General features: G+C 38.6%; 7 protein-coding genes across 7 annotated transcripts; 2 read left to right on the top strand and 5 right to left on the bottom strand.

Moving 5' to 3' along the window:
* Positions 1–7,387: 7,387 nt before the first annotated feature.
* On the bottom strand, positions 7,388–10,026 carry LOC125235262 (hornerin-like). Its single transcript, XM_048141760.1, has 2 exons — positions 9,909–10,026; positions 7,388–9,185 (listed from the first exon to the last, which is right to left on the bottom strand). The coding sequence occupies exons 1-2, from the start codon at positions 9,918–9,920 to the stop codon at positions 7,551–7,553; spliced, it is 1,647 nt and encodes a 548-aa protein (XP_047997717.1). The 5' UTR covers positions 9,921–10,026; the 3' UTR covers positions 7,388–7,550.
* A 33,319-nt stretch (positions 10,027–43,345) lies between these two features.
* LOC125235375 lies at positions 43,346–64,521 on the bottom strand. The gene is made up of 7 exons (XM_048141926.1): positions 64,343–64,521; positions 63,507–63,735; positions 60,646–60,814; positions 59,741–59,852; positions 58,956–59,138; positions 43,833–43,931; positions 43,346–43,378 (listed from the first exon to the last, which is right to left on the bottom strand). Exons 1-5 carry the CDS (start codon positions 64,422–64,424, stop codon positions 58,960–58,962), a joined length of 771 nt encoding a protein of 256 aa, XP_047997883.1. The 5' UTR covers positions 64,425–64,521; the 3' UTR covers positions 43,346–43,378; positions 43,833–43,931; positions 58,956–58,959.
* A 1,748-nt stretch (positions 64,522–66,269) lies between these two features.
* LOC125235303 (mitochondrial ribonuclease P catalytic subunit) lies at positions 66,270–69,606 on the bottom strand. The gene is given in 6 exon segments (XM_048141817.1): positions 66,270–66,458; positions 67,233–67,422; positions 67,724–68,110; positions 68,547–68,904; positions 68,907–69,347; positions 69,425–69,606. Coding segments are annotated over 6 exon segments (1,575 nt in total). The 5' UTR covers positions 69,471–69,606; the 3' UTR covers positions 66,270–66,305.
* A 5,672-nt stretch (positions 69,607–75,278) lies between these two features.
* On the top strand, positions 75,279–78,065 carry LOC125235484 (protein crooked neck). Its single transcript, XM_048142056.1, has 5 exons — positions 75,279–75,454; positions 75,526–75,711; positions 75,788–75,903; positions 76,134–76,290; positions 76,374–78,065. Exons 1-5 carry the CDS (start codon positions 75,416–75,418, stop codon positions 78,009–78,011), a joined length of 2,136 nt encoding a protein of 711 aa, XP_047998013.1. The 5' UTR covers positions 75,279–75,415; the 3' UTR covers positions 78,012–78,065.
* Positions 78,063–79,579, bottom strand: LOC125235485 (N-alpha-acetyltransferase 20). The gene is made up of 5 exons (XM_048142057.1): positions 79,440–79,579; positions 79,250–79,365; positions 78,988–79,117; positions 78,374–78,510; positions 78,063–78,189 (listed from the first exon to the last, which is right to left on the bottom strand). The coding sequence occupies exons 1-5, from the start codon at positions 79,490–79,492 to the stop codon at positions 78,104–78,106; spliced, it is 522 nt and encodes a 173-aa protein (XP_047998014.1). The 5' UTR covers positions 79,493–79,579; the 3' UTR covers positions 78,063–78,103.
* Positions 79,580–81,072: 1,493 nt separating this feature from the next.
* LOC125235136 (nascent polypeptide-associated complex subunit alpha, muscle-specific form) lies at positions 81,073–109,392 on the top strand. Its single transcript, XM_048141580.1, is given in 16 exon segments — positions 81,073–83,935; positions 83,938–86,429; positions 86,528–86,948; positions 86,951–87,016; positions 87,923–88,026; positions 90,648–90,752; positions 90,839–90,914; positions 92,516–92,666; positions 93,560–93,780; positions 94,142–94,368; positions 94,911–95,046; positions 95,373–95,532; positions 97,044–97,232; positions 99,881–100,100; positions 103,768–103,877; positions 107,170–109,392. Coding segments are annotated over 16 exon segments (7,341 nt in total). The 5' UTR covers positions 81,073–81,553; the 3' UTR covers positions 107,451–109,392.
* Positions 109,393–109,452: 60 nt separating this feature from the next.
* On the bottom strand, positions 109,453–143,590 carry LOC125235469 (diphthine--ammonia ligase). The gene is given in 15 exon segments (XM_048142039.1): positions 109,453–109,611; positions 124,359–124,518; positions 127,485–127,663; positions 128,683–128,784; positions 129,616–129,781; positions 131,660–131,821; positions 132,336–132,464; positions 133,996–134,180; positions 135,042–135,110; positions 135,113–135,513; positions 136,375–136,544; positions 138,306–138,411; positions 139,568–139,641; positions 142,361–142,545; positions 143,183–143,590. Coding segments are annotated over 14 exon segments (2,196 nt in total). The 5' UTR covers positions 143,298–143,590; the 3' UTR covers positions 109,453–109,611; positions 124,359–124,365.
* Between the last annotated feature and the right edge of the window lie 589 nt (positions 143,591–144,179).

Below are 144,179 nucleotides of genomic sequence, written 5' to 3'. Positions count from 1 at the left end.
CATAATTGTTTGTTACTCATGTACTTATATAGAGTGTGTTATTTTATTTTTTTTTAGTTTCGGGAATTTAGAGCAGTGCTCTACAATATATCCTCGAGATTTGACGCCGGGATGTCCCGAAGAGACATCCCGGGGAATAGAGTGTGTTACTAACAAGTGGGCTTTTTTTAAAGGAACGTAATCTTACCTAGTTATGTAACTTAACCATGCCCTTAAATTAATTAATAATTAAAATTTTTGACTTTATACACTTTCTAACAAAAATTTTATTGCCAGCAATGTACAGCACACAAACTTGTCAAGTGAGGGCAATGACAGCTCATAAATATGTGAGCGATGTGAGTATCTAATGACAATTAAGAAGTGCATCACGCACGCGTTACATTGAATGTTGGGATTTCGGAAAATTATTTTTTCAGTTAATTTTAATAACTATGATCTGCTGATATGCGCAAACGATTGCTAATTGACTGTAATATTATTGATTTTAATAAATGCCCGGGTGGTGGTAACACACTGTATAAATACCTACCAAAAAAATGTATGTAGTAACCGATTTTTAGAAATTATTGTAAAAATACTTACAGTCAACAATAGTGTCTAATAATATGCCTACCTTTATGACTTGTTTAAGTTACCATTAGGTACCTAATTAAATTTCAATATCAACGAAGAATAAGCTTCATAACAACGCCATCTAGCCGGCACGAGTGGTACAAATTAACGTGTAATCGATGAAGAATCGTGTCCGAACCAAGAGAGCGTTCAATGTTGGCGCTCACCACACTAGAAGAAAGTTCGTCGCACCGAGTACAGATGGCGGCATGTAGATGTAGGGGAAGCACAGAATAAATAATAGTAGTACCTACTTACGTACAGAAAGGACACTTCCTTCAAAACCTAAGTTCAATAGTTCAGAGTACAACCCTACTGTCCCTTTCTAATGCATGGCACTAACCCCTTCGACTAAGTTGTTTTATGCAAATTGACATCACGCGAGTTGTCTAATTCTAATAATTCCTACATAGCAGTGCGACGCGAACGTTGCCGAAATGGCCCAATGAGGAGGCACACTGACATTTTATCCCGCCAGGCGGCGCCTGTGCAAGTGTCTAGGCATGTCACTGTCATTCATATGTGAGAGAGAAAAAAAACATATCATGTTCTCGCTCTCAGGTAGGGACTAATAGGGTGGCGTCATCTGTCATTAAGTGTTATAACCTTTGAGTGTGCCTCCTCATTGGGAGAGTATAATATCCGAAGCCAGCAGTGGTGAAAGTGGAGACAGCTTTTCCATACTCGTACAAACGTAGTCCCTTTACCTTCTGGACATTTTTTTAAATTCTTTATTTCTGCTGGTTCCTTATAGTTATCCCCAATATTCACCACCAATTTTGTTATCAACGTTGACCTGACTTCTAGTTTTTTTTTCAGCTTTTCCGGCTTTATCATCTGTAATCTGTAACAGTTCCTAATAATCGATGCAATTAGGTGTTACATTGTGGAAATCAAAATACTTATACACCCTGTTTTTATTGAATTCCGTTAACTTTAAGGGAAGGTACTTTAGGTCAAATACAAATAATTTCTCTAAGGGCCACTTGCACCAACGAAAATGAAGGGTTAACCCGAGGGTTAACTCATTTTATATGGAATTTGACATATGACAGCCCACTAACCCTGAGTTAAGTGGTTGGTGCAAGTGGGCCTAAGAAACTGGCGTCCTAACTCTTACGGTTATCAAATTATTAAAAAAAAAAAATTACTGAACACGTGTGTGGTATCCCTTAACACTTCCTTATGTTATTTGTTTTGAAATTTGCCGTCAGAACACACTGTGTGATTAAGGTCCTCTCACACTAATTAATTCCCCCTCACTAGCTCGGAAACACGTGTTTTGTCCTTTATACCAGCGGGTAAAAACGCATTTTATCCACTAGTGTTTTGAAATTCAAATTGACTGCTTTAAAATGGATCAAAATAGGTTAATTTACTAATAAAGACACCTGTGACTTTAATTTTTTGTTATGATTAGGGGAAAAGTTTTGTCACTCTCAAATGTACTAATTAATTCATTTATTATGCTTCGCTCGTGGTTCAACTATAGAATCCTTTCACTTGCTCGTTTTTCAATTCCACACTCGGCGTTAAAATACAACTTTGCCCCCTTGTATAACAAATAACTATTATTATGTATGGAAAGGGAAAAAAGCATTTTTCGAATTTAACGTAAAGCGATATACAGGATGGTTCCTGTTGATGAACTTAGGTTCATGTGTTTACAATAAAAACACGGTGTAGAATATTAATAGCATGTTTATAAAATACTCAAGTAAGTATAGCGGGTTAGTACTGATTGACTAGCGCGTTATCTATTCGCACATTAGGTAGCAAAGCAATCTTCTAGATTTTTATTCGTGTTCCTATCGTAAATATCTACGGAATCCTCTATTTTTTCTCTTGTCACACACACTTGACCGGTTAAATCGAAACCACATGTAACAATTATGTTATGTTGAACAATTTACATAATTTTTACACCGTAAGACACATAATACAAGTACCATATTAGTATATGTAACTAGGAAAGGGAAATAAGCGCTTGAAAGGCAATCATTAACAGTAATCCATCATGATTATGATATCAGTCGGTATAGCAACATAAGCACTTTGAGTGTTAAACAGTGAACCGACATGCAATGACCGCCCTGTAGCCAATATTGCAATTTTGACGCGTAAGATTGTTGTAGTTTTCTCACTCTATCACTCTTGCGTATTGGTGTTACAGAGCCTGTTGCATATCGTTCGCCAGTGAGCGTCAACGATGGTACTCTTGGCTAAAGGCCCTGTTGAGTTACTGGTTTATGGCGTTAAATAAGTAATTAATAGGTATTTATGATTTATATGTCGGTAAATGATGCTCAGTTAGGCAGAAAGTAAATTTGTTATCATTATTAAAATGTTTCATATAAGGTAAGGCACACTCGACAGATTTCACCTCAAATGCCTCCGAGATATTATGAACATCAAATGGTTGGACCGAGTCAGAAATACAAATGTTCTGAGGCGCGCAAACGTCGGGGGCATTGAGGCTTATCTAATGAGGCGGCAGCTACGGTGGTGTGGGCACGTTTCTCGGATGTCAGTAAGCAGAGTGGCGAAGCGCATCTTCTTTTCAGAACTCCAGTGCGGTAAGCGTAAGAGCGGTGTCCAGTACTTAAGATATAAGGATGTTCTGAATGACCTACAATTATATAGGTGGTGTGCTGACGTGCCCAAAATGTGCTCGAAAATTTAGCCATAAGATAGGGTACGCGAGCCACGTAAAGGCACACCAGAGAGTGGAACAGCAACACTCTCTTTCTTAAAATTGTCTGTTCCAGAACACGCAGTCGCTGTGGCCGAAATCGGCCATGACAGCATCATCATAAGGTAAGGTGGGGCAAAATTGAAGGGCTTTTCTTGTGGGTTAAGGTAGAAAGCCGCCTGTAGGGCTTCACTATACGGAACATATTTCATCTTACCTCTCAGGAAAAAACCTTCAATCTTCGCCCACATTACCTTAATTAAGTAACAATTTTTTTAATAATTATTGCAGTAGTTTCGTCTCTGGCTCTTCTTGCGAATCGCATCGCACGACGATTCGCGGTTTCTTCGGAAAATGGGGTGTGCGCTGTAGGGTATGCCAAATGCCACACTAAACTCCATTGTACTTACTAGTTACCATACCGTACCTACTATGCCGATTTAAGTTCGCGATTCGTCACGGCATCGCTGCTTCGGACGAAGATATGGAGCAAAATAAACAACAAGTTGCATCGGACCGTACGGTAGTCGCCGCACGCGAATTCTTCAATTCGCACTTCTTATCGGCAATGTCACACCTCGGACACTGGCGATCAAATATATTGAAAGAGGCGCATTCCTAGCACACAGTCTTAGATCGTGTAGGTGAACGCGTACTATGTTTGTATAAGTGAAATATGACAGGTCGACTGTTCGTGTTTTTGACAGTTCGTGTTTGTGAGATAACCGAGAGAAGTGGGCGGCACTTTCAGCGGGGAGCGGGAGTGGCCATACTGTACGATAGTACTCTTTATTATACTGTGGCAATGTGCTATTATGTCCTGTATTGTAAAATCCTATGTCTGCTCGCAATTAGTATGTCTTTGGTATAACTTAATGAGTAGCATTTCTACTTCTACAATCTTCAGTTTTAGATGGAACGCAGGATATACTTAGTTTTCCTTCAAAAGTTTAGAGAGCATTATTTTGAGCAATGAGTAAAAACCTTAACGTCCTAAACTGTTCTAAAATGTTTAAGTCAATCAAAAGAAACTTTACGCCCAAATCACAATCAATAATCTATGATAGATTGTGCCTACAGAATTTCATCCTCCATAGACCACAACGCATAAATCACGATCATCCTCACAATCCATAAAACCACAAAAAAAACAATACTTTGACACAATTGCGCTTACCAGCCCTATGCGTTGCGTCAGATCGTGACCAGACACATAATAAAATAACAAGAAAATTCGGAAGTAAGCGACGTCTACATGCCCCTCGGACCGTATCGTTGGATAACCGCAAATGACAAAGGCCGTAACAATCCACGAAGCTCATTTCTGCGTGCGTAGCCGAATGCACCAACGCTCACGAAACGCTCACTTTAATATCTCTTTCGTAGCTATCTATCTCTATCGCTCTTGCGTATTGGCGCGTCAGAGCCAGACTACATTTCTGCGGCGTTTCGGTGGCGTTTCGCTTCGTAGAAATTCCATTCGGCTACGCCCTCTGGGTGCATAGCCAACGTCACAATCGTAAGCTTATCGTAGCTAGCTCTCCCTATAGCTTTTATACACCGTGAGCCTGAATAACCTGAAAGATTCAGATTTCAGGCCCACAGATTCAGATTCTTCAGTCAAAAATGAGTTTTTGTTTTGCCCGAGTTATAAAGAAAAACAGTTTTAAAGAAAGATGTAATTATTTCTGAATCTAAGCGAAATCCAGATATTTTATAATGATAGTATAGTCTCTAAATACATACCTACCTCTGTAGCTATTTCTGAAATTAAAAAAATATATGTATATATATCCTCCTGGGTCCTGGTGCCCTCGTATGAGTACATAAGGTTTGAACTTTTACAGGAATAAAAGAAAGTTCTAAATTCAAAAGCGCAAAAAAATGCCAGGGATCCACGAGCATATATAGGAATTCTGTTAAGTCTAAAGTGTGACAGACAACGTCAATGACAACAATAATGGCGTACATTGAAGCTAATATTTATTTTGTATGAAAAATTAAAAATTTAAAGACTTCATAATTCACTGAACAAATGTTGATCAGTATAAGGAGAATAGAATAGCCTACATTTCAATTCTTCGCCTTTGTTACAGGCCCCACTCTGTATATATATATTATATAGGCAGGAATAACCTGTTTAAATCTTTCGGGTTATTCAGGCCCACGGTGTATAGTGGCGCGACAGAGATAGATAGCGTTACGATCGCCACATAACGTCACCGAATGTCACTTTGGCTAGGAGGCAAGAGTCTTCCTCAAAATATTTCGTCTTCACACTTGGCTTTTATAACAACACTGTTAAAGTGAATTTTCTCATGTCGAGCATAAGTCATTAACTCATTATTCGGTAATAGCATAATTTGTAGTTACGACCTTCTTAGTTTATAATGGACAATGGTCAGCTGTTAGGTAACGCGATGTTTTAGCTGCATCTCATTGTGAGAGCAATGCAACCGTTACTATTTTCTTTTTTATGGATGCCGTTCCACTTTATTACCAGTCCTATTCATCTAAGACCCACTTGCACCAAACACTTAATCAGGGTTAGTGGGCTGTCATCTGTCAAATTCCATGTAAAATGGTGGGTTAACCCTCCATTTTCGTTGGTGCAAGTGGCCCTAAGCAGTCTAAGCTTTACTTCCGAATAAATTACGTTCCGGTTAAAATACGAAACGCTTAACTTATTTCTACAATATTGATATCCTTTTGGTCATTTGATATTGTTTCTAAACCTAACTAACCGAAATAGGCCAATGGTCTGGCCTCCTTGGCGTTATAAAAAAAAGTATGTTTTTGGTGACAAAATATTGTTTTGTACTTAAGAGTAAAATGTACCGGCAGAATATTTCCGACCGAGTTGAACAATATATATAATAGAATATATTCTATAGACAATATGGGTCATTATTTCCAAAGTTGTCCACCCCACTTTTTTTGTAACATGGGTATTTTTTACGCGACTCATACTCAGAATCGCGAGGTCTTCCGATCCTGATAGGAGAAAGAAAAATGTCCCAAGATTTCCATACATTTTTCAAACCTTCCATTCCGTTACCGCCATACAAAATGTATAAAAAAATGGTAACGGAATGGGAAAAAACCTGTCGGGACAAGTCGTCTGTATGTTTTTTTTTTTTTTTTTTTATGTTTGTTCCTCGAATCTCCGTATATGATGGGATCCTGGAGAAATCGAGGGAACTCCTCGAATCTGAAAGGCATACATATGGTGATTTTGTGTTTTTAAAGGAACACTTTTTTCCCCTATTAGTATTGAAAAAGCTCACGATTCTGAGTGGAAACCACATAAAAATTTCCAAATCCAAAAAAAAATGGGATGGACCACTTTGAAAAATTGGCCCATATACGTACCTAACCTACGTTATGTTGAGGAATTCAAATCTACCCTAAACATTCTTTTGGACCTGATCATTATGACTAACTCAGTGAGTAACTCAGGCTTGTGAAATCCATCCATATCTTAAGAGTAAAATGAAGATCTCGCCCAACACCCAAGTAAGGTTAGAAAACTGCAAGAGCCAGCTATCTATTTATAATATTCTTTACTTTCCTACGAGTGAAATTGTTAGAACGCCGTCGATTATACAAGCCGGAATATCATGTTTTCGCGTCATACATATCTCGTATACATATTACGGTTGAAGCCCATGTGTTTTGATAGCAACCTCACGAGATAGTAGTCAATCAACGATTTTATGTAAAGTACTTCGAAACTTACATTGGTATCGGTTTTTTTTTAATTAAATTAATTTGTTTACTTATTACAAATACATATAAAGAACACAAATAAAATTAAACACTTTTTTCAACAAATTTATTAAAAACAATAACAATTTTCGGTCAATCTTTAATAAATAAGCTACGCTATATTAACTTATAATAATATTTACATTTCTGAGTTGACCATTTGAAAACAAACTAACGGATGTTTTGCTGCAGTTGACGCAATCAAAATCGAGGCGATATTATATATGACAGGTAACTAGTAACATAATTATGTGGTTGGTGCTAAAAAGAAAGCATGTACCCAAAACACGTCAAGCGCTTGACGTGCAGTGACGTGCGGACACCCGCACTGGTCGTAACAAGTAAGTAATTAGCGGAACAAATACCATACCAATGAAAACGATTTCTCTGGGCAACAGGCCCTACATCACAGAACACGCGCAAACTCACACAATCTCACTATTTACAAAAATCCCTCCAAAGAGATCCGATTTACCTACTGAGGCATGGCTTTTAATTCCTCGCTATATTTTATAGTGTTATAAGTATTCTCACTATAGGCACCTTGAAGAGGATCTTTAGGAGATCCGTACAGTGAGCTAAGGCTGCTATATCCACCAGTGCTAAATTTGGGGTAAGATTTTAAGGAGCTGCTGCTGCTTGAGGGGGATCTATACGACGAGCTACCGGCTCCGAAGTTGTAGGATGGTTGAGACTTGTAGTACTGAGGGCTGTGAGAGGACGCGGAATGAACTGAGTTAGGAATACCGTAATTAGTAGCAGGTGGTGCATAGAGACCGGAAGAATGTGAGGACAGAGATCCGAAGCTGTCTTTAGCTGGAAGGTAAGCATTAGAAATGTACTTAGATGAGCCGCCGCCAAAACCGCCATGAGATCCTCCAAAACTCGCCCCGAGTCCGCCTGATCCTAGAGATAAAGCACCGTGACTACCATGACCTCCGGAGGAGAGAGAAAGGCCCCCAGAACCTAGTGAAATACCATGACCACCAGAACTTAGAGAATGACCACCGAGACTTCCGGAACTCAAAGAGTGTCCACCGAAGCTACTGGATCCAAGAGAATGACCACCGAGGCTGTTTGATCCTAATGAGTGTCCGCTAAGACTGGAGCCCAGAGAATGACCGGAGCCCAAACTGATGCCATGGCTCGCAGAACCAAGAGAAAGGGCACCATGGCTTCCAGATAGAGAAGGGGCACTGCTGTAAGAAGGCGTGCCATAGGAACCTGATAGAGCTGGAATACCGTGGCTTGGGTCAGCTTGAACTGAAGAGCCTATGTACGCTGAAGGTTTAAAAGTGTTCTTTCCAGAGGGCGCGTAGCTGTTTCCGAAAGATTTGTAAGGGCCACTTAAAGAGTGTCCACCACTAAGAGATTCACCAATAGATCCAGAGCCACCAGAGAAATATTGGGCAGCACTACCTAAACTATGTCCACCGAAGGAGTGGCCAGCATTGGGAGCAGCGTAGTTGAAGGAAGGGGCGTTCGTTTGTTTAGCTTCTGAAGGATTGAACAAGACAGGGCCTGTAGAACTGTAGGAACCGAGACCTTTTGTACCGGCGGCGTACGAAGGTATGCTGGGTTGAGGTTGCTGTTCAGCAATACTGTATTGTTGTTTAGGTGCCGAGAATGTATACTGTGGGACAGCTTGCTCTTGGAAATTGTAGCCGTCATGACCCTCCGATTGGATCGAGCCTCCATAGTTTTCCGGTGTCTGCAGGCTCAAAGCACCCGAGTTCAATTGATGCTGAAGCTGGCTCATCAACTGATTAAGGTCGGTTCCTACTAGACCACCATGACTTGGCTGAAGTGTGATAGGTGCGAGCTGGATGGTCGCGTGGCCACTGGCTGGCAAGCTCTCGGCTGGGAGTGAATGAGCTCCACTAAATCCTTGTCCTTCATAGCTGGAGAAGCCAGGTTTAGCTCCACCGACGCTGTAGCCGGCCCCAATGCTGATAGAGCTGGCGCCTTCGTTGCTCAGCGACGGAGCCTGGTAACTGTGTGACCCTGAAGGATATCCGACTGCCGCTTCTCTCTTGTCTTTCGCTTCGTCCACCATCTGTTCTTTTTTAGCCCAGGATGTCGTAATGCTCAGCAGAGCGACTAACGGAATCTGAAATGTGCAAAAACTGTCATTAGCATAGTTAAGCAGCATCATTTATTATTCTTTCTTACAAACGTAAAAAATATTTCCGCGAGAGCGATTAACGCATGACGGCATTTTGTGCGCACGCTCATCCGACTTATGTAATTAATACAAATCTAATTTTCACTTTCGTTAATGCAAACAAGGGAAACCTGAAACGAGTTTTAGAATAAAAACAAAACCGCTACTTTATTGCCCGTGCCCGCGCGGCCCGCATGACATTTCCAACAGATTAAACTTCTATAGTAATAAATTTTAATTTCACTTTTACCACTTTTACTTGAGGTTTTAGAATCACATATTATAATTGTTATAATTCCTTTCTATGCACAACACGCACTCATTCTTGCGAATATAATTTTATAGTAATTAATTAACGAATACAATGAGCAATTTGACGTATACAATTTGTAGAGTTAATTTACTTTAATTATACTAATAATCTCCGATGATTTTTTTACATTTTAAACACGGGATACCGCGTTATATTTTGACAAAATTTCCACTGAATACATGAAACTTTAATCACAATTATTTGACGTTTCGAACGTTCGTCGTCGCTGAATCGGTCAAGTCCTGGTTAACTTTATATTAATTAAAATCCTCGGTGTGAAACTGTTTAAAACACTGCATTAGAAACTCCAGGGCTCATCTCCAGAGACACTTAAATTTCACTGATCACACACTCACCGTGAATTTCATTCTGTTTGTTTATTATGCTCGATGCGTGTTGGAAACTAAATCACTGGGCACACACGCGGTATCGGACGGCCGGATGGGACAACCGCCGAATTCGTAATGTCAAAGCATCGTGTTTTCAACGAATTTATAAGAGAGGTACGCGCACCCGGCGCGGGCGCAGCGCGTAGCGCAGGCTGCGAGGGTAAAAGTAGCGACCCTTTCACTGGCTGAAGGAATGGGAGCTTCGGAACCCAATGAGGTAACCCGGCCGGAAGTTGCGTCACAAGTGATCGCAATTTCGGTGCGCTTATTGGGACAGGTGTCGTTCACGATGCAGTAATACTGGAGTTTACCCTAGTAAATGCATGTTTTTCAGTATCAGAATCATTTATTCGTTATATAATCCACAAGTACTAAATAACAAGAGAACGTAAACATGAAGATATATTTGTTTTTAATTAATTAATATTAATTATAGAAAATGGCCAAAATGAAAGGGGAGCAAAGTGTAAATGTCAAGTTACTAGGTCAAGTGGGGTATCGTTAGAAATCCGATCCGATATCGTGTCGGACATATCAAAACTAATTTATTCCGACATCCGATAATTCATATCAAAAGTATTTTTTATAATTCTTTATTGTGGAAAAAACTTTTTTTGAAGGAAAATGAAACCCCCATCACTCAAGTTTACCAAAAAAATTTACGAAAATTTTACGAAACATTGGTTCTATGCTAAATATTACAGGAAAAATAAAATCATGTCTGTATTTTGGAAACTTTTTTTTTATTTAACAATAAACTTTTCACATTATAACTTTCAATTTAACCACCCTTGCCTTGTGGATGTTTATCGTTCTTGAAATGAATACAAGATTTCACGTAAAATATCTTCTTTCAAATAGAATAAAAACTGCCGAAACAACTGTCGGTTAACATTACTTATACAGGATTATCCTTGAAAAATCAACATACTATACCTACAGGTCGGGCAAATTATTTACCTAGCGAATTCACCGAGAGATATTGGCGCTTTATACACAATAATACTCATTAGTACACATACTGTATACAGTCTTTAGAGTTATCTGAGAAACTTGAGATTATTTTAACTATTGAAAGTTTGTACGGAACCCTCGGTATGCGAGTCCGACTCGCACTTGGCCAGTTGTTTTTTTTTTATGTTAGTAATTTTTACATTTAATACGTATACGTGAAATGTGTTATGCAGAATTGTTACAATTTCTACAACGTAGATTTTAATAATTACAGTTATAATTCGTACAATTAATTACTTGGTCATCTCTTAATTTTATTATCTGCATTTTATACGTTACGTGATCGGTGTAATTAAACTCAGATATATTTCTAATTAAACAGTGTTATCTCTAAGTGCATTTTCTTCACCTAACATTTCTGCTGCTTTCCTGTTTGCTTCATAAGACGATAATATATAATTATTAGGTATATATACTCATAAGTGAAAGAAAACATCATGAGGAAACCGGACTAATCCCAACAGAGGCTAGTTACCGTTCGGGTTGAAAGGTCAGATGGCAGCCTCTTTCGTAAAACTAGGCGAGGCTTATTGTACATGGACGGGTCGATCCAATGTATATAGCAATGGATGTAAGTCAAAAGGACGGTCCTCAATTCATTGGACGTTCGAAATTTGTTTACGACCCTGGGGGCCGATTTTTGAGTCTCAATGTCACTAAAATACCGGTTGAAAACGGTGAATTGCCTATTATTTTCAGTGACAATTTTCTGAATTCGAACGCCGTGAGACTCAAAAATCGGCCCCCTGGTCCGTCCGTGTCCACTTTCCCAATAAATCTGATAATCATTGGTATCTATTTCCCAAGGCCATCAAGTGCGAGTTGGTGGCCAACGCGGTATGCAACACAAATCGCGGGCCAAGGAAAGTGGCGGGCATTAATCTCGGCGGGTCGGCAGCTGCACGTGTTCGTTGCACTTTCATAGTCGTTGGTACGCACTGCGACCGCGGTGAAGTAATGATGACGACGGGGCCTACCACGAAAGCTCAGGCTTGCAAATTGCGGGCATCTTTCTAAGAACACTCAGCTTGGAGAGTAACAGCGAAAGATGGGCAAATATTTTAAACTTCGGTCTTCGCGGTACGCTCTCTGGAATCGCATGGTTATGTTATGTACTTTATTTCCTGGGATAATATGATGTTTTGTTTTTAATTTTCGGTAAAATATACTAATTTTATAGGCGACGGAATAGAATTTGTGAATTTTCTCAAATTAAATGCATGTTAGGTTATAAGATGGAATGATTTAAAATACAAGTGTCCTGCCTGATGTTCATCAGCATACTGTAATGAAATTCATGAAAATAAACACTGTCCATCTCTTATATTTTTATCACCGTATGACCATACCTCTGAGCTGCGCGCGAGCTGGCATGGCAGTCTGGCCAAAATGGAATACCGCTGTCAACGCGCCTTTCTTGTAAAGTGCAACAAATGTTTCACTATCACAATTTTTTTTTTAATGTGTAAATAACCCTTCTTCGTTGCTTGTTATCTTGTTATATACACGTGTATAATATTATGTAATGTTTGTGGTGTAAATAAACTGTAAATAGCCAGGCCTGCTAGCCGAATGGCATTTCTGCGACGCCAGACGCCGACTGAAATGCAGTCTAGCTCTGTCGCGCCAATACGCAGTCTAGAGCGATAGAGTATACGAAAGAGATGTTGTCGTGAGCGTCTACGCACACAGTTTCGTGTAAAGCTAGGAACATACTACGCGGACGTCCGTCGTAAATCGACCGCGGATGGGAATCTGGACAATGAAATTACATATAACCGTGCAAACTATCGGTCGACGGATGTGGACGTGACTTTGAGCGCATGGACGTCCAATCGACATCTGGCCCCGTAGCCGAATGGCATTTCTCCGACGCCAAACGAAAGCGATACGCCGCTGGCTCTGTCGCGCCAATACGCAAGCGCGATAGAGATAGATATCTACTAGCGCTTCGTTTCGTGAGCGTTTCGTGAGCGATTGTGCCATTCGGCTAGCCACCCTGGCTCGCTGGATGTTTTGTTCTCTGGACTGATCGGTCTTATTCTTGATCCATTCCTAGCTTGAATGTTTTCATCTGCCGCGGCCCGATCTGCTACACGGATAATACAGCTTTGGTAACGTTATTTTTACCTAATGCCTGCTGTGATATAATTTTTATTTTATAAGCAGTCTGACAGAAGACTGCATTTTTAGCGAGATTTGTGTACATTTGCAATAACTGTAGACTGTAAAGTTTAAAAACATTTATGGTTTGCTCTATTTAAGCCCACTTTAGCAATGCAAATGTAAGGAAAGATGCTTATTTTACACTACGAAATAGCATGTGAAGTAGGTGCAGTCAACCAATTGAAACCGTAGGCCACTGCCGAACCGCCTATGTCATAGTAACGTTATAAATCATTGTAAGAAATCTCTTACTGCTTGTCATTTCGACATGGTTGGAGAGTGGCCTAGGGTTCCAATTTCCAATTGGTTGACTGTATACATTCATAGTAAACAAGATGCTAGCCTGCCAAATGACTGATTGATTAGTCATTCATTTAAATGGCATCTAGGTAGGTGTACCCAAACCCTACCTAGATGTACCCAAAAACAAAAATATTTAAAAAAAATTTTTTTAAGATAACTTGAGCGCCCTTTTCTATCAAGTGTCCTCGTGACTTGAATCGTGAAACGACCCAGTCAACGAATTACTAAAGGCAAGCGTGACACTTTTGGACACGCAAAATCTTGTAGGCGTGTGCGATAATTGTCAGCAAAAGATAACACAAGTTTTCAAGATTGGTCAACAAGGTTACTCAAACCTTACGTTATGTAAGTTTAATAATTAGGTCAGTAGGTGAGATGCATTAAAAAAAATATTGGGACACCTTAACCTTACACAGATCAACCTAGCTCCAAACTAAGCAAAGCTATGGGTGCTAGGCGACGATATACTTACTTATATAGATAAATACATACTTCTTCTTCTTATCATGTCGAGGTTCCTTTCTTATGCGTTTTTACCCGCTGGTATTAAAGGACAAAACACGTGTTTCCGAGCGATCAACCTAGCCCCAAACTACTTAGGCAAAGCTATGGGTGCTAGGCGACGATATACTTACTTATATAGATAAATACATACTTATATACATATAATTCATATAAAACATCCATGACTCAGGAACAAACATCTGTGCTCATCACACAAATAAATGCCCTTACCGGGATTCGAACCCGGGACTGCGGCTTAGCTTGGCCAGAGCGGTCGTCAAATTTTTTTGCAGGTTCATATCATGAAGACAGTCATATTACTTTACCTTCCATATTATTTAGGCATTTTAAGCATCGGAGTCGGTCGCGCGAACGTCGCCGTCGCGTCTCATCGCATCGTCTACTTCCATATCGATAAGGTTTGATTTCGTATGCGTCGCATCGCCGTCGCGCGACCATCGCGCGACCGTCGCCCACGCAAGCCACGCCACGGCGTAATAGCGGTTTCCCGCTGATCGAGCGAAAATATTTTAGGGCACGTAGCCAAATGCACAACGCTTAAGATAATATCGCTATCGTTCCTATCTATCCCTCTTCCGTATTGTGGTCTTTATAGTGTAGTATTCGTGCGACAGAGCCAGAGTCCAGACCTATGTTTCGATCGGTATATAACGTCAACAAAAACAAATTAAGTTGCTAAAGGCTGTTTTCCATTGTCATAACTCAACTATTGCTCGTGAATTTCTGTGAACAAGTTGGTTACTCAAATACATAAATAATAAATAAATAAATAAATAAATAAATAAATATTATAAGACATTCTTACACAGATTGACTGAGGCCTACGGTAAGCTCAAGAAGGCTTGTGTTGTGGGTACTCAGACAACGATATATATAATATATAAATACTTATATACATAGAAAACATCCATGACTCAGGAACAAATATCTGTGCTCATCACACTAATAAATGCCCTTACCGGGATTCGAACCCGGGACCGCGGCGTAGCAGGCAGGGTCACTACAGACTGCGCCAGACCGGTCGTCAAATACATGCTTTTTGTATCTCTATTTTTTTTCGCAATTTTGGAAAATTACGATTTAGTTAGTACACAGCTTTCTGAATCACCAGCAATAACTTAGCCTTAAACAAATAAACGCTCCATTCAAGGTGGTATAATATATAATTCTCAATATGTAGTCTTGTATGTTCGTGCGAATAAGACTGGCTTGTTTACTATTACTTTATTTACATAAAAACAAAGGACATACACAACAAGTGACAACTGAATATTATGTACATATTTAATACCCGCACGCGATCCGATGATTTTATTAAGTACTAGCACAGAATATATAATAGTACAAGTACAGAAGGCCCACTGCTTTGATGTTCACGAAATGCCGACTTTTTAAATGCCTACAAAATTCTAACAAAGAAACGAGCCGCTCAACTTTTGGGTACTTTTTAGGTATATATACAGTATTTATATATTTTTGTTTAAGCCTTCAGCATCACAAGCCTTATTGAACTTTTCCGTGGGACTTAATCAATAAGATCTGTGTAAGATCGTCCTATTTTATTCATGATGTCTATTTAACTATGCATTATTAGCCATTCCACACGTGGACATCGCATATGAACCTTAAAAAAACTCGCGACGTAAAGTAACAATAGAAAGTGCGTTCCGTGAGAACGCGCGCCACCCCTGGTTAGGCCGCGAACTCGCGGCCGCCAGCATGTACTTGTAGCGCGGCGATATAATCGCGGAGTGAGCCGCCCCTGGTACTAGCTCTTGCCCGCGGCTTCGCTCGCGTTAGAAAGAGACAAAAAGTAGCCTATGTCACTCTCCATCCCTTCAACTATCTCCACCTAAAAAATCACGTCTTTTTGTCGCTCCGTTTTGCCGTGAAAGACAGTCAAACAAACAGACACACACACTTTCCCATTTATAATATTAGTATGAATGAGTAAAATTTTGTTAAGATAGGTATTCCACGGATGCTACAGGTAACTTCAATTATGAGAATCGGCCTCTTTACGGAAACAGTTCGAGCATACTTTTTTGATGAAACTCTCTCTAATTCAATCTGGAGCTTCCCAGGAACTATAAGAAAAGCTGGACGTATGGATGTTCCAAATAACTCTTTGAGTTGCAGGCGTCCATAGGTTACGGTGACCGCTTTCCATCAGGCGGATCGTATGCTTGTTTGCCACCGACGTAGTATAAAAAAGAATACCGCCGAAGTGACGAAGCCCAAAAGTCCTGTCCACCCCTAAAGTACGCACCTGACAGGAAGTAGTGCAAAATTGAACAGAGTGTGACGTATACTTATATTTGACTCCTTGGATCTCCGAGCAAGTGCTGGTTTTTAGGGTTCCGTACCAAAAAGGTACAACAGGAACCCTTATGGTGCGACTCTGTCCGTCTGTCACATTCCTAAATATCTCGAGAACTACTAATGCTATCAACTTGAAATTTGGAATAGTTGTGAACATTGTAAACCTCTACAAATAGAAGGTATAATTTTTTAAATTTATTAATTTTAATTGTAGAAAATGGCCAAAATGAAAGGGGGGCAAACTATAAATTTCAAGTTACTAGGTCAAGTGGGGTATCGTTAGAAAGAGCTCAAATTGAACGTAAATAAACTATTTTTTATAATTTTTTGTTGTGAAAAAACCCCCCCCCCCCCCTTATCTTCGAAGTTTACCAACGCAAAATTATGATAATTTTAGGAAACATTGGTTTTATGCTAAATATTACAGGAAAAATATAATCGTGTTTGTATCTTGAAAACTTTTTTTTTTAATTCACAAAAAACTTTTCAGATTTTTACTTTTAATTTACCCAGTATTTACCCATTTAGTACCTATACTTTTGTCTTCTACTTCTAGTCAAGTCGTTAGAGTTATGTGAAAACATGAGATTATTTTAACTGGGGAGTTTGAAAGTTTGTACGGAACCCTCGGTGGGCGAGTCCGACTCGCACTTGACCGGTTTTTTTTTGAAGAATCAGGTCCGTTTTTGAACTATATGTACAGAGTGGGGCCTGTAACAAAGGCGAAGAATTGAACTGTAGGCTATTCTCCTTATACTGATCAACATTTGTTCAGTGACTTTTAAAAATTATGAAGTCTTTAAATTTTTAATTTTTCATACATATTAAATATTAGCTTCAATGTACGCCATTATTGTTGTCATTGACGTTGTCTGTCACACTTTAGACTTAACAGAATTCGCAATACATTACCTCTTAGAAAAAATTTCAAGGGTGATAAAAATCAAAATACAAGTTATTTTTAAAAGTCGCCGAACAAATGTTGATCAGTATAAGGAGAATAGCCTAGAGTTCAATTCTTCGCCTTTGTTACAGGCCCCACTCTGTATAAGTGTCAAAGGATCGTAACGCCGTGGCTTGCGTGGGCGACGGTCGCGCGCGGTGGAGTTATCGATATGGAAGTATGAGACGCGACGGCGATGGTCGCGCGACGATCGCGCGACCGTCGCCCACGCAAGACACGGCGTAAAACATACGGCCAACTTCCTGAGATCCCCGCCTATGCAACCTTTCTACGACTAATAGTTCAATTGTTTAAAACACAATTGCTTCTACAACATCCGATCCCTTCCTGGTGAAAGCCTCCACACGGACAAATGTAGGTAAGTGAATTAGGTAACACGTCAGTTTTGCTCCTTTTGGTAAGAGGCACAATTACTATAGTTCTTGAATGGAGTTTTTTTGCCGATAGCTATCGCAGAATATTGTAACATTCAAAAGAAGCAATCGGAAGGTGTAGAGTAGAACATAGCGAGACTAATTGATAAGTTCTAAATTATGATTACCTCTACAAAACGGGTCAATAAACTCTCTGGTTTAGTAATAACCTACATACCTACTGCGACATGCTTATTACCTCAATATCAAAACGTACAACGTCTTTACATAATGCATCATCAATGGATGTCTACCATCCGCTTGGAACGAAAGTGCCAACCTAGAGAAGTTGGTAATCACTGGTAAAACCAAAGCTGAGACAAAGGCCCTCTATTATCTCATCCATGTCCCTCTGATGTTGACCACACTGAGAGAAATTTGCATTGTGAATTTAACAAGTTCGACTTGTTGCGGTTTATCCGTTGGAATCAGCCAAACGTGAAACCTATGATCGCAAGATATGGCTTACAAAAAGTTCGAAAAGGGTGCACCGGCGCGATATGCCATATTACGGGAGCATGCTTACCCAGTTGGTCGACATTGGAGGCATACTAATGTTTGGTCTCTATACTCGCTGTGTGTCTTTTGGAGCGTCGCGTCGCGACATTTCTGTTTGTTTTTATCAAAACTTTTCGAAGCCGACGACGGATTCCCCGCTACGATTTAGTAGGCTGAAGAGTGAAGACTAGGACGGCAGATTTTAGGGGATGACAATGAGGAGGCAAACTCAAAGGTTATGACACTTATGACAGATGGCGCCACCCTATTAGTCCATACAGTAGAGCGAGAAGATGATATGTTTTTTCTCTCTCACACATATTAATGACAGTGACATGCCAAGACACTTGCACAGGCGCCGCCTGGCGGGATAAAATGTCAGTGTGCCTCCTCATTTAAAACATGATATTTTTAATACGCCCTCCCTACTTCCATGTAAGGATAAAATACATAATAAGATTGTATGTATAATCTTGGCACTTCCTTAGTAAATTATTGTTACACATCAGACATTACATAATCACCTCAATAAAGACTAATAAATCACATAGACTTACAATCTGAGTACAAAATTTCATTCCTCATAATATGACTTACTATCGTTTTAGTGATGCGTAGGTATACACGATGTAACATGAGAAAACCGAAAGATTTTAACTGGGTACGCATTTCTGAGGGCAAAATAAAATACAAATGTTATCCTATGACGTGAAGCAAATTTCGGCAAAAAAAAATGTTTGTGTATTTTTTTTTAGTTTCTTTGGATGTATTTTCACATAAAAAGTAAATGTTACTCGTAAAACTGGCACTTAAAATAAAAAAAATACAATTTTTTTCTATATAACCTAACCACAAAATTCAAATTTTGAAAAAACCACCGACCGTGACACCGTAGACCGATTTTCATGAAACATGGCTTAAAACACTCCCGACTAACTCAGCTTTCAGACAAAAAAACTAAATCTAAATCGGTTCATCCGTTCGAGAGCTACGATGCCGCAGACAGACACACACACAGACAGACAGACAGACAAACAGACAGACAGACAGACATACACACAGACAGACACGTCAAACTTATAATACCCCTTCGTTTTTGCGTCGGGGGTTATAAATACTTTTTTGAAACGAGTCACTAGTTTCTTTTAGATATATCTATCAACGAAGATAGTTGGATTATGTCGGATAACGGCATCATCGCCATCAAAACAGCGTTTTGTCCTGAGAATAAGAAATTGTTATTTTTTTAAATGCTTATAACTCTGAAAGTAGGCTAAATCCAGTTATGTTTATATGACATTTTATTATTCCAATTCTCTCGATGAGCCTGTTGAAATAAAAATAGGTAAGTACACAAAGCTTGCATCATTTTTTTTTTGAGAAAACTTATATCAAGCAAAATACTCAAGTCTTTAATGATGTCTTTATCATCCACTAGTCTGCATATGGATTATACAATTTATACAGCTACGTAGATTTAACATCACAAAGAACAATCATTCTCAATAAAACTGTTACCAAACACGAAAGTTTGATTTGTTTTGACAATACACTAATAACAGTATTGTGTGCGAACTTCTTCAGTAACCGTTGTGTAACCTATTGTTTTCTGACATTGATCGCGTGCTCTGAATTCTTGTATAAAATACCCTTATTAAGAGGTTAGGGGAAGATTCTCTATACGAACACAGTCCTTATTTTCCTCTCAGATGATTTTCAGATAGCTATTGACACTATGGAAAATTATCAATGTACTTTACACAATTCGATGTACTTTTTAATAACAGCTGTGCTACTTCGTTGAATATTTTTGAGTTCTAATTATTATGAGATATAGGTGCATTTAAAAATTCGAAATGAAATCTGTGAAAAAAAGATAAACGTAGGGCCGATGCTATGATTAAAATACTCATGTATTTTTCATAAATATTATAGAGTTTCGTAAATTGTACAGAAATTTTTGTACAATTTCCAATGAAGTTAATATATTATGTATAAACCAATATCCTCTTTTTGTGTTGCCTTCTTACGTCTGTATTTTCCCCAATAAAGAAACACAGATGAAAGTGTGTACAGATGAAGTGCGAAAAGCTTTTTTTCGTATTTTTCCGGAAACGTTGGTATTTGTCGTGCTAGCTCAGACAGTGTTAGTACGTCTTGTACTAAGGGCCGGTTGCATCAAACAGTCTGTCGCCGTGAAAGCGTTCGTGAAATTTTATTGTATGGCAAGTTCCATATAGACATCTGCTGCGTGACGATGATGTATCCGTCAAATGTGGTTGATGCAACTGGCCCTAAGACTGACTGAAATACGAGTAGCATGATACGTTTGAACGTTTCCGTAAAAATACGAAGGAATATCTTGTCGTAATACATCTGTATTGCGTATGTATGAAAAACCGGATTATAGGCGTTCTTCCACTCTCGTCTTAAGAAACAGATTTGCATTGATCGTTATGCAATGTAGAGCATTGAAAAATAATGACTTATTTAAGTGTAGCAGTAAAATACAAGTGCAGTGATTAATTATTTTGTTGTATAATAAAAACATTTTATAGATTTTCTCTATGGGCGATGATCGGAATGCGTAGTTAACGAAAGCTTGGTACTTTAACTTAAGTAACTTGGTAGAGAAAGCCCACTGATGTAACTTATATTTTAGTTTTAATGTGTATTAAGTACTTAGTATTTTTACTGTTTTAATTAAGTAAAAAGTTGTTTTACTTGAATAAATAATAATAATAATAATATCGTCGTTTCAGCGAACGGTCTCATAGCGAAGAGTCTCGACGACTCTCGCTAGGTGGCTGGATCAAGGGCCAGATGCAGAAGGCGGTGATCTTGGACACGGCGCGTATAGTCCGACGGTTCCTCTCTCTGCCGCCCTAACCACCGGCAGCTTGGGCCCTGCCCCGCTACTGGCGGCACCCTAGGTTAGGTTTTTTATAATGTGTTTATATATTTTGTATTGTTCTGTAAGTGGTTTTGTATTTTACTTTTATAATCATATTATAAAATAGCCTAATCTAAGAAGCAAACTAAATAAAGAGAATAATAATATAATAAAATCTTTATTTCGAATATTACATTCATAGTTCTTATAAAACAATAGAAAAAAAAATACAATGGAATATAAAATACTGTACAATTAAATTAAAATATACTACTTAGGTACCTACATAAAGGAATATAATAGTTTTATAACCATTATTAAAGCGTCTTCTGCAATTTACGACCGATCCCTACCGAAGACAAGCTGTAGGTATACACGGCGACAAATTTGAATATTGATAGCATGCGCGGATCCAGGGGGGGATCATATTCTCGAACCACTCGGGTGGTCATGACCCCCTTGCTGTTTTTCAATTCCACACTCGGCGTTAAGTTGGCCATACAAATAGACCACGTGACCCCCCCCTGGGCACGAAGCTGGATCCGCGCTTGATTGATAGTACAAGTCGTTACGGATTAAATTATCCCTTTGGCATATTTATGTAAGTATATAGTGTAAGGAATATATTTATAGAAAACCACTTCAAGATTTAACTCATTTTACGAGTATACTCACGATCTCACGAAAGAAAAAGATACAGCTCTCATTGATTTTGAAATGTCATCGAATTGTCTAATGTTTAGATAACATCTGTAACCATCTTGAAATCGTAATAATATTTCGATGACTCTGAGAATCGGGCCTAGTTGACCCAGAAACCATAACCGTGGCACCGGCCTTTACTTTGGCGACCTAGTGAAGGTCAAGGCGGTCAATGAACTTAATATATCGGGTAAAAAGCCTTTTGTTTAATCTTTCATGACGCCTGTTAATGTACGGTCGAGTTCACAAACATCTTTACAAGCCAACATGCCTAAAATATCGTATAAGTAATATACTTGACTCTTTATTTACATGAACTTTTACATAATTATATAAGAAACTCAGACTAAGTACATTTAAAAGCTTGCTAATATCTAAAATAGGCCTTCGGTCACCAGTTGTGCGAGGAAGTCGCCAGCTCTTCGGTTAACCAGACGCTTCGATTCGACTCTTCGATTTCAGTGAAAAACTTGTTCGCGTTGGGGCCCCATGGATCTAGAGTTTCTACGAAAAAAGACTTTAAAACAAAGACAATAAAATCAATACATATTATTTGAAATGTTAGTTGGTACCCTAAATTATGTTTGTAAATTCGGCTGTACACTGTATGTAAGATAGCATAACGACCAAAATGTATCTTTGAACAGGTAGATATGGGTATCATAATATGATTTATGCTACCTAAATCTTTAATACCTTAATCGTAACTCATCTCATAAATTATTTGTGTGTGTATTATATTTGGTAATTTATATTTTGACGACCGTCTGGCTCAATTTAGCCGCGGTCCTATGACGGTTTTATTTGGTAAGCACAGATTTTGTTCCTGAATTATTATATAAGTATGTATTTATCTATTTAATGTATATATCGCTTAGCACCCATAGTTTGCCTGTGTAGGTGTCCCAAAAAAATAATAATAATTGGTAACTTTAATTTTAAGTTGCCAAGAGTGGCACTGTAACTTTAGCAGTTTCATGTGCTCTGCCTTCCCCTTTATGGGATGCAGGCGTGATTGTATGTATGTATGTATGTATACATATATAGTGAGAAACTTCACGCTCACGTTGATGTGTTATAGTCAATGACGAAAATAAAACCTACTTTTCGAATATTGGCGTAGTGGTGATGTTACGAGAGGAGAATTGAGAACAGTAGAGCAATTACATAAGATTACGAAATTATAAATACCCTCCATACTTTCGCTAGGTATCGGATCGCAGAGTAGTCCTACGCTGTGATTAAAGCTTCATAATAAATAGTGAATTACTTGTAAACTATGTGAGGTGCAAGCGCGGATCCAGCTTCGTGCCCAGGGGGGGGTGTCACGTGGTAAAGGCCCAGGCCCCAGGGGGGTCACGTGGTCTATTTGTATGGCCAACCTAGACTCATGGGGGTCATGACCCCCTGGATCCGCGCATGGTGAGGTGTGCAATTAAGAGTATTGTATTGTATACGTAATAAGCATTATTGTACCTATTTACAGTGCCACATTAAAAGTGAAGAATAGAAGCCGCTCTCATAGACAAGGACATTCATAATTTGTGTATACCTGCAGATGAGAAGTGAATTCTGTTATCCTGAAGTCCACTTAAATCCCAGAATTTGACGTAGACACTAGTTTTACAACTGCCATCTGACCTTTCAACCCAAGGGGCAAACTGGGCCCTGTTGGGATTAGTCAAGTTTCCACACTATGCGTTCTTTTACCGAAAAGCGACTGTGTTCTCAGTTAAACGCGGCTTTGAAAGTAATATCCTACTCATGATTAAAACTCATTAAAAGTTGTTTACAGGTGGCACCACAATACACGTAATTACTAATTAAACATGCCGGATGAGACGTCAAACGTTGTGGTCGAATATTAATTTCCATAAAAACTGCCCACATTGTAACCACTTTTATGCAACCCGCCTCTTCATTACAAGTGACAGTTATATAATAATATGTTACATATTTGTTCTACCGGTCTGGTTCCAAAACAGCTTATAAAGAAGGAAAGTAACAAGTTGCTTGAGTCCTTTAGAGTTTAAGGTGTTATAGCAAGGAAATATGTAACTTTGCAAGTTTCCAGGGCATAGATTAAAATGTGCTTAGTAAAGGTGTGATTGTATATGTAATGAATGTATGTATATACCTTCCTAACATGCAAAAACATAGCGAAATTATCAGCTATTTTTTTTAAATGGCTTAATTCTTGGACACAGAATAGACAAAGGCAAAGACGTGGCCTAAGATGGAGTGAGCTAGCCCAGAAAAAGCCTGTTCAACCTAAATTGTGTGGTTGCTAGAAGAAAGGCATAAGGGTACCTACGTCACCCTGATGTGTAAAAACAATTTGAAATTTCACGTTTAAGTACCTTCATACTAGTAAATAATAAATAAATATTAGGGACACCTTATACACAGATCAACTTAGCCCCAAACTAAGCAAAGCTTGTACTATGGATGCTAAGCGACGACAAACATACTTAAATAGATAAATACATAGAAAACATCCATGACTCAGGAACAAATATCTGTGCTCATCACACAAATAAATGCCCTTACCGGGATTCAAACCCAGGACCGCAGTTAGCAGTCAGGGTCACTACCGATTAAGCCAGATGGGTCGTCAAAATATTATAATAAAATGGACACTAACTGACTAGAAATCAATTAATCACAGACATATGGGTGGACGTTATCACAAGTTTAGATGACTACGTTTTGCATCGCTCGGAGAAAAGGTCTCAAAGGAGCGACCTACTTTCCCGAAACTCGTTCGTCTGGTACATTGTGTATTTAGGAAAGTTGCGCTTTTCTATCCGATTGGAAACACGTGTACATTTTCTGTTTATTCTATTTTATATTGATATGGAACTAGCGCTGGCAGCCTAGCGGTAAGTACGTGCGATTTTCGCTCCGGAGGTCGCGGGTTCGAACCCCGACTCGCACCAATGAGTTTTTCGGAATATTTATGTGCGAAATGCCATTTGATATTTGCCAGTCGCTTTTCGGTGAAGGAAAACGTGAGGAAACCGGACTAATTCCAATAAGGTCTAGTTTACCCTTCGGGTTGGAAGTTCAGATGGCAGTCGCTTTCGTAAAATCTAGTGCCTACGCCAAATCTTGGGATTAGTTATCAAAGCGGACCCCAGGCTCCCATGAGCCGTGGCAAATGCCGGAATGACGCAAGGAGGATGGGATGGAACTTGTTTTGATAAAACTCGATCGTGTTCATATTTGAAAAGCATTCTAAATAAAACTAGGGCGCTATTGCACATTTTTAAGATGTTTTCCTTGCAAAGCTTGGAATAATGTTTCCATCAGGCGTGAAGGAGTGGCGCTGATTGTCACAAATCCACGTAATCTTATAGAATGCTCCACATTAATTTGACTCTTTAAGATTTAACATAGAATAGCCTACAATATGACTGCAGAACCAGTTGTGCACTTAGCGAACAATACTTGTAAGGATGTAAATAATAAAGCAATAAGCATTATACCCGATGATAAAAGCTAAGAAATTTTTTTCCTGAAAACTAGCGCACTACGTTTAGCCAACGCAGTGTTGTATTGTTTATGTCGGCGGCCGATCTTACGACCTGACAGAATCGTAAAGTTCCTGTTGTTTGTTTTGAGTATAATCGCATGTATTTGACGACCGGTCTGGCCTAGCGAGTAGTGACCCTGCCTGCTAAGCCGCGGTCCCGGGTTCGAATCCCGGTAAGAACATTTATTTGTGTGTTGAGCACAGATATTTGTTCCTGAGTCATGGATGTTTTCTATGTATATATGTATTTGTATAATATATATATCTTTGTCTGAGTACCCACAATACAAGCCTTCTTCAGCTTACCGTGGGGCTCAGTCAATCTGTGTAAAAAATTTCCTATAAAGTAATATTTATTTATTTATTTATTATTTATTTAAATAACAGTTTCGTTATTCTTCTTTGTAATACAACTTTCTTTTGGCATTCATATCTAACGTCTACCATTAAGAATTCCACCTGTCTCTACGCTTCACATAAATATCAGCTAGTTGCCACGTCGCCAATCCCTCACTTTACTACAAGAATTAATGGGAAAGCTAAATTTATGGTTTAATTTTAAATATCTTAGTATTGCAACATCTTATAATATTTACATTAATTAGATAACTTAGCTGTTGTTCGTAATAAATTACTACATCATTCAAACTACGGAGCTGACGAACTTTCTATGAATTTGAGAAGATAATGAATTATGTGTTTTACATGAATGTACTAGCATGGTCTGAGTAGTGACAAAAGTTTTGATGGTTTAAACAGCTGATACTTATGTATGCAAGCAATATTATTTGGATATTCTTGTTTAAGCGCCTAAATCCTATAGTTAAGTAAGTGCGTAACGTAACCTACATAAGTACATTAGGCACTGGTCCCACCGCGAGCTAGTAACCTATAAGCTATCGGCTATAAAAACGAACAAAAGGCAAATAAAAGAGACATGGCGATATTAATAGTTCACAGCTAGGCGAGTAACTATAAACATCGCCGTGTCTCTTTTATTTACACGGGAGTGATTATCCTTTGTTCGTTTTTATAGCCGATAGCTCACAGTTTACTAGCTCGCGGTGGGACCAGTGCCTTAGGTGCCAGTGGTACCAATGGATACATATGTCACGCTATTTAATAGTTTAAAGCTTGGAAAATATTTCGATTAGTTCAAAATTGCCCCCAATCAAAAATGCTCCGGTGCACTCTATTTAATAGTTTAAAGCTTGGAAAATATTTCAATTAGTTCAAAATTGCCCCCAATCAAAAATGCCCCGGTGCACTTTGCAGGGGTTTAGGTATTAATTGAGCCATATTTTGCTTACGTTCAAAATGCGAATTTTTTGTTCAATATGATTTTAACGATTATGACAATCATAAAATATGTTACCTAGATAAACCACAACTTTAATCAAACTTTACCGCATGCATGCTAGTTCCCCTATTGTTATAGTCTGCGTATGCGCAACTTGACACCGCCTCCGTAACGATCAACACTCATTACGTTGTTATACTGCTACTTGTAACTATGTTATTAAGAGGAAAGGGGACAACCACTCCTAAAGAGGGTTTTCATACAAAATCAGACCTCATTTTCCTCCGTGATGGTAGACATTATTGGAATTATATTAACTCAATTAGATTTATTTAATTTTAAGTTTTCTTTTCTATTATAGGTAAAAATAGGAGCGAAAAAACTGGCTTCATATGAACGTAGGAGAAGTTTTTTTTATTTATTATTATTTATTACCAGGCCTCGGATTATTTTTCGCATGTTAAGATGAAAGAAAACTATGGAGTCGATATTAAAACTAAACTTTAATTCATATTCATACTCATACTCACTAATTTTCTTAGTCCCGTAATACTTTTGTCCCTTGTGCAGGTTGACGGATCGAAAATGTTAATCGAAAATTAATCTTACTGAATGTAATTAAAATTATTTATGTGGTATGATTATGATTTGGGAAGCCTTTTGCTTGGTAAAGGGCTACATTTACCCTGTAACTATATCAAATTAGTTACTATTTTGTTTGGTTCAGACTACTTTGTTGCGGTAAACGTAATGGTAAGTACTAGTAACACATTTCTCATGATCGTATTTTAGATCTTTGTAAGGTTCTATCCAGTATAAAATTGCAGAAACTTGCGGATCAGACATAATTGTTTACGTAATTATTGCACGCACCGATTGCAATAAATAATTAAGTGACACATCGCGTCGTGAATGATTGACATGACATTGACATGCAAATGATTTTTGATAAATCAGCTAGTACTTAGCATTACGTTTACCGCAACAAAGTAGTCTGAACCAAACAAAATAGTAACTAATTTGATATAGTTACAGGGTAAATGTAACCCTTTACCAAGCAAAAGGCTTCCCAAATCACACCACATAAATAATTTTAATTACATTCAGTAAGATTAATTTTCGATTAACATTTTCGATCTGTCAACCTGCACAAGGGACAAAAGTATTACGGGACTAAGAAAATTAGTGAGTATGAGTATGAATATGAATTAAAGTTTAGTTTTAATATCGACTCCATAGTTTTCTTTCATCTTACCATGCAGAAAATAATTCGAGGCCTGTAATTATTACAAGCCTACATTGTGTCCCACTGCTGGGCAAAGGCCTCCCGCTTTGATTTCCACTCGTCCCGGTTCTGGGCGATCTCCGGCCAGTTGTTGAGATATACGTCCAGGTCATCCCGCCATCTCCGCCTGGGCCTGCCAGATCCTCGTCCGTCTTGCGGCATCCATACTGTGGCTACTTTAGCCCACCTCTGCGGATGCATTCGGCAGACATGGCCTGCCCAGTTCCATTTCCAAGTTTATTTTATGTCATAAAATTTTTGAGTGAAAGACTTGTATTTCGTCGAGTGACAAGCAAAAGTTCAGAGCCATTGTGAACGGAAGTAGTGTCAAAACAATTTCCAAACAAGGTTGATTTCTGCTGGGTAAAATTTTAATTTCTGACTAATTATGCTTCTCACCAGACGATGTTGAATGCTCCTAATAGTCCTAATTATCATAACATAATAATTTAAAATACAAAAAAATACGTGGGCTATGGCTATAAGTACTTATAATGCTCAATACATCCAATTGTGAAAAAATCGAAATTAAGAGTAAATATAAGTATCCAAAATCTACGTTTGTGTGGATAATCGTTCGACCTCCCCCTTAAGCTCATTTACATGGAGATATGTGATTGTTGTTCAATCACTCAGCAATCTCAGCATTGATATGTTAATTTGTATGTCGTTACTTTGTAAACGAAATGCAGCTTGTTATTTACGACGACTTGATCGATTTAGAGCTTTTCTTAAGTGTCAAGGTTAACTGATCTCTTTGGTAAAGCAGAGCTTTTATTTATTTATGGAATGCCGGCAGCAAAAGTGCAGATGCATCATGTATTTCTATAGTTGCAAGATAGCTCGCTCTGAGATAGTGAGATTGCAATTGCCTAGCTTTTACAGTGTGGCTAACATTCGTTTGTAATAGGTTACTAAATAATTAGCATTCATTATATGAAGATCAGCGACTCCAAACGGCTACTTACTACATCCTAAAATTGTTTGCCTTTAATTTCCGTGACGCGTGCGTTTTTAACCCCCGACGCAAAACGACGAGGTGTTATAAGTTTGACGTGTCTGTCTGTCTGTGGCATCGTAGCCCCCGAACGGATGAACCAATTTAAACTTAGTTTTTTTTTTGAAGCTGAATTAATCGGAAGTGTTAGCCATGTTTCACGAAAATCGGTCCACTATTCGCGGTCGGGGTTTTTACTCAAAATTTTAATTCTGTGGTTATCACATTATCCGATCTGATATCGGATGTAGGGAGGATTTCAAAGAAAAAAATCAAAGATGGTGGCGTATATTGTATATGGGATGTCGGTCCGACATCAGATATCGAATCGGATAATGTGAAAACGCAAGTACGCTATCGAATATCTACCGTATTCTAAAAAGTAGTACTTAATATAGCTTTTGATTTAGAGCTCGTTAAGGAACCACTCAGCCTCAATTAATTGGATCCCTTACGCCGACGTTCAGGGTACAAACACTATGAACTAGGGCCTTCTGTTTACCACCGGCATCACCGCGGTAGGTAACCGAGTTACATTCCAATCGATTCGCACTGTGTGATAAGTGCAGACTCATCTCTTTCGTAAACATGACTCACAAGAAAGTTAGCGCAGTGGTTACGAAAATAATACTAAGTGACACACAAATACGAATGGAATCCGGTTCGAATCGCGAGCAGGGTTAGGTCATCCAAAACTTTACATTAACCGTCTGATAGAAATTGAAAGTTTCTTTATAAACTTCATTACTTTAACCTTTTTTAATGTTAAGTAGATACATTTACGGTTTCTTTAACATGATTAAATTAAATTATTACTGGTTTCTTACGATATATAAGTACAGTACCTAAATAGGCACCTTAAAAGTTCTTAAGATAATCGACGAAATTAGGACGCACAAGATCGAGTTTCGAGACTTTCGAGCCGTTTCGACACCTTAATCTTCAATATCTTCATACAATTTATAAAGAATGCCGCAAAATAGCTGTAAATTGTTTTGCAAGACAATTTTTCTGGCTATTTTCTAACCTTCACTATTTTTGGTAAATATAGGTTATCTGTCTCTCTCATGTCTCTCTAGACTTTTATGAATCAATATGACGTGTAAATCAAGGTTTTGATAAGCCGAAATGAAATAGAAAGCTAATTTGGGTCAACGCCCTGTCACCTGTCACTAATCTGTCGGAATGGAATGCGATTTTTGTGATCGAATTACATATCACAAAAATCGCATCGCATTCCATGTTTTTTGACGCTTGCTTTGCTTTGCCTCTTATTATCGTTTTATTAAAGGTTAAATTTGACGAATCTGCGCGTTGTTGTGAAATAAAATCTATAAAAAATGTGTTTTCTTTCGGTATTCAATGATTAGCGTACCACCTAATGCATACTTGATCCGGCAAATTACAAACCCTATGAGAATTCATTTTAAAATGTATCTGATCTAGTGCCTAAGTCTAACTAACCTAACCATAAAATTAAAATTTTAAAAAACTCCTTATATAGTGGACCGATTTTCATGAAACATAGCTAAGTAGTATAGTATACTAGGCCGGGCCAGGACTAAGTATAAGTATTACTTATACTTAGTCCTGGCCCGGCCCAAAACGGATTTCATCACCGACAATAATAATTACAAGTAAAACAAAACCTATAATTTAATTAAACAGCTACTCAGTCGGTAGTAATCGGTACACCATCATGACATAACACTTTTAAATCGGATCTTATCAAATATCTTGTACTCATTTAATCTCATCAGATCGAATGACTTCACTGATGAAGAGATAGGTATAAGTGGCACTATCGAAGTACATATTCAATTTGTATTGGATAATAGTAGATTAAAGCCTCACGAGAAATATATGACTGTTGTCAGGAGGGCGCTGTTATTCTGATGTATGGGGTGACATATTTCGTAATATATTTCTGGTCAGGCTTTAGAAGAAATTTAAAGCAATATCTGTTAAGGTGACAGCTTAACTTTAATTTACTTCTAATTCGTAATCTTACACCATACGAACTGATATAAGATTTTTGAGGCCTATAAGATATTTTACCTATTTAAAGATATCTATCTTATGGCTAGGGCTAAGGATATGCTACCACATTATGCCACTCATATTGTCGGTATCTTTAGGTGTTGAAATAAATGTAGTATCAATTGTAATTTCAACTCAATTTTAAATATTTTTCCCCTCACTAGCTCGGAAACACGTGTTTTGTCCTTTAATACCAGCGGGTAAAAACGCATTTTATCCACTAGTGGGTAAAGTAACTTGACCTTGAATAAAGTCAAATGAACTGCTTTAAAATTGATAAAAGTAGGTGAATCTAGTAATAAAGATGATTTACCACCTGTGGAACTACTGGAAGCAGTGATAAACGCATTTTTTGCGTTGTAGTTTCCTCGCTATAGTGAGGGGAAAAGTTTTGTGTTACACTCGGGTGCAAATGTATTTTACTTCTCGTGTGTTTAAAAACTCGTAAGTTCAGGATTCTATTCTCGAACCACTCGCTTCGCTCGTGGTTCAACTATAGAATCCTTTCACTTGCTCGTTTTTCAATTCCACACTCGGCGTTAAAATACAACTTTGCCCCCTTGTATAACAAATAACTATTCTAAATATGTACATGTGACGTGTAAAAGTGCCCCTGTGGCCTATTTGCTGAATAAATTATTTTGATTTGATTTGATTTTGAATGTAAACGAAATCTACCCTCTAAAGGCTCTTTAAACCAGTTAAGGCTAAAAGACAAGATTATACGACCAATTCAGGGGGTTCAAAACGGGTCTCTCAATGACAGGCCCCGTAGCCGAATGGCATTTCTACGACGCGAAACGAAAACGAAACGCCGCGAAAGGTAGCGGCTGGTACGTAGCCGAATGGCACGAACGCTCACGAAACGCTAACGAAACGAAACGTTCGTAGATATCTATTTCTATCGCTCGTGCGTATTGGCGCGACAGAGCCGTTTCGCGTCGCAGAAATGCCATTTGGCTGCGGCACCTGTCACGCCAATACGTAAGAGTGATAGAGATAGATATCTACGAGCGTTTCGTTTCGTGAGCGTTTGTGCATTCGGATACGCACGCAAAACCGCTTGGTTTTGTATTTGGTTGGTTAAATGTGTTTATGTTCTTTTTCCCCTCACTAGCTCGGAAACACGTGTCTTGTCCTTTAATACCAGCGGGTAAAAACGCATTTTATCCACTAGTGGGTAAAGTAATTTGACCTTGAATAAAGTCAAATTAACTGCTTTAAAATTGATAAAAGTAGGTGAATCTAATAATAAAGATGATTTACCACCTGTGGAACTACTGGAAGCAGTGATAAACGCATTTTTTGCGTTGTAGTTTCCTCGCTATAGTGAGGGGAAAAGTTTTGTGTTACACTCGGGCGCAAATGTATTTTACTTCTCGTGTGTTAAAATACAACTTTGCCCCCTTGTATAACAAATAACTATTAATTATCTAAAAGAACAGAGTATAACAGTTATTTGTTTTACAAGGAGGCAAAGTTGTTGTTTAAACGCACGTGCCAATATTGATAACCGAGCAAGCGAAAGATTCCAATATTGAACCGCGTAGCGAGTGGTTCAAAAAGTGGAATCTTGAGCGTTGCAACTTACGAGGGTATCAAGATTAAACAGAGGCACGAAGATTAAACAAACTTTGCCACCGAGTGAAACAATTTTTTTACCACACCAACACGAACAAAATACTGACTATAAAACATCAAACTAAATCAAATCCAGCAATCTATTCAATATTTATGATTATTTGTAGGTAAATTCTACCGGCCAGCTTTAAGTGCGTTTTCACATTATCCGATCCGATATCGGATCTGCCGTCCTAAGGTAAAAGGCAGCTATTCGACATTTTGCCGAAATTGACTTATTGTAATATTCGTAATGTACAGGTTAAGCTGCATCGACAACTTTTTTCCGTTTTTCGATATGTTGCCTAGTTTCCGAGAAAATTTCTTTAAAAAGGCAGTATTTGCACTAATTTTCCAAGATTTCCTAGCCAAAAAAGCAGCTATTTAACAAAACTAAGCTAAATCAACGTATATGCAGATATACGTTTTTTTACGCTCTGGTTAGGTTGACATGTTATCCAGTATTACTAGCCTAAAAGTACGTAAAAGTGAAAAACTAGGCTAAAAATACGTACAAGACGTTATACGTAGTTTTAGCGTAGGATTTTGATAATTTTTTTAAACTGATACTAGTCTAAAAAAGCGTATATACATTTTTTCTGTAAAAAATGTCAAATACGCCATTTAAGCCTAGTATCGCTCGATTGTTTTACAACACAATATTAGTCTATAAAAACGAATAAGTGTTATACGTTCTTCTTATTTTGTATGGGTGTCATATTAAACGTAAAAAAACTTTTAAAATGGGTGAAAGTGCTGCAAACTAGCCTATAAAACAGTATATGCTCCAACCTTTGTCAATCCACCCGCCAGCCGAAAGATACTTTATGCTATGGAAAAGCCATCAGTGACGAGCTGCGAGCACCGGCGCAGCTTGTGACTGACAGTACGAGAGCGCAGCTGGCTTTTTTCGCGCGAAATATTGATCGAAACCAAACGAAGTTAGGAAAAATACTGAATGATTGCATTTTTGATACGTTTTAACAATAATAACTATTGTTTACATTTCCTACATCATTTCTATTGTCATTTTTATTCGAGATACAAACATTTAACTCGATTTTCAGATATTATTGCTCGAAAGCAAATACGTCTTTTTAGCGTAGTTTGCGGTGGGAAAGTTGTTCGTATGTAGTTTTTTTTGCCGCAAACACTATATGAGGTATATTAATATTCCACGGTTTAAGTATTTAACGTTATCCTTTTCGGTTTAATTTACAGTAAAACAAGTAAATAATTTGCAATGAGAACGTTAGAGATGAATGTTGATATAGAGAGGGAGGGGTAAATCCAAACAACGATGAATGGATTATGTGAAATAGGATATTAGAGAGAAAGATATGAGTGTTGAGATGACGAAAGAGGGGAATGAAAGAGGAGAATGAAAGAGGAAGACCTGTTCTACCTACCCCACATAAAATGAGATAAGGGTATGAGGAATAAGAAGGAGAAGTATTGGCAGTAGTCTACATTTTCAACTATGTTTTATTTTACAAACATGGAATATTAATATGAATATAATAGGAAATTGAATATGAAAATAACCATATTTTTGATAACCAGTATCAAAAAGCATAGGCATGTTCGTGTGAAAGTTAGGCCTATATAATAAACTTACGGGGTCATCTGCCACTGTTTCCAGAAAATCCATTAAATGACTATTTTGTTGTAGTCGAATTCAATTTATAACTAATTATTTTGATTGACTTTGATTTTGATACTCACTATAAACTTTTGGATCGCAATTTTTGTATTGTAACATTGTTGAAGATTTTTATGGTTACTAATCCAGTCATTTCTGAATTGCTCGATGTTATCTGTTTCTTAGCTTAATTCATTTCAGGGTAGTTCGACGGATTTAATGTTTTCGCAACAAACTCGACATCATTCTTTTGATACCAGACCGGTACTTGGCGAGCGTAGTGAAAAGCAGCTTAATCGTACCAGAAGAATATTTGATCCCTGTACTTTCATATACTTAAGCAGAACCTGCTTATGAAGGCATTCCTTCTTGTAAATCTAGGAATGTAAGTTTCCTTAAACAAAAAACGAATGGACAAATTGCTTGCCAAACCACTTTTTGCCCAAATTTTTCGCAAAAAATCATTTTATCGTAGGTATTTGAAACCTATCAGAGGATGAGGTACCTCTTGGTCGTTTAACTTCCGAGCTCGAGTTTTGACGGGTGATTCCTGAGTTTGGATGCGTTTTGGATGTATTTGTTTCATGTATATAACCAGCCGCAGTGAATGACGCTCTTTAGTTTACTGAACTATTGCTACATATTCGCACAATCTCTACTAGAAATTGGTAAAATTGTTTTTTGTTTGCAAACTGTTCGTCACATAATAATTATATTATCTTTTTCTCTAAATTTTTTTATAGAAAAGAGCCGGGTTTTTTAGAGCGACCATGAAATTCTTCTATACTGTATGTATAATTCATGCGAAACCATTTGGTAGTAGGTAGTGTAAACTGCTTTCTAACTCACATCTTGTGCGGCCAATTTCATAGTCATCCAAATCCTTTGCAGACAGATTGGTCACAATTAAAACCTCTTGTGTTAGTTGTTTTACCTCTCATCTTGGCATTAAAATTACATAATTATAATTTATTTTGCCTCCAATTCTCAGAAGTGACGCTATCGCTTGACATATATCTATCGATTGACATATGACATATGATATAAAAATTGACCTTTTTTTCAAAGCAAAATAACAAATTGACCTTTTTTATCATTACTTACTAACTTGTTTCCATTAGCAACGTAAGAAAGTTTCCACAAAACTCCGAATTAGTACACGTATGTTTAGTATACAGACGGCACTCTTATCATCTAGGCTTTGAGGAAAAATGACGATTAAATACTAATAATTGACTACTTACTGACTAACTTAAAGAGCAGGTATTATTGTGTACTGTAAAAGTTTGTTATATTATATTTATCACTATCCAAAAAGAATCGATAGATCTAGTTTGTTTTTTAAGTAAATAGGGACAGAATGGCGTTTTCTTGTTTCTTTAATACATACGTTTTTAAACGACGTATTTGCATTTTGTTCCAATTTCTTCCAAATATACTAATCTATAAAGCCGTATATACGATTTTTTTGATAGTATGCGTTCTTTTAGACTAGCAGTACAGTCGAAAATCTGGAAAACTCACTAGGATACTAATTAAAAAGGCCGAATAACTACGATACTGCCTTTAACTTAGAATCTCGAGTGCTAGATGGGCATTGTTGCTAAGCAATAAGATAGTATGTGATTATATACGGCGTTATAGCCTAGTTTAAGAGAAAATCCTAGATTAGAACACCGTATAAAGCATGTTTTACCGCTTTCTTGACTTGTAATATCTACCATTTTTGAAGCTTAATACTATGCAAAAAGGCTTTTATCGAATTAAAAAAAAACCAGTCGCTGTACAAACACACAAATAATGTCTAAAATAAGTAAACACTTATACCTACTATATACAAAAAGAAATAATGAAAAAAGTTAATCCGTTTTGTAGAAATTCAAAAAAGAAGGTTTTTTGCGATTATCTCAAAACTAGCTTTTGTCGAATAGCTGCCTTTTACCTTAGGACGGCAGGGATGTCGGACCGATATCCCATACATTACAGGCGCCATCTTGGATTTTTTCCATTGAAATCCTTCCGACATCCGATATCGGATCGGATAATGTGAAAACGGCCTAAGCATCAAGTTAAAATTTGTATGAAATTACTTGCACTCTTGTGGATAAACTGCAATTTTGATATTCGTTTTCAAATAGCAAAATTCATCTTTACCAGTTGGTGTGGTGAAAAAAACATTATTAAGGGAAAGCATTATGAAAAAGGATGTAGAGAAAAACCAAAAAGTAGAGAGACGGAACATAAGTAGAAGTGACACAGAGAAGACTTTTGCATGCTGATTGCCAATGCCAACATTATGTATGTAAAGAGGAGTATCAGGTTATGTACCCACTGAAAGGCAGTGGGGTGAATCCACGTACAAGTAACGTCACGACTTCATTGCGTGTTTATTTGAACTACAGCTGCAAATTAAAAGATCTATGCATATATCGGGAGAGTAACACTTATTTAGAGATAGATTATCACTTGAAATTGCGTCACATACGAACATGCCATAAAATCGTGACTCATGTTACTCTTGCCGCGGATTGACCCAGTGGGTCCCTTTAGAATATGACATTCTGATGATGATAATGAGATTGATAGTCTGATATATACTTGTCTTTGTTTCAAGTAAATAAAATAAGATAAAATGTAGGTATAGAAGAGAGCGTCGTTATGACATAGAGAAAAGATACTGTACGGAAGTGCTTGCTCCATATCATACGGAACAAAAAGTAATTATGTAATTTTAATCGTAGTTTTATTTGAAGTAAGCACAGTAATGTTTGTTTCTACGGAAAGGTACCTATACACCGTGTTTTTATTGAATTCCGTTAACTTCTGCATATAGTTAGGTCCATTATAGAACAGGGTGCGTAGCCGAATGGCACAAACGTTCACGAAACGAAACGCTAGTAGATATCTATCTCTATCGCTCTTGCATATTGGCGCGATAAAACCGGACTAACTGGCGCGGCGTTTCGTTTTCGTTTGGCGTCGGAGAAATGCCATTCGGCTACGGGGCCAGAATGGCATAGTCAGTTTTCTTAAATTCGTGTTTTTTTCTAAAAAAATCATGCACATGCGATATATGTTACTTCCAATTGCTGATTGAGACACTGGCTTTACAATTAACTCACACTAAGTAAGTGTCAAAACTATGACATTTCAATCTCGTATCGAACACACAAAGCCCGTTTCTTAATAGCGATTGATGTAACATCTATCGCAGGTGTATGGTGTTTTTCAGAAAAAAGGTAAGAATTAAAAAAAAACTAACTATGCCATTCTTCCTATGATGGACGTAACTATATGTCGAAGTTAACAAAATTCAATAAAAACACAGTGTATAAAGTAAAACAAAGTACTGTCAAGAAACTAAGGCGGGAGGAGGTTATAAATAAGTAAATAAGTAGGAGAATTGTGTTTGGTTAGCGAACCGTTAATGTAAATACAAAAACTATACTACACAGAGCAAATTGAATGAAACAAGTATAAGAAATAGTAACTTCATTGAGTTCATTACATAATAGCAATAAACACAAATCGCGTTACAAATAAGAACACAAACTGGGTGCAAGTTAAACGTTTATTATTTTTTCTGTGCCACACGTACCTGGAATTTATTCGCTGCGTTTCAATTTTAGTCAATAAGTAAAGAGGCAATACTCTAGTCTAGCGCAGGGGTCTCGAACCCCCGGCCCGCGGACCAAGTCCGGCCCGCAAGCATTCCAATTCTCAATCCGGCCCGCGGAAACGGCTACGATTCGGACGTCTGAGGTAAGGTAAATGAAATGAAATATTATTTATTTCCAAGTAGGCATATTACAATGCGCTTACGAACGTCAAATAAAGCTACGCCGGCTCTAACCCTACGCCTCAGCCTCGAGAAGATTTCAGTCCCCCATCAGTTGGAGGGGGGTATCCACTATGGGACCGGCAAGAAACTCGGCGGGCCACTTCTTTTCAAAACATTACATCTTATAATTAACATGCATTAAAAAACAAGATACAATTTAATAAGCAAAAGTATTCATCAAAAAAAAAATAACAGACCAGGTACCCACTCTATGGAAATTCATTTCAATAAATTATACAAAGTACAAAGTACAAATGTTTGACACCCCTGTTGACCTAGCCAACGACGTGACAATCCAATCATCGACGATAAATGGATAAAAACGCAGTCTGGCTCTGTCGCGCCACTACAGAAGAGCGATAGTGAGAGCTAGCTACGCTACGCTTACGAAGCGTAAGAGATAGTCACGTGTGGCTAGGCACCTAGCGGTTTAGCTTTGAGTTAGACACGGTCTAGAAAACGGTAGGAAACAGTGTTGTAACACAAAAGACAGGTGACAGTGGCTAAAATAGAAAAAAAGATAGGTACTGACAGTGCGGATATTCTTAGACAGAGAACTGGGTAACTATATAGTAATTACCGTCCTTTTGTAAAATAAAAACTTTCAAAATCCATTATAAAATCAACATTACTATGAAACAACGCAAAGATATTTAAAAAAAATGAAAAGATTATGAGGAATTATAACTTCCTAATTTTCTCAGGTCGAATCTGTCCAAGTTGAGCCTGAAATCGATTACATTTTTTGTAGGTTTTTTATTGCTAAGTTTAGAGGTTCCGATCATGACCACAACCCATGAGGTGACAAACAATTAAAAGTTCTTTTATTTATAATTGTGATCGTCGTCCTCCTCTTTTCTTTATAAAAAACTTAACTCCGTGTTTTTATGAGCTTCTATAATAATGCCAGTGCCAAACCAAGCACTTCTGTTTTGCGGCCATTTAGTAAATTTAGCCACCAGTGTTTTTGAAAAATCGTAACAGTGTATTTCCACTGTAACCCTTGATATTTACGTATGACCATATTAACAAAAACATTAATATTAATAAAAACGCAATTCAACTATAAATACAGCGGAACAGCAAAGGAATTTAAGAGTACGATCTTGACTTTCAAATTAATTAGCAATATTATAAAAATTCCCTGAATGCCCATTATTCGTTTTATAACTGACAAAATATTCGTACACAAGTTTCTTATGTAACAGCATATTAAAATTGTGACATTATCTGGGTAAAGGGACTTTATTGTCGATGGTGCTTACGGCGTTATGAGCGATGTTCGTGTACAAATACGATGCCGCGGGACGTAAGCGCCATCGACAATAAGGTCCCTTTACCCCACAGAGAACCTCCTATAGAGTGGCAGTCTTGTATATTTGGTTCGCGATACGAGTCACCAGTGTTTGGGGTGCGAGGAGCGGGCGGGGAATGTGTTAAGCGCGCTGTGATTGGCCATTTCAAGGACGGCGGGCAGTCGCGCCAGATGAAAAGGGACAGAAGTATGACTGTCCCTCTACTGACGCGTAAGTGGCCAATGTAAGTTGACCTATGCCGGCTCTGAATAAATTATAAATATGACTTATTTGTGGAATGTAATGCCGTCTGTTTTTAAATATGAGCTTCTTGTTACCTTTCCACACCATTTCACACTACAGGTGGACATCTTTAAGGCATCAAAATACCCTTTTCCAATTTTTTTGTGCGAAAAACACGCGCTGCTTTCGGGTCTGTTACTTGGTCGATACTGATCGGGCACGGCGAGCGCCCGCGCTTATATCAGTGCAAATACTAGGAAGGCTGGCCACCGCGAGTCGTCTTGTAATAGATGTCTATAGGGGTTGGTCTGTGCTTTACCCAGATAAAGTCACAATTATGCAAATGTTATGTATCCCTCAATGATATCTCACATCTTATTCGATGTGACATTTTTATAATACGATATAAAACTTTCTCAGAAGTTTTCTTTGTATTATACCGAATGTTTTATGGTTCATTTTATAATCATCAGAAATTTCCGAAGGTACAGTCAGCATCAACAACAATAGGTCGCCAAATCTTTAATAACATTTGTCAAAATAGAGGTTCAAAGTATCTGCTCTGCTACTTACTAATAACTTTAGGTGCATAAATATTTTTAACCCCCGATGCAAAAACGATGGGGTGTTATAAGTTTGATGTATCCGTCTGTCTGTGGCATCGTAGCTCCCGAACGGATGAACCAATTTACCCACTATGTCGGGCGTTTTTTTCAAAATTTTAATTTTGTGGTTAGGTTATAGATACAGTATCGTATATTTAAAAGGTATTACTTTTTATATCGCACATAATTTCATCGAATGCCATCCATTAATGCTGACTATACATACACCTAACAAATTAGTCACGGATAATTTAAGGGACGTTAATTAACATTAAAACAATTCATTTGATTTTTTTGAATACAAAACAATTTACCGAACAAAAAATTTATTGTAATTTTCACCTAAAAATAATCACCATGTACATTTAACTTGACAAGACGTTTATCACTAGCTGTCATGTCACTCGTGTCCATAATTGTATGCAAGAATATTATATACCATGGATATTGCGTGCCGAACATTACGTTGAAGCCAGAAAATTTGACCTTGAATTACGTCACGCCGGTCTTGCATCTCTTTCTTTAGGGTGTCCATGATTAAGCATACATTAGGGATATCCCGCGGAATTTGACGTATTACGTTTATACGACTGATTAATTTTGTAACTTATTAAATTCAAATCCGATCAATCGTTTTATCACGAAAGTGAACATCCATCCTCACAAACTCAAAAAGTAAGGTACATTAGGGCAATTCCGAAAGTCGTCTAATTAGGAAAGTCGCATAGAAATCACCATTATTTCCGTCATATCAAGATTCCCCTTTCGGAATTATCTGAACATTTCTGTCATTCGGAATTACTCTAATGCACCTTACTAATTTGTCAACCGCCAATAAGGTCCATTTCTATACCACTCTGCAGTTACTTTGCCTTACGCCACAAAATACGGTACAGTTTTTACCAGTGGTAAACTACTGGGATTTTTTTTTCAGAACCGTTCCAGAATAAGAGCGTGGTGAGTGTTGCAACACGAGGCTTAAAATATAACTTTTCTTTTACTGACACCTGTATTTATTAAAAAATGTTTCAGTCACTTTAAACTATCACAATAATATTTTGGTAGTAACTACTGGGAAAACTAATCCCAGTAGCTATCAACCCCGGTGTGGTAATTAACAATGTGGGGAAAATCCCAGTAGTTAGGACAGGTAAAAACTTGGTGGTAACTAGTGGGAATAGCCACAAAAATATAAGGGAAGTATTTGTCAATGGGGAAATAATGAAATACTAGGACGTTTTAAAACAGTATCTTTATTTTTAAGCGCCGCCCCAAATCTCAAGGAAGGTGGTTCTCAATTCGTACGTATTTCAATTCTCTTCGCATGTATATATATATATATATGTATCTCAATTTAATGTTTATGCCACGATATCTCCGTCGTTACTGGACCGATTTTTAAAATTTCTTTCTGTGTCATAATCTTCAGGCTTAAAGTGCAAATCTGCAAATTGTCGAACGCTCTGAAACATTTCCTTTTATCGGTACAATCGACAGCCAACGCTGCCTCCTTCCTTCATCTTTTGGAACACTGAAAAGTTTAATATTATTCATGTTAATTGTAAAGACATAAACAATAAAGTTGGTATTATTATACTGTGATATGAACTATGAACATAGAAACCGTACCAAGTTGATAGATTTAGCTCCATTCAATAAGAGTAAATACCATGCAAGAAAAAAGATTGGTCACCCTAGTCGTAAAACCACACAGCATTATTTTTCTTTAAAGGTCATATTTATCGTTCTAAACCTATTCGTGGGAATTTTGATATAATTTGAGACAATGAAAACAATATAATGATAAGAACTAACCAAGATTACAAGCAAAATAGCAAAATTTATTGCCAGCGAGGTTTATGAACATTTTGGTAAAATAAGTACTTACTTGTGAAATTTTACGTCGGATTTCGGTTTCCATTTACTTCCACAATGGTTCACTATGCAATACATAGCGCAGAACTTAAGTAAATCGTCGAAAAACGTTTATTTCGCAAAATAAATATCTGAATCGGTGAATGACTTTTGACAATTCTGACATATCGGGCATATTTTTTTATTATTAGTGTTCCCATAGTACGCAGGAGGTAAATACCGGAGAAATAAGGTTTTTGATTGAGTTTTTTTTTCGTATAATACAAAGAAAAGTAAGTCAATTTGATTGAAGAATGTTTTATACGTTTTTTTTAGTAACTAATCTGGCAATACATCACAGTGTCGGAAAGAGATAGAACATAGGAGTAAAGGTGAATGAACCTGGCTTCAACTCATTGGTCGGCACGCAAAATCCATGGTATATAATATTCTTGATTGTATGTATTAAATGTCATGATGGTTCAGCGGAAAAACTGGCCAGTTACAGTTAAGAGATACTAAAACCTGTTCAATGAGTTTTCATTAAATGATTACACTAACAGGGTGTTTTAACGTAGCTTTGTTTCCTAGTTTTCTCCAAAAAAACATAACATATAACCTATGATGTTTCATACATAAATATACTCCAGGAACGGAGTACTATCAGCCGAAAAATATCTACGACTAATTTGTTAACACCTTATACAGAGTGGGGCCTGTAACAAAGGCGAAGAATTGAACTCTAGGCTATTCTCCTTATACTGATCAACATTTGTTCGGCGACTTTTAAAAATAACTTGTATTTTGATTTTTATCACCCTCGAAAGTTTTTTCTAAGAGGTAATGTATTGCGAATTCTGTTAAGTCTAAAGTGTGACAGACAACGTCAATGACAACAATAATGGCGTACATTGAAGCTAATATTTATTTTGTATGAAAAATTAAAAATTTAAAGACTTCATAATTTTTAAAAGTCACTGAACAAATGTTGATCAGTATAAGGAGAATAGCCTACAGTTCAATTCTTCGCCTTTGTTACAGGCCCCACTCTGTATACTTATGCAAAATGAAACTTTTCACTTCAATTCACCTAAAGGTTAAAATTAAGTGGGAAATGTATAAGGAATAGCTAGAATCAAAACAACAAATAGTCGGGAAGCTTTTTAATTGTTTATAAGCGAATATTTACAAAGACAGGGTAACCAATGGGCGCGAATCACTCTTAACTAATCAGAGCCTAGCCTAAGGTCTCCGATGAGTCAGTTAACATTAGATGGCTGTTTAGATGAAGGTGGTACCAACGTAGCCTGGGGCCACGAGGCGGGCCCCCAGACCGTATGGGGTCAGGCCGTTCACCACCGTCGGACCAGCTACCACGGTCTGAAAAAAATGTAACTCTTTAGATGGGTAGGTCTTTCACAGATCTATATTTGTTTTAGTTTCTTGGATGGATGTTTTGTCAGTGGCAAATAAACACACGGCATTCCTAGTGGTAAGCAGTCGCTATAGACTATGGACCCCTGCAATTACAGCGGTATTGTGTCTGCCAGGAAACCAATTATCTAGTATAGGTAATCAATAACTTACTATACTATTTACTTTATACTTTTTAGGAAATGTAAGCTTCGAAATACCACGTTTAACATTTGTGTTAGTGAAACATCACCTAAACAGGAGACCTCTAATACGGACTGTCCACGTCTTTATATCAAGTCAATAGCATCGAAAGGGCTACAGCAGAGGTCTTGTAATGTTGATATGTAAAAGTGCCCCTGTGGCCTACATACTGAATAAATGTTAATGATTTTTTTTTACATCTACAGTTGGCACTCACCCTAGGTACCACGCCCAATGGGGCGATGGGAGCCAGGCCCGGGTAGATGAGCTGGGGGGCAGCAGCCGCCAGCGCCAAGCAGCAGAGGAGGAAGAACACCTGGTGGACCCAAAACAAGGTTAGTTCATGAACATTATCACATCTAGTCCATTTGGGAGAATTGAGGATAGAAGCAGAGTGTACTCGTACTGAGAGCGAACGGAAAACGGTGTTCCAAAATTGCGAATTTCTGAACATAAGAAAATTTGCGCAAATTTGAGCTTGAACATTTCCATTTATTATTATAATTTAAATTTCCTATAGTTCTTGTGAAACTTTTATGAAATTTCCAAGAACTTTTCAATTTTTTAGGAAATTTTCTGCAATTTGCTCATCAGTATTAAGAGCATTATATTTAAATGCCAATTAAATTTTTCAGACTTTTCCCGTTCTTATTTTTAAATTATTTTACAATAATGATAAATGGAATAGATTTAGCCAGACTGTCGTTTTCGACAATGAGGATCTAATATAGCCAAGTCAGGCAGGTAAAAATATTAAAATAATACTACCTACTATGACATAATATTGTTTTTCTACTCGTCGACTGTAATCTGTCAATTAAGACACCACAGACTAAACTATAAGTGCTAACTTTTCAGTGTTGGATACTCTATGGCAGTTCCGACTCAACTATAATAATATATGTAATCTCATTATAGTTGACTTTAAGTTAACTGTAATAATTTCAAAAATAGAACATCATACAATTTCTACTAATTTATACTAATTTGCGATACCTGGCAAATTTTTCTGCATCTGAAATACATTTTTTTTTATTTGTCGCGTTATCGGTCAATCAGAGACGGTTATTACAAACAATTGGTTGCTAGGTAATTCGATGTTGATACAAAGGTGAACGACGCTATTAACATTAATTTTAACTTGCATGAATTATGATATTTCCGTCCATTGATGATGAAGATGATGACTAGAAAAAGTATTGTATACAATAGTGATATAACTAAGCTTTTCACTCTCGTACCGTACTATTAGGCCACTCAGCAAGCTTCGTGGCCTAAACATGGTACTCGACTGAAAAGCTTTGTATTATATCACGATTGTATAAAATACTATAACAAGAATAAACAATAATATATGAAAAACTTACGGCGTATTTCATTTTGATGAATAGATTTCACAAGAACTGCTTGTAAAGCCTTCTAAGTGCAAACTACATCTAGGAACCAAAGACAGCCGCATATATAGGGCCCTCAGAAGGTCACCGGGTCCTGGCACAGAACAAGGCTAGAACTAGGTAGAACCTCCAAAGGTTGCATGAATACCTAATAGAAATACCTGAGATAAAAACTTACGCCCGCCGCCAGCTCAATATGGTAAGGTAAATTATTGGCGACTCATTGGAAATAAAAAGGTCTTCGCAATAAGTTATCAGTTTACACTACTTAAAGTTATTCATACCTACACCGCGTTTTTTTTTGTTTTCCATTAAATTCGACATGTCGTTAGGTTCGTTATCAGGAACCACCCTGTATGTCACTTTTAGTTAAATTCGCAAACATTTTTTTTTATTGTTTTCATACATAATAAATGAATTAATTAGTGTGAGAGACCCTTAAGAATAAAAATCAAGTTAGTGTCAAGTCTTTGACGGCACATGTCAAAACAAATAAGAGTGGGAAGTGGTAAAGGCTGTCAAACAAGTGTTCAGTAATTATTTTCATTTTTTTAATAACTCGATAACCGTAGAGTTAAGACGATAGTGTCTTAGAGAAATTAATTGTATTTGATCTAAAGAACCATCCCTTGAAGTTAACGGAATTCAATAAAAACAGGATGTATATGATGTTGATGGCTGAACAATGTTTCGTTAATTTTATTTCAGCAACTTTTTTGTAGCCCAGACAGTAAAATGAAATGCAATTTTTGGTCTCTAAGTACTAAAGTACTTGCCTTGGCTCGATTAAAAGTGGCCAAATATGTAGTATTTAGGTGCCGTGTCATCCATCAATTTTATAGGCATAGATACCTATCTTGTGTTTAGTTGGCAGACCCATCCAATTTCTTATAAAATAAAGAGAATATTTGAAAGAAATACGTACCTATGTAAAGTGCAACTATTTTACTAATGAATCGCGAGTTTAATCTTTTTTATTTAAACCTGTAAATTTAAAAAACCATTTTTTTCCAAAATCTTATACTTTTAAACGAGCAATTCTTGTATATTTATTTATTTATTTATTTATTTATTTATATCTTATACTTTTAAACGAGCAATTCTTGTATATTTATTTATTTATTTATTTATTTATTTATATATATATTTATTTACACTGACGATCTCGGAAACCGCTCTAACGATTTCGCAGAAATTTGTTATGTGGGGGTTTTTGGGGGTGAAAAATCGGTCTAACTTATCCTTAGGTCCCGGAAAACGCGAATTTTCGAGTTTTCATGCGTTTTTCTTCGCGCGCCATCTCGTGTGCAGTAGTTGTACTGTTAAGACAAAATTCTTTCGGTCGATGTAAGTACTATTTATTGCAAACACTAGATGGCGACACAGGTCAAGGCTAAAACGAATAGAAAATACACTATTTGAGTTTTTGTGGCGAAATGCGCGCCATCTCGTGTGGAGTAGTTGTGTTGTTAAGGCTGAGAATTCTTTCGCTCGATGTAGGTACTATTCATTTTTGAACTAGATGGCGACACATGTCAAGGATACGAAACAGAACCGAGCGAAGCTCGGTTGCCCAGATATTATATATTTATTTACACTGACGATCTCGGAAACCGCTCTAACGATTTCGCAGAAATTTGTTATGTGGGGGTTTTTGGGGGTGAAAAATCGGTCTAACTTATCCTTAGGTCCCGGAAAACGCGAATTTTCGAGTTTTCATGCGCTTTTCTTCGCGCGCCATCTCGTGTGCAGTAGTTGTACTGTTAAGACAGAATTCTTTCGGTCGATGTAAGTACTATTTATTGCAAACACTAGATGGCGACACAGGTCAAGGCTAAAACGAATAGAAAAATACACTATTTGAGTTTTTGTGGCGAAATGCGCGCCATCTCGTGTGGAGTAGTTGTGTTGTTAAGGCTGAGAATTCTTTCGCTCGATGTAGTACTATTCATTTTTGAACTAGATGGCGACACATGTCAAGGATACGAAACAGAACCGAGCGAAGCTCGGTTGCCCAGATTAAGATCTTATTCGCCTAAGCGTATATGAACAAATAGGTGTGTAGAAGTAATTGCTGATAATTCAAACGTCATAAAACAAAGTATTGACTCACACTCACAACAACCAAGTCTAGAATGTCACCATTCGCAATTATCAATTTGAATTGAATACATGAGACAGCGCATTAATTAGGAACAGAGTTAACTGGATTCTAGTTAAGTCAATATCTACTCTTGACACCTTTTATAAAATACCAGTTAATTTTAAAATCATGGATTTACTCCACGAATAAATTTTTGGACCATGGCTTGCAAACCCCTGAATTGTAGCCCATGTACTTTCTAAGGTAAAGAGATTCCACGATCAACATATAGTGGGCATCTTTTCCTTTTTACTCCAATTAGTTCATGGGCCATCAGGGGGGGAGGGGAGGTTAGGTCACAGGGGTCAAGACCCTTGGCCATACAAATTGACCACGTAACCCTCCTCCCCCCTGAGTATTCTCATGGGCTTTATTATAAAACATAACTGTAAATATAATATATGTACCTATAACGATTTGTTTAGACTTTACTTGCTTATTTAGTTATTCGTAATACTGACTACGGAAGTAGGTACGATACATCAAGCTCTTGGCCAATTTAACAAATAGTTAACTGACATACTTGTGGTTGTTACGAAGTTGTTTGTATCCTCATAGTATAATTACGTAAGCCAATAAAATATAATTATGTCCTAGTCACTAGAAATTAGAGCTCCAAATGTAACTTATAAATTTATACTAATGGCTAATAAAATCGATTAATATACTTATAATATCTGTGCAAATCCAATCAATTTGACCTACATCAACTTTTTGCGTAAGTAGGTATTTAGTAAGTTTTTTTTATCTTTTATGTTGTTTTCATGTAACAACCAATAATCTAGACACTAAGCGACAATAGAGAAATAAGTGCAATTTCGACGACGTACGATTTTGGCGACCGGTTTGGCCTCCGGGTAGTGAGTGACCCTGCCTGCTGAGTCGCGGTCCTGGGATCGAATCCCTACGGCAAGGGCATTTATTTGTGTGATGAGCAAAGATATTTGTTTCTGGGTCATGGGTGTTTTCTAAGTTAAGTAGGTACCTGTATGTCTTTTTTTAACTATATTAATATTATATTTATATCGTTGAGTATCCCATAACACAAGCCAATCTTCTTGAGCTTACCGTGGAACTCAATCAATCTACGTTTAAGAATGTGTTAAGAAATATATTTATTTATTTATTTATTTCCAATAATATTGAATATTTTTAGTAAATACAGAGCTCGATTAAGTTCCACGACGTTTGAAGTTTTTGGGGGCCAATGAATTATACCTAAACTTACATTTTTATTAATATATTTATAGACATACTCGTAGTTAGGTCTAAACATAAACATAGGTCAATGAAAATCTAGATTCTCGCATAACAGGGTATATTGTGGGCGTTGCTCATTATTTAGTCATTCAGCTCTATACTTTATTAGTCTAGCTATTTGAATTGGATGATGTTTTAGGGTTCTGTTTTTGAAATATATATATAAACATTAAATAGGGTAGACTAATGTAAAGAAATCGTGGCTCATACCAAAGAGGATCGAGTATTATAGAGAGTTACTGTCAAAGTAAAATGTGTTATCAACTTATCACAGTGCATAGACTGCCATCTTTCGACACAAGAAAACTTTTGAACCTCAGTTTTGACAATTTGGCCCATATTCGTAGCTTGATAAGTATGTGTTAGGTAAAATGTCGAATATTAATATTAGCGCCATCTAGCTGAGCGTACCCCAAAGGTGTAATGCCATCTAGGCCACCGTACCTTTTTCTGTATGGTACTAAGGTACGTTTTTTTCTTAGACTTTATCTGTCTATACGGAGTTATATATGTCTTTGGTTAAAACCAACCAAATGTAAATTTCAATATTGTATAACTACGTTCCCGAAACCGTAAAGAACATGACATGTTCACTCTTGACCGATTTGTATCTAATCGGTGTACTATTTGCAGTGTCAAGTACATTAAGATCACTATTATAATGGAGTTCTCTGCAGTAACGATATCTTTGTCTTAAATTGTTACGGATCGATTCGAACTTTAAGATACATCAACTGGATATGGATCGGAAATTATATATCAGTGTCAAAAATTACGTTTTATCAGTTAGTTGATCATTGTGGGGCAAATGGATGGCAAGCGTGCTCAGGGTAGGGTGCCCATGAGATGGTCAGGTGCCGTAGCCGAATGGCATTTCTGCGACGCGAAACGAAAACGAAACGTCGCTAAAGGTAGTCTGGCTTTGTCACGCCAATACGCAAGAGCGATACAGAGAGATATCTACGAGCGTTTCGTTTCGTGAGCGTTTGTGCCATCCGGCTACGTATCCTGATACTGCGAAAAAGGGCAGCTGGTGCCGGCATGCAACGCGCAATACACATGGCGCATGACATGACCGCACGCTGTGGACACGCTGCATAAATTTAAATGGTCGCGATCCTCAGCAATGAGGGACCTCGGAAGAGGAAGTTAGTTTATATCAGTGTCAAAAATTACGTTTCTGCAACATCAATTTTGATACTAACATATCGTCACTACTTTTAAAAAAACTTGTATCTTCATCTGTCAATGAAAAGCAAATTGTAGTATGTATGGAATGCATATAGACTTACTGCGTTTTAACTTTGAGGAGCAGCGTGAGATACGAGATTTTTTCAAAGTAGTGACGATATCCGATATGAAACTAATTGTTTGACGTTTCTTTAACTTCGGATTGGGCCGTTTGTCAGGTGAATTATTACCTACGAACAGGATGACCTTTTGATGACTGTTTAATGATGAACTAATTGAGCGGACTGTAATTTAATAAAATATCTTTAAGACGAAATTGACAAAGATAATTCGAAATTTAATGCTTTAAACAAAAACTTACTGGGGAAAAAACAGTGCATATGTCACATACCTTTTAGCATGAGGTTCCAGTGGGTTGGTTTCAGCTCGCTTACCATCAGCCTTGGTATGCAAGGCGCACGTGCGGGCCCGGCTTACCGTCTCCTCGAGCCCAGAACTGTTCTTGGAGCAGAGCTTTCTTCCTGTCCACTTTGATAATGTGACTAGCACTGAGTTTAAACTTAATTTAACGATAATTGTTGGGAAAATGTGACTTTAACTATTTAATTAGCAATAAATGGCAATTTTAATGCAGCGACGCGTTCGCAAGTTAGATCGAGAGCGAAAAGAATGTGAGGTAATGGCTACCGGAAATGATTAGTGTCGGGCTAAACACACCGGAAGCTAAAGACAAAATAGTGTTGTTTCTTTAAAAAACCGATATTCATACGAAAGTTGAACATACCGCTCACCTAAATATGCAATATTTACTCTACAAATAGTGCTAGAGTTCGACAAACTACTTAAAAACTATAATGTTAAACTAAGTGATAATACTAGAACGACGAAAGTTAATTTGAAAGTGGTAAAGGACACAGCTTCACAACTGGTCTTCTGTACTGACCAGTAGCAGTTTGAATTGTGACCACTCTACAGACACCGTCAACTCCGGGATGTAGAGCAACGATGCGCCCAAGGGGCCATTTTAAAGGGCTTGTCTGTTCGTTAATCAACAAGACCAAGGAACCCACGACAATGTTTGTATTTACTTTATTCCATTTAGTCCTCTGTTGTAGAGTATGGACGTACTCAGCGTGCCATCTACGCCAGAAGTCTTGATGCATTTTCTGTATCATTTTCCAACGATTACAGACACTTACTTTTTTATCTACAAGATTTTCCTCTGGGACAATCGACAACGGTTCCAGAGTTAAAAAATGGCCTGGAGTTAAGGCTGAGAGATCACTAGGATCCGAGCTAAGAGGTGTCAATGGACGAGAGTTGAGCATAGACTCAATCTGAGTCAGAATTGTATAAAATTCCTCGAAGGTTAACCTTTGATTACCTACAACCCGTGCGAGGTGAGTCTTAACCGAGCGTATCCCGGCTTCAGCTAATCCGTTAAAATGAGGCGTACCCGGAGGGTTAAACGAGAATTTAATTTCTTGGGCATCAGCAGCACCTTTCATGAGTGAACCAAGATAGTTACTAGCGCCCACAAAATTCCTACCCTGGTCAGAGACAATGTTACTGCATCGACCACGACGAGCGACAAACCGTTTAAGAACACAGAGGAAAGCTTCTGTCGACAACTCTGAAGCAAGCTCTATGTGAATGGCTTTGGTACTAGTACATACAAAAACACAGATGTAACCTTTGTACGTTTTCGCACCACGGCCACGACCGAAAGCGATATCAAATGGTCCTCCATAATCAATGGCGACACTCGAAAAAGGTTTAATTTGCGAGACGCGAAAAGTAGGCAAATTTCCCATAAGCGGCGGAGATGCCGCAGAGGGATTGGCACGAAAGCATTTCACGCAGCCTCCAATCACTGCCTGAATTGCTCGCTTTGGCGACAAAATCCAAAACGTTTGCGCAAGTAAATTTTGTAAAGTTTGGGCACCTGGATGTAAAAATCTTTTATGATATTCGTCAATTATTAAAATAGTGAGTCGGTGGGAGCGAGGCAATAAAATGGGATGTTTGACAGAAAATTTAATAGGAGAATTTGCCAAGCGACCGCCCACCCTGACAATACCCTGACTGTCAATGAATAATGAAAGCTTGCGCAAACCCTTTGGCAATGCGTTCAAACGATCCTCCCTTAATTGATTGATCTCTACACTGAACGAAGTGAGCTGCACATGTTTTACTAAAAACATGAGAGCTGCAGTGGTTTCAGCTGACTGTAGAGATCCGACAACTTTTCCATCCTTAGCTGACCGTAAAAAACGGAAACAGTAGGCTAACACACGCTTTAATGTGAAAAGCGAGGAGAACCTGCTAAGGACTTCATCAGTTAAGTTAGGATCGGCCGTCACGAGCAAGCTACAAATACGTTGTTCCTCTACAATACAGTCATTGCTTGGATCGTGCAAAGGTGAGCAAGGCCAATCCTTCTCTTCCTTTACCAACCACGACGGACCCTTCCACCAAATATCACACTCTACCAAATCTTCAGGCAGTAACCCCCTGGATCCTGCATCAGCAGGATTGTGGTGTGTACTGACGTGACGCCAGCGATCAGGAGCAACAAGATCCTGGATATGGCTCACACGATTTGCAACAAATGTTTTCCAGCGTGAAGGGCACGACTTGATCCAAGCTAACGTTACGGTCGAGTCTGACCATGCAAATATTTCCTGAACAACATAGAGAGGTTTTAATGCCTCTTGTGTTGACTGCATCAGGTCTGCCAACAACACGGCAGCCTGCAGTTCCAATCGAGGAATTGATAATTTACGCAGAGGCGCCACCTTACTTTTGGCACAGCAAAGCTCTACAAAAGTAGAGCCTTGTGTGTCATCGACACGACAGAAGACGACAGCAGCGTAACCACGCTCCGACGCATCACAAAATCCATGCAATTGTAATGAAACAAACGAATGGATGATGCGACGGGGAATAACGACAGATTTCAACGACGGAAGTTGATCGGTAAATTTCATCCATTCTGATGTGATTGCTTCTGGAACATCATCGTCCCATTGCACCCCAGATGACCACAAGACCTGCATTAAATATTTAGCGTGAAACGTGACAGGACATAAGAATCCTAGCGGGTCATATATGCGCGCTATATTCGATAAAATAGTACGTTTAGTACATTTCTGATCACGTGGTGTTGCAACCTCAAATTGGAACGAATCTGTTTGTGGACGCCATAACAATCCCAATATTTTAAGGGACAAATCCGGAAGTTCATCAAAATGTTTAAAATCACTCGAATACAACTCAGAAGATGGAAGGTCAACGATAAAACCTTTATGGTTGGAGGTCCATTTTCTCAAATGGAACCCACCCGACGACAAAATTTCAGATAAATCTGATCTAATTTTTAAAGCTTGCTCAATAGAGTCAGCGCCTGTCACGACATCATCAACATAAATGTCTCTCCCAAGCACTTGTGACCCTTCAGGATAGGAGTCAGCAGTCTCCTCCGCTATCTGTGCTATTGTGCGCAAAGCTTGATACGGAGCCGATTTCACACCATAAGTTACCGTCCGCAAACGATAGTCTTTAACTGGGCCGTCAGTCGAAGGTCGCCACAATATCCGCTGATACTCAGCGTCCTCGTTTGGCACGAGGATTTGACGATACATGGCCTTTATGTCACCCGTAAAGACTATTTTATGCCATCGAAACCTAGTAAGGACATCAAAAATATTAGTTTGTAACTTAGGTCCAGCTAGTAGTGTATCATTAAGCGAAATCCCATTGCTGTCACGACAACTTGCGTCAAAAACGGCTCTCAGAGGTGTACTGACAGATTCGGGGCGCAAAATACCATGATGTGGGATGTAATTAAAATTCCCGACACTAGAGACAGGCGGCGCAACCTGCTCCATATGACCACTGACCTCATACTCTTCCATAAAGGAGGCATAAGCTTTACGAAAATCCGCATGCTTTGTAAGCTTGCGTTCCAACGAAAAAATCTCCGCATTGCAATTTCACGAGTGTGCGAAAAGGTAGGCTTGTTCGAAGGATCGACGAAAGGTAGAGGTACCTCGAACCGGCCTTCACTCGTGCGACAATAATTTGCACGGAAGTTATCTTCACATAGTTGATCCTCTTTCGACAAGATAGGTTTACTCGGACCACAAATATTTTCTAGTTCCCAGAACCTTTTAAGAGAATCATCCAACGACAGCGACAAGTTTGATTGTGAAGCATTCGACACGAAAAAACAATCTTTCCGACAATTAGTGAAAGATTGTGTACGAGAGGCATAACAGTCACCCATCAGAACCCATCCGAAAACAGTCTCCAAAGCCTTTGACTGCCCCTTCCGGCCCTCCTTCTTACCACTTAAAATGGAAGATGCAAAGATCTCTGCATTTAAGAGTAAATCTATTGGGCCCGGCTTCGCAAAGTCAGGGTCAGCGAGAGGTAGACCTTGAATGTGATGCCATTCCGATGTATTGACTCTATAGTATGGTTGCTCCGGACAGATAACTGGAAGCACTGACGCTTGGAAGTCAAAATTAACCATTTCTGATCCAATAGGTTTAACAGAGCATGATAACATACCCTTAGGTGCAACTTCAGATAGTCCAATTCCAGTAATTGGCTCGCTAGTATCATCTACCTGTAAACCTAATCTTCGAGCACAGTCATGGGAAATAAAATTGACACCACTAGCACCGTCCAAAAGAGCACGAGCTATTTGATAATTACCTGAACTATCCCGAACAGCTACCCGAGCAGTAGCAAATAAAACTAATCCATTACTTTGGACCGACGTCAAAGTCACTTTGCTATTTAAACCGCTCACCATTGGCTGAGGTGCTGGTTCAGCCTCTGGCGAAGCCGGTTCCCTTTTTGCAAAGTGTAATAAAGTGTTGTGGGAACAACCGCATATACTGCACCGACAATCCGATCGACATTGTTTAACTTTATGAGTTTTGGAGAAACAACAAACACACAAGCCCTTGTTTTTCACCACCTTGAACCGCTCCGAAGTGTCTAAAACTTTAAATTTTTTACAATTTTCTAAGTTATGCAGTTCAGTACAGAAAACACATATATTTTGTTGTGTGGCAACTAGTGTTACCTTGCCTTTACCTTTAATGGCACTTGTTACGGGCTTAACCTCCGTTACTTCCAGAGCGCGGACTTGTTTTTCAACAAACTCTTGTAGTGATTCAAACTTTGGAATTTCATTGGAATTGAACTCGAGGAGGAAGGCCTCCCGAGTCGCCTTGTCTAATTTTCCCCACAACAGATGAAATAACATAAAGTTTTTATCGGGTAAGTCGAACCTTTCTAACACTTGTAATGTTTCTCTAAACACACGATGAACTTTTTCTAATTCAGTTGAAGACTTGGTCTTCACCTGTTCACAAAGTAAAATCTTTTCATAGTACCCAAAGGCAATTTGCCGTTTTCTATTGTAAAAATTGTTTAAAGCATTGTAAGCATCCATGTAACTGTTGTCCGAAATTGGGTAATTCTTAATCAAATCTAAAGCCTTACCTTGACACGATGTCATAAGATAATGCAGCTTTTCAATGTTCGAAATATTCCTTTTATGAATTAAGGAATCAAAGAGTTCCTTAAATGACAACCAATTGTGCAAGGAGCCATCAAATGGTTTCACAACAATTTTAGGTAACTTCGCTGAATTATTATCACTACTATCTTGTTTGTCAACAGTTTCATGTTTGCTTGTAATGACAGGCTCAGCTTTCCTTAACCTTGTCAAGATTGACTTTACTTTTTGTTCAAAATCGACAGTAACCGAGAACTCCGTATTTACATCCTTTGTTTTCTTCATTATAGCCTTTTGGGCACGATGAAAGTCTTCAACTATTGGGTTTAAGTCGGCCGCGACATAACCCTCTAAATCTATACAATCAAAGATTAACTCTAACCGCATAACCGCGTAATTGCGTTCAACCCTATCCATGTCAACGTCTCTATTGCTCACATCAATGTCCGACATTTTTCACGTAATAATCACTGTTGATTTATCGAAAAACGAGAACGAAAATATAAATAAACAGTTTACGTTACTCAAATTAACTTGTTGACTTTGACAATGACAGATGAGATGACAACCGAATTGTTGCCATACACCAAAGCATAGACTAAGACCGAACGAGATGAGCGGATTGAACGAACTGTCACACTGCTACCAACCTAACTAAATTCTACTATAAAAGTCACACTTCCGGTCAGCCATTAACCGAATCGAGAATTAAAAGTTTTACCCACCAATTTATTAGAAAAATATTACGACACGACAAATTTGATATTTTACTAAAAATAGGTAACTTTTCAACGGATCCGGCCGAAGGAACAAATGTTTAATGATGAACTAATTGAGCGGACTGTAATTTAATAAAATATCTTTAAGACGAAATTGACAAAGATAATTCGAAATTTAATGCTTTAAACAAAAACTTACTGGGGAAAAAACAGTGCATATGTCACATACCTTTTAGCATGAGGTTCCAGTGGGTTGGTTTCAGCTCGCTTACCATCAGCCTTGGTATGCAAGGCGCACGTGCGGGCCCGGCTTACCGTCTCCTCGAGCCCAGAACTGTTCTTGGAGCAGAGCTTTCTTCCTGTCCACTTTGATAATGTGACTAGCACTGAGTTTAAACTTAATTTAACGATAATTGTTGGGAAAATGTGACTTTAACTATTTAATTAGCAATAAATGGCAATTTTAATGCAGCGACGCGTTCGCAAGTTAGATCGAGAGCGAAAAGAATGTGAGGTAATGGCTACCGGAAATGATTAGTGCCGGGCTAAACACACCGGAAGCTAAAGACAAAATAGTGTTGTTTCTTTAAAAAACCGATATTCATACGAAAGTTGAACAATGACAGTTCGTAGCAAACAGTAAACCTACAATTGTTAATAAATTAAACATAAATGTATATTTGTTTGATTTATGTTTTTAAATAAAACTGATGACATTAAATTTTACAATCGAATATAAGTCCTGAGAACTAATGTCAGACGGCCTATTCGTTATAGACTGGCGTAACTTGCTTTTTCGGGATTTTCCGGATACAATCAGCCTGAAATTTTAGAGGAATAAATTAATGATGTAAGTAGTTATTTTAAAACTATAACTAAAACATACATGCACGTTGAGGGGAGTCATAGCCGTAGGATGATTCGGAACAAGAGCCATATCCTTCATGCTCAGAAAATATTGTTCCTTATCTTTTTAATCTTTTTGTAAGGACATTTAGAACTAGAGTCAGAATTATTAATATTGTTAGAGGTAGGTAGAATTTAGTGGTCAAATAAATTTGTATCAAAACAATCTACAAAAATAGGTCACCAAATATATTTAGAAACGCACTACATTATAGTTTATTAAAGTATGTTACTAAAATAGCCATATTTCATATAGATAACGCTAATACAAGACTTACTTGCATGCTTGAGAGATTAGAAAACTGCGAATGCGGCTAAACATCAAATAATGTAACGTGATTTATAGCATGCTGGTTACGCATAATGACTAAAAGAATTATCTAGATATCATAAATATGTATAAAAGTTACAACTCTATTTCAGTCGAGTAGGGTAACAAAATGATTACATATTTATAAGCGCAGTACATTACTTAATTATTACGTCATCTTATTTGCAATTTTATTACTTTCATCGTAGGTAATAAAACAATAAAGCGAGAGTTGTAACACTTTAAACAATATATCTGGGCAACCGAGCTTCGCTCGGTTCTGTTTCGTATCCTTGACATGTGTCGCCATCTAGTTCAAAAATGAATAGTACCTACATCGAGCGAAAGAATTCTCAGCCTTAACAACACAACTACTCCACACGAGATGGCGCGCATTTCGCCACAAAAACTCAAATAGTGTATTTTCTATTCGTTTTAGCCTTGACCTGTGTCGCCATCTAGTGTTTGCAATAAATAGTACTTACATCGACCGAAAGAATTCTGTCTTAACAGTACAACTTCTGCACACGAGATGGCGCGCGAAGAAAAACGCATGAAAACTCGAAAATTCGCGTTTTCCGGGACCTAAGGATAAGTTAGACCGATTTTTCACCCCCAAAACCCCCACATAACAAATTTCTGCGAAATCGTTAGAGCGGTTTCCGAGATCGTCAGTGTAAATAAATATATATATAAATAAATAAATAAATAAATAAATAAATAAATATACAAGAATTGCTCGTTTAAAAGTATAAGATAATAACAGAACGTCACCGTTAGCCGAATTGTTATACTTACTTTAGTATAGTAAAATAGATATCAGTACAACAAGGTTTTTTTTTACAGGAAATGAGAACATTTATTAAGAGAGACTTTCATGTCTTCAAGATCTAAATGTGCTTTTAATGCTTTTATTGTTGCTGGATATAGATCGGGTTCGGGATTGGGGTTCATAGGTACTAAAACTATCTATTCACCACCTCAACATACTAAATATACATAAGCAGGCGCACAAATGCTTACGATAATAGCGTAATTGTATCTATCTCGCTCTTCCGTATTGGCGCGACAGAGCCAGACTGCGTTTCAATCGGCGTCAACGATTGTCATTTCGGCTAATACTCACTTGATCAATGTACCATTATAGTAGAGTTCCGGTTCCGGTCGGCGCGATAAACTGCGTTTTCCCTGCGGTCAGACACTACATACGGCTGGTACCTACTCACTGACTCAGTATATAACGCCGTGTCTTGCGTGGGCGACGGTCGCGCCGTCGCGTCTCATCGCATCGTCTACTTCCATATCGATAAGGTTTGATTTCGTATGCGTCGCATCGCCGTCGCGCGACCATCGCGCGACCGTCGCCCACGCAAGCCACGGCGTAAGTGAGCTTAGTGAGCGCTCAGTGTCCAGCCGCATATGCTCATGTTGCGGTTCCTCTGGCGGCTCGATGGCGTCGGCGCGATACACGGCGTTTTCAATCCAGACGGCGATGTGATCGGATATCGCATTCACATGATCAACAGACCACGTTACCATACTGAAGTCCGCCGAGTCAACCTTATAGAAATCCTTTTCAAATCGATATAGTCAGATACAGCCTTTACTCACGGAATCAGCATATAAGTGGGCGCTCAGTGTCCAGCCGCATATGCTCGTGCTGCGGTTCCTCTGGAGGCTCGATGGCGTCGGCGCGATACACGGCGTTTTCCCTGCCGTAAGACATTGCATACGGCTAGTACTCACGGAATCAGCATATAAGTGGGCGCTCAGTGTCCAGCCGCATATGCTCGTGCTGCGGTTCCTCTGGAGGCTCGATGGCGTCGGCGCGATACACGGCGTTTTCCCTGCGGTAAGACATTGCATACGGCTAGTACTCACTGAATCAGCATATAAGTGGGCGCTCAGTGTCCAGCCGCATATGCTCATGTTGCGGTTCCTCTGGCGGCTCGATGGCGTCGGCGCGATACACGGCGTTTTCAATCCAGACGGCGATGCGGTCGGATATCGCTACCATGAACCGCGCCAGGCGACCGGGATGTGTTCGGGTGGGTTTCGGCTCACCTGTATAAAGCACCTTATATTACCTACAAATAACCAGTATTTTTTAAAATCCTAATTACAGAACCTTACATTCATAGATAGGTACACTAAACTAGCACCTGTATTCCTAAGCAGGGTAGGCAGAGTTCATGAAACTGATCAAGTTTCTTTGCCAGTCTTGGCAATTAAGGGGTTGAAAGAAAACGGAATACTATGCCACAACGGAACCCATATCCCACAGTCTGCTTCTACGATACCATTGAGAGGAAAGGGCTATCCCCTTGACACTTGTAACGCATCACCTCACGGGATAACAAAAATAGCATAACGTAAAATACATACATACATACAATCACGCCTGTATCCCATAAAGGGGTAGGCAGAGCACACGAAACTATCAAAGCTTCAGTGCCACTCCTGGCAAATAAGGGGTTGAAAGAAAACGAAACGTAAAATATTACTCAAAATTCAAGAAAATTCATCCATCTCATGATTTCGTCACTATATGGCATCCATTGTCCTCTCTTTGCTGATGAAGCATAAGGATAAGGATCAAGGACCCTTTATGCATGTAATACTAGGTATAGGTACAAATAAGTTAATAATGAAGCTAGAGAACTAACCCAGTATGTCCGCGACCCTTTCTAACACCACATCAGCGATGCTCCGCAACCTGTTTGAGACTAGCATTTCTTTTTGACCCTTTGCAATGTAGTCGCAAATACGGTACGCCACCTGAGAACACGTCATGATTTATTATATCTAGGTACTTACTCTATAAGTTTTATTGTAAAAAAACGGATATCTAATCATGTGTTTGTCCACAGGGCTCAAGCGCGGATCCAGCTTCGTGCCCAAGGGGGGATCACGTGGTAAAGACCCAGACCCCAGGAGGGGGTCACGTGGTCTATTTCTATGGCCAACCTCGGCTCCAGGGGGGGCATGGGGGGCCATGTCCGCCTGGAAGCGCATGAAGGGCTGGATTTTCACCTTGATTTGTTTGCCATAGAAGTCACTTTGAAGTTTGGACCCACGTTTACTTCGAAATGGCTCTACAGTCGACTGGGATTCAAATTTGAAGAAGCTACTGATATAATGGGTTCACCTGTGCACTAAAGACGTTGCGTGTGCGAAGTTGACGAGCCACTTTTGCCGCTGCCGTAGTTCCTTGGTCCTGTCCGCTTGCTCCTTGCGACTGACGGTATCAGCACCCGGGAAGTGGCTTCAGAGCTAGCAAATACGAGTATTCGTTTGCCTGACCATGTAGAAGATACTGATGTAATGGGTCACCTGTGCACGTGCAATGCACGTAGAACCGATGGCCGTTGGGGCGGAAAGGTTCTCGAGTGGCGACCGCGTACCGGAAGGCGCAGCGAGGGTAGGCCCCCGACAATGTGGACTGATGACCTGGTGAAGGTCGCAGGAGTCCGCTGGATGCGGGTGGCGCAGGACAGGTTATTGTGGCAATCTTTGGGGGAGGCTTATGTCCAGCAGTGGACGTCTTTCGGCTGATATGATGATGGGTCACCTGTGCACTAAAGTTGACTAGCCACTTCTGCCGCTGCCGCAGTTCCTTGGTCCTGTCCGCCTGCTCCTTGCGACCGACGGTGCCGGCGCCGGCGCTGCCGCCGGCGCCCGGGATGTGAAACTTGCCCCCTCCATGCTGGTTCAGAGCTTGAAAGTATTGCTCCGTTTGCCTGGCGATGTAGGAAATCATTGAAGTAACTTATTTTTAGGGAACTCGACAGCTTGTATCATTTTAACTTCTAAAAATACGATGCCCTAAACAACAAAACGATCAAATAGCGCACAGGTCAGTTTCCGTCATCAAGTCATCATCACCATAATATCAGTATTTTATTGTATAGGCCTCTTTTCTAGTATTTACGCCACATATCCCCGTCTGGCTCTGCCCATTCTGGTTGAACTAATTCAGCTAATCTAACTTCAGCTGGAAGTAATTCGCGATCTTGTGACTGTCGTCCACTCAATGAGCCAACCGGCGCTATACGCTTCTTTCGTCCGAAGTTTTATTAAAAATTAATATCTATATAGTTATATGAAGTCCCATATAACCATAATCGGTCGCCGTTCCTACGCAAATCCTCCTATTTTGTGTACACACAGGTCTTCGGGTCTCAATGCTTAGTCGCAGTACGGTCGACGTTTAGTCGCGGCGACCCAAATGGGGACGATTGGTAACAGGCACAAATGGTCACAGAAGTGACAGAAGTGTGCACTACGCGTGCACACATTGTTACCGTTTGGCGACTACTTTCCCAAAATCATTCGTTCATTTCATTCTTTTCAAATGGCGACTGTCAGAGACGTCAAAGTAAAAAAGAAATAAAATCAATTGACATTAAAATGTAATGGCGTAAGAATTTGTTAAAGATAAATATTGTTTGCATTTGTAATATAATGTGGGCTAATTACCGTGGCCAATTAAATTGCTTGAGTGATTTCATAAAATAAGTCTAAATTTATCAACGCGCCATCGATTTACCTCAGTTTAACCAGTAATAATATTATTGACTACTCGGTGTTTGCGTGTTATGTATATTGATTGGTGAAGTTTTAGTGCTCCGGTGCGTATACTATACTGAAATAATAAAAATAATGCCTAGAAAACCAATAAAGTTGTTAAAATACGGATTAAGACGGTAATATTCCATGTAAAAAACAGTCGCCAAACGGTCACCAAACGGTCGACAAACGATCGCAAAATGGTCGCAGCGTACACGCGTGACCGAAAGCAGTGAATATTTATTAATAATTTTTTCCAGGTATCCTCAAACTTTATAAACAATTAAATATGCCGTCGTACTCAGTTGCCCTCACTAAAGAAGATTAAAAAAAAATTGTAACGTGCGTACCGAGCTGCTGGGTTGTAAAGGATCGGGGATCATATTATTATGGTCTTCTATAGAGCAACTAGTATTTTGCGGCATTTCACAATTGACACTTGTTGAAGTAGTCGTCATTAATATTACTATCAACATTAATTTCAGCGATCTGTACTTCTTTTGTCAAGATTTTTGTATAGATAAGTGTCTACAAATTTGTAATGTTAAAGAGACATAAATAAAACGTAGTAGAGTAAATAATGTGTTTTTTTTGTAACCCAAACAAAATACTTGTAGATACGAGTGCGGAAAAGAGGAAAATCGATACGAGTAGCGATATATTAATACACGAACGAAGGGAGTGTTTTAAATCGACACGAGTTGTGAATGTCCTTTTCGCACGTGTATCGTACGACGATTTTCAGTACCTAAATCTAAGCTAAGAGTTTCGACCAGACAAGAAATGAATCATTGCTTGATTTGCTCGCACTACTGCGTTAAAAAAGCAGCATCTGTACTGAAAAAAACTATCATTGCGCAACAGGAATTCTATTAATATCACAGTAAATACTCTATTTCATTTGGTTCCTACTTTTATTGTGTAAAGCAACACTACACTTCATTTTTATCAATAAGAATTAAAAATTATATATTTAATACATTAAGTAACTATAAAGTGCTTATCTATTTGTATTATCATTCTGCACTTTTCTTAACTTTCCCACATTTCTATAAAATGTCGAAGAGTGCTTAAATGGTCGTCGTCGTTTATTATTATTTAATTCGCTCATATTTAAATGATTCAAAGCAACCAGTCCACAACTTCACAAGACAGTTTGAGAAACCTTCGTATTTCAGATTGTCATTTGCGGATACAGTGGTTTAGGAGCAGTTCGGTAATCAGACCTACACATGTGTGTACAAATTCTGTCAATGTCACTGTCAGAAACCGTTCTGACAGTGACAATGACAGCCCCAAATTCGTCCACATGTTGTTACCGTTATGTGTGCAAACGTCGACTAATAAAGTGTCGTTTAAAGTCATTCTGACAGTGACATTGACAGCCACAAATTCGTACACATTTTGTTACCGTAACGAGTGCACACGACGACTACATTTTGTTATTGTATCAATACGGTCGCATTGTTCGCACGACGTTACCACGCGTTATGTCACATTTGACAGTTAGTTACTGATTTGAAGATTTTGCGACTGAAATGGTTGTATGGGGTAGTTTTGCTGGCTGTTTCTTGTCATAGTGTACTTAACTATTAAACTTACTCTGGGCTCAGAAAGTAGTCCTCCTCCAGCGCGCTTTTGATCTTGTCCCGACGGTCCGGCGGTGGCTACGTTGACAGCGCCAGGGCAGTTTGCGGCGCAATCTAAAGATTTGGCCCTGAGCTAATCTCATCCAGAAATAGATAACCAGCAATCTTCCGAATGTCGTCCACCCAACGTACCTACTGACGAACGCCAGGCGCTTCTTTCATATTTTGCTGGTTCTGTTCCGTACCAAAATGATCAGGTAAAGTATAAACTTACTCTGGGCTAAGAAAATAGTCCTCCTCCAGCGCACTTTTGATCTTGTCCCGACGGTCCGGCGGCAATATGGCGCACTTCTCATCCCAGAGACTCCGCAGCCGCCTCGTGTTGGGCCGCGCGAGCATTTCCACCCGCTCCATGTTGCGACGTTGCCGGTCCGTCAGCTTAGCCCCCGATTGGCCTCGCCCGGTGGCTACGTTGACAGCGCCAGGGCAGTTTGCGGCGCAATCTAAAGGGTGGTAATATACATTCCAAACTTATTCGTACTAAGTACCTACATACATATACCTGCTTAGCTGCTGTCTAGACTAGCAAAAGGAGCATCAAACTACAGATAGACATAGGGTTTCGCTGACCAAAAATCGCTCTTTAATATGAATATGGGTGCACATTGCATTCAGGGACGACGACGCGTAAGCATCTTCATACGAGCGATTTTTAGAAACCCTGGGAAAACCAATAGTAGAGGATAAAAAGTACCTAGGGGTATCCAACCAAGGACAAACCTGAGCTGAACTTGGTCACTTTTTTTCTAGTGTTATTTTTTTTATACTACGTCGGTGGCAAACAAGCATACGGTCCGCCTGATGGAAAGCGGTCACCGTATTCAAGGAGTGTTACATGCGCGTTGCCAACCCATTAGAAACTTGTACCTACAGTCCTTTTTGCTGTGTACTTAACACAACAGTGTATAAGTAAGGTAAGTTAGGTAAGGAGTGTATTTCAGTTTAATAATCTCAGGGATTTCGTTCTGTGCAAAGATATAAAGATATACCTAGGTACATATATTAATTCAGTGTTAATATTTTACACGAAAAGTTAAATAGGTATCTTACCGACATCCTGGGACATATCACATTTCGAGGTCTGACACACTGACGTTTCTTTTTTTGCTTTCTTATCTTGTTTAGGAGCCATTTTAACTATTGAAAGATACAGAAAACTTAGAAATTTTAAATTTAAAGATCCAAAATTAAGAAGTTAACAAAAATTTTGACATCAATATTCCTGATGGCTGCGATTTTAGGTTGTCAAACAAAAATCTGTCAAAGCGAGTTCATTTTAATGCGATAAAAAGGTGCGACATAAAAGCATGTAAAACCTTTGTGGTATTATTTCCACTTCGGTGGCAAACAAACAACCACATGTGGCTCGCTTTATACAGGGTGATTCATGAGTCGTGAGCAGGAGTGAACAGGGTACTGGGGAGGGTCACACTGAGCAACTTTCATAATGGGGCAACACTAAATTGTGATATTTCTTTTTTCTTAACTATGACTTAATTGATAGTTAATCATCAATTAAGTCATAATTAGAACGTAATTGATAATTAGCTATCAATTAAGTACTTATCAATTAAGTCATATTATAATTTCATTTATTGTTTATTGAATAAGCATCTTTATTATAATTTATTGAATAAGCATCTTACATAATGAACATAAGAATAAATACAATGTCCCCCAAAACTGTTTACACAGTTTGACTGTGGGATCCACGAGTCTATACAATATATAATTAGTTATAACGTTAATATAATATACGGATTTACATATTACTGCTAAGGTAAGTAAAAAGTTGTTAACAAGTAGGGCATCTAAAGTTTATCTATGTAGTATTGGAACAAAGACCTTTTGAACCTATTTTTGTTTTTCTCCATTCTAATAGCTGCAGGTAAGGAGTTGAGTAAGTAAGGTAATCGTTTGTTAACAAGTCTATCCCCATAGTAATTACTTACTCGTATCACCCTGTATACGTAGCATATACGTTAGACACTATACAGGGTGCCCGGTAATTAATGGACAACCTTTTAACCATCAAGAGGGCACCTTATACTGGTCCATAAAATCGACATTAAGGTTTAATAAAAGTAGTTTTCGAGATTTTCACTTTTTAAAATTTTAGGTAGGTAGTATTAAAATTTTAAAAAGTGTGAAAAATCTCGAAAATCCAGGCGACTTTTACTAAACCTTAAAGTCGATTTTCTGGACCAGTATAAGGTGCCCTCTTGGTGGTTAAAAGGTTGTCCATTAATTACCGGGCACCCGGTATAATATGGTCTATCTATAGGTCCGATCCGATATCGGATGTAGGATTGATATCCCATACATTTAAGCCGCCATCTTTGATTTTTGCCTTTGTAATCCCTCCGACGTCCGATATCGGATCGGATAACGTGAAAACGCACTAACTCTTTAACCTTTTTGCAGGTATAGTATACCTACTAAGTAGTTAAAGTTGAAATTAAACTTTCGGTAACTGTGACTTGTGTTCTAAATCAATCTTTTTTTTCAAAAATCTTATAGATTGGTCATTGTCATTCTCTTGCTCTTATCCCATTCATTTGATGTCGTCTTCCATACCTCTTTATCGGCGGTTATCTCATGATGAGTCATCATTCACTTGCTTCCGTTCCATAACATTTGTAACCTCTAGATCATACACTGCCTACGAAGACTTCATGATGTTTGTGATACTTTTGTAGACAAATTCTCACACCCCACATATAATATCTATACATTGATATATGTATGTAGGTATGCATATGTATACCGCCTTAGTTAGCCTGTCCTCCGATAGATGGCAGCACCTTCCATACATGCAATAATTACCATAGAGTAGCTACTCTTTTTCAGTTATATATTCCTTACTCTTTGATCACACAGTATAAACACCTACAGGGCTACATTCATTGGAGTTTTTTTTTTTTGAGAAACCTTGTAGAATGGTCAGGGAAAATGTTTCAAATTGTTAAATATGGAAAATATTTTAAAGATGTGTATTAAAATAATATACATTTCATTTAGTAACATTTGATTTTAGACACAGCCAGTTAGTTAAATTAGGTAGTCCCACATTGACTTGACCGGCAGTTTTCGGATCTTCTTTATTGTATGGTAAGTGCCAGCCAGCCTCTGACTTTTGTGCGAAGGGCGTGAACTTTACCGGAGCCTGAAACAGATATATTTACTCAGAAAATGCTCAAAAAGTCTCATTGAGGTTCTTGTGGTCTTATAGAGTTGCGACGTTTTATTTATGATAAACGAATGGGTTTTACAACTATCATAAGGTTACATAGACGGCGCCACTTTTTCACGTGTTGTTCTGTTATTTAGCACTAGGTTTTGCCCGCGGCTTCGCTCGCGTTAGAAAGAGACAAAAAGTAGCATATGCCACTCTCCATCCCTTCAACTATCTCCACTTAAAAAATACGTCAATTCGTCACTTTGTTTTGCCGTGCAAGATGGACAAACAAACAGACACACACACTTTCCCATTTATAATATTAGTACGGATGGACCCAGGACAAAGTAATAACTCTAATTTATTTAATTAACTAAACATAGTAGTGGTAAAAGTGGGCTTAGCATAGATTAAATATAAGAAGATTATACCATCCCATTCATTAAAATTGCGACCTCCTAAAGACGTGCAAAAACTAGATGGCGCCACTAAAAATGCCTTGTGGCCATAGATTTATTGTAGATTGGCGTTAAGTGTCACTTTCGAGCGATAAATCTGTCTTGAAAGTGATACTTAACGCCATCTACTTATAATTGATGGCAACGAGGTATTTTTTTAGTGGCGCCATCTAGTTTTTGCACGTCTTTAGGCGGGTGCATTTTAATGTATGGATTGTATAATCTTCTTATATTTATATGTATATGGCTTTTAAACCAAATCTTGACGTGTAAAATGGCTTTACAAATAAATGAGTATAGTGACCTTTATTTGAGGTCTCCCTCGACTGCCAAACACCATCCACTGATGCTGCCACTGCCACCTTCTGAATATGTGTCTGAGGTTCTCATGTTTCAAGTTGAACATATGTCCTCTAAGTAGATCTTTGGAGACTATATCTGTGTGTGGTCCGCTTAGAATGGCAGCGGTGATGAAATATGGGTCATCTTGTGATCTGAAAGAACAAAACTATGTATTATAATAGACAAAAATCACCATAAATAGGATGCTGTACTTTTGTTATGTAACAACTTCGCGTTCCAAAGTAATTCACTACTTGTGACATTGTCTTGACTAAAAAGTATCACATTCTAGGTTACCATAGGGACAAAATTTGCATGTATTAAATTATAAATAACATGTTAAGTTAAGAATAAGCACCCTTATGCTCAAGTAACAATGTAGTACTTTTTGTTAGAGAAACAACATTTATTTATCTATGGGCTTGATGACTGTATCAAAAATGTTATACTTACAAATTATCAGTAAAAAAGTGACTAGTATTATTTTTCAAGTACTCCAAAGGTTGCCTAGGCCACTTCAGCATGTGTTTTCTTCCTAATAGAAGTATTTTCTTATTCTGCCTTTTAAAATGATCAACAACTGCTTTCAAAAATATGATTCTTTGTCTGTTATCAGGTGATCCAACAGCTAAAGCAATGTTTAATGCATCCAGAACTATGTCATAAGGGGCAGTATTCTCAACAAAGCTCAAAAATTTCTGTAGTTCTTCGGGAGATGTTTTCAGGAATAAATCTGATCCAACTATCAGTTTTTCTTTAACATTCTCTTGAAGCTGTTGAAACTCATCCGATGTAAGTTTTAAGCATTTCAATGTATCACTGCAGCACTCACACACGCCACTGTAAGATAGAAAAAAACAAGGTCAATCAAATATTCCGATCCTCAACTTTATAAGCAGGATCACTCCTATTCGGCTAGGAGATGTCATGAATGAGCTACACAAGCTTATTCCACCGTCCCCATTCTACCATCGGACTCTTAGACGCACGGCCGGTTTCCATCCTTACTTGGTACATAATCCGCGAATTCGCACAAAGCACTTTGCTTCTTCTTTTCTTATGTGCAATTGTGCACTGCCAAGGAGTGGAATTCCTTGCCAGCGGCTATATTTCCGAGCTCATATAACCTGGCAACCTTCAAATCAAGAGTGAACAGGCATCTTCTGGGCAGCTCACTCCATAATAGGCCACGTCTTTGCTTTTGGCTAGTCTGTGGCCAAGAGTAAGCCCGTTTATAATTTTAAAAAAAGAATACTAATCAAGAAGTAGTCCTTACTTGTGTCGGCTTATAGTTGACCAACGGGCATTCCAGCCTATCGAAGAATAGGTTTCTGCAAATTTTTCAGCTGTAGCAACATCTAATGTTAAACAATTTTTGGCAATATGTACACAAATTTCATCCAAATACTTAAGAATTGTACTGTTTGTTTTATACTTCCTCATTATATATTTAATCCATTGTTCATATGCAACATACAGTAATGGCCTCTTATCATTTAAACTCCTTTCTATAAGTAGTATTGCTTCAGTTTTTTTGTTCAACCTAAAGAGTGTAGCCACCAAGGTACTGTAGGCAGAATGACTGGGGACCCCACTGTAGTGAATTTCATCCAATACTCTAAAGGCTTTTTTGTTTCATCAATAACACACAGTGCATGTAACAGTTTCTCACTTGTAATGTAATCTAAAATTTTGTATTTATTATACAGTATTTTATAAGTATTTAATATAAATTCTCTCTCAGCATCAGTCAGTTTCCTTGTTTTTCCAATTTCATAATACAGACCCAGTAAACCATTAGTTGAACCTAGAGTAAGTGCATCTTCATTTTGTAAATAATTGGCAAAGGACTGTGCTATATCAAGTATTTTATTGTTCACCATTAACTTTAACATAATAGCATCCACATTTTTATGATTTACATTTCCTGCTGACTTTAATAAAGATTGTTTTATTTCGGACCAGTTTTGGTTGTGGTTTTGTATGGCTTGTTTCAAATTTTCAAAATAGTCCACTTCAGGGATTTGATCCTGTATGAAACTAGCCTTTTTTGCGACTTGCCGGCCATAAGGAATATCTGTAAATACCAATCTACATTAAAATATTTGGATATGGTAACGAAAGTTAATGAATTGATGAAGTTGTAGGACTTACAGGCTTTATGTATTAAAATAGACCGCCGAAAAAACATAGACATCATGCTAATATAGTGCCCTCTTTATTTCACTAATAATAATAAGATGAGGAAAAATTGGCTATTTCTTCAAGCATTTTAAAACAAAACTAGGCTAGGACTCCAACCAACTCCTGACTACTCCACTGACCACATGTAATCATGTTTATGACATTGACAGATGACATGTCATGTTGAGCCAATCTCTGAACTATTCTGAACGAATGTATTATACTCGGACACGCTAACTTTGTCAGCAGAATAAAAAAAACAGGAATTTCTAAAATTAATTATCCGATTTTTTGGCCCAACAAAATGGGTGTGACATTTTTATCATTCGATAGATTGCATTATTGTATTAGAAACAATATAATTAAATGTATAAATGTCTAGATCTTAGTCTAGATCTCTATGGTCAGTGATTCTGTCTGTTCCGAGGAAAAAGGGCGGGAATCCGAAACAGCAAGGCGGCTTTTTTGAAAATATTTCATTAATTGGGTTTTAAGTCCTTTTTTACTAGCAAAACCTACATAATTTTGTCATCTTTTTCATTTAAACTAACTACAAATTGAAATTCTTGAAATAAACCTTTGATGAGCCCGGGAAACGGGGGTGCGGGCGGCGGCCCCTCCCCCATGGAAACAGACACCGCCAAAGTTTCTTCAAAAAGAAAGAAAAACAGAGAAACACCGGATTCTGATGATACGTGCACATCACGTAAACAAAAAATGACCCACATACGAAGCAGGCGTGGTCTTTTCAAAGATCACAATCCTATATACGAAGACCTGACCAAAAAGGAATATGCCATTCTATTACAGTCCGATGCCAATGAGGCCACGCATAAAATTCCCATGGACATCCTCAAAGTTAATAGGATACTAAAAGAAGTCACTGGAGTTCAGTATGTTAAAGCAGCGGGTAACTTTTATGTAAAAGTTTATTTTGGTTGTGCCAAAGATGCTAATGCATTTTTATTGAACAATGCTCTATTACAAGCCAACAACTGGAAGGCAACAATCCCCTACGATAGTATTGAATGCCAAGGAATAATTCGTGCTCCCGTTGATCTCAGTGAGGAGACATTACTTGACGAACTAAAAGCAGACTGCATGGTTCTCGGTGTGAAGCGATTTGCCAAAAAACAAGAAAATGGTCAATATAAACCGCTTCCGACTGTTCTGGTGACATTTATGGCTGCAACTAGACCCGACCACGTCATCTATGATCACATCTGGATGCCTGTACAGGAGTACATCAGGCCACTGCTGCAGTGCTTCAGATGCTACAAATTTAATCACGGTAGTGGAGCTTGCAAAAGTTCACAAGTTTGTTCCATTTGTTCGGCAGGACATTTTTACAAGGAATGTCCCACACCTTCTGACTTCAAGTGCTCAAACTGTAGTGGACCCCATTCGGCAGTTTCATATTCTTGTACGGTAAAGGCGGAAAAAATTGCTCAAATTAAGAACAAGATCAGTGGCAAATTCTCTTATGCTACGGCAGCTGCAGTAGCTGTTACACCTAAAAACAATACCAATAATACCTCAAATAGTAAGATGCAAAAACCACCTGCTAAGACTCCTCAAGGACGTGCTGTGATTGCTGATATCCTGAACTCTGATATTGTTCTTAATGCAATTACCAAAACAATTGTAGAGTTATTGAAGAAAAAAGAAATCAATAATACTTCCTCTGGTCCTATCCCTATAACCTCTCAAATGGTAAAAGAACAGCTTTTAACAAGTTTCACAACTTAAATTATGGATAGGTTAGGTTTTAAAGAATTAAAAATACTTCATTGGAACTCCAGAAGTCTATTTCCTAAATTAGGTCAGTTAATACATTTTTTACATAACTGTGATGAGAGTGTTGACATCATACTAATTAATGAAACTTGGCTATCGCCTAGCAAAGTAATAAAATTGCCTGGGTTTACTGTCATCAGAAGAGACTCTAACCATCCCCACAGTGGCGTTGCAATTGCTATCCGTTCCAAACTCAAGTTTAGTGTTGTCAACACTTCATCACAGTACCATTTCCAAAATATTCTAATTACTGTTGACATTAATAATTTTTTTCTAGATTTGTTGTGTGTATATGCACCTCCACCTCCAAATGGTAAGTTTAGTATAGATTTATTAAAAGATTCATGTTCAAAATTTGTAAGCAATAACCGTCTCATAATAGGTGACTTCAACGCACATCACTCCTCCTGGAGTTCAAGAGTAAATGATGGAAGAGGTAAAGCTCTTCATGCTTTTATAGAAAATTCAGATTTTGTTTGTTTAAATGACGGCACGATCACGACTTTTGCTCCGTTTGGCCAACAAGGTAATGTTTTGGATTTAGTATTCGCATCCCGAGCTCTTAGCTCTAGTTGTTCGGTATCTGTTCTTGATGATCTTCTTAGTAGTAATCACTTCCCTCTGCTCATTGGTGTAGTTTTTGACTCGCCTACTCCAATATCTAAGAGTCCGGGTATTAATCTTCGTCAAGATAATTCACTAGCTAATGTAAATTTCAAAAAGATTGACTGGGCCAAGTTTAAAAAGTTATGTGATGTTGAATATGAAGCTTTTCAGTTTGTAGATAACCCTCTAGAAAATTATACGAAGTATTTGAGTATTTTACATGACATATTAATGACGTTTCCTAAAAAATGTTACCAGTTTAATAAAAATTTAAAAGCTACTCCTTGGTGGAATGAAGAATGTGAATGTGTAGTTTTACGAGCCAAAATAGCCTTACAATCATACAAAAAATATCCATCTGTAGAAAACTACATTTTATATAAAAAGTTAGATGCCTTTAAGAAAAGAAAACTATTTGAAATTAAACGAGAGTGTTGGTCTAATCTTTGTTCTTCCTTTAATCGCATGACATCGAGTAAAATTATTTGGGACCACATACGCCGATTCAAGCATGCAAAACTTAATTTAGTTTCATCATCTTCAAATCTGTTTCAAAATCCAGATAATTCGACACTGTTTTTAGACAGGATTGCTTCCGACGATAATCATATATCAAATGGTGACCTTAATGAGTACTTTGAGAATTGTGGCCTCCCGGAGGCTCAATGGATGGTTAACAACTTTTCTTTTAATGAGTTTTTAGCTGCACTAGAAAATAAAAAAGATACTTCACCTGGGCCTGATTTCATTTCTTACAGTGTCATCAAAAACTTACCTAATCACGCCAAAGAAGTGCTATTGCAAATATTGAATGATTTATGGCAAAATAATTGTATTCCTCCAACTTGGAAAACACAACACGTTGTTCCAATTCTCAAACCTTATAAGGATCCTAATTGCGTTGAGTCATATAGACCTATTTCCTTAACATCATGTTTCGCGAAAGTTTTTGAAACAATGTTAAAAAATAGACTAGAGTGGTTTACAGAAAACAGCAAACTTATTCCAAGTACTCAATACGGTTTTCGAAAAGGTAAAAGTACAATAGATAACTTAAGTTGCTTAATTGGCGATGTTAAGAATAACTTTCGATCTAATCAGTATACATTAGCTGTTTTTTTAGATATTAAAGGGGCATTTGACAACATTGATCACGCATATCTTATTAAAAGTTTATCTATATTGGGGTTTCCTGGGCATATTTTACGTTGGTTATTTAATTTTCTTAATAAAAGATCTCTAACTTTAAAAATTCGATCTACTTTAATAGGTTCTAAAGTTTCTACAAAGGGTACTCCTCAAGGCTCTGTATTATCTCCTCTTACATTTATACTAAGTTTGGTTTGTTTTATGAAAGAAATTCCGCATTCTGTTAAGCACCTATTTTATGCAGATGATTTGGTTTTATATGTAAACTGTAATGATATAAAAGTTGGTGAATCTATTATGAACGACTGTCTGCGTAGTATTCATAACATATTAACAAATTCACTAAAACTTGAAGTTAATGTTTCCAAAAGTTCTGTAATTCTCTTTTCTCAAAATGGCTTGCATTACCCTCAAGTTTTATATAATTCTAGCGTTATTCCTGCTCAGTCTTCTGTCAAATACGTTGGACTATTTCTTGATTATGATCTTTCTTGGAAAACTCATATTGATACTATTTCTAAAAGAGCCGAACTAGGTTTAAATATATTGAAGTCGTTAACAGGAGTAAAATGGGGAGCAGACCCTAAGGTTCTTAAGACGATATATATCGCAGCTATTAGAAGTCATTTTGATTATGGTTGTATGTTTTTTGCTGATGCGAATATCCACCTTTTAAGGAAACTAGATATTATTCAAAATAGGGCGCTACGAATTGTTACTGGAGCTATGATGTCATCTCCAATTAATTCTCTGGAGATAGAGGCTGGCATTGTGCCTCTATTTATACGTAGATCTTATATTACTGACAAATACGGCCTTAAGTTAGTTAGTCGTGATAATGAAGTAGCTTATAGATACTTGACCAATGTCAACATACCAAATTATAATTTAGCACCGCTTACTAATTCTTCTTCCATAAGTGGAGTTATAACGTATTTAAATTTTGAATTCCAAGATATAGTGTATTGGTCGCATTTACTTCCCTGTTTTGAACATGAATACTATGATAGCATGCGAGACGTGGTTGTTGAACTCATCAAATTTGAAACAAAATATGACTTCTTGGAGTTTCTTGATAAGAAGACTGATTTTATTAAACTATATACAGATGGATCAAAGACTAAAGATAGGACCAGTTTTGCGTTTTATGATTCTTTTTTGAACTTAGGAAAAGTGTTTGAATGTAGTAGTTACTTTTCTGTATTTTCGGCTGAAGTATTAGGCATAATTTACGCTTTAGAGCATATTAATGATAATTATTTAAATAAAACCAAATTTTTAATTCTATCTGACTCCATGAGCGCTTTACAAGCTCTGAAAAATAAATGTCTAAGTGCAACTGCTAACTATTTAATTTATAAGTTAAGAAGCTGTTTAAGTTCTTTAATAGATAGAAATATTATTGTTGAATTTTGCTGGGTTCCTGGACATTCAGGAATTTTTGGTAACGAGATTGTAGACACGCTAGCCAAATCCTCTGAAAATATTCAAGTTTGTAATTTAAAAGTACCTTATACCGATTTAGTTCCTTTTGTTAGAGAACTTATGATTAGACGTTGGAATAACTCGTGGTCTAAATCCAAAGAAGTGAAAGGCAAATGGCTAGCCGAAATAGTCCAGGCTCCCAGCACCAAGTCGTGGTTTGAATATCAAAGAAAATATATAGAAAGGAGATTTATTACAACTATATGTAGATTGCGAATTGGTCATGCTCGTTTTCCAGCACATCTTTTCCGATTAAAATTAAGTGATTCCGCTGCTTGTCCATATTGTAATTTTAATTTGTGTAATCTTGACCACATTTTCTTTAACTGTTCTTCATTTAATTTGCAGAGGTTGTTATTTGTTGCCATGTGCATGGATACGGGTTTTCAAGTTCTGCCAAACTCTGTACAGGCTCTTTTAAAATATCCAAAATTGTACCCTGTAATTTGTGAATTTGTTATGCACACTATTGGCGCTCTGTAAATAATTTTTAATTGATCAAAACTAATTCTTATTGATAAAACATTGTATTGTGTAGTTATTAAATAGTCATAAGTTTATCATTTAAATATGTGCAATTATTTACTTTTATGTTTAACATAGTAATTGTTATACCTGTACTTAATTGTTTCTTCTGTTTTATTAAATATTGTATGTTTGAGCTGATGGCCAAGTTGCCAATGCTCCCCCAATAAATTAAAAAAAAAAAAAAAAATTCTGTCTGTTCCTGTCCTGTCAAAGTGTCAATGTCATAATGTGTAGGAGGATAGGATGTACGTACGCCATCAATAGTGAAGAGCGATGTATTGAACAGCGGCGACAGCGCATTTATTTAATTATTATTGTATTGTGTTAAATTGGTACTTAGGTTTGAAGCATCAGCAATCTTAATAAGTTGCTATTATATTAAAATATACCATCGTCATGGAGGGAAAACCTACTAAGATGCCCAAAGTGGCTAAGGTAAATAACAGCAAAGCAAGGCATCTATTATTTTTTCATTACTATTTTCTTACATTTTCCCTATTTTACAGGTCAAAAACAAAGCGCCAGCAGAGATTCAAATCACTGCAGAACAACTTCTCCGCGAAGCAAAGGAAAGAGATTTGGAAATATTGCCACCTCCACCTAAACAGAAAATCTCTGATCCAGAGGAGTTGAGGGATTACCAGCACCGTAAAAGAAAGGCTTTTGAAGACAACATACGAAAGAATAGACTTGTAAGCTCAATTGGCTGAAACTTAGAATAAATCACACTCAGGCACAACAAATACTAATATACTTTCTGATTTTTAGGTTATAGGTAACTGGCTCAAATATGCTCAATGGGAGGAATCACAAAAGCAAGTGCAGAGGGCTCGCTCCATATATGAACGAGCCCTTGATGTGGATCATAGGAATGTTACCCTATGGTATGTACCTATTACTTATTGTACATACATATACTCACACCTCACATCTGTGTTCCCATAAGGGGTAGGCAGAGCACATGAAACTGCTCAAGTTTCAGTGTCACTCATTATTTTATAATTGCGTCTATCCTATTTTTCAATATTTTGGAGGCAATTTATTTCTATAATCCTATACATATCATATAGTGTATTATTGTTTTGTATTATAGTTGAACTCTTGTATGTTTCAGGTTGAAATACACAGAAATGGAAATGAGAAACAGACAAGTGAACCATGCTCGAAATTTGTGGGACAGAGCAGTCACTATTTTACCCAGGGTGTCCCAATTTTGGTACAAATACACTTACATGGAAGAGATGCTGGAAAATGTTGCAGGGGCCCGGCAAGTATGTGATAACTAAGCAAACATAAAAATTCAAGGTTTTTTTAGACGTGTTTGCTATGATTCAAAAATTCTTTTATTTTTTAGGTATTTGAAAGGTGGATGGAATGGCAACCAGATGAACAAGCATGGCAAACCTACATTAACTTTGAATTAAGGTACAAAGAACTTGAAAGAGCTAGACAAATATATGAAAGATTTGTCATGGTCCATCCCGATGTAAAAAACTGGATTAAGTATGCTAAGTTTGAAGAAAATCATGGCTTCATCAATGGCTCTAGGAAAGTGTTTGAGAGAGCTGTTGAATTCTTTGGTGATGAAGATTTAGATGAGAGGTTATTCATAGCATTTGCTAAGTTTGAGGAGAATCAGAAAGAACATGACAGAGCCAGGGTCATCTACAAGTATGCTCTGGATCACATCCCAAAAGATAGAAACAAGGAGTTATACAAAGCATATACCATACATGAGAAGAAATATGGAGACAGATCTGGCATTGAAGATGTCATAGTAAACAAGAGAAAGTACATGTATGAACAAGAAGTTATTGAAAATCCTACTAACTATGATGCTTGGTTTGATTATATCAGACTTGTTGAAAATGAAGGAAATGTTGATGACATAAGAGACACATATGAAAGAGCTATAGCAAATGTACCTCCTTCTAAGGATAAACAATTTTGGAGACGCTACATTTACCTCTGGATAAATTATGCCTTATATGAAGAATTAGAGGCAGAAGATGTTGAACGCACCAGGCAAGTATACAGAACTTGCTTGGAGTTGATACCACATAAAATATTCACATTCTCCAAAATTTGGCTTATGTATGCTCAGTTTGAGGTGAGATGTAAAGACTTGAAACAAGCAAGAAAAACTTTAGGTATGGCTTTAGGAATATGCCCAAGAGACAAGTTGTACAGGGGTTACATTGATTTAGAGATACAGCTAAGAGAATTTGACAGATGTAGGATATTGTATCAGAAATTTTTAGAATATGGCCCTGAAAACTGTATTACTTGGATAAAGTTTGCAGAGTTGGAGACACTTTTGGGAGATATAGACAGAGCTAGAGCTATTTATGAAATTGCAGTTGGGCAGCAAAGACTTGATATGCCTGAATTGCTTTGGAAGAGTTTTATTGACTTTGAAGTTGCCCAAGGGGAGACTGAAAGAGCGAGACAACTTTATGAGAGATTGCTGGAAAGAACAGTACATGTCAAAGTGTGGCTTTCTTATGCTAAGTTTGAGTTAAATGCAGAAAATGCTGACAATATAAATGTGGAATTAGCCAGGCGTGTGTATGAGCGTGCTAATGACAGTCTACGAAGTCTTGGAGAAAAGGAAGCAAGAGTTCTCCTTTTAGAAGCTTGGAAAGACTTTGAGACAGAAATTGGTGAAGATACTAAACTTGAGAAGGTATTGGCTAAAATGCCCAGGAGAGTTAAGAAGAGGCAGAAGATTGTTAGTGATGATGGTGTTGAGGAAGGGTGGGAAGAAGTGTTTGATTACATATTCCCTGAAGATGAAATGGTTAGGCCCAATCTTAAACTCCTTGCTGCTGCTAAGCAATGGCGAAAACAAAAGGAAGTGCCAGAAGTACCTGCTGCTCCTGAAACACAGGAGCCTCAGGAGCAACCAGTACAGGAAAATGAACAAGACCCGCCACAAACAAATGTTGACAATGACTCTGATGACAGCAGCAGTAGTGATAGTGATTCCTAATCATGATTTACATAAGATCAATAAGCTTATTAAAATAAATCAAAAATAAAATAATTATGATGTAAATTTTATTTGCATATTTATTATTTCTATTAATCCACATCTTCAGGTCTAACAGGATGTGCTAATGGTATAACAGAAGTCTTATTCACATCTCTTGAACAGGCTTTTCTCATGTCTGGAATACAAATAATAATATTTAAGTACCTATAAAATAAGTAATAAAATAAGAAATTTCATATAAACAATTGCATAGATACATTTTGGCTCACTAGGAGAGATCAAAAACTATTCTACTTAATCACAATGAACATAATATACATCTCTTTGTTATGTTATTTTTTATTTTTATTCATGCTTACCATAGGCATCTTCATCTGGGTCCCCAGAGTAGTATTCTAATACAGTCCTATACACAATATATCCCAAATTCTTATACATGTTGATGGCTACTTTGTTGCTCACTCTCACAAATAAGTCTACAAAATATGCCTTTTTTCTGAAAGAAGAAAAAAAAGTACAAAATTACTTATATATTATTATATAAATAGATTACAAAGAACATGACGACCGGTCTGGCGCAGTCGGTAGTGACCCTGCCTGCTACGCCGCGGTCCCGGGTTCGAATCCCGGTAAGGGCATTTATTTGTGTGATGAGCACAGATATTTGTTCCTGAGTCATGGATGTTTCCTATGTATATAAGTATGTATATATTATATATATCGTTGTCTGAGTACCCACAACACAAGCCTTCTTGAGCTTACCGTGGGCCTCAGTCAATCTGTGTAAGAATGTCCTATAATATTTATTTATTTATTTATTATTTATTTAACTGAAAAGCACTCTTCCGGGCCAATCATATATTATATGTATTTGAATTTATCATGAACATAATTATATTGTCATCATTCATGTGCTGAAGCTTTTTTATTTTACAAATTAAGCATGAAGTTTAGGGTTCTTATTAAAACTTACTTTTCTGACACATCTTCTAAAATACTCATCAAAGTAGCCGCTAGTCCAAGCCTTCTGTAATCGGGGCTGACAGTCAATGCAGTTACATGTCCATGCCAGTTCTCACCAAGGCCCTCTGCTTTACCCATGACTACAATAGCACAACATGACTATTAAAACGTTAGCTTTCCTATCTATAATCTAAATGCATCAATCTGTTTGTAAACATAGTAGTTGCTGCAGCGACAACTTTGATTAATAGGTCATTTAACTAAATACGTACTGTATCCCATTATTTCCCCACTGGGTGATTCTGCCACTTGGAAATACTCTGGCCAATGAGCCAAGTATTGAGTATAGAATGATAAACCATAGGTTTCGGTTAACGGGTCCAAGTTCCTGTGAATTAATTTTTATGAATTAGTTGGGATATAGCACAAAACATTGAATAAATAAATTATAAACATACTTACACGTTATTAAACTTCAACATATCTTCGCATGTAAATGGTCGGATGGTCGTCATGATTTAAATATTATATTATTTTATTTAAAAACTAATAATATAACCTAACACAGCGGGTTTTTGTCCACTTTGATTTTTTTTTTATTTTGATTTTAAATTACAGGTGTTATGTTTTCTGGTGATATCTATGGTTTACTTTACTGATGGATCTTGATTATTTTCCAACCAAATAGCATAGTACCAACATAACAGTCAAGGTATTTTTAGGGTTCCGTAGCCAAAATGGCAAAAACGGAACCCTTATAGTTTCGTCATGTCCGTCTGTCCGTCTGTCAAACTATAAGTACTACAGTGATGAAATTTGATGGGAATATGTGTTGTATGAACCGCTACAAAATTATGACACTAAATAGTAAAAAAAAAAGAATTGGGGGTGGGGCCCCCATACATGTAACTGAGGGATGAAAATTTTTTTTTTCGATGTACATACCCGTGTGGGGTATCAATGGAAAGGTCTTTTAAAATGATATAAAGTTTTCTAAAAAACATTTTTCTTAAAGTGAACGGTTTTTGAGATATCAGCTCTCAAAGTCGTAAAAAGTATGTCCCCCCCCTCTATTTTTATAACTACGGGGTATAAAATTCTAAAAAAAATAGAGGTGATGCATGCTAATTAACTCTTTCAACGATTTTTGGTTTGATCAAAGTATCTCTTATAGTTTTTGAGATAGGTTGATTTAACTGTAATTTTGGCAGGTGTATAAATTGACATAATAAGTTTATTATATTTGCTGCTACGGAACCCTTTGTGCGCGAGCCCGACTCGCACTTGGCCGGTTTTTAGGGTTCCGTAGCCAAAATGGCAAAAACGGAACCCTTATAGTTTCGTCATGTCCGTCTGTCCGTCTGTCCGTCTGTCCGTCTGTCCGTCTGTCACAGCCGATTTACTCGGAAACTATAAGTACTACAGTGATGAAATTTGATGGGAATATGTGTTGTATGAACCGCTACAAAATTATGACACTAAATAGTAAAAAAAAGAATTGGGGGTGGGGCCCCCCATACATGTAACTGAGGGATGAAAATTTTTTTTCGATGTACATACCCGTGTGGGGTATCAATGGAAAGGTCTTTTAAAATGATATAAAGTTTTCTAAAAAACATTTTTCTTAAAGTGAACGGTTTTTGAGATATCAGCTCTCAAAGTCGTAAAAAGTATGTCCCCCCCCCCTCTATTTTTATAACTACGGGGTATAAAATTCTAAAAAAAATAGAGGTGATGCATGCTAATTAACTCTTTCAACGATTTTTGGTTTGATCAAAGTATCTCTTATAGTTTTTGAGATAGGTTGATTTAACTGTAATTTTGGTTTGCTGCTACGGAACCCTTTGTGCGCGAGCCCGACTCGCACTTGGCCGGTTTTTTTACTGTATAAAGTAAAAATAATATTATATTCATAAAATCATAATTAATAATATTGGTACAAAAATAATATGTTGTCAGTATCTTACACTAAAATTAAAACAAAATCCCATTTATTGTATTCAATTATGCTTCCGTTCCTTAGTGGATGGATTGTTGCCATTTATAAAAATACTGCAAAATCCCACTACATCCAATACGAAAAAGAAATTGAAGAAGTATTATCTGACTCGTTTTAACACATGTCGAACGCCATATTTATTACTCTTTTTACAAGCTAAAGAGCACTAGTGGAGCGATCTATGGGCTTCGGCAGTTTACCAACACGACAATGGCCGAACTGTCTGCTTCAAGATATTTTTTATAGGCCAATACGAACAAACCTGCCATGTCTTTGGTTTTAAAAATGGCGTATACAAGCTTTTTGTTTGCCGGTTTACGCTGTTAAATAGCTTCTATGACCTCGCGGTCAATCGAGCGAGATTGAAACGTTGTGAATATGAAAATAATATACATGTGTACGTATATTAATCATCACTGTGGACCCCGTGAAGAAATTTTAGTAGCGTTATGGTGAATTAGAATGGTGCCTGTGGCTTGTCAATCTCGCACGTCGTCAGGTTACCCGTTCGTAACGTAAATATTACCCAGCGAGCGTTTTGTATTTCAGACATGACAGCGTCGCAAAACAGTAGATAATGGAGAGTTCGGAAGACGATGCGGGCGCCGCGACGAACGCTTCCCGCCGTGCATCGGCGCGGGAAAAGGGCCTCGGGCTCAACGAGGAGGTCGACGCGACCGCCAATGCGTCTCGCGAAGCATCGGGGGCCCAAACGCCGTGCGAGTCCGGAACGATGTCGGAGGATAACTTCGACGGTGACAGCGTCCCATCGCCATCGACGCACGACAACAATGCGAGCACGGAAGCGATTTTGGACATGATTGACGAAATTTGTGACGGACCTGGAGCACCGAAACGAGTTCCATTGTCGGCTGAATGTGACGAACCTGCAACTTCTCCTCCCACACCTGCCGCGCCGCCAGCCCCGAGTGAGCCTCCGCCGCAAGAGGCGCCCGCCAGTGAACACTTACCACAGCCCAGCATTCCTCAACTAGAAGAAGGTGCTAGTACATCACAGAACATTGAAGACCCACAAATTGAATCTGTGGTGGCCCCTGGGTCTGGTGTCAAATGTGAAAGTGCGCCTGAGATCTTACCTGAAACCCCAGTAGATAACAACATATCTGAAAGTTCAGTTTCTGTAGACACTAATACTAGTAACATAGAACCCCAGGCTAGTTCATCTGTGCCTGAAATATCTGTACCTGCAGAAACAATTGCCCCAGAGGCACAAAATCTGAATGTAGAGGCGGCTAGCACTTGCTCAGCTGTAAATATTCCTTCCAGCAGTGTAGAAACTGTACCAAGTGTTTGTGAGATTAGTGAATGTGAATCAAATGACCGGACAGTGAAGCATGTGACTTCCAGTGACAACAGAGACAATGTGGCTGTTGAAAGTGTGGAATCTACATCAAGTGATGTTAGTGTAAGTGAAGGGACACAGGAGCCGGCAACAAGATCACCTTTGCGTCGCAGACTTATTCGGCCCACACCATATGATCGCCGTCCGGACACTACTGTCTCCTCTACTGTTGATTCCCAAGTTAGTGATAATAATGTTGGACAGACAAGCTGTGAAAGTGTAGCAAAAGATGTGTCTAGTTCTTCAGACATCATCCCCCCTGTACATGGTAATGTAAAAGATGTTGAAAGTAGCAATGTAAGTGAAATTAGTGTCTGTAAAGCAGAGACATCATCAACACCTGCTAAGAAAATCAAGTTAGTAAGACAGAAAATTACACCGTCAACAAGTCAAAGTGAAAAATCACAAAGTCAACCAGTTACACCTGAGAGTGAGGCTCCATCAACTTCATCACCTACTATACCATCAACGGTGACAGCTTCATGTTCATCAGATTGCATTAGTACAACTGAATCAATAGATGAGGTAGATAAAGTAGAGCCTAGCCAAGGCTGTCAATCAGAATCAACTGTTGAAACTATCAATAAATTGACTAACAAAACTCCAGTTGTAAGTAAAGAAAATGAACAACCAAGCCATTCATCAGAGGAATTAAGACCACAGGTTAATGAAGACACAGACAAGAGCATAAGTCAAAATGAGGATGTTCATATGAAAGTTCCCCCTATTAAACTTAATTTGTCTGTATCAAATGTACCAGAACCTATAATTAATGATACAAACAAACAAATTGATAAACATCCCTGTCCTGAACCTGCTCAGGATTCTCCAGAGACATCAAAGCAGATTCCTAAATTAACTATAAAATTAGGTGGAAAACAACCAGAAGAAATAAAGTCTCCCATCCCTAAATTAACTATAAAACCCATAAAGCCACCTGCTGAAGATGAGGTAAAAACAGAAATCGCCAAAAGTGGCGAGCCAATACCTAACATTACAAAAATCAATATAAAACCAATTCTCAGACCGCCAGAGAAAATAAATGATATCCACAGAAAATCTAGTAGTAGTGAAATATCTGAATCAGAATGTTCAGAAAATGATGAAACAAGCACATCAGATCAGGCATCCACCTCAGATCAGGGACCTTCTGACACCATACCAAAAGTTACCATAAAGCTTGGCAAACCTGGCACTGATGGTGAGGGCAAGTTCTACACAGACCAACCTGTACCTAAGCTTACAATAAAAGGTCTACAGCAGCCTGACCAGGAAGCCTCAGATTCTAAACTGAAGTTAGTTGTTAGCCCGTCAGAAGAAAAAGTGGACAAAATACCAAAATTGACAATAAAAACTGTGGCTAAGTCTGACAGTCAACTAAGTCCGAAACTGACAATAAAACCAGTAAAATCTGTAGAAAATCCTGGCAAAGACAGCATAGCTGACCATTCTGATGTTAAAATATCTAAAACTAAAACAACAGACTGTGCTGATACTAGTGGAGAGATTAAAGAGACTACACACATCCCCAAAATCACAATTAAACCAGTTCTTAAAACTGATATTGATCCATCTCGAAGAAGTCAGTATCAAAATGTGACAGCCTAGAACAAATTCCTGTAGTAACAAAATTGAATATTAAACCCATTTTGAAACCTACAGATGGTGAAGCATCTGAAGAAATAAAAGATGAAGTTCCTGTAGTTTCAAAACTAAATATAAAACCTATACTAAAACCTAAGGATAGTGAATTTGATTCTAGTATAGAAGATATCCCTAAAGTTACTAAGTTAAATATAAAACCATTAAAACATCCTGAAGAAAAATCTTCAGAACAAAAAGACTGTGATGAATGGAATGCAGACAGTGATGAAAATAGTATACCTGTTGTTACTAAACTTAATATTAAGCCTATAGTTAAGCCACTAGAAGATGAAAATATGAAAGATACTGAAAACCAGTCCTCTGAAACAGGAAATTCAAGTGACGACAATACTGATATACCTGTTGTTACAAAATTAAATATTAAACCTATATTAAAACCTGCACCCGATGAAGATATTGCCAAACCAAATACTTCAACAGAAGGTATCATACCTGTGGTTACTAAACTTAACATCAAACCTATTATAAAACCAGAAGAAAATTCAAACCTTTCATCCCCTAAGAAAGAAACAACAATTACCAAACTTAATATAAAGCCTGTGGTTAAACCTGATGAAAATGAACAATCCAAAAGCAGAGATATTGAAGATGCGAATGTGAAGAATCCTCCATTAGTGATGAAAATCAATATGAAAGCTGTTACAGATGCATCAAGTGATGAAAGTTTAAAGCCTGACATGAAAATCAATCATATAGATGACAAGATTGAACATGTTTTTAACAATATTAATGATACCATACCTGTTGTGTCCAAAATTAACATTAAACCACTTGTCAAACCCTTAGAAGATGAACATGTTAAAAATGATTTGAGTAATTGTCATTTTGAGGACTCCAGTATAACACAACCTACAGAAAATTGCCAAGAAGTCCCAAAAACTGAAAAGTTTAATTCATTGCATAAAAAAGAAACAATACCTACCACCGCAAGAGAACATAAAACAAAGGAAAATTGTCTTCCTAATGAATCAAGTACCCTAAACAGGGAACCTCCTCAGAGTAATGATTTAGATGGAAACAGTTCAGTTGCAGTATCTAGTAAGAAAGAACATGTAAATACTAATGTAGCAACAGGACATAATGAGCCTACTACAAACACACCATCTGTCAAGCAGACAACTTTATCAAATTGTACATTATTAAAGAAGTTGTTAGAGCACAAAAAGAAAGATGTAGATACAAGAGTAAAAGAACCGGAAGAATGTGATCCAACTGTGCCTGAAGAAACAAAACTAACTCCAGAGGGCTCAACAAGTATTGTGAATTGTGATCAAACTGAGAAAGTGAACTCAAAGCCAACTCATGATAAAAAAAGAAGTAATGCACCCATTCATGATTCACAAAATGAAACACCTTCCATTACAACAAATGCTAAATCCCTTAATCGTGGTAAAGCCGAAAATGAGAGCATTACGAAACCTTTAGAAATTAATATTTCAGAAAAAATCACAACTCAAAGCTCAGGTCAAGATTCTCCAAGAATAATCTTGAAAATTAATAAGACTGATCATGGTCCTTCTGCCAAAATTATAACAGAAGACATTAAGAAACCTGAAACTGTGCAAGATAGTAGCTCACCTGAAAATACTCAAGAAATGGTTAATGACAAGCAAAGAAAAGGTATTGTAAATAGCAAACGAAAAGGATTAGCTGAGACTTCACCCACAGTAGCCTTGGGAAAAAGGTTACGTAGTTCAAAAGTTGTTCAAGAATCAGAAATGTCTCCTCCCATGAAGCGAAATGCTGGGAAGAGGCCTCCTTCCGTTGAGACTAGCCCGCAACAGAAAAAGGAACCAGAACTTTCAGTATTAGAAACGAAGCGGTTAAAGCTTGGACAATTACTGTCTAATAAGGCTCTGACAGTATCCCCTGTAAATTCGAAACCTCAGAATGCTACTTGTGATGCTAAAACAGGATTGGATTGTAAACAACCCACTAAAACGGTTAATCATTCTTTATTAAACAATGAAAACTGTTCTAAAAATGGTAATTCTAAGCTTCATAATATCCTGTCAAATTTACAAGCTAAGCAGATTCAGGTCATGCCCCTGAATTCCCTGAACTGTGTAGAAAAAACTCAGTCTATAGAGATAGACTCTAGCACATCAACCGGCAGTTCTGATGTGACAGAAGTTATCGCCATCGAAAGTTCACATCCAGTTCAAGTACAGGAAATGATTATAAATGAAAACTCCGAATCCCACGACTTTAACATGGCCAATGATGAATTATCTCAAGATCCTTTAGAAGTTGATCACTTAAAAACGAATGAAGTATCGAGTGCCGTAAGCGTCCCGTTTACCCCGCAACCGAAGAAGCGAGGCAGACCGCGCAAGCTGCCCGTATCGGAGGGCGCCAAACCCGTTGTCATTTTACCGACACCTGCGCTAGAAGAACGTCCACAACGATCTTTAAGATTAACTAGGTTTGTAAACTTATAATTATCTAGAAATCGAATTCGAAATGTGTTTATACAAACGGTTTATTTAATTCACTAATTCTACATATTATACCAACTTTCAGGGATCGGCCGGCCATACTGGTGAAACCTCGGGGAAGGGGAAGGGGTCGCGGCGCGAAGCGCACTCCGGCGTCGTCGCCCAAAGAACCCGAACCGATCGTCGAAACCGCTAACAACTTTTTTATCAAAGAGGAGAAAACCCCCGAAGAGATCGACCCGACGAGCTCACGGGTGAAACTGCCGCGGATGACCGAGGCGCTCGACAAAATGCCTTCCGTTTGCAACACGCCCCTGAGCAGTCGAAAGAGTAGAGACTCCTGCGGCGGTACCGATATGAAAATATTCCCAGAAACTCAGGAGTTGAAAGTCGTGTTAGAAACGACACTGCCTAAATTGGAAGAGTCGTTTATGAAGTCTCCAGAGACGCCGGGGGGCGGAACGCGGGGCGGGCGCGGGCGAGGCTCGCGCGGGGGCGCGGGCGCGGCGCCGCCCGGACCCCGCGCGGGCGCGGCCGGGGGCGCGGGGGCGGCCGCGGCGCTATGTACATGAAGGTGGGTGCTTACGCGGGAGATCTCGTTCTTAATGATGATCATTGGTGGACGGTGGGGTGTAATGGCCGCTGTACACATGTGGCCAACGGTTGCACCAACCCTTGGTGGAACCCCTTGGCCAAGATAAGAGCCGCTGTTTATACATTGGCGAACCGATCACTTAGCATTGGCTCTTCATGAAAGATGGAAGTGGAATGGAAAAGGCTAGGAAATTCTAGGTCATTTACGTTGTCAGCAAAATTTGATTAAAAAATAATAACCCCGTAGTAAAATTAAATTATTTGAAATATTAACAATTTTTTGAATAATATGATAAGCACATTTATCTTTTTTAGGCAATACATTAAATATTTGCAATGTTATTTTATTTCCTAAAATCAATACTATTATTGGCATAGATAAACTTATTACTTTCGTAAATATTTCACTACTGTCCTCTGACGGCTGACGACAAACTGAATGAAGCGCCACCGTGTAAACGCAGTTGGCCATTGGCGCCAAGATCCTTTGATGTGTGGACAAAAAACCGACACCAATCGGTTGGCCGGCCAGCGCTAGCGCCAACTGCCAATATACGGCCAAGTAGCCCTCTACACGCTTGGCCAAGGGGATCCACCAAGGGTTGGTGGAACCGTTGGCCACAAGTGTACAGCGGCCATAATAGCCGGTGGCCCCCCGATAGATTAAATCCGCAATGAATATTGTTTGATTTGAAAGTTTTAAAACATTTAAAGCCGTGCTAGATAAAATAAAAATAGAAACTGAACCGGGTTCGAAAGGCTTTTAATTTAAATGATGTCTCGCCGCAGAACTATTGCTGTAGATAATACCTATATAATCGTTTTTTAAATAGGTAATAATATTGATCAGTGGATACATATTAGAAACTTCTTTACATTATTTTAGGAGACCATGGGTATTTACGGACGTGTATGCGGACCTGCTACCACGACGGTACAATTATTCGAAGAGGAAACTTGTATGATGGATGACAATGCTACACCTGCTAAGTGAGTACACAAAATATCCTAATTTCAGTTTGATATCTGTATTTTCAGCTGGCTGTGTGGCACGGATTTCCTTTGCGATAAAGTGCTAAAATATAATCTGTCAACCGGATTATGACAGTAGCAATGTACGGCAAACTAAAGTATGGTATCCCCATGAAACGAACAAAAAGCAGCAATGTAAAAACAGCCGCAAACACAATAATTATAACCTCAAATTTATACACCGCTGAAACATTAATGATCCCTTAAAGGGATAAGTTCGCCTTTGTACTTATAATAAGCTCTTTTTCCTGTGTGTTGTATTATTTTCTGGTACAATAAAGTGTTTTACTACTACTACTACTACATTATGCCTGTCTGTCACGATATTAATTTTTAGTCCAACTTGACTAAACAAAGACATACAGCATTTTTCAATAAAAATGTTAAAATGTTCTAACGCAAATTTCGTACAATTTAACCCTTAAATGCATATTGTTGCCATTTGGCTACAATGCATGTATTTTTTAATAAACTAGCCAAAATATAAGCTGGACTTTTTTATTTATTTTTCTTAGATCTGTAGGATAATCATCCAGTTTTTTCACACTTTTCCGCCATTTTTAGGGTTCTTAAATGGTTGGAAATAATGTTTCCGTCCGTCCGTCCGTCCGTTTAAGAAAAAACCGGCGGAAAAGTGTGAAAAAACTGGATGATGGTACCAATTTTATACAATTCAGGCAGATTTTTTCAGAAGTGCAAAAATAACTATTTTATGTTTAATCATTTTATCATAGGGGTTTCCCCAAATAGTGTACCTTTTTAATAGTAGTAAAAGTTTTCTTATAAATTTTTAGTAATTATATATTTATATAAGTAACGATTTAGCCTATTTTGGATAGGTTCTAACACTGATTTAATATTAAAATCGATGTTATTAATATTTTTTAACCGACTTCTAAAAAAGGAGGAGGGTCTCAATTCGACTAATGTTTTTTTTTTTATGTTTAAAAAATATGTTACTCGATATCTCAAAAGAGAATCGTGGACCGATTTTCAAAAATTTTTTTGATCGAACGGTATAACCCCGAGATGGTCCCATTGGCAAAAGTCAAAAACTACGGTCTGATGATGGGATCTTGGAGAAATCGAGGGAACTCTTCAAATGTTAAGAAAATGGCGTGTATTTTTCAAAGGTACACCAGTAAAAACTATGATGGTGATTTTTGTGTACATGATTCAGGCAGATTTTTTCAGACATTAGTAACTATTTTATGTTTAAAAATCATTTTATCATAGGGGTTTCTCAAATAGTGTACCTTTTTTCAATAGTAGTAAAAACATTTTCTTATAAATTTTACTAGTAATTATATATTTATATAAGTAAATTGATTTAGCCTATTTTACTTCTAACAGTGATTTAGTATTAAAATCGATGTTAAATATTTTTTTATTATTTTTCCTAGAGTCAGAAAACCATTGTTTATCACATTATTAATTTCTAGTTAAAAGAAAAAAAATCATGCATTTAAGGGTTAAAACCCGGTGTTGCTAGCCGTGATTTTAAAAATTTGCGGTCTTTTTAACCGCCGCCTTAAATCTCAAAGGAAGGGGTTCTCAATTCGTCTGTATTTTTTTTTAATTTTATTTTTTTGTTTGTTACTGGACGTCGTTACGTTACTGTTACGTCGTTACTGGACCGATTTTGAATTTTTTTTTTTGATTGATAGTATATGCATACAGATTGGTCCCATTTTTCTCAGAACCCAGTATTGATGATGGGATCCTGGAGAAATCGAGGGAACTCCTCAAATCTGAAAGGCATACATATGGTGATTTTTGTGTTTTTAAAGGAACAGCATACATTTACGTACGGAACATTGACATTTGGTGCAGTGGAACTGCTGATGATGGTCAGAACGGAACTCCTCAAATCTGAACGGCACGCTTATAGTGACTTTGGTATTTTTATAAAAACAGCATGCCCTTACGTCCAGAACAGTGACATTTGGTGCAGTGGAACTCCTGATGATGGTCAGAACGGTACTCCTCAAATCTGAATGGCACGCTTATAGTGACTTTGGTATTTTTATAAGAACAGCATGCACTTACGTCCAGAACAGTGACATTTGGTGCAGTGGAAGTGCTGATGATGGTCAGAACGGAACTCCTCAAATTTGAACGGCACACTTAAAGTGACTTTGGTATTTTTATAAGAACAGCATGCATTTAAGTTCAGAACAGTAACATTTATTTAGTTATGTTTGTTAAGCATATTGAGTTTTCTAGTCAAATTTTGTCAAGCTTCGATTTCTTATAATCGGATTCATGAGGAATTCAGGAAACTCCTCAAACCTTAACGGTATACGTATATAGATTTTTGTTGCCATCAAATAATTAAAGCATTAATAGCAGTTTAAAAAAATACCTACACATTTCTACATAATCCAACATTCGCAAGTAGCTTTCACCAGAACCCCAAAGGCGGCGGTTTTTTTTTTCTTAAAAATTATTTAGTGATAAGATTTGGTTGACCATCTATATTTCTAAAAACAATATTATTATTTTTTTCTAAAAGGAAATGTCAAAGTAATATGGCGCCGGATGAGTATATTTTTAAATATGGTTATTTATTATTTCAGACCCTCACACTTGTTAGACGAAGACTCTCAGAGTTCTGTAAAAAGCTCTACAAACGAAAGTAGTAGTAAAATGAGGAAATCAAAGTTCGCAGACTTGTTTGACAGGTAAATATTAGTTTTATTGTAATATAACAGTAGATTTTTTGTAGTAAACAATCGTGAATAATTACAAGCATTTTTAAAATTTTCAGTAATAAAGTTTGGACGGCTGCTGATGTTAAAGAATACATGTGGCCCCCTCCAGAAAACCCAAGTGCTGAACATCAGGTAAATTTTGCAACACAAGTTCTAAGTTTAAACTTCTTACCTACAGCATTGATATCGCGAATAATTTGTTACTTGATGATTTTTAAATTTTTAGTACATTAATAATTCCGTGTGGTGACGGGTTAAGTATTTAACTTCCCGACCGTTGAATATGAGTTAAATTGTGGCGTAGGCGTAGCGTAGCCTGTCACTGCAATGTCACAATTTCGTTTTCTTCAACTTTTTTTTATTTCCCTTTGAGTGGCACTGAAACTTGAGTAGTGCCTACCCCTTTATGGGATACAGGCGTGATTGTATTGTATGTATTACATAATATCTAAACTCTGTCAACCAAGTCTGTCAGTAAATAAGAACAAAGAAAACTATATGCATCCTTTTCTTTAGGGTGCTAGAGAAAAGGATACCTATAGTTTTCTTAGTTCTTATTTACTGACAGACTTGTTTGACAGAATATACCTAATTTGATATCTTTAAACGAGCAATTCTTTTGGTCTCGGAAACAGCTAATGATTTCGTTGAAATTTGTTACGTGGGGGTTTTCGGGAGTGAAAAATCGATGTAGCTTAGTCGTAGGTCCCGGGACACGCGAATTTTCGCGTTTTCGAACTCCGAGCGATGCTCTGTCGCCCATGCAGTTACTGATAGTATTTAGTTAGTCGGGGTGTATTTAGCTTAGAGCCCGGTACGACAGGTATTTGTACGTGCAGCAATGTAGGTTTTTCCTTTAACAAAATATAGGCCCACTGGGCCAAATCCCTAATACGCCTCTGTATTTATGGAATCGTTATTGATAAAATTAGACGGGCTTTATCTAACGTGATGTATTTTATAAACATGTTTATTGTAATATTTTCTCATTTAAAATACATTCCGACCGGTCTAGCCTAGTGCATAGTCACTAGTGACCCTGCCTGCTAAGCCGCGATCCCGGGTTCGAATCCCGGTAAAGGGCATTTATTTGTGTGATGAGCAATTGAGCACATATTTGATCCTAAGCCGTGGATGTTTTCTATGTATATAAGTATGTATTTATTTATATAAGTAAGTATATCGTCGCCTCACCCATAGTACAAGCTTTGCCTAGTTTGGGGCTAAGTTGATCTATGTAAGGTGTCCCGGGCTGTCCCCCCAATATTTGTTTATTTTATTTTATTTATTTCTCTTCTCTCTTCTCAGCATATTCGCGTCCACTACTGAACATATGCCTCTTTCATGAATTTCCATTCCGTTCTATATGCGGCGGTTTTGTGCCATGTCGGCCCTGCCGTCTTTTCTGTCGTCCGGCCATCCAATAAATAAATATTGGAGGACACCTTACACAGATCAACCTAGCCCCAAACTAAGCAAAGCTTGTACTATGGGTGCTAACCGACGATATACATACTTATGTAGATAAATACATACATATACATAGAAAACATCCATGACTCAGGAACAAATATCTGTGCTCATCACCCAAATTAATGCCCTTACCGGGATTCGAACCTGAACCTATATGCGACGGTTCTGTGCCAAGTCGGCCCTACCGTTTTTTGTGTCGTCCGGCCATCTGGCTCGTGGTTTCCCGTCACCTCTTTATTTATTTATTCCATTTATTCCAGGTGATGATGGTTCAAGAGCAGGTAGCAATGTTCCTCGGTGTGAAGAGTTTCAAGCGGCGCTACCCTGAGCTTAAGCGGCGCACCGTGGGTGGCGAAGAACGCGACTACATCCTCCGGAAGGGCATTGTGACTGAAGCTCTTTGCGACCTTGGTAAGTCAATCATGTCCACAGTCAAACGATGAGGAGGCACACGCAAAGGTTATGACAGATGGCGCCAAGTTTTGTTTCACTCAGTGGCAAGATTTGTTTAACCTTCGTAAACGTTCTTTGTTCAATCCTCGCAAACCTCAAAATTCTACTAAAGAACTATCAATATTAGCATTTCCGGTTTAACAACCACTTTGCCCCCTTCACTCCTCTTCACTTCTATTTGTCAGTGCTTTTTTTATATTTATTAAGATTTAAGGAAAAAAGCCACACAGTGACTATGTCACCCCTGTATTGGAAATACCTTAACTAATTCCACTACATTATATCTATACTAATATTATAAATGAGAAAGTGTGTGTGTTTGTTTGTATGTGGAGATAGTTAAAGGGATGGAGACTGACATATGCTGCTTTTTGTCTTTCTAATCCCTCACTTCCCTAAAATTAGTGTTGGAGCACGAGCATGTGACGCTGGCGTCACGTCACTTCTTCAAAAAAATGGCCATTATAAAAAAATGGCCCACTTGTAAGTGGGTCATTTTTTTTTTCAAAGTTATCCACCGCACTTTCTTTTGGAAATTTTTATGTGGTATCCACTCAGAATCGCGAGTTCTTTCAATCCTAATAGGAGAAAAAGAGTGTCCCAAGGTTTTTTTCCATTTCCGTTACCATTAGTTCATACATTTTGTATGGCGGTAACGGAATGGAAGGTTTGAAAAATGTATGGAAATCTTGGGACAATTTTTTTCTCCTCTCAGGATCGAAAGAACTCGCGATTCTGAGTATGAATCGCGTAAAAAATACCCATGTTACAAAAAAAGTGGGGTGGACAACTTTGAAAAAAATGGCAAACCCACATTTGCAAAAGTTATTATGTTGCATTTTATTTGTCAGGTATCACAGCAGTGGACGCCAGCGAAGTCCTAGACATCATGCTATCAGACTACCCTCACAAATACGAGGAGTACCGGTCGCACCAGCGCGAGCGGCAGATCGCCGTCGCTCAGGAGCCCGAGAAGCCTGAAGTGAGGGTGGACCGGGTCGAGATGAAGATCTCGGACAAGTCCTCTGATAAACCTGAACCGCCTAAGGTTGACCCGGAGAAGACCCGGCAGGTATGTGTTTTGGGCTGCTGTTAAAATATGTTTTGTTTTTGCTGCTGTGGTCAATGAAAAAGTGTAATTAAAATTGTGGTAGGTACTTAGTTGTTTAAACAAGCATGTGTTGTGTATGGGATGAGCGTATTAAAAAAAAAAGAGTTATTTTTTAATTCCTGGCGTAATTTTAATAGGATAGTCACAATATTTGCCAAGCAAGACAGCCGCGCATAGTACAGACAGACACACTTATCGAACGAATCGACAATACCTACACGCCAAGATCCCAGTTAGTTTCACAGTCGTTTCCTCCTGCCTGGGAATGAAATCACAGTTAGCCGATAGTCGACTTGTAACTGACATAAATTCGTTTCGCCAGGACATGGCGGCGGCAGCGATAGCGTCTGCGAGCGAGTGGAACACGCGGCTCAACTCGCTCCGACGGGGCGCGTGCGCCGACCTGCAGTCCATGACCGTGCAGCGGCGCCGCACACCCATCAAGAATCCCGCCACACACGTGCAGCCCCCAGCGGGCTTCTACCCGCACGCGCTGCTGCCCGGCCAGTACCAGCACACCTACAGATACTATACTCCGGAGCAGCTGAGGTGAGCATCTTACTGTCTACCCTCTACTGCAACATGGCCTTCTCAAGTTATAATCAGGACATTTACTGCGCAAGCGCAATGAGATGGCGCTGATTGTCACCAACTACAAACTTAACAATAATCTGACACGTTCGGATCAGAAAATGCCCTTTACGTGATATTTAATTGCAACAACACGAAAAATTATGAACACTCAAGGGCCTGAGACATATTTCAAATCACAAGCAAGTAACAACTTCAGTAGAAAATCTGACACGCTCGGCCGTCATACAAATAGAATGAACTTGTTTTTTCTATCTAAAGCCTCCGCCACACATAAAGCGTCTTGATAGCGGAGCGCAATGATAGCGGTGCGCCGGCGGAACGTCCGCTTGCAATCCGCGCTCGTTAGTTGCCGCCAGCGACCGCCGAGCGCAACGCCAGCGTTCGTCCGGCGCACCGCTATCGTTGCGCTCCGCTACTGCTCCGCCTACGCTATCAAAACGCGCATGTGTGGCCGAGCTTTGACTCAAAATCTGTGATAACCTTAATATTTCCCTCAGATACTTCCCGCTGAACACGGTGGTGGCCGCGCCGCCGGCGCCGCCGTCGCCGTGCGAGTCGAGCTCGGAGTCGGAGCCCGACTGGGGCTCCAACTCCGACTCCAGTGACGACAACAGCCGCCACCAGCCGCCTAAGGTAAAACCATGCACACACTATATACCCTCTATCCGACTATTTTGCTACATACAAGTTTTTTGCCTTCGAAAATGTTATTTTTGTGAAATTTATATGAGCACTGCACGTTAATTGCACAGTAGGTTACAGTATGTCTGTACCGGCCCTTACTTATAAATTTAGTGGCAGATAACAATAGATAAGAGCTGAGACATAGAACATTTTAACTTAGATAAAATTAGCAACACCCTAAATTGTAGCTGGTATGAAATTCGTTTCGTATATGTTTCCCATTCCGATATGTTAATAATAAATGGATATCCAATGGAAACGTTTTTCTGTCACAGCGAAAGAAGCTAATGAAAGTAAAGCGGAGCAGCAGCATGGTGGAACCTAAAGAGGAGCCCCGCGACGAGGAGCTGTGCCGCGCCTGTCACCTGCGCGAGGAGGGCAACCGCAAGTACACGCACGAGCGCTTCCTCGTCTGCGCCAACTGCAACTGCCGCCGTGAGTAACAACACTTCTGTCTCTGTCACTCTCTAGTTGTGTAATAAGGATGGAAGACGAGCCCCGCGACGAGGAGCTGTGCCGCGCCTGCCACCTGCGCGAGGAGGGCAACCGCAAGTACACGCACGAGCGCTTCCTCGTCTGCACCAACTGCAACTGCCGCCGTGAGTAACAACACTTCTGTCTCTGTCACTCTCTAGTTGTGTAATAAGGATGGAAGACGAGCCCCGCGACGAGGAGCTGTGCCGCGCCTGCCACCTGCGCGAGGAGGGCAACCGCAAGTACACGCACGAGCGCTTCCTCGTCTGCGCCAACTGCAACTGCCGCCGTGAGTAACAACACTTCTGTCTCTGTCACTCTCTAGTTGTGTAATAAGGATGGAAGACGAGCCCCGCGACGAGGAGCTGTGCCGCGCCTGCCACCTGCGCGAGGAGGGCAACCGCAAGTACACGCACGAGCGCTTCCTCGTCTGCGCCAACTGCAACTGCCGCCGTGAGTAACAACACTTCTGTCTCTGTCACTCTCTAGTTGTGTAATAAGGATGGAAGACGAGCCCCGCGACGAGGAGCTGTGCCGCGCCTGCCACCTGCGCGAGGAGGGCAACCGCAAGTACACGCACGAGCGCTTCCTCGTCTGCGCCAACTGCAACTGCCGCCGTGAGTAACAACACTTCTGTCTCTGTCACTCTCTAGTTGTGTAATAAGGATGGAAGACGAGCCCCGCGACGAGGAGCTGTGCCGCGCCTGCCACCTGCGCGAGGAGGGCAACCGCAAGTACCGCCGTGAGTCATCCCATTATATTGCTCTCAATACTTGCTTACTTACTTTAATTTGTTGACCCAAAATGAGTCTTGGCCTCCAACACAAGATCTCGAGAGCGACATCACGGCAGCCCTCGCCGACGCCGAGTTCACGGAATTCTGCGTCCACTCTATCCGCACAGCGATATTTAGGATGACCAGCAAGACGGCGTCCAGTTGGACGACCCAGGCCCTCTTGATTGCCAGATCCTCAACCATCCTGAGATGACTTGCTAGTTATCAAAAACTACGGAAGAATTACCTAATTTACAGGCAGAGCTCACAGCGTAAGGCCATTTGTATAAAACCGTCCGTCACCGTTAAAGTTTTTTCATGAGAAATTCCACGGTTCTGTGTGGCTTAATGTTGATCAGTCAGAACTTTGGTTGATGCAACTGGCCCTAGTAGCTTGCGGCGCGATACCCGATGCTTGCGTATAGTACGCAGCGTACAATCTGACCAAAAAATGTATAAATTAAAAAGTGTCAACATCGTAGTGTCGTCCCGTTTTCTCACACATTGATTTGAAAGGGATGACACTAGGACACTACAATGTTGCCACTTTTTAATTTCTACTCTTTTTGGTGAGACTATAAGCGATGTATTGCACAGGAAGTTGGAACAATGCTTAGGATTTTAAATGTGACAAAGTCCATTCCATTAAGTTCTATTTTATATTGCATACAATTCAACATTGTTATTATTTCCACAGTACATCCGCACTGCGTGGAGCTATCCGCCGACACGATTCGGAAGGTGCGCGAGTACGCGTGGCAGTGTCCCGAGTGCAAGACCTGCTGCGCATGCACGCAGCCCGCCGACGACGACAAAATGCTCTTCTGCGATCTGTGTGATCGCGGCTTCCATATCTACTGCGTCGGGCTTGATCGAGTGCCTACTGGTGAGTGCCTTTGTAGTTATTTCTGTAGTACAATACTAAAGTTAGCCATTCGCAAAGTGAGAGTAATTGGCAGTGCTCCGAATGGAAGAACGCTGCCCGTTGATGACGATAAAATGCTCTTCTGCGATCTGTGCGATCGCGGCTTCCATATCCTACTGCGCACTATGGGAGGTTTTCATGATCTACGCGGCCAATACTAGATTTCAGTAAATTTAAAACAACGGTCCAAAAAACACTGTATAAGCAAGGTGACATTCCGGGGAACAATATTCATCCCCTCCCACCCCTGTCCAGTGCATGGCGCCTTGTCAGTGTTCGTCGGAATTTGATAATTGAACCTAGTGTACGTGTCAGTTCGCGGCAACTTTGTAAAAACTGATGGCTTTCCTAGTGAATAGTTATTATTCTACGTTGTTTTTAAAGAAAAGTTAATGGATCCTAATTCTGCAGGTAATATGCTATTTCAATGTTTTTTTTGTTTGTTTGAATTGTCAGATTTCATGTACAAACTTAGACATTTAAAAAATACCACGTGCAACAAAGATTATCTTAGTATTTATTTTAAATATTAAAGTTTTTAATGTATTATCGGGGTAGATCCGGTATATGTTCTGATTGATAGTGATAATTTAGAGTTTTAGGTAATAGATAACAACAAAAACAGCCGCGGTATTTCGCAGTTGTAAAATATCATAGTACATTGAGTTTTTAAGGTCGAAAAAGTATAAAATTGCGAATGTTGATTTATGTTTTTTAACTCAATATTGTAAGTGTTATAGGCTCACCGGGAACATCCGGAGTAAGGACAGTCACCCGTCGATACTTGCTGGACCTAATGAGAAATGAAAATTTGCCGATTTTCAAAAAAAAACTTTTTTTTTTTGAAAAATCTTCTACTGTCAGGCGAGGAGTATACTTACTAAAGATGAATAAAAAAAAATTAGTAGCAGTTTCACACATTTCAAATCAGAAATGACACAACTATGGGCCAAAGCGCATAAAAAAGAAGAAACTTTCGTAGTTGTGGTTAGAAGAAACATTGAGATTCCGGTGGCTACACAAAATCGGTCGGACGGACGTCCCAAAAAATAGTTTGAAGAGTCCAGTGAAAGGAGAAAACTAAGAAAAACAGAGGTACTACGTTCGGGTGCAGAGGGTGGACTGATAGTCTACGCAGCCCAAGTTGAGCTGATGAAATCTGGAAAAAGGGATGCCTCCGATATTCTGAAAGATATATAGACGAAAATACGACAAATATGCTTTAGAAACTGCCTGACTTTACGTTGAATATTAAATAATTAGTACCTACCTGTGGCACCCAATGACGCCGAAACTTCATAAAGTGGTAATACATGGAGGTATTATAATAAAACACGCATATCAGTACCGATAGGACAGCTTTCGGAAGAGGCAGCAGAGGCGAGAAATAAACATTTTCGAATATATCGGCAGAACTACTCGAAAAAATGCTCAAGAATAGCTTGCAATCAAGACATATTCAATAGGCTACTTCTAAGCTCAGACCCCCTGCTAAGCAGCATGAGGACCTTAAAGAAAAGGATCATTCGTTTGTGTCTTCCAGGAACTATCGCCCTGCTGCAATTACCTCAGCCAAATGAGAAAAATGATTCTTCAGAAAGTGAAGATGAAGAACATGCTTAGTACAATAAGTGAAAAATAATGTAAACAATTAATTTAATAAAAATACCATGCAAATATTAAAAAAACAGTATTTTTTGTATCATTTACCCCATTTGTAACCATTTTAAGCTATAAAATAGTTTTGGCCGCGTAGATCATGAATACCTCCCATAGTGCTGCGTTGGACTCGACCGAGTGCCTACTCGTGAGTCTATGTGTGTGGTATAAAATTAGTTATCCGCATAGTGCGAGAGTGCCAGGGCCACTAGTGCAAGACCTGCTGTGCTTGCACGCAACCCGCCGACGACGACAAAATGCTCTTCTGCGATTTGTGTGACCGCGGCTTCCATATTAATTTACTGCGTCGGACTTGACTGAGTCAGTCGAGTTAGTCTTTATCTCTGTATAATAGCAGAGTTATCCGCATAGTGCATGAGTATGGCAGGGTCCCGAATGCAAGACCTGCTGCGCTTGCACGCAGCCCGCCGACGATGATAAAATGCTGCATCAGACTTGACCGAGTCCTACTGGTTAGTCTATATCTCTGTAGTAATAGTAAAATACTAGAGCCGTCCTGAAAGTGCTCCGAGTGCAAGACCTGTTGCGATTGCACTCTTCTCGCCGATGACGATATGATGCTGCTCTGTGATCTGTGTGGCCGCGGCCTTACCATCTACTGACCGCGTAGGACTTGATTTGTTAGATTATACATAGTTATTTCCACAGGAATTACTACTGAAGTTATTAGAAACTGAGGGTGAACAGGTACGATAGGTCAATGTACGCAATTTCTGCTAAGCGTTCTTTTTTCAGGGCACATACATGGTCGCACTCAGTATTCATTCACATCACAGATTTGGATTTGCACTTAATGTGAAGACCGTTTCACTTTCATATAGCTACTTTACAAATACGAAACGAAAAAATCGTACATTCATAAGGTTCCTTGCGTCTGTCCTTCGCTCGCTCCTTACAGGGTTTTATAACCGGTCGCATCGACTTTCCAGGGCGATGGCACTGCGTGGAGTGCGCGATATGCAAGTCGTGCGGCGCGCGGGACCCGCACGGGCTGACGCCGGGCGCGGCGCAGGGCTCCGCCCCCGCCCCCGGCGCGAGTACCGCGCAGGGCTCCGTGTCGGCGCCGGGCGCGGAGTGGCACCACCACACCAAGCGCGGGCCCGGCGGACACAAGCTCTACTCGCATTCGCTCTGCACGCCCTGCGCCAGGTCAGTACCACTATACTGTGTACGCCCAGAATACGAAAGCCCACCTCACTAGCGTCTTCCGAACGTCGGCGACTGGTTAGTGTTAGGCCGATATGAGACTATCATAGAAAACATGCCGTCTTTTTTCTTCACGTTGAAGAAAAAGGGAGGTACACACCTATTATCAAAGATATATGATAATGTAATATGGGCCTTATGGAAAATGCCTTCGCTCCGCAGTTGTGCAAAGTTGACTAGACGTCGACGCTCGGGAGATGCCCGAATGGACTGGCCTTAACAATATGCCTCTCAAACTAGGGTTCGCAGTATTTTTAACTTAATAGGGTGGTAGGACTGCCAGATGTATTTTCTTAGTACTGAAGGATTATTGATGCCATTAGGAATACTTTGAAACTATAGTATCTGGTTATGTTAGAATATTTTATTGTAAATTACAAAAAATCTTAAAACATTTTCATTATTCATAGACTGAATTAATTAGTAATGAAGCCATTCGTCTTATGTTATATAACTGACTGACCAAGCATCATTAAAAATAAAATAATTGAAGACGAAACTCTTCTATAACATGTGTCTATGTTCATTTGTATACATGATTCATATAAGAAAACATAAAAACTGCAATGACTTGAAAATAAATGGGAAACTGAGGTCAAAATTAAAACAAAAATGTATATTAAAAAGAACTTCACCTATCTAATATCAAATTAAAAATTTTATGCAATATGTATAGCTTCTTATATGGCTCCAGTTTTTGAAAAATCCAGTCAAGTGAAAAAACACGCAGAGCAGCAAAATTAATCGTAAAAAACCATTCGCAGCTCTCACGAAAGTACTAAGTTTGAAACTCTGTATAATGTTAACGTTTTGGTCTTGGTAGTTTGTTGACGACAAGCGTGGGACTAACACGACGCCTCTGACATGTGCTTACTCCGGTATAGTACCTTACCCTGCAGTCTATACCCAACGCAGCATTCTTTCGCACAACCCCAGTATAATTCGATAGGTATGCATGCTACACATCCTTTTAAGTTATTTCTAATCTCTGTGTATGAAGGCTGTTTGTTCGGATTTAAGAATGATGTTAATTTGATGTTTAGAAGAGCGAACAATCTTTATTTCGATTATAAACAGGAAAGTTGAGTCAACTAACAGTACTTCTGGTGTAAATTTTGTTCGAAAAGGTAACGTACGCCTTTCGGTTACGTACGCCTCATTTTGTATAGCTGACCTGTTTCCAATGAGAGTTTTCTGAGTCGTTCTTTTCGTCAGGCGGTGACACTGTCGCCAGATCTTTCTGACAACAAACTTCAAAGTCCACCAATCATATTAAATCAATATTTGTTTGATTGGTGGATTTTGAAGTCAGAAAGACCTGGCGACTCCGTGCCAAAAACGATTCAAAAAACCCTCATTGGTTCAAAATCCCATACAAATTGAGGCGTACCAAAACGCGTACTTAACGATACGCTTTGGAATTAAATTTACACCAGAAATCCAGGTATAAATTGGTTTGGAAATCACTGTAAAACCTACACTACTGTCCACTATTGTTGTACATAATAATAAATCTTATCCTTAGTCAATAAAAGTAGTCGCTGCAATGGTATCAAAATTATCTGGGGTTTCTTCCTAGCCACGCCAACTTTACTGTTTCCTTATTCATTTTTACTGTAATTTGGTTATTAATATAAAACTGTTTTTGATTGAGGCAATACAGCTACAATCACAATAAACGAAACTATATCCTGAGGTTGTTAAAACAATGTCAAATGCCCTTATTCATAAAACTCAACAAGCTTTTATTATACGTAATTTAAAATACTAATGTGAAATGCTACTTTGCCAAATAAGAATGAACATGTAACTCTTATGAATAACGACATAAGTAATCATTGAATTGTATATAGCAACCTCTCGATTACTATCTTCCAACTTAGAAACCAGTCTGTCTCTATTTCATTATCAAATAACTCACAATTCAAATATTTACAAGTAGCTGCAAAAGTGACTCCCCCTACAAACACATTTCTATACAGGCCCCGTAGCCGAATGGCATTTCTGCGACGCCCAACGCCACAGAAATGCAGTCTGGCTCTGTCGCGCCAACACGCAGGAGCGATAGAGATAGATTGTTAGCCGAATGGCATTTCTGCGACGCCAGATAAGACGCCGCAGAAATGCCATTCGGCTACGGGACCAGGGGGTGACACCTAATTCTGCAGCTTACAGTATAAATAATGTTTTATATTATCTTTTCTGCGTATTGCCTCAACGAACATGGAATCATCTGTGATAATGGGTGTCATCATCATCATCGCAGTGACTTTGCCAACTAACTGTCATTAATGGTCCATTCTATGTCAGACTTGACTAACACGGGCGTAGTATCCAGCGTCAACTAACTCGACTCTATTTTGTTACTTGTCTTTAGGCACACAAACATTTTTTTCAGCATGTCACACTATATGCATCTCTCAAGTTGAGCCGTTCTTGAGAACATCTCCGTTAAGTATTGGGAATATTCTTAAAAAACTACGTTCCCTATACAAAACAGAAAACGTTTTTTTAGAACGGCACAACTATATTCAAGCCCCATTTACACTGATTAAGAACTCGCTTGCGATTTTTTGACCGTTCGTTTACATGTATTCATTTTAATTTTGTAGTTAGCTATGTATCAAATACGTGTTTTGCAAGCAAGTTCTCGCGCCGTGTAAACGGGGGTTTAATTCTGAACCTCTTCAATTAAACAAATGATTAAATAAATTTTGACTTCTATACCGACTATAGCCACAAATAGGCTTTCCATACTAAATTTGGAATTGAGCACACTAAAACTCCAGATGAGAACTTCATTCACATCAAAGATTAGGTTAATTTCCTGACGAGTAATTATTTCCTTTCTAAGTTAGTAGAAAAAAAAACTGGCGACCTATGATGCAACGATTAAGTATCTATTAACTGTAGAAAAAATAAACGCCTAGATTGATATAATCCGCGTATTTTCATTCCTTTGAGCCATTCTAACTCTGACAGGAAACTAGCCTATTATTCTGCCGCACTAAGCATATCCGCCGCTCGCTTGAAAACTAATTCAATTGTATTCTTTGTTCTCTTACAATAACAAACTTATACAATTGATCGAGTTTTAGAATGCAAATACGGAGACCATACAGATGTGCAAATATATTTTTCCATTTTATTTTCAAAGAAACGTATGAACGTGTCATACTATTTTAGTCAGTCTTGGTACAAGAAGTATTGAGGTTGATAAAACTAGAGTGACAAATACAAACGTTTCAGAGAAAGTACGACGGAAAATTATAGCGCTATATCTGTACTTAGCGCGACAGAATAGCCCTGCTATATAGGACGTATATCGTAAGTTTAGCCAACCATTGTGAACCCAAAAAATGTCGCAAAGATAAAAGAATATTAGCGTTAAAGATCTTCACTTTTCCTAGCAATAAAATGATTGGCCAGGCTTAAGATTTTCTAACTTCAAATTGACCAACCAAAAGGACCCTAACACAACCCAAAAGCCAAACCAAGCTAAAGACAAGTAACAAAATAGCCAGTCCTAGCTCCGTGTATGAACTAATGGCGTGTTTCTGTGTTCCGGTGCTTGTGCGCGTACGTTGCGTATGTGTGTGTGCGTGCGTAGGGCGTATCGCATCGGTCGCTACTGCCCGCTGTGCGACCGCTCCTTCATCGGTCCCAAGGGGACCATGCAACTCGTCATATGTAAGCTCTGCGATAGACAGCTGCACCAAGGTACGTCACCACCTAGGGCCGGGCTGCGGACGAGTGGACAATAATTCTCTAACTTTCGTTACTGTTCGTTTATTATAAACAGATGCCATATTGAACCCTTAAATCCATCTTATAGTGCAGGTAAGATGTAGTGTCCTATTGGGGGTTGATGTTAACCTGAGATAGACTCATTTCTCGAAAGATATTAGTCTAAAAATATGAGTATGTTGCCATGGCAACTGATACGATTTGTTAGTTCATAGACTAATAGTATTAGTCTAATATCGTTCGAAATATTGACGGAAAAAACTGCTAAGAAACCGGTTTGGTAATAAACTGTTGTTTTTGGTCAATGTATCATATTGAAATGCATAACTGCCATTTATTTCTTCAAATTGAGAGTTATTTACATGATTCCGCAGTCCGTTTAAGGCTTGCCAGTAAGCTACTAGAAGGAATCTATTTAAACTCAATTTAGAAATTTCTTGTAGCTTGATGTGCAAGTATACCATCTTTTACCGCCTGCTATAATGCTGTGTGCATTTTGATACCACATTTAAGAACACATTTTACTTGAACTCTGTTATTGTAAATAATTATAGATTTATTTCTTACAAAAACGTGTTCTACAATTTGGTGCTTCGCTCCATTCCTTCTGCATGTTACATATACTTCATTACATAGATCGGCTTTAGTTATGTATTCGCTATTACCGCTTATTTATATTGCATCACGTATCGCTGTTTCCATGTAGTAAACCTATTCCTCCAACTCCTTAAAACCCAATAAAATAAATCAAATACAAATCCTAAAATATACAGATGAAATATCACCGATAGGGAGCTTAGTTGTGTTTTAGATGTGTTAGAGAGTGTACGGTGGCATGATGTATATACACAGCGATCGAATGATGCCTAGTCTAGCGGGTCGCATATGAAATGACCCCCGTACTATCGGTCGGTTGACCGATTTGTGTGCCTTGTCCAGCGTGTTAGGAACTTAGAATAAGATATGATTGTTACGACTTGATGCCATTTGAGATTACTTTCTGCTTTATGGTACAGTTACCTGCAATTAACGATGTGCCGACGGAAAGTTTCCAAAATTCTGAAATTTTCACATAGGAAAACTTTGGAAACTTTTCACACTGTATGGATGGAAATTTTCCATTTCATAAATTTAAATTCCCTTTATATTTCGTGAAAGTTTCGTGAATTTTTCAAGAAATTTAAGATTTTTTTGGAAAGTTTCCGCAACTTGCACATCATTACCTGCAATAATATGTTACTTTTCGAAAGCTGAAAATATATTTCATACGCTCTTATGCTTCTACACATAAGATCGTGCCAGACATTTGCAGCCTTCGTTATATAACCAATAATTGTGTCACTTAACTTCAAACTCTTGTAAATCCATTCTGCTTTAAGGTTGATTATGCATAAAAATATATATAATCTGAAAAAGAATCAACCTTAAAGCAGAGATTTACCAGAGTTTGAAGTTAAGCAACACAATTGTACAGTGCGCCCAATGTTATTTATTATAGTTGCCATATAAGTTGAATTCAGTCAAATGGCTCTTTCGATCTCTGAATTATTAGCGAGGTAATGTAACCATTTGAGTCTATCTTACTTGATGCATTCCAACAAGGTTCACGATGACGCATCACGAACGAGACTTGTTGAAAATACTCAAATTATCAATCGACATTTCTAACGAATAATATTATTATTGAATGGCAAATGATATTTTACACATTAAATTAATGCAAATATATTTCAGGTATTAATTTGACGTATGAATTGATTTAATAAGTTTGAGTAGCACCATTGGCCACTAAAAATACAACAAACAATGGTCAAATTCGAAGTTCTTTATAAAAAGTTTAAATGAATGCCCTGCGAACTGTAAAATCTTGCAAACATGTACCTAATGTTATTTTTCAGCTAAACCTATCGCAATAGGCTAGTTTCCTACTAGTCAAATCAGCTTCTTTTTAAGAACTTTCAAAACGATTTGCTAATATGGAATTACTATGATATACTGAGGAGTGACGTCACGGTCAATTCATTTACTTTATATCTTTCTCTTTGACTTATTAAATAGAAATTATGTATAAACATAACTACTGTCTATATTTTTCTTCTAATTATGTGGTGCTTTATTTCGTGCACTACATAAAATATTTTTAAGTGTAGGAAAATAGCCTATTGGACAATACGATTTTTGTAAATCCATTTCTATCCAAGCGCTGGATATATGTACCTTCGTTCGATTTTTATTACTTTTAAATGGTAAATTTGAATATACCAAAAACTCTCGAATCGTATCAAGTCTAGGTACTTTATAACCCGATAATAAAATAGCCAATAAATTTAATTTGTATGACATATTCTCAGCCAAGTGAAAGTAATCCTTAGATTCAACATAATAACGAAAATTTGCTTAAATACTCGTGTATGTAGTTATTCTGAGATAACATACTCTACTTACTTACTTGATATTTAAACTGCTACATGTATTGTATCCCTAAACCGAGTTTAATGTGACCAGCAAATTGAATTGATTGGCTACAAAATAAATATATAAAGGACGCTAGTTCAATTAAATAATTGAGAAGATTTATTGATTTCAAACAGCTTTATTTAAAGAAAGTTATAATTGATCTATAGGCTGACACGTTACAAAAAACTATACTAGTTTTTCTAGCAAATACGAGGAATTGAAATATTAAAAGAATCGCCGTAACTGATGTTGTGTAGCTTAACTATATACTAGTATAAAGAATAGGGTTTACTGGTGAAACCCGATAAATCGAGATAATTTGTCCTTGAAATAACGACATTGTGGAAATTGCACATAGTTCGAATTTCAAAAACCAGTTAGCTCAACTTATAGGGTTTCACCAGTAAACCTTCAATATACATTGCGAGGTACCTACCACACAGCAATTGTAAAGGTAAGTATATTTATGAAAAAGCTACTAACCTAAGCTCAGTTTGCGCTAGAGATCGGGACATATTAAAAAATGTTATTGATAAAGCGTTCCTTATACATTTATACTAAAAAAAAAGTCCACGAATATGAGCAGGGGGGCCCTCGCGTGTTATCTTTGAAACACCAGCTGATATTCTGATCTAGTATCAATTCCGGAAAAGGCTATAAAATCACAGCTTATGGTGGAGTGAGAATATCAGGCCATTTTCAACTAACTAGACAGGTCGACAGAATTTATAAAGCGTTAGACGGTTAACACGGCCGGGTCCCTCGGCTCATCCGTTCGAGCGAGTATTAACGTAGTGTGTGTGCGCAGACTGCGTTAGGCAGACGGTGGCGGCGCTGAACGTGCTGGACTACACGTGCGGCGAGTGCCGGCGCGCGGGCATCTCGTCGCGCTCGGCGGCCGCGCGCCTGGCGCCGCGCACCATCGCCACGCTGTTCATGGCCAAGCGCCGCTTCAACAAGTACGCGCACCGCCAGTACCTGGCGTCGCGCGCGCGCGAGGCCGGCGCCGACGCCGACGCCGACGCCGAGCCCGACGCCGCGCCCGACCTCAGCTCCGACCCCGACGACCCGCAGCCCTTCGAGGACTGACCGGCACCGCCGCGCCCCGTATAGAACTGTGTATAGTGCCGTCTGTGTACGACTCGTTCGCTTCGCGCGTAAATCTGATTAACGTAAAAATTAACTAGTAGGCTACGTATGTTTAAGTTATCGGATAGTGGAGAGATCCCGACGAGGGTCGACCGACTTTATTTTTCGCGATCTTCGCGGCCGAGCGACCGGCCCGCCGCGGCGGTCGCGTCATCCCTAGTGGGCGTAGACGGATTAATTTAACAGAGGTTAAACATGAAGTGGTTAGATAGATGTAGGTCGCAGATAAACTAACGTGTAAACTGTACAGTAATACTAACTTCACTATAATGGGTAGCTGGGCAATCATACTATTTTTAATATTAATAGTTTTGTTTTGGAAGTATCCTGTAAGAGTAAACCGTGTGAACGAATGCTCGGGTAAAGAGGCTGTCGAAACAAACATAACTTCGTTCATACTACGACTGCTTGGGAGATAGAGGACGAACTGACACCGGTTTCTTTTCACGAGCACCGTTTCCAGTCAGAGAATTGTTATGTGGGAGAGAAGATTCTGAGTGCTGCTGTTTCGTTATGATTATTACGAATTTGTTTATAACTATTGTAGCACTAACATGATAATTTTGTATGAGCTATATTTGCATAAAATTGACAATTAGGTTGTATTCTCGACGATTGTTTTTTTACTTGGAGATAATAAACAATTATGATAGAAACGTCTGCCTTTTGATGCATTTGAGTTTTGTTTCTATGAATTGTTTTCCCCATTTTTGTTTTCGAATATCGGCTGAACGCTGTGAAAGAAATGATCTAATCAAGACAGTCCGCATTTTATGTTTTGATGATATAGATTAACTTAGTTATTGTTAATTCTCCTTTGTAAGGTATTTATTTTAGTTTTATATGGATACAACTGTATACAATTTTGTGTCCTCTGTATTTGAGAAATGTAAAATATATTACAAAAGTGAGATATGCCCGGAAATCATTGGATGCCGGTAGGAGTCCAGTGAAGCTTATATACTTATGAAATATTGAATACGAGGGTGAGTTCCCCCTATATTACGCAGAATCATTCAATTAATTAAGGTATTGTTGATTAAAAGCACGAAATATAGTTAAATAAGATTTTGTTTCTGTAGTTTAATTACTCGAATGAAATTCAGCAGCTTTCCAATGTCATTTCTTCTATACTTAATTTCAAAGTACAAACCATTAGGCTATTTTGTGTTCTAATTTACCTACTCATCGTTCTGGAAACTTTATCAACCCAATTTTTTATATAGATTATTAATAGAAAGATCAAATAAATTATTTAAACTCAGAGTATATGTTTATTTTCATTACGAAGAAAATTATTTATTGTACGGTGTTATAAAGATAGTATTAAATAAAATATAGCCGAATTGGATGGTATATGTTTCCAGATCGAGTGGAAGCTGATGCATTATGTGTGCCGCCGAGTAGTCCGCGCCTTATACGTACGCTCGCTGTACTTACGATTCTGCGCTGTCGTCTTTTAACCACTGCTGTGTGCAATTGTCCCGTATGTTGTGTATTATACTTGTATTAGAACTCTGTAAGTGCAGTATCAGTAACGTTCATCAAACTGATGACCTCTAATGTATCATGTTTAGTTATAGTTATCCTTCGGTTATTATTAATCATAGTTTACTTAGTATCAATTTTTAAGACAAAATTTATGTCCACAGATTTATTTCAACGAATCATGTTATGACTTTTTATATTAAATATATACTGGTTTGGGTGTGCCTGTGTGTCACACACCTCTGATTCGTATTGCTTTATTGACACAGGTGAATTAAGACTTACTTCTAAGAGAATATTGATAACTTTATGTCTACTTAATGCAAGTGTAACGTTCTAGAAATCTCGCACTGTTCGGTCAATTTTGTAAAAAAATAAAATAAATTTAATTTGAGTTCTTTTGTTTTCTTTAAATAACTTCAAATCGGACAAATAAAAATAAAAAGACATGAGATGCAATAAAAATAATTTATATAATTTGACTTATGTTATCGTAAACTCGGTAGCATAATTAACAAAATTCATATAAACACTGAAAATATTCAGCAAATATATTTTATAAACTGGCAATAAAGCATATCTGCATTCTCTCTGGAGAAGGAAACCGGACACTCTGTGGACAAACAAATATTATTCGTAAGAACATTTTGTAAATGAAAAAGTAACAAAAATTAGTGAGCGTCAGAATGGCGGGTGTACATCATGCAATCCTGGTGTGGTATACGTCAGGAGTTAGTGCTAGCAATGTGCCAAATGTGCGCCAAAATTCGAGCAATGTGCTCTTTGAACTCCAGAGATATTTAAGAAATTAATGACACCCGCCATTCTGACGTCAGGTTGGCGGGTGCACTTCCAGTTCTAGCTAATGGCTGCCTACTCAAGGGTGAAAGTACTGCCTAAGGTTAGTGCTCGCAATGTGCTTCCACATGTATGAAACACACACTAATTCAGAGAGCCGTTGAAGAGTAATATGGGATTGAATAAATATATCTATAAGTATCACTTTTTTGTGAAACGCGCCTGCATGTTAATGCTGCATTGTAGGCAATGAACATTGCTATTTTATTTCAGCAGGCGTTATAGATATATTTATTCAATCCCATATTACTCTTCAACGGCTCTCTGAATTAGTGTGTGTTTCATACATGTGGAAGCACATTGTGAGCACTAACCTTAGGCAGTACTTTCACCCTTGAGTAAGCAGCCACCAGCTAGAACTGGAAGTGCACCCGCCAACCTGACGTCAGAATGGCGGGTGTCATTAATTTCTTAAATATCTCTGGAGTTCAAAGAGCACATTGCTCGAATTTTGGCGCACATTTGGCACATTGCTAGCATTAACTCCTGACGTATACCACACCAGGATTGCTTGATGTACACCTGCCATTCTGACGCTCACAAAAATTATAGGAGCGCTAACATACATTTTAGTTGCAAGAACCTTTGCATACAAGTACAATACAAATTTAAAGCACATTTACTTAAGATATAAGAGAAGACAATACATTTCCTTGAACAGATTCATCTTTATTGAGAATATTGACAAGAGGTCAAACTTTATTTAGTCGTTCCCTCAATGCTGAGGATCGTGACATCATGTCATAACTTATCACGAATCAATCATAGCTAACGTTGCAGTCCATTTGTATTAGCTTCAAAAGAAGCTCATTCCCGATCCAACAAATGGGAACGATCTCTTACTGTGAGTGCAGAGTACCTGAAGATCAGAAATCGAAGCGTAGTCCTCTGATGAAGGCATTGTGCGTGAGCGTCAGGACCCCTGGACCACTATAGATATTTGATGTTTAGTACATACTAAAATTTAGTACCTATTTGATACTATTTGGTACCTGAGTACATATATTTGGTACCTCCACTGATATCGAAAAATCGAGCTAATAAAGTGGCCAGATATTCTGACGTCAGGATGTCTGGACCATTTTTGGTTTACATAGTTCTAGACAACACTACTAATTGATATCTTAGTCAATATTTACTACCTATTTGGTACCTGTCAATATATTTTTTTCAATTTTTTTTGGCATACCAGAAAAAAGTTATGACGGAATTTAAAGTTGTGAGCCCGGCCGTGCCGTTGAAGTATGTAGCGCCTGTTTTGACACTGTTTTGTTACTTTTATATTTCGACTATATTAAGAGCGCTTTCAAAAAATCTGCTTGCTCGCATTTCGACGCCGGCGGCGCTGGCGTGCGCCTGTGTGCAGACGCACACTATAACCAGAAGCATAACGATTGTAGCCTGCGGTACAGACATAGCGTGCGATCCTCTTCGAACCAACCTTACGTGCGGCTAGAGCGAAAGGCATAGCATTCATGGTCGGTACCGCCACGCCGTCAGTGGCGTTGCGGACTAACCATTATTGATACTTGCGTAAAAACACCACCATATATATTACATATTTGCATACATGATTTCGTGCATAAATACTTGACCTTTTAGTTTAATTATTAAACTTATCACAGTTTTTATTAAAACGTGTGTAGCCTTGGAAGAAATAAATTAAAAAACTTTTATAATATAATAAATTGTGTATATAATATTGTCTTCTGTCACCGCGATAGTTACTCATGAAATAAATTTATGGAATCAGATTATATCGCGTACAATGAATATAATCCGTTTTCTTAGTTTTATTTTATTTTGTATATGATATGTTTTCTAGGTTCTTTTCGGTGAAGGAAAACATCGTGAGGAAACCGGACTTATTCCAATAAGGTCTAGTTTACCCTTTGGGTTGAAAGGTCAGATGGCAGTCGCTTTCGTAAAAATTAGTGCCTACGCCAAATCTTGGGATTAGTTGTCAAAGTGGACCGCAGGCTCCCATGAGCCGTGGCAAATGCCGGGATAACGCAAGGAAGATGATGATGTTTTCTAGGTACATATACAGAGTGGGGCCTGTAACAAAGGCGAAGAATTGAACTCTAGGCTATTCTCCTTAAGCCGTTTTCACACTATCCGATCCGATATTGGATGTCGGAAGCATTTCAATAGAAAAAATCCAAGATGGCGCCTGTAATGTATGGGATATCGGTCCGACATCCGATATCGGATCGGATAATGTGAAAACGCACTTATACTGATCAACATTTGTTCGGCGACTTTTAAAAATAACTTGTATTTTGATTTTTATCACCCTTGAAAGTTTTTTCTAAGAGGTAATGTATTGCGAATTCTGTTAAGTCTAAAGTGTGACAGACAACGTCAATGACAACAATAATGGCGTACATTGAAGCTAATATTTATTTTGTATGAAAAATGAAAAATTTAAAGACTTCATAATTTTTAAAAGTCACTGAATAAATGTTGATCAGTATAAGGAGAATAGCCTACAGTTCAATTCTTCGCCTTTGTTACAGGCCCCACTCTGTATATAATGGAACTAAGATCGGTTTTCTTTAATTTTAAGTAGTTTTTTTTATATTTAAAATGTAAAGTTTTGAATGATTCACAGTTATTTTCATTAGACTTATATTCACGGTCTATATCCCGGTCAATATAAGTTTAATATTTAAAATGTGTTTTTAGGGTTTCGTAGTCAACTAGGAACCCTTATAGTTTCGCCATGTCTGTCTGTCTGTCCCTCCGTCCGTCCGTCCGTCCGCGGATAATCTCAGTGACCGTTAGAACTAGAGAGCTGAAATTTGGTACCAATATGTATATCAGTCACGCCGACAAAGTGCAAAAATAAAAAGCGGAAAAAATGTTTTATTAGGGTACCCCCCTACACGTAAAGTAGGGAGTGATTTTTTTTTTTCATTTCAACCCTAACGTATGATTTATTGTTGGATAGGTATTTAAAAATGAATTACTGAAATCGTTTTTTGATAATATTAATATTTTCGCGAATAATCGCTCCTAAAGAAAAAAAAGTGTCCCCCCCCTCTAACTTTTTAACCATATATTTAAAAAATATTTAAAAATCACAAAAGTAGAACTTTATAAACTTTCTAGGAAAACTGTTTTGAACTTGATAGGTTCTGTAGTTTTTGAAAAATATGGAAAACTACGGAAGAGCCGAGCGGCTATTTACCAACGCGGCTTTAAAAACCGGCCGAGAGCGTGTCGGGCCACGCTCAGTGTAGGCACTGAGCGTGACCCGACACGCTCTCGGCCGGTTTTTAAATATTATGTTGTTTTAATTGCATGGAGCACAGGAAGGTCCACATCTATGTATTGGTTTTTTGTAAGGAAATACAACTCTACGCTACGCCTACCTGCTTTAGTTGACTGTTGACACACTGAGACAGTGGATGCGCCAGAGTATAAAAGAGTGATTACCATCTCTTGTCAAAGATCTTGTTGAGACGAATCAAACGAACCCAAACACGAAGTGGTTTCAAGACCTGGTCGTGGAATACTCTTGACTACCTTCCAGCTTCATCATCAGATTCTGGGTACCATCTCTTGTCAAAGATCTTGTTGAGACGAATCAAACGAGCCCAAACACAGAAGAGTTTCAAGACCTGGTTGTTGAATACTCTTGACTACCTTCCGGCTTCACCATCAGATCCTGGGTACCATCTCTTGTCAAAGATCTTGTTGAGACGAACCAAACGAGCCCAAAAACGGAGTGGTTTCAAGACCTGGTTGATGAATTCTCTTGACTACCTTCCAGCTTCATCATCAGATCCTGGGTACCATCTCTTGTCAAAGATCTTGTTGAGACGAACCAAACGAGCCCAAACACGAAATGGTTTCAAGACCTGGTTGATGAGAACTCATGACTACCTTCCGGCTTCATCATCAGATCCTGGGTACCATCACCTCTTGTCAAAGATCTTGTTGAGGCAAATCAAACGAGCCCAAACACGAAATGGTTTCAAGACCTGGTTGATGAGAACTCATGACTACCTTCCGGCTTCATCATCAGATCCTGGGTACCATCACCTCTTGTCAAAGATCTTGTTGAGGCGAATCAAACGAGCCAAACACGAAATGGTTTCAAGACCTGGTTGATGAGAACTCATGACTACCATCTGACTTCATCATCAGATCCTGAGTACCATCTATTGTCAAAGATTTTGTTGAGACGAGTCAGTAACCTCAAATGATATTCAATAATAAATAATACTTACTAAAAATATTAGTCAAGTTAATTAGTTAGTTACCAAAGTCGTCAACCCAAGGATCAAAGTTTTCGGTCGCAGTATACATGCAACAGTACAGCCAAACACGCACACAAGTGCGGTTTTGGACACGGCGGGTGCCGCACACAATGATAAAATAACTTCGCGATCGTCGAGCCGCGTGCGGAGCGGACTAACATACGTCCTGCCTCTACAAGCTCTGCCGCGGTACTGACATCGCAAGCGCGCGTAACCGGTAATAAGGAGGCATTTTTAAAAAATCGTCAAAAATATTAAATTGCAATTAATAGAAAACTTTTGCATAAAATCTGTTTGAGTAAGCGTTGCAGATTATTTTTATATTAAGGTGGCTCGCCTAGGTTACCCGAAGCTCAGGCTGCGTTAGATGGCGTTAATCTGCAAATTACCAGTCTTATTTTTTTGTGGAGTCGTACAGGCATTTATATACTTTCAATTATGCTTCGCGAACATTTAATATTAAAATTGACGTATTACAACAAACATTCAACTTCTCATTGTAACGTTAATCCCCTTAATGTAAATAAATTTACTATTTTACACTATTTTTAAGTACCACTCACACATACAAACAGTGTTTTTGTATTCCTTCTAGTCGATAATTTCACGCGGCGACAGCTTGTTTAAATAGCCTTGCGGTAAATACGTGCCATCGCATGATTTGCATGGAAGTACTGGGTTCGAATCCAGGACTTTTTCTCTTTTTTTTTTTTAATACTACGTCGGTGGCAAACAAGCATACGGTCCGCCTGATGGAAAGCGGTCACCGTAACCTATGGACGCCTGCAACTCGAAGAGTGTCGTATGCGCGTTGCCGCCCCATTAGAAACTTGTACACTCCCCTTTGCTGCGTATGCACAGCAAAAAGGAGTGTACAAGTTCAAAGGAGGGTTTGGGTTGCCGACGACTCAAAGGTTGTCCTTAGGTAGACGGAACAAATTAGTTCCGTAAGTCCTCCCGTCGTCAGCACCCCGCACCCTCGTTGAGCTCTGGCAGCCTTACTCACCGGCAGGAACACAACACTATGTGACACTATTTTTTGTTTTATTATTATACATAAATGTATATGTACTCGTACAGTAGTTACTGAGCGATTTCCACAAAAAAGATTAAAAACCTATTATCTTACATGGTAATAATTTTTGGGTTCGTCGAACTCAGAATTTCTAACATAATTATCCTAATCTGATATTTTAAAAAATTCCAAAAAGTATAGAAAAGTATAGTATTGCCCGTGTGGTGACGGGTTAAGAATTTCACCACCCCCTTTCTTCCCGTGGGTGTCGTAGAAGGCGACTGTGGGATATGGGTTAAATTGTGGCGTAGGCGAGAGGCTGGCAACCTGTTACTGCAATGTCACAGTTTCGTTTTCTTTCAACCCCTTATTTGCCAAGAGTGGCACTGAAACCTGAGTAGTTTCATGTGCTCTGCCTACCCCTTCATGGGACACAGGCGTGATTGTATGTATGTATGTAAAAAGTATAGATAAATTTTAGTTTCTAAACTACGATCCGAATGATTTTTTTTCTAATTGTTTATTTTGGATGGAGCAAGGGTATTCAAATCGCTTTTGAAATCTTAAATTAGTAAATGAAAATGAGTAACGTAATGCTTTAAAAACTCAAGTGGACTTTTTTTATCTAAGGAGTGATTTCGATAAAATATTATATTTAGGGAGGGTATTAAAAGTTGTGTTTTATATCTCAACTTAATAAATAGAAAATCAAAATGACAATAAAAAAATCAGTATGTTCTCTAAGACAAAATTGATACCTTCGGCTCTCCATTCTTGCTCGGTCAATAAAAAAAACGAAATTTATATCCAAAAAAATACAAAAAGTTTATAGAATCCTGGGAATCGAACGCACCTTCACGGCGTGACAGACGATTGTTCCCCAACGGCGCCATTACATAACACGCTGTTACCGACGAAATTGGGCTATACATATATAAATATTTAAATATAAATAATAATGTCAAATCCATACTAATATTACAAATGGGAAAGGGTGTGTGTCTGTTTGTTTGTCCGTCTTTCACGGCAAAACCGGAGCGACGAATTGACGTGATTATTTAAGGGGATTTAGTTGAAGGGATGGAGAGTGACATAGGCTACTTTTTGTCTCTTTCTTACGCGAGCGAAGCCGCGGTCAAAAGCTAGTTTATTATAAATGGGAAAAGCTGGTTACTCTATAATCTGAAGTGGAAGAATTCGTTGTTTCACCAAAGATAATGTGTGTTTGTTTGTTTGTCCGTCTTTCACGGCCAAACGGAGCGACGGGTTGACATGTTTTTTAAGTGGAGATAGTTGAAGGGATGGAGAGTGACATATGCTACTTTTGTCTCTTTCTAACGCAAGCGAAGCCGCGGGCTAAAGCTAGTACAGCACGGGAAGCATGGTCGCGCGATAGACGATAAAATATCAGGCCGTCCCTGTCGCACTATTAGTAAGTGCGATTATAGGGACGGCCAGATGTTTTATCATTTATCGCGTGGCCATAATTGCCTGCCTGGACCAGATTATATTGATGATAATTTGATGATAATTATTATTTGTAACCATTTAGTTAATATTGTCTTCAGTTACCGCGATAGTTACTCATGAAATAAAAACTATGAAAACGGATTAAATCGCGTATAATGAGTTTAAAATTCATCCCGATGTTTCGAACACTTTTACAGCGTTCGTGGTCAACGGGTGACTGAGGAAAAATTACAATGTGCAAAAGCTACCCATATTCTTGTATATAACCATTTAGTTGTTGAAGAAAAACATTCACACAACAATAACATAGGTCAACCAGCTCAGTAAATGCAATACATTACTAATACTATGCCCACACTTTGACCTATGTACGAGGTGCGGTCCAAAAGTTTCCGGCCTAACAAAGAAAGGGCTTACATATCTTTACAATTTTATTTTAATTTTTTAATATAGTCTTCCTCTGTCACAACGCACTTTTCAAATCTCTTTATAAGCTTCTCCATCACCTAATAAAAATAATAAAGATTTTTGTCCTCAAAATCGCCCTAAACCGCACGGGTCACTTCGTCAAACGAAGATTTTTTTTTCTACTTCAGTCTACCTTAAGTTTTTAGAACAAATAATAATCACTTGGGGTCACGTTTCGAATATAAGGTAGGTGCCAAATATTTTTAAAGACACATTTCGTCATAGCAACCTTGTAAAATGAAGCAGCGTGAACGGGGAAATTGTCGCGGAGATGCCCTTGTGCCTCTGCTAAGTTTTTAAAGACTATTCTGCATAATCTGCTATCGTAATTGGACAAAAAATATTGCGTAGCATCTGCTATTTACCGTAGTCTACCCTTCTTTTATGTAAATCGTTAGAATTTCGTGACAACCCTAGAATACCGTAGCCTTTATCTTTTTTCGTGCATTTTGTGACAGAGGTTGTTCTAGGCGCCTTTTCACCATGACGTTGTCACTCCATTAATTTTCTTTTGTACAGAGTATCGTCTTACATAACCATGGTTTCATCTACAGTAGCAATTGCATTCAAAAAACTCGCTACGCGGTGTCTATGCTGGTCTCAAGTTTCATGAACTCACGGTTTTTCACTCATCTCGCTGTAAGCACGATACAAGTTTGAACAGTAACCTAGCACTAAACACCGTAAAAAAAACCTATAGCCAACAGACATCTAAAGAAACTATACACCAAAAAAGTGGAATAAATGACGAACACAATGATATCCATACTTTTTTTAAACTCTTCCGCCATATTTGTCGGGCCGCAGACATTTGGACCGCACCTCGTATAATGTATTATACCAGACGTGTAATATTTTATTTTATCAACAAAGGCATAATAAAGGATTGTATTGTATTTTTGTATGAAAATAAAAAATAGGAAAGCAATAATAGTAATAGTCAAATATTCCATTTAAAAAATATATAAAAAAAATCCAAAAAAAGTTCAAATGATTAAAAAAAACTGCGGGATGGAACTCAGAATCACTTGCTTCATAATCGGTGCATTTGACCAAGACGCCATTTCGATTTACATTAGCAGTGCCGAAATATACGATATGTATCTTTATTGACAAAATGCGTCATTATTTCTGAGTCTGCTTGAGTTAACTAAACCAATATCTTTAATAATTACTTGTCAAGAGCCAAGTGTCACTGATGACAATGTCAATTAAAAATGCGCGAAATATGACGGCTCTGTGTCTGTACACAAAATTTGGCACGCACATTTACGTAAAATTAATAAAAAATTCACATGGATTTGTCCATGATTTCTGTATGAAACAATGTATTTCATTCACTACCGCGACGACGGATAATGTATAGTAGATGTATGCGCATATTTTTATTTAGTTGTAGTGTGCGGTGACTAAATAAATGGTAGATGTTTTTTGTATGGAAAGCGAGCCACCTTAAAATTACTTCAAAAACACGTAAGTTTTCGAAGAAATTGACACTTATTCTGAGGTGATTTCTGAAACAAATTGGATTCATCATATCCTCATTTACTCTATTCTAAAGCCTTATAACAAAGAAGTAGTCTCAGATGATTGTAGTACAGGATATACATAATACAAATTTACCACTTGAAGCATTCAAAACTATCCAAATTTTACAAATTAGACGGACTAAGTCAGCACTTTTCGCGGGTTTTCCTAAACATGCACCAGAAAAAAATCATAATTTATTAAGTGAGTTAGTTTTTAAAAATCCAGTCTCACAACATGTAAGTTAAGAGCGCTATGACAAAAAAAGGCGATATATTGTAAAATGTACAATATTTATCGGCAAAATTGTACACTTTACTCATACTAAAAGACAGTTAAAGTACTTGTTTCAGTTAGAAAATCTAATTAACTGTCGGTTCATTAAAAAACATATGGATGAAAAAGCGTTTTCAATTAGTAATGATTTTTTTTCTGATGCTCGTTTCGGAAAAACCGCGCGAAGCACAGATTTCGGAGCTCTTATTATGTACAATTTGATAAGCTTACTCTCATAAATGCGGTAAATTTAAATTCCTAATATCTTGTACTTTAGGCCCATTAAACAATATTTATCATTTAATCCTTTGAAATTGAGAAATTGAAAGTAAAACGAACTCAATTTTGTCTTGAAAATACATCGAAACAAGTGATCATTTCTCCGAAAATCTACATGTTATCGAAGTTATTTTAGTATATAAATAATCTGCACAATGTGCTTAAACTGCTGTTATCCATTTGTCGTTATAATATTTTATCATGATTTTTTGCCAATTTTTTGAAAACTAGCCTTCCTGTCGCTATTTTACCGGCGACGGACGCCTGCGATTTCAGTGCCGCGCCGGAGCTCGAGGAGGTAAGACGTATGTCGCTTTGGTCTCCGAGTTTTCATCGCAAACGTCGAGAATATTTATCGTTGTGTGGGTCGGACGCCTTGTTTATACACGGGCTATCCTCGCATTGTGTGTGTGTAAACAGCGACCAACGAATTTGATCCTAGATCCGTAAATATTTGCTTTTGTAATACTTTGTTATGTTTGAATGTTAAAGAATTACAACGTTGTGATGATAAAAATGTGAAAATTACAATACGGTCAAGATGATAAGACACATCAAGATGGTACTCGGGATCTGATGATGGAGCCAGAAGGTGGTCACCAGTACCAGTGAACCATGTAAGTAAACGACTTCGTGTTTAGGCTCGTTGGGTTCGTCTCAACAAGACCTTTGACAAGAGGTGGTACTCAGGGTCTGATGATGGAGCCAGATGGTGGTCACCAGTACCAATGAACCATATAACTAAACCCAGAGATGGGGAAATCGTAATCGATTCCGGATTACACGATTACTTGATTTTACTTTGTAATCTGACACTACTGGGTGTCAGATTACTTGTAATGTAATCAAGTGAAACGGTAAATTACCATTACATGTAAAGGAATCACTAATCATCTATACAATCATTACTATTACCAATAATTCGGAATCATAGTCGATTCAAAATAACTGACATTATTGACTTGATTACTTTCAGATTACGAATATGTAGTACCTCAGATTGCTGACTGTCACTTTGACACAAAAGTCATCATGGGTGTCGTAAAATAGGTTTTAGGGGTGCTGATTCCAAAATTAATGACCAATGTGGAATCTGACATTGCTGACTGTCACTTTGACACAAAAGTCGTCATGGGTGTCGTAAAATAAGTTTTAGGGGGTGCTGATTCCAAAATTAATGACCAATGTTCAATCTGACATTGCTGACTGTCACTCTGACACAAAAGTCGTCATGGGTGTCGTAAAATATGTTTTAGGGGGTGCTGATTACAAAATGAATGACCAATTTGGAATCTGACATTGCTGACTGTCACTTTGACACAAAAGTCGTCATGGGTGTCGTAAAATAGGTTTTAGGGGGTGCTGATTCCAAAATTAATGACCAATGTGGAATCTGACATTGCTGACTGTCACTTTGACACAAAAGTCGTCATGGGTGTCGTAAAATAGGTTTTAGGAGGTGCTGATTCCAAAATTAATGACCAATGTTCAATCTGACATTGCTGACTGTCACTCTGACACAAAAGTCGTCATGGGTGTCGTAAAATAGGTTTTAGGGGTGCTGATTCCAAAATTAATGACCAATTTGGAATCTGACATTGCTGACTGTCACTTTGACACAAAAGTCGTCATGGGTGTCGTAAAATAGGTTTTAGGGGTGCTGATTCCAAAATTAATGACCAATGTGGAATCTGACATTGCTGACTGTCACTTTGACACAAAAGTCGTCATGGGTGTCGTAAAATAGGTTTTAGGGGTGCTGATTCCAAAATTAATGACCAATGTTCAATCTGACATTGCTGACTGTCACTCTGACACAAAAGTCGTCATGGGTGTCGTAAAATAGGTTTTAGGGGGTGCTGATTCCAAAATTAATGACCAATGTTCAATCTGACATTGCTGACTGTCACTCTGACACAAAAGTCATCATGGGTGTCGTAAAATAGGTTTTAGGGGTGCTGATTCCAAAATTAATGACCAATGTTCAATCTGACATTGCTGACTGTCACTTTGACACAAAAGTCGTCATGGGTGTCGTAAAATAGGTTTTAGGGTGTGCTGATTCCAAAATTAGTGACCAATTTGGAATCTGACATTGCTGACTGTCACTTTGACACAAAAGTCGTCATGGGTGTCGTCAAATAGGTATCCGGAGGTGTTTGAAAACTAATGACCAATTTGGAATCTGACACTGTTGACTGTCACTTTGACACAAAAGTGATCATGGGTGTCTTCAAATAGGTTTTCATGGGTACTGATCTCAATATTAATGATCAATTTGGAATCTGACATTGCTGACTGTCACTTTGACATAAAAGTCGTTATGGGTGTCGTCAAATAGGTTTCCAGGGGTACTGTGCAATGTCAGGTTCCAAATCGGTCATTACTTTTTAAATCATTTCATTAATTTTGGAATCAGTACCCCTAAAAACTATTTGACTACACCCATGATTCCTTTTGTGTCAAAATGACAATTAGCACTGTGAGATTCCAAAATAGTCGTTAATTTTGGAATCAGCACCCCGGAAACCTTTTTGACGACACCCATGACGACTTTTGTGTCAAAGTGACAGTCAGCAATGTCAAGATTCCAAATCGGTCATTAATTTTCAAATCAGCACCTCCGGAAACCTATTTGACGACACCCATGACGACTTTTGTGTCAAAGTGACAGTCAGCAATGTTAGATTCCACATTAGTCATTATTTTTGGAATCAGCACCCCCTAAAACCTATTTTACGACACCCATGATGACTTTTGTGTCAAAGTGGCAGTCAGCAATGTTAGATTCCACATTGGTCATTAATTTTGGAATCAGCACCCCCTAAAACCAATTTTACGACACCCATGACGACTTTTGTGTCAAAGTGACAGTCAGCAATGTCAGATTCCACATTGTTCATTAATTTTGGAATCAGCACCCCCGCAAACCTATTTGACGATACCCATGACGACTTTTGTGTCAAAGTGACAGTCAGCAATGTCAGATTCCACATTGGTCATTAATTATGGAATCAGCACCCCCTAAAACCTATTTTACGACACCCATGACGACTTTTGTGTCAGAGTGACAGTCAGCAATGTCAGATTGAACATTGGTCATTAATTTTGGAATCAGCACCCCCGCAAACCTATTTGACGACACCCATGACGACTTTTGTGTCAAAGTGACAGTCAGCAATGTCAGATTCCACATTGGTCATTAATTTTGGAATCAGCACCCCCTAAAACCTATTTTACGACACCCATGACGACTTTTGTGTCAAAGTGACAGTCAGCAATGTCAGATTCCAAATCGGTCATTAATTTTTAAATCAGCACACCCGAAAACCTATACTCGTGGTATATGCACTTGAAATGTGAAAGTGAAAATGCTAGAATGACATGTAAACCACGAAGTTGTATAGTCATATTGTTCATTGGTATTGGTGACCACCATCTGGCTCCATCATCAGACCCTGAGCACCACCTTGAAGTAATTAGAATTGTATTTGTCTTATTTTATCATCATATTAATATATACTTTACTCTAATACTTATCATATAACAAAATCAAATATTTGGGATGGGATCTACTTTTATAATTATAGCCTGTCAACCAAAGTTTGGCAGTAGCAATGTACATCGAACTAAAGTATGGTATCCCTATAAAACGAACAAAAACCAGCAATGTACGTCGAACAGCCACAGATTTTTTTTTCAAGGGGCTTATTGGGCCTGCAGCATTGGAATGCCTCCCTAATAAAAAAGCATATGAAACGCGTATACTCATCCTTTACTTCCTTACGAATTAGGTAATGTATTAAAAAGGGACGGATATATGCTAGTTATTTCTCTTTTTCTTAGGGTGGAGGTTTCCACAGATAAGATACAAATGACACGCGAATATCCACCGATTTTCAAAACTAGTGTTGCTAGCCCGCGATTTTTCAAATTTGCCGCCTTTTTCTAGTGACAAGATTTGGTTGACGGTCTATATTACTTTAATTTTTTAAATAAATTTTAACATAATTGATATTATTTCGCGCTATATTCTCGTATTTTCGTACAAAATAATGTTTATTAGAAACCAAAAGTTTATATCGAGATAGTAGATTGTGGTTGTTATCAAAATTCCATAGAAAGGATCAAGATTGTTTTGTCCATTATTGTAGTGCGAGCGAGTGATAAGACGTGCTAGAAAGGGTCGGCATATTGGGCTCGCGTGGCGGGTAAAATACCTAATTTCGCCCGACGCCGAAATGTTATAACGCTCTTAAGAAGATGTCCTAATCGAATCCTGAACTTAATAAGTCTTTTAGATGACGGAAGGTGTAGCATTTTGCCGACTAAAACTATCAATTTTACATTATTACGACGTTTTCGTTGAATGCCCTCTTAATGCCACTAGTCAGTAGAGATGATGTGCGAGTGCCTAAAAATAAATTCCTATTTAAGTTGACGCGCAGGAGGGCAGGCGGATTTGCCTCTATTCTTTTGACATGCGCTACATACTTCAACGCCACGGCTGGGCTCACAACTTTAAATTCCATCATAACTTTTTTCTGGTACGCCAAAAAAAATTGAAAAAAATATATTGACAGGTACCAAATAGGTAGTAAATACATACATACAATCACGCCTGTATCCCATAAAGGGGTAGGCAGAGCACATGAAACTACTCAAGTTTCAGTGCCACTCTTGGCAGGTAGTAAATATTGACTAAGATATCAATTAGTAGTGTTGTCTAGAACTATGTAAACCAAAAATGGTCCAGACATCCTGACGTCAGAATGTCTGGCAACTTTATTCGCTCGATTTTTCGATATCAGTGGAGGTACCAAATATATGTACTCAGGTACCAAATAGTATCAAATAGGTACTAAATTTTAGTATGTACTAAACATCAAATATCTGTAGTGGTCCAGGGGTCCTGACGCTCACCATTGTGCAGCGCCATCACGCCACAGCTTCCCAACCAATACCGTGCAGTATACCTGAGGTTCACTCGTCGAAGCGCAGCCCGCTGATAGCGAAGGTGAAGGCGTTGTACAAGCCCGTTGATAGCGAAGGTGAAGGCGTTGTAAAGGGCGAGCCTTTGCAACAACACTGGTACTAACATATGGGACGTATCCTTGTCAGTAGACAGCATTGTAGATATGGGTTACTGTCCTTTTGGATCGGTCCTAAAAGACACCTGGTACTAGGGGTGCAGTATACCTGTGGATCACTCGTCGAAGCGCAGGCCGCTGATGGAGAGGAAGGTGAAGGCGTTGTGCAGCGCCAGCACGGGCACGGCGGTGGCGGCCAGCGCGGCGCGGCGCGCCCGCACGCCCGCCACGGCGGCCAGGATGCGCTCCGGCGGCGGCGCGCTCCACACCTGCAAGTTCAAACGGTTCATTAGTCAATCAATCAATTATTTATTCGTGCTAACTACAAAAAGTACACAAGTAAAAAAAAACAGAAACAGCAAATAATAGTATTTTATGCAACAGGCGTTTAAAGGAGGTCAAAAAAGACGAGTGGCGTGGGTAACAATTTGAGGCGAAGCCGAAAATTGTTATTAAGACGCCACGAGTATTTTTTGACTCAGTTAAACACCGTTGCATACAATACTTTTTCTACGACCATGCACTTACTTTTGAATAGTTTTCTAGAATAACTTTCGTGAAATCCGCACTGTTTCCTACAAGTATTTTGACTTGTCCTCTGCAATGTTTCTGCACTCACCCTGTCGCTCGCACTCCCCCGCGCCGCCGCCCGCCCCCGGCCGGCGCCCCGCGGCCCGCTATATCCCTTAAAGGCTACCTAACAATGCTGTAAGAGCTATATCGTATGCGTGGGTACGCGGGGCGCCGGCCGGGGGCGGGCATCTTTTATGTAGGGTTTTAACGATCTATGCACGACACGGTAAATGACGAATAACAACACGGGAGTAGAAAAAAGAAATTAAAACATATAAGTTACCACGAAATGGTCCCGACTCAGCATAAATGCTAACCCGAGGGTCGGCGCTGGTCTTCCGTCGGGACCATTTTGTTGGTCACGAACGCAGCTGTACGACGCGGACTTATGACATACTGAACGTAGCGCAATAGATAGAAACTGAACGCAGCGGCGAGCGTTAGTCATCATCCTCCTTGCCACGGAATTTCCCGATCCCGGAATTTGCCACGGCTCATGGGAGCCTGGGGTCCGCTTTGACAACTAATCCCAAGATTTGGCGTAGGCACTAGTTTTACGAAAGCGACTGCCATCGGACCTTCCAACCCGAAGGGTAAGTAGGCCTTATTGGAATCAGTCCGGTTTCCTCACGAAATAGTTAAGTTGGTTAGTAATGATTGTAAAGCCTGACCATAAATATTAGGGTGGATCAAAAAAAACCACTTGGAATTTATAGCAAACCTAATAGTTATCAATCAATGACCCTTAGTCTATGAAGCCTTTGTGCAAAATTTCAGCTTTTTTAATCAACATCTTCAGTCCCCGCATTAGGTTTAAAATTATGAAAATCTCATACAAACCTGAAAATTCAAATTTCAGATAAAAAAAAAACTTTCGGCAGTATTATGTTCAGTATACATTATTGATACATATTATTACAAGAAACTACCAAAAGTTGCGAAAATAGCGTTAAAAATCGCAAATTTTCGGTAAATTAGCGGCTATTTCGGCAAATGTACTAAAACTAGGCGAACTTTGGCGATTTTTGGTGCTATTTTCGCAACTTTTGGTAGTTTCTTATATTGATATGTATCAATAACATATACTTAACATAATACATCCAAAATTTTTTTTAAATCTGAAAGTTGAATTTTCAGGTTTGTATGAGATTTTCAAAATTGCTGAAATTTTACAGAAAGGCTTCATAGACTAAGGGTCATTGATTGATAACTATTAGGTTTGCTAATTCCAAAAAAGTGTTTTTTTGATCCACCCTAATAAATATATGACTACGCGCCATCACGCGCCATAATGCGGAATTTCATTAGAATCTTCATACTAAACTGAACTGTCATCCCATACATCAGAATAACAGCGCCCTCCTGACAATAATCATACTCTTATATTTCTAGTCAAGCTTTAATGATGAAACAAAGAAAACAAACCATTTGCAATTCTTTTTTATTTCGATTCGGCGTCGATATTTTTGGGAAACTCATTATATACGGTAGAATATCATCATTTTGAAAGCGGTGATGGCTGAGCATAGGAATCTGGGGTACAAGTACCCCAGAGATGGGCAAGCTTTGCGTAGGTATTTCAGCACGGCACTATATGCGAGTGTGCACGGGAAAACGTTCCACTTTGTCGATTGCTATAAAGCCACTTTGTCAGTTTATTCAATATAAAGATACAAGTAAATCTCGCCCTTATTGTAACCGACAAAGTGAGACGTTTTACTAATCACATCACACCCACATATTTTTGGACGTTTCCTCACTAGCGAACGAAAGTGGGTACGTGGAGGATGAACCTACAGAACTTTTAAAACTTACCAGGGGCCCATTTCTCGAAGTTACAATTTACACGTGGTATTTATTCAATGTTCAATGTCTAATATGACAAATTGAAAAGAGACGTCCGCTTGTAACTTTCAGCTTTGAGAAATGGGCCACTGGTATTGGTAATATCCTAATCTTAGCGTATTCTAGCATAACTATCGCGGGCGTCGTCACCTGCGCGGCACACAAACTTCCTCTCTCAAGGACAGCTATCATGTATAGAAGAACCAAACGTTACCTGGTAGAATATCCTCATCTTGACGGCAGTATGCTCCGGCAGGCTTGTTGAGCGCGTACTCCAGCACGGCCTCTATCTCGGCCGTCGACATCTCATAGCTAGCATGTATAGAATAACCAAACGTTACCTGGTAGAATATCCTCATCTTGACGGCAGTGGGCTCGGGCCGACCGTGCAGTAGCTTATTGAGCGCGTACTCCAGCACGGCCTCTATCGCAGCCGCCGTCACCTGCGCGGCACACAAACTTCCTCTATCAAGGACTATAGCTATCATGTATAGATTAGCCTAACGTTACCTGGTAGAATATCCTCATCTTGACGGCAGTGGGCTCGGGCCGGCCGTGCAGTAGCTTATTGAGCGCGTACTCCAGCACGGCCTCTATCGCAGCCGCCGTCACCTGCGCGGCACACAAACTTCCTCTATCAAGGACTATAGCTATCATGTATAGATTAGCCTAACGTTACCTGGTAGAATATCCTCATCTTGACGGCAGTGGGCTCCGGCCGGCCGTGCAGTAGCTTGTTGAGCGCGTACTCCAGCACGGCCTCTATCTCGGCCGTCGTCATCTGATAGCTAGCATGTATAGAACAACCAAACGTTACCTGGTAGAATATCCTCATCTTGACGGCAGTGGGCTCGGGCCGGCCGTGCAGTAACTTGTTGAGCGCGTATTCCAGCACGGCTTCTATCTCGGCCGTCGACATCTGCGCGGCGCGCGCTCGGTGCGACACGCACGCTTCTTCGCTCGGGAACGATAGTTGGCACGTGGAGGGGGAGGAACCTGTAACAATGTTTAGTTAATCCTCTTCAGTTTGATAGTAGACACTTTTGAATTGTCTTCCGAGGAAATGTTACGAAAATATTGGCAAATATTTTAAAATGTAGGTATATTTGTCGATATTTTCGTAACAAATAAAATAAATAAATATTGTAGGACATTCTTAGACAAATTGACTGAGCCCCACGGTAAGCTCAAGAAGGCTTGTGTTGTGGGTAACTGGGTACTCAGACAACGATATATATAATATACAAATACTTATATACATAGAAAACATCCATGACTTAGGAACAAATATCTGTGCTCATCACACAAATAAATGCCCTTTACCGGGATTCGAACCCGGGACCGCGGCTTAGCAGGCAGGGTCACTACCCGCTAGGCCAGACCGGTCGTCAAAACAACAACACACAACAACGTAACATCTGTAATTGAAGTTTCCAGGTTATGTATTTCAGGATATGACTGATAATACACTGGGGCTGATTTCTCCACTAAAGAGCTCTAAATTTTGAGAGCCGCTGAAGAAACAGCGTGAGTAGCGTGACATTCCAAAAGTATATGTGTGTCAATGTCAATGAATGTTAGGTTTCACAGGCAACCCAATAGCTGAGAATTTCTTTTTTTTTGCCAATAAAAAAAATTTGATTGTTTTAGGGAATTTTAGGTCAATTGTACTCAGAATCACGAGTACTTTCAATCTCACTGGGAGACAAAAAGTGTCCCAGAATTTCCATACATTTTTGTTACTTTCCTCTTTTGTTACCTCATACAACATGTACGGAAAATGGTAACAAAATAAGAAAAAATCGTATGGGACAATTTTTTTAACTACTAGGATTGAAAAAGCTAGTAATTCTGACTAGAAATAGCATTTGTTTTTTTCAAAAATATCACACTTCATAAAAGTGGCAAAAAAAAAAGAAATGCTCAGCTACATGTTTCAAAAGGCAACGCAGTTGTAAAAAACTTTTTCAAAACTAATATCTAAAATTTCAAAAACTGCAATGAACTAAACGCACCTGTTGCGACGTAGCATACGAAAGTGGAGACAGTGTTCTCGTAGTTCCACCGCCTCGTGATCGCCACTTTGTAGTCTCCCACGTTGCAGCCCGTTTCTTCGTCTGAAAATAATAAAAGACTTCAATTAAATGGCAAACACACGTAGTTACAGAAATTTCATTCCCTTTAATTAAGTAATAACTAACAGAATGCAAGGCGTAGGTTACGCCTTCTACTCTTTATCTTCCGCGTTACCCGCGAAGTGATTGGTTTAAATTTCTTTTGTTGGCTCGATTTTCGTTGAACGTCCGGCAAGGGCTGTTCGCGGCGCGAGCCGATTTAGGCTTGGCAACACTAGTTCTGTCAAAATGGCGAAGTAGAAAGGTAACAACATATGCATTGCTGACAACCCGACTATCGGGTGGGTATTTTATGAATCAGATGGTCGGATTGGGCAGAATGGAGTTCTATTTTTGGCGAGCATAGTAAGTATCCTTGTGTACCCAACTGTCGGGATCTTGGCATGATTACGCCGGCGTACTGCACGATGTTTCTCTCTATAGTAACTCATCACTCGAAGCGGTTGTTGTCGGTGCGTGCCCCCGCCACAGCCGCGCTCCTAGGCAAGGTCTACACACGATGTCTCTCTCTATCTCTCGTGTCATACATATAAGTAATAGGAGGTAGCCCTAACTTGTGCTGACTAGAGGGTGGTCGTACATTCAGAACGTCGGTTCCGAAATACACACGGTCGAGCTAACTCGGTGTTTTATTGCTGCCCCTAGAAATACCTAAAGAAGCTTACTACTATCTGCTGTATAATACAATATCTATACTCTGTCAAACAAGTATGTCAGTAAATAAGAACAAAGAAAACTATAGGTATCCTTTTTTCTAGCACCATAAAGAAAAGGATGCATATAGTTTTCTTTGTTCAGGCGTTTGACACTCACATTCGAAGCGGTTGTTGTCGGTGTGAGCCCAGGCGTGCCACTCCACAGCGGCGCCCCTGGGCAACGCGCCGACGACGGCGTACTGAACTATAGCGCCGGCCGTCCGCCGCTCCAGCTGCCGCCTAGCCTCGCCCGCGATGCCGCCGTGAGTCATGTAGCAAACACTCTAGAAAAAGAAACACACTCTAGAAGGGGGTAGGGCATAGCGAATGATATTCCGCGGAGCATAACAGCACAGCGGATATCATCTCGCTCGAATCTAGAGCAGAGCCCAACTGGGATAGTACCTCCGCGGCAACGCGCATGTGACACTCTTTGAGTTGCAGGCGTCCATAGGTTACGATGACCGCTTTCCATCAGGCGGGCCGTACGCTTGTTTGCCACCGACGTAGTAATAAAAAAAATATTGAGTTTTTTGGCTAACAATTATTCTAGGTAAACTGAATTTTGGGCATCCACGAGAATGGCGCTTACGACTACGATATGCTGTTGCCTTATATAGCAGCTATTTCTATCAGATCCGTAAAGTTCGAGAAAATACTGGCAATTTCATGTCATGAAAGGTTGTCAGACACAACATCGCTTTAGAAGTATTAGAAGAATTGAATTTCGTAAGCGTCATGTGGAATGCCCCATCTGACAGTACTACAAGCGAGAATGAGTTACTAACACGCAGTGTTGGGCATAATTAAATTATTTTGTAATTGAATTACAAATTAAATTATATAAATTGCAATTACTTGTAATTAATTACGTTCGTAATTGAATTAAATGTAATTGAAATTACTTGGTAATTTATAATTAAAATTACATTAATTTGTAATTTGAATTACGAAATTACGTTATGTAAATTTGATTATTACTTACACAAAAATACCCAATTTACCCACTTGGAATGGTTAAGGAAAACAATTAGTGTAGTTTAAAACAATTATTTAATAAACAGTTACGATTACCTACACAATTTAAATTACTAATATGGAATTTAAAAAAATACTTAGGTACATTTTTTTTCAATTTTAGATTGTCTGTATATTTTTTACTGAGTGCACCTCAGCTGTAATAGTCCCGATTGTCCCGAATTTCATAAATATCGGAGGCAAGTTATCGTCTAACAAACTATCAAAATTGAAATTAGTTAATAGCTCACATCCGAAGTAAAATGTAAGAGCTAAAATACGTACTAAAAAACTTAAACAAGTATGACAAAAAATAACTATTTTTTTTTAATGTTTCTAATTTAATACCAAATATTATATTGAAACACAAACCCACAAAAATATACTTAGTAGCAAGCTATATTAGGACAATGAAAATCTTTTTCCTAGGTGAATGTAATTTGTAATTTCATAAAGTAATGAATTACCAATTAAAATTACAAAATGTAATTTGTAATTGAATTGCAGATTACATTTTGTAATTTAGTGAAAATCGTAATTCAATTACAAATTACATTTCTGTAATTTCAATTTATAATTTATAATTGAAATTACATTCTGTAATTGCAATTTGTAATTCAATTACGTTTTACCCAACACTGCTAACACGATATAAAATAACATATTATGAGATTTCGACCCAGGAACTAGGATTACAGCGACAACAATAGACTACGTTACCACACGTTACATTAATTACAGATTTTATTAGCTCCATCCCTGTGCGCCGCTGTGTGGGTGCAAACGGCGCGTACGAACGCGCGTTAAGTGCCGCAGCGCGAGCGCACACTGACGCCGTTCTGCCCTCTAGTAGCTACAGATACTACTACAGTTTAACATACCCACGCTGCGCTGCATCTGGTGCTGCCATCTAGTAGCTATAGATAGACACTACAGTATTAACGTACCTGTGCGACGCTGCGGATGTGTGAGCGCGGAGAAACGGCGCGCACGACGCGCGTTAAGTGCCGCAGCGCGAGCGCACACTGACGCCGTTCTGCCCTCTAGTAGCTACGGATACTACTACAGTTTAACATACCCACGCTGCGCTGCATCTGGTGCTGCCATCTAGTAACTATAGATAGATACTACAGTATTTAACGTACCTGTGCGACGCTGCGTATGTGTGCGCGCGGACAGACTGCGCGCACGACGCGCGTTAAGTGTCGCAGCGCGAGCGCGCACTGGCGCCGCGCTCCGCCTTCTAGAAGTTGCATTGATCCGGGCACGAGCGCTATTTGACCGCATGTGCCGATTACTTCGCCCACCTGAACAAAAATTACAACATCACAACTGACAATCAAACAAAAATATCAAATCAGTACCGCATTTTTTTTAAAGTAGGTAATTTCTCACTAATGAATGCTCACAAAGCCAACCGAAAATGAATGCTCACAAAGCCAACCGAAAGTGAACCGAGGAGCAACTCAGAGGGTTATAAATTATAATGCCAATCGTATGCGCCATCGCGAACGAAACAGACATTGTTATGACGCAAATGAATGGCGTGTGTGTGTGTGTTAAGCATACAGTTCTTAGATAAAGGCATGATTGCCTGAGTTGCATAGAACAGTAATTTCCTTGCTCTAAAAATATTAATCCGTCTATAGAAGTTTGATCTTTATGATGGAATGGTATTTCGATTATTTATAGACAAAATTCCCTAGTTCGAGTCCCAAGCATCTATATGTATTTACGTATATTTTACTAACATCATACAATGTCGCTGAAACTCGAAGGGTTAAACGACTAAAAATTCACATTTATCTCTACAAAACTTACTTTAACCGCTTGACTGTATGGTCCAATGTTGGCCGGTGCCCAGTGAGAGATGCCCTGAACGTGCATCGTGACTCTTTCCTTGGCGTTCCCGTCAGGTTCGTGGTTCTGGCTGCTCGACTTATGCGCCACCTGCGTTCAAAAGATTAATTATCAATTACTCAATATAATAATTATTGTCAATCGGTGATTAGGGGTATTAACAATATAAGCCATAGATATCTCACTTTCACCCCACATCATCAGGTAGCGGGCACTGCACACACACCCTGGTCGGTGGATTCACGAAGTCAAACGCATCCACATAAGGTACAGTGGGGCAAATCTCGACTGAGGGACAAATGTAACTGGTCCATTTTTTCCATGTTTTACAATGTTTGCATTATTAAATAGAGTGTCCACCGATTATATATGGTAGACGTGTTCAGTGGATACATGTAGAACTCAATATCATAGTGTAATAATGAAAAAAATGGATTAGTTACAATTGCCCCCCAGTCGAGATTTGCCCCGCTGTAACTTATACTTTGTTCAGGGCCGCATAGTCACCTATATCTCTCATATTCATGTTTACAAAGCATTAAGCCCCATTTAGATGGTACGAGTTTCTCGCCTCGAACGTACGATTATCGAAGTACGAGAAAAAATATCGTATCATGTAAACTATGTGTACGATATCGCACGGGAGGAGGCTATAATCGCCTCGCCTTTGATGTTTGTATGTCTCCGTGTAAACAAAACACGTATGCGAGAATCGTATACGAGTCTATGCGCTACTCAGTCGAAATGAATTCTCTTTACCTAGAAACAAAAATCATGTAAATCATGGTATTTTTTATATGTATAGCTAACTCTCAGTAACCCAAAAATAAATTAGGGTTATCATTATCAATATTATAGAGTTAATGTTTACTGGCATTTTACCCCATATGGGGTATAGCTTTCATTTAAAATAAATCTTATCTATATTTTATGTTCAATTATATCCTAAACCTAATCGCAAGTATCGAAAGCAAGATTTTATTAGCTAGTCGGTGGGTTGACGAAGTTAAACGCGTCCACATGCGCTTCGTTCAGGGTCGCATAGTCGCCCATATCTCACAAATATGTATTGAATTGACAACGCTTTAGACTTGTGTTATAATACTTACAGCGTGCAGTGAGCCCCACGTCATCAGGTAGAAGGCACTGCACACGCACCCTAGTCGGTGGGTTGACGAAGTTAAACGCATCCACATACACTTCGTTCAGGGTCGCATAGTCGCCCATATCTCACAAATATGTATTGAATTGACAAAGCTTTTGACTTGTGTTATAATACTTACAGCGTCCAGTGAGCCCCACGTCATCAGGTAGAAGGCACTGCACACGCACCCTAGTCGGTGGGTTGACGAAGTTAAACGCGTCCACATGCGCTTCGTTCAGGGCCGCATATCTCACAAATATGTATTGAATTGACAACGCTTTAGACTTGTGTTATAATACTTACAGCGTCCAGTGAGCCCCACGTCATCAGATAGAAGGCACTGCACACGCACCCTAGTCGGTGGGTTGACGAAGTTAAACGCATCCACATACACTTCGTTCAGGGTCGCATAGTCGCCCATATCTCACAAATATGTATTGAATTGACAACGCTTTAGACTTGTGTTATAATACTTACAGCGTCCAGTATAAGTCCCACGTCATCAGGTAGCGGGCACTGCACACACACCCTGGTCGGCGGGTTGACGAAGTTAAACGCATCCTCATATACTTCGTTCAAGGCCGCATAGTCGCCCATATCTCTCATGTATATGTTCACGGAGCATACGTCTTCGAGACGCATGTCTTGCGAGGTTAGGAGGTCTGAAATTAATTTTGGAATTAGCTTTGGCCATTGGAATATAATTTTATCGAAAGTTTGGCCATAAATTGGTTGGTTTTCGTTATTAAAATATTTGCTTCCTGGTCAGATGCTGGATAACCCACTGAACGGGTTATCGCTGTACAAGAGGGTGGTTAATAAGTACAAATGTAGTGCGAAAAGGGTTTCCTTCGTATTTTTTCGGAAATGTTCGTATTTGTCATGCTAGTTCAGTCAATGTCAGTACATCTTAAAGGGATAAGCTCGCCTTTGTACATAACCATTATAATTATTCACTGTACTTGTAATTTGTTCTGTGTAATAAAGTATTTACTACTACTACTACATCTTGTACTGAGACTGACTGAAACAGCATGACACGTTCGTACGTTTCCGTAATAATACGAAGGCAAATCTTTTCGCACTAAATCTGTAGATAACGATCGGTCTATGGAGTGGTGAGCCATTTTTTTGTCTGGCAGCAAATGTGTTAAACGACTTAAAAATGTTCGTTTCGCAATTATGTGATCACTTCTTATTGACGAGGTAGTACGGCAACAGGGAAATAACATTGAATATTACACTTTTACGGACAATGACAAAACAACCACAGACAACTGATGTAATAGACATGCACATTTAGAACAAGAAAGCATGGTCTCAAAACAAATATTTCACTCTACTTATTAGTGTGAAGGTGAATCGTAAATAACTATCTTTTGACCAAATTTACATTTATAATGGGTATCAGACATAAAAGTGTAGGCGACCATTAGTTAGTGATAAAGTTGTTATAACACTACGAATTCTTGTTAAAAAAAAGAAATACCAAAATAATACATCTCGTGAACAAGTTTACCTACTAATGAGTTTTTTCATAGCGTCCTTCGTCGCCAGGGCCGTGTCCACGCCTTCCCCGACTATCCCCCCATGTAGTACCACCCGTGACTGTTCCCGTATATCGAGCTGTGGTCCAGCACCGGGTGTATCTCTCTATGCCCGTGCATGTCGTAGTTATAACCTATACTCTCTACGCTATCCTCGACATCTACACTATCCTGAGTGTTGAGCAATGGATTCAGTTCTTTGTGCTTTTTCTTCTCCTCTTTTTCTAACTTCTCAATAGATTCTAGCTCCGTCTCGCTCAGCTCGATGTCGCTGAGGTCGCTGAAGACGGTGTCGCTAAGATCGTTTACGTAGTCTAAGGCGTTTTTCACTGTGGGAGGTAGTTCGATGGTTGTTTCTTGGGTTTTTGGTTCGAGGTGTAGTTTCAGGTTGAGGTAGCCGGCCGGGGCGACGGAGTCGTCGGAACAGACTATTAGTTCTTTTTCGTCGCTGTATAAAGAAAAAAACACATAAGTGGTTACTTAGAATGGGAAACGCTAGGTCTGTCAAGAGAGCGTTCTTGGGTCGACCGTCCGTCCGGCGGGTCAACCCAGGTATCGCTGGGAGGACAGTGTGGTGGCGGATCTGCGTCGGCTTCAAGTCAGTGACTGGCCAGAGGCTGCGCAGAATTGGGACAGGTGGCGATCTCTCGTTTCGGAGGCCAAGATTCAGTTTGGATCACTGAACCAAAGTAGTTAGTTAGTTAAGTGGCTCGTAAATTGAAATAGATCCTCCTGATGAGTTTCTAGGATCAGATGAATAAAATTCTCGAACCTACAACCCAGAGTTCATAATTACCCCTCAAATAAATATTATATATAGTACCCATAATTTTATTTATTATGCAATGTCTAATGTAGATACCTACAATACAATACACAAGGCATTTGAGACTAAGTTGATAAGTCACAGTACATATTGACATTAGTTTGATTAGCAACTAATGCCACTCGAGTTGTATTTGGCTACAATATGCAATATGCTTTAAAAGGTAAAATTCTCGAAAAAGTTCAGGAGTTGGGCATTAAGGTTAAAGGTTCGGCCACAAATAGGGCGTTTTGATAGCGTAGTTGAATGCGAGCGCATTCAGAGCAAAATGGCATTATGGGGCCAACGCAGAATTCGCAAAAAAATAGGCTGCTCCATAGAAATTAGTGGCATCATGAATCAACAACAATGAAACAGCCAAAAATTTTTTTTGCGATTTCAGCATTCCAGCGTCCCATAATAAAAGTTGTACAATGTACATTATGACCTTGAACGATCCTTTTTATTTCACCATGTATATTTGTATTAAAAACTGTAACTTACATGACAAGCCGCTTTTTAAACAATGGACAGTCAAGCGTAAACGTTTCATACTCTCCCCCCTCGCCGCACACGTTCAGGCCGTACTTCTCCTGCATCAGCAGTAGGTGCGGCTGGATGTCGCGGATCGACATGCCTAGGTGTATGTTCGGGTCCAGCCCGAGGCAGGCCACCTACGGACAGAGACGGAAGAATTTGCAAGCTATTCAAACTTATTATTGCTGTACATTTGTAATCTTAGTGTATTCCCCTTTGTACTATTTCCATTGTTAACCTTTAATTCAATATCATGTTACCTTGCGCTGTATACATTTGTAATCCTTGTTGTTGGTCAAATTGTTAACACTGTAATTCTCTATTAGAGCCTTGTGTGTTACTGTTTGTTGTCCCAAATAAATTGAAAAAAAAAAAAAAAATGTAATATAAAGTCTACCGACATAAAGTCTACCGATGGTTAGTTAAAGGTGTTGCTGTTTGTACTGTTAGGCAGCGTCCCCACTCCAGCGGCGCGCGCCACGCCGCCTGGGGCGCGTCTTACGTCCTTCCTATACAAAATGTACTGAGGAGACGTTTTTTGAATTACATTAAGGCGGCGTGGCGGAGACGTCCGTTGCGCGCCGCGAGACACGCGACGCCTAAGTGGGGACGCTGCCTTAGTGTAAAGCCCCCCATTCACGGTACGATATATCTGCACGATCCGTCGCAACATGTTAATCGAAACGACCTATCGTATCGACAGTGTATGTCAATATCGTTAACGATTTACTTGATTGCATACGATAAATAAATAAATAAAATAAATATCGGACATCGTAACAAAATCCCATGCAATCATGAATGTCGCAACGATGGATCGAAAGTGTATGGACGCTTGCGAGCAACGATTCGATTTTTATCTCATTCTTACCTACTGACTTTATTATTGCGTTTCGTTCGAGTAGACGATCGATCGCAACGATAAATTACTTCGTGTATGGCTCGACCAATAGCCACGATATCTATCCGATCGATCGAAGCGATGAATCGTACCGTGAATGTGGGGCGTAACGCCTGAGTGCACGCTCATATTGGGCGTGCAGCGGGCCGGAGCGTGCAGCGTGCATGTCAAAACAATTGAAGCTAATACAAGTGTCCTGAGTCCTACCGGGGCGGCTCACTCGGCGATTCTATCGCCGCGCTACAAGTACATGCCGGCGGCCGCGAGTTCGCGGCCTAATCAGGGGTGGCGCGCGTTCTCACGGAACGCACGTTCGCACTTTCTATTGTTATTTTACGTAGCGAGTTTTTTTTTAAGGTTCATATGCGATGTCCGCGTGTGGAATGGCTAACAATGCTAAGTTAAATAGACATCATGAATAAAATATGTACCATAGGACATTCTTAGTATTCTTACACAGATCTACTATTGATTAAGTCCCACGGAAAAGTTCAATAAGGCTTGTGATGTTGGAATTGGAACTTAAACCAAAATACTGTATACCTAGAAAGTACTCAAGACTTAAATATAATAGTATAAAATTTTATCTGAGTAATTAATTCGTTTTAATTCATAGGCAACCCTATCATCCGATGCTGCGCACGTGCGGCTGGTTTCTTTGTAAAAATTTTGTAGGCATTTAAAAAGGCGGAATTTTGTGAACATTAAAGCAGTGGGCCTTCTGTACTTGTACTATTATATATTCTGTGGTCCTACCGCCAACTCGGGCTATAGTCTATAGTCTCCTTTAAAAGCCATTGACCGCTTACAGCGTCATCGTACGCTGCATTTGCGTAGCGATGCTGCTCGCAGTCTTGGCCGGGATATTAATAATTTGTGAAATCACAAAAAGACACAACTTACACAATTGGCCATGAGTCGATGGATACGAATTCCATAACATTACGTACATATTTCAGAAAAGTATGGTATTTGTTAATAAATGGAGTAAACAAACCTTTATTATAATAGCTTCAACATTGCTAGTTATCATTTCCTGTAAAAGTTCTTTTTGGTTCCTTCGCCATAAATAGGCGAGTGAGACTAGACCTAACCTTCGGCACCTGAAAAACAATAACATTTCTTTTTTATTCTATTGCCTACACATGTAACATGACTTCAGTTTTTGTCGCCTATATACTTAATTACTTACATAAATGTGTATAGTCAATAGTTCAATATATATTATACACGGTGTTTCCGGTATCACTCAAAACCTCAGACACCCCAACTGATTTTTATTTTTTTAAACGTATCTAGAATGTTCATTTTTTAATCTGACGATTATTATTTTTTTAAATTGAGTTTTAAATTTTCTGTGCAGCTCTACTCGGCTTTTAACTCTACACTCAATAAAATAATTGCTAGCTACCATCATAAACCTTCAAACTGTTTAATTGTGTACGTTACTGCAACGACATAAGGTTTACCAATAGACAGCTATGTCAATGTAAAGCACTTTAACCTGTGTCACAGTAAACTTCAAATAGGACAGGTGACTCAGTAAGCAAATTTAAACCTAAAATTCAAAATGACATGGTTGTAATTAGGTACGAGTTCAATTTGTTATGACTTATGATAAACTTTAAAATTAAACTGACGCACAACGTCTATCTCGTAGCGGAAAAAATAATCGTCCAAGTAACCAGCCAGTATTCATACCCTTAAATACTGAAAAAGGTATACAACCTCTAACAATATGATATGCACAATGTTGTATTACAAATTTGTAGAATGGGCACGTAAACAATAACTAATAATACAAATTAAAAATAAAAATATTACCCCCATCAAGATATAGCTCAATCGATTCTACTCTCGATTCTGAACAAACAGTTTTCAGGTTTTTAGTGTTAAGTGAAACACGGTGTATATCTAACCTAACCACAAAAACAAAACTTTGAAAAAAACCCCCAGAATAGTGGACCGATTTTCATGAAACATGGCTAAGAAAAAAAAACTAAATCTAAATCGGTCCATCCGTTCGGTAGCTATGATGCCACAGACAAACACACACACAGACAGACAGACACGTCAAACTTATAACCCCCCCTCGTTTTTACGTTGGGGGTTGAAAAACATACAGAAAAGCATTTCGTCTGTCTGGGCACTGCTGGGTCATGTAAGTAGATATCTAAGAATCTTATAGTAAATAGCAATTTAATAAGCTTGGAAGTAACTTTCCCACAATTTGTATACTATCAAAAGTATTAAACTTACACATTTTCTACTCTAACTCTTTGGTAATCCGACAAAATGGCCCCAACTGCAACTGCTTCTATTGCCATCTCGCTCTGAAATTGATTACACGATTACAAATGACGTCACATAATAAATAGTAGCAGCATAATTGGCATTATCTCTGAAAAGGTACTTAATTGTTTATGGCGCTTACGCCACGCCGTACCGTCTCGCGTTGTATCTACTATAGTATTTTATGCAACAGGCGTTTAAAGGAGGTCAAAAAAGACGAGTGGCGTGGGTAACAATTTGAGGCGAAGCCGAAAATTGTTATTAAGACGCCACGAGTATTTTTTGTCTCAGTTAAATACCGTTGCATACAATACTTTTTCTACGACCATGCACTTAGTTTTTAATAGTTTTCTTGAATAACTTTCGTGTAATTCATACTGTTTCCTGTATTTTGACGCAAAGGTTTGCACTGTCAGCTCAGCTGCCCAAAGCCTTCCCGCGCACGCGCGCAGTATCGTTATAACAATGCGTTGCCATGGTTACAGAGCCAAACAAAGCGTTTTCCGTTTTTTCGATACTGCGCGCATGCGCGGAAAGCCTGCTTACGCTGGCTTTGGGGAATAGACATTTATGTAGGGTTTTAAAGATCTATGCACAACCCTGTAAATGACGAATAACAGTTCGGGAGTAGAAAAAAGCAGTAAAGCTATCAAATAATAATGACGGAAGCGACATAGACAATAAGGTCCCTTTTCATAGATAACGTCACGTTAATAAGGTAGTTATCATAAGCGCTGATTTATTATGTGAGATAAGTTGCTGTTTTGTAAACATAACATATTCAATGTTGTTTCAAGTGCATGATACACTTGTGTATTGTCCTTATTGAACCTTACTACTAGGAGATAAGGTATACCTATGATTAGTTATGTTGCTGATAGTGATTGTCATATTGAAAAAATAATGTATGGGGCCATTCAGCAAGAGCATTGTTAATTAACTCTATTTTTTTATTTAAAAAAATATATAAATAGGTACAAATGGTTGAAGCATAATGTTTATCTTATTGTTACAGACATAATAAATTAATAACCGTTTTATAAGCATTGCAATTGGCCTAAAATAAAGAGTATCAGAACTTGTTCATGATAATATTGATATCTGTCTGTCCCAAATATTAATTTGGACAAACAAGTATATGAAACAGAACATATACAATTATATTATACCTACATCTAATGTTAAATATTTGATAGACAAATATAAATGTTAGAAATAGTTAGTCAGTCAATTAGGTTGTTCTAGTTTCACTTATAATTTTACAAAAAAAAAACTAACTTAGAACCACGGCTTCACTTGCGTTAAACTCTAAAATGGCGGAATGCTCCATACATACATCCAATTTAGGGAAGTGAGGGGTTAGACAGAGACAAAAAGTAGCCTATGTTACTCTCCATCTCGTCAACTACTCCACTTTCCTATATATATACTCCACTATCCTATATAATGTATCCTATATGTTTAACACATTCACTATAGGTGCATGACTTTGTATGAGGGACCACAAAGGTATGTGTTGCATTGCAAAGATATGTATATTGACTATTGTATACACACAACACACATATGTATGTATGACATAGTGACTAGGTATTAACAGTTTTCTGTTTCACAACATGGAATATGTACAAGGCTAATATTTAACTTTCAGCAAGATAACAAGACATACATTGATTAGTTGAGAAGGCAAACAGTTTTCTGGTCATTGGCTTTAAAAATGTAGAACAATAATTTACAATGCCATCTTTTTGTTAGCAAGACTTTGTTGATTATTTCGTCATGTTCTAATATCAAGTTAAATCTGTAATAGATTTATTTCATTTGTAACCACAAAAATATCTGAGAGAGGCTCAAGATGTCATGAGACTCATGTGCATAAAAGATGTTGAGATATTTTTGTTTGTGTAACCTGTAAGTGTCCAGATGGAATTGAATACAATACACAAAAATGAGACAAGTTTTGCCATCTACACAAGACGTATAATAAAAATAGATACATACATAGGTATGTTTTTTCAAAACTTGTAATTACAAGACTTAAATGTAGATTAGTCAGTTAGCAATATTGGCTTAGCACCATTGCATTCAAACTTCTAAACACAGGGCTTTCTCTGCATCTGTTTGTTCAGTATATTAACTGAAAATGCAAATTTTTATATAAAAAAATCTTATTGTAACATGCCACAAGTGGTCAATGTAGTAACTGCTCGAAATGGTCTGACACAATAGTGGCCTATGATCTGTTATATCCTAGTGGCTAAAAAGCAGTGTGATTCTCAATTTACTACACAATCTATTAGGTTCACCATGTCATACTAAAGACGTTCAGTTTAGGTTGAAAGAAAGGAACACAGCTATAGCAGTTACATAGCTCCGTCCCTCTCTCTTAACCTAAACTGAACGGCTTTAGGTTATGGTAACCCCCCTGTACTGGAATGACAGGTAAACTGGACAGATTGATGATTAATTGGCCCCTCAGTCTACTATATTACTAATGCCATTTGAGACAAAGTGCTTCATGCATTAGCAAATTAATAGTCTTAAGGCAGTGGTGGGCAAAGTACGGCCCACAGGCCAAATCTGGATTGTCTCCTGCCCGCCACTGGTCCTTCAAAATAATGTGATATGGCCAGCACTGCAGTCAAAATGCATTTTTGGTGTAAATCTGGCCCACCTCTAAAATTCTTCTAAAAAAAAAAGTTTGCCTGCCACTGGTCTAAGGAATTGTCTATGACCTATGTATCAACTGTAAACCCTTACCTTGATTCTAGCAAGCAGCCTGTACATATCCTCGACCTCATCATCATCTGTGGGCTTGTAGTTCTTGCCCTGGTCCACCGCTGTGCCAGATATCACCTCCCGGTACAGCGGCAAGCCCATGGCCTCTGCGTAGAGGTCAATACCCTGATGGCCCACCGTTTGGTACATGTAGCTATCCAGCTCATCTGAAAATTAAATAATAATATTAATATGTTAATTGTTTTACACAATACAAGACATTTTGAAAATTAAAATATATAATTGTACATTTCATTTCATATATTGATTTGTATGTATGTTGTATGAAAATGGGCCACTGTGTTAGAATACAAAAGTAAGTGAGGAGCAACTTGGAGTTGAAACAACAAGATCTTCAAAAGTCAAGTCTAAGACTACTTTTTTTTTGGGGATATATTCTGAGTAGATAAAAAGTAAGAACAGGTTGTTCACCTGTACTTTTAATTATTATACTTTTTGTATTTCTTTTCTATTGTATGTGTATAAAAAATGACTTTCTAACTCGATTCATTGCTTCCATTAATAAAATGGGTGTAATTATGATTTGAAAAAAAAAAATGAAATGAAATAAAGTAATTTATACCAATAATATTTACTAATATTTAAATAATATTTACTGCATGATAATACGGCATATTGAGTGTGTGTTTTAACTACATAACAAAATGACAATAATTAATTAACAATTAACTCATCAATTCTCTTATCAGCAAAGAGTTAACATGATCTGTTGCCACAATCAACAAGCTCCTAGAGAATGTGACACACGACACATGCGTCTATATCGAGTAGCTACGTGTTAACCTTTGTGTTGCGGCTGGAGGTTCGCCAGGGCCACGAGCGTATGCCCGGCGCCTACACACTGCATCATGTTGTAACAGCTGTCCTTCCCGCCGCTCACCAATGCCACCACCCTCATCTTACACAAATTAATTCACTCGCGATAAACTAACAACATTCGTTATATAACATACATAATATTTGCGCGCCCTTTACAGAAATAAACGAAACACACGACTCCAAAAACGGCGAGCCGTACCGTCAAGGAACGCGCATTTCTAACCAAAACTTATTATTATAATGCAATTGTTATCGCCAGCACGACTTCACGAGCTGCTAGTCGAATGATAATACAGCATCGTTATCTATTTTGATAACATTCTTTAAACGTGTTGGAAAGAATGGCAAAAAATATTCTCAAACACCTCATCATCTGTCAAATGGCCACGCGTTCTGAAACTGAAATTGCTTTCGCTTCGTTGCAAGAATTTTAACGACGCAGCAGTTTCGTTCGGTAACATTAAAGTTTCGAAATGACTATCAATATCTTTAAGGGCCCCCACAGACGGGAGACAAAACTGTTTTGTCTCCGTCGCTCGGTCTATGGGCTAGTATGAAGGTGCGCACACGAGGCGACGCAACTTTTCATACAAATGCGAAAGTCGCCTAGCAACTTTGTCGCCCGTGTGCGCGCACCCTAACCCGTTCATTGCTGCAAACCTGTGACAAACCTGTAAATGATTTTTCTGGAGAAAAGAAATAAAAGTTCTTTGAATCAACGATTCCGTAGGTAATTAAAATTGTTGATCGTTGCCGTATATTTAGAGATCAAGAGCATATTAAATAATAAAATTTAATAACAGCTAATGGCCGCTGTACACACATGGCCAACAGTTCCACCAACCCCCTTGGCCATGTGTGTAGAGGGCTACTTGGCCGTAAGTTGGCAGTTGGCGCTTGCGCTTGCCGGCCAACCGATTCGTGTCGGTTTTTTGTCCACACATCAAAGGATCTTGGCGCC

Source organism: Leguminivora glycinivorella, chromosome 17, assembly GCF_023078275.1.
Source record: "Leguminivora glycinivorella isolate SPB_JAAS2020 chromosome 17, LegGlyc_1.1, whole genome shotgun sequence".
Taxonomy (NCBI): Eukaryota; Metazoa; Arthropoda; class Insecta; order Lepidoptera; family Tortricidae; genus Leguminivora; species Leguminivora glycinivorella.
This window is presented reverse-complemented; position numbering and strand designations above follow the sequence as displayed.

What these genes read in the sequence shown, in the direction of transcription:
- LOC125235375 (XM_048141926.1), bottom strand. Translation starts at nt 64,424, where the DNA reads ATGGCTCCTAAACAAGATAAGAAAGCAAAAAAAGAAACGTCAGTGTGT. An exon ending in TAGTCAACTTTAGTGCACAG is followed by an intron (nt 59,853 to 60,645) that starts GTGACCCATCAT and finishes ACGTGTTCTCAG; the next exon opens with GTGGCGTACCGTATTTGCGA. An exon ending in AAGGGTCGCGGACATACTGG is followed by an intron (nt 59,139 to 59,740) that starts GTTAGTTCTCTA and finishes TGCTTTATACAG; the next exon opens with GTGAGCCGAAACCCACCCGA.
- LOC125235484 (XM_048142056.1), top strand. Translation starts at nt 75,416, where the DNA reads ATGGAGGGAAAACCTACTAAGATGCCCAAAGTGGCTAAG. An exon ending in AGATGCCCAAAGTGGCTAAG is followed by an intron (nt 75,455 to 75,525) that starts GTAAATAACAGC and finishes CCTATTTTACAG; the next exon opens with GTCAAAAACAAAGCGCCAGC. An exon ending in ACATACGAAAGAATAGACTT is followed by an intron (nt 75,712 to 75,787) that starts GTAAGCTCAATT and finishes TCTGATTTTTAG; the next exon opens with GTTATAGGTAACTGGCTCAA.
- LOC125235485 (XM_048142057.1), bottom strand. Translation starts at nt 79,492, where the DNA reads ATGACGACCATCCGACCATTTACATGCGAAGATATGTTGAAGTTTAAT. An exon ending in ATGTTGAAGTTTAATAACGT is followed by an intron (nt 79,366 to 79,439) that starts GTAAGTATGTTT and finishes ATTAATTCACAG; the next exon opens with GAACTTGGACCCGTTAACCG. An exon ending in CCCAGATGAAGATGCCTATG is followed by an intron (nt 78,190 to 78,373) that starts GTAAGCATGAAT and finishes TTTGTATTCCAG; the next exon opens with ACATGAGAAAAGCCTGTTCA.